The sequence below is a fragment of the Salvelinus namaycush genome, chromosome 21, assembly GCF_016432855.1.
Source record: "Salvelinus namaycush isolate Seneca chromosome 21, SaNama_1.0, whole genome shotgun sequence".
NCBI lineage: Eukaryota > Metazoa > Chordata > Actinopteri > Salmoniformes > Salmonidae > Salvelinus > Salvelinus namaycush.
In genome coordinates, this window is record NC_052327.1 from 4436884 (window position 1) to 4545284 (window position 108401).

General features: G+C 41.5%; 1 protein-coding gene across 1 annotated transcript; it reads right to left on the bottom strand.

Moving 5' to 3' along the window:
- Positions 1 to 9646: 9646 nt before the first annotated feature.
- Positions 9647 to 102248, bottom strand: si:dkeyp-19e1.3 (TBC1 domain family member 10B). The gene is made up of 14 exons (XM_039017063.1): positions 102066 to 102248; positions 70096 to 70169; positions 54246 to 54331; positions 53981 to 54020; positions 53834 to 53914; positions 53340 to 53447; positions 52658 to 52767; positions 37981 to 38029; positions 25473 to 25593; positions 25208 to 25302; positions 24986 to 25051; positions 24741 to 24840; positions 13358 to 13510; positions 9647 to 12645 (listed from the first exon to the last, which is right to left on the bottom strand). The coding sequence occupies exons 2-14, from the start codon at positions 70159 to 70161 to the stop codon at positions 11003 to 11005; spliced, it is 2718 nt and encodes a 905-aa protein (XP_038872991.1). The 5' UTR covers positions 70162 to 70169; positions 102066 to 102248; the 3' UTR covers positions 9647 to 11002.
- Between the last annotated feature and the right edge of the window lie 6153 nt (positions 102249 to 108401).

A 108401-nucleotide genomic window follows, 5' to 3' on the forward strand; every position in this document is an offset into this window, starting at 1 on the left:
AGAGGGGTGAAGTTGGTCGTTTTATGACGGTCGTAAATACCTTGTAGAATCTCTGCCTTCGGGCTCTGCAGGATTGAGGGGAAGGAACCCTCTTTGTTACAAGGAGATTCCTCCCACCAAAACGGTAACATCAAAAGGTTGAATTTTGAAACAATATTTCTGTAATCCAAACAGTTGGAATGGTCCATGGGTACTGAAAGAAGAATGTCAGATTAGTTGTTGTTTTGGGATCTCATTACGGACAGTATAACATAACTATCTCTGAATGTGTATATTTCCCAGTTATCAGATATACATCTAAATGTTGTGGAACTTATATATGATTAAATATGAAACTATTTATGAGAAGATGAAATGTGATGTTAGCCTTCTAAATGAGAATTGTTTTTCATATAAAAGTTTCAACCAGTCAGTGACCACACCCACGTGAGCACAGACATTATGCCGGCGTCATGGAACGCCCCTTTTGCCAGAGTTTATAAAAGGACTCGCTAACGAAATTTACATTAGACCAGAGAACGTGAGGATGCAGGCCACACACTTAAATGGTTGCTATTTAAATGGAGACCAGTACATTGCCGGGTTGCTACGGGCGTGTAGAATGGTTCTAGCTGTACCCTGAATAATCAACCATTCAGAGTAAGCAGGCGGATGGTGTTGAACCGGACATCACGAATGGTTAGACTCAACCCAACCAGTATACATGCAGCGCGAGCTGAATACGTCACAAATGGTCAGGAACTCTCGATGAGTGAAGCTAAAGACTACACGTCTGCAGCTTTATAGGTAAAATGTGAGCCGATTCAGGAAAATAGGGGTATGTCGGAAGTCACGACTTTACAGGAGAGCAGTTTGAACGCATTTCAAAAAAAAATCTAAATGCGTTTTTTTGGCATGTGCCTTAATAACAAATTTGTATGCCATCTGTAAATACGAATGCAATTGTTCAATTACGAGCCTTGTTGGTTAAGCCACATAAAAAGATAGCAACCTTCCCACTAGCCATGATTAGCTGAGATAATGAGAGGGCTGGACATGCCGAGAGATAAGCTCGGATTGGTCTGCCAAACAGAAGGCTTTTGTCTATTTGACCGGGTCAGTCTGTTGGTAACGCAGCTTTTAAATTATTTTTTTTTAGCTGCAGAAGTGTTGCTCTCCAATTTCTGGTGGATCGAGTTTTGAAATCAGTGGATTTCGAGTATGATAGCTAAAGAGATGGGAAAACACCTGTTTCTGGATTACGTCTTCAAACTAAGGGCATTTGTGGCATGGATCCGTGACAGGGAGACACGTCCATCATGCATGTACACTACCAGTCAAAAGTTTGGCTATTTGAAGAATCTCAGATATAAAATATATTTGGAATTGTTTAACACTTTTTTTGGTTACTACATGATTCCATATGTGTTATTTCATAGTTTTGATGTCTTCACTATTATACTACGATGTAGAAAATTGTAAAAAATAAAGAAAAACCCTTGAATGAGTAGGTGTTCTAAAACTTTTGACTGGTAGTGTATACGGGTAAGATAGTCTTGCTAGCTACATTTTCAGATATTACACGTTTCTAATTTTGACAGAAAGTGGTTACATTTCAAGCCAAATTGTACTGTTAGCTAGCATTAGCTGACTGGCCCCTTAGCTAACGTTAGGATGTGTGATGTTCCATGTTGTTTACCTAGCTAGGTTAATTGTTTACCTAGGTAGCTAGCTACATGTCTTAGGGTAAAGTGTACAACACCCGTTGAATATGGCCGGTGTCAGTAAACATCGGTAAAAAAGCACAATGAAATTGTTGCCAGCAGAGCTGGTTAGGCTGTTTTCATGTTATCCAGAGGTAAACAAATCATCGGCCAGCGCGCTCTGAACGCAAGGAGATAGGTGGGGCTAAAATTTAAGAGGGTGTGAACGATGCTGAATGGGTGTAGACAAAAAGCTCTCACCGAAACTCTAAAATGCAATTTTCTCAAAAGGTTACAGGTTTATCAACATTCAAAGCAGAATCACTTTCCCATTGTTCCTCAACTGTAGTGTATGATATACCATTTTGTGGCAACGAGTCTCTACTTTTATATAATGTAAAAAACAGAAATTTATATTTTGCTACATAAGACCGAATCCAGGTGGTGGAGTCACAAATAGTCTAGTAAACTCGAGCGAAGACGAGAGACAAAGAACAATTTCCTCCGAAAACAACTGTAGACCTTACCGTGAAATGCTTACTTACAAGCCCTTAACCAACAGTGCAGTTCAAGGAGAGTTAAGAAAATATTTACCAAATAAACTAAAGTAAAAAATAATAAAAAGTAACACAATAACATAACAAGGCTATATACAGGGGGTACCGGTACCGAGTCAGTGTGTGGGGGTACAGGCTAGTGGTAATTTGTACATGTATAGTAGGTAGGGGTGAAGTGACTATGCATAGATAATAAACGGTGAGTAGCGGCAGTGTACAAAACAAATGGAGAGGGGGTGTCAATGTAATAGTCCGATGACCATAGCTTGGGGGGTAGAAGCGGTTAAGGAGCCTTTTGGTCCTAGACTTGGCGCTCCAGTACTGCTTGCCGTGCAGTAGCAGAGAGAACAGTCTATAACCTGGGTGACTGGCGTCTCTGACAATTTTATGGGCTTTCCTCTGACACCGCCTATTATATAGGTCCTGGATTGCAGTTAGCTTGGCCCCAGTGATGTACTGGGCCGTACGCACTACCCTTGCAGTTGCCATACCAGACGGTGACGCAACCGGTCAGGTTGCTCTTGATGGTGCAACTGTAGAACTTTTTGAGGATCTGGGGACCCATGCCAAATCTTTTCAGTCTCCTGAGGGGGAAAAGGTTTTGTTGTGCCCTCTTCATGATTGTCTTGGTGCGTTTGGACACCAAGGAACTTGAAACTCTCGACCCGCTCCACTACAGCCCCGTTGATGTTAATGTTCCGTCCGCCTTTTCCTGTAGTCCGCTTTGTCTTACTCACATTGAGGGAGAGGTCGTTGTCCTGGCACCACACTGCCAGTTCTCTGACCTCATCACTCTATTCTAACAAACAGCGCCCGTTGAACAAGCTACAACTACGAAAGACTGATTTCTGGTGGACAAACCAGAGACTTCTGTCGAATTACTCCCCAGAGGGAGCCATACAAGCGTAAATATGTGTTGCATTTCTAAATCCGAATGAGCGGTTGTTAGGGTGCTAAATATCCATATTTACAATAGGAATATTTTCCACATTAATGTACAATAAAGTCCACTCTGTCTCTCCCGCTTTTTATCTGTCCCCACCCCTTTCCATTGTCTACGAAGTCGTCATATCGGGTTAGTCCACTAGGGACTTTTCATTGCATTGTGTAGTAATCAATGTGTAAGCTAACCCGATTGTGCATTTCTGTGTGATTATTTAGTTAGTAAATAATTAAGCCAATTTATATATCGCTGATTCATCATTTATGATAGGGTTCGTGCAGATAACCAAGAGTTTTGCGACAATTAGAATGAGACAAGGTAAATAAGAATTAATGAATTTACTGTGACTGATGTACGAGATATTTATATCTTTAGAGTTTAGTTGGGAGATAGTAACTCGTTAAATAACTTTTCCAGTGGTGCCCCGGATTACTACTTAATTGTTATATGATTAATTTAAATCGCATAATTGACCGTGGTATGCGATTATTTTATAAAATAACAGTCAAACACATTAATGATAGTCAAGACACGACAAACCCAATTACAATGGTTTGTAGTCTTAACATCTGGCACATAATAACGACACAATTACCAGAAAATAGCCTTAAGGTTCAGCCAAGTGCTTCTTTGCAAAGATTTCACATGCGCAAAGGGTATTTAGCAGTCAACAAGTTGAGTCAACATTCATTGTTTTGGAAACAGATCTGGCGAGTTTAGTAAAAGCGGATTACCTTTTCTTGTGCGACATAATGAATATATATATTTTTTTAACGTTGTTACGTCTACATTCCGTGTTAATTCTCCCTAACTTTATGGAAAAATGGTTTATTCGATAAATATAGCAAATCCTCTTTTTTATGTATTACTTGGACGGAGAAAATTCAAATGATCCATAAAAGGGACCAACTCAGAACAAAAATGTCACCCCTTACGTACGTCTACGTGTGGGTGTGCAAGTTTGTATATTATTATTTCCATTATTACTTCATCAAATCTCCTGTAATCAATTATACACACATACAATTTCAAATTTTTTCCATTCTAAATCTTTAGGTACTCACATCAACCACTCCATGTGCGTTTCCAACGACTATCCATAGCCATACTAGCAGGGGAACCCAAAACCCGGCTGGTCTTCAGGGACTCTCTAGCCTCCCCAAAAAGCCTATAGATATCCCGCTAGCTTCTAAAATAGCATCCCGCGCACAATAACACCCCGTGATCCTCTATGATAGGCAGTGATGGACAGAACCCCAAGATATATATCAAAACGCATTATCCAAATTTAAATCAGCTTATTATACACATTTCTAGATCTTATTATCCAAACCTCAGATTAACACTTCCACACTCATATCACAATTCACACAGTACTGTTCCCAAAACACTTAATCAATTAGTTGTTTTTTACAATATTTTTTATAACTTGCAGGAATATTTTTTAATTTCTATCTCAGGGTTAGTTCCTGGGATAACGCAACTCATACATTTACATCTTACAGTACTAACCCATGATATTGCAATGGATCACCGCAATACCATATAGGACTAATTTCTTACTTTAGGACCATACGATCACAAATTCCTATTTATTATGACAATACCATCAGGATCTCATAACCTTAAAACGTTAGTACCTTCAGGACTCTCTTATTTCTAAAATGGGATTTGGTTTCAAACAATTACAGGTGCATCTTAACCCCAATATCATTGTAATGCATTCTCTAATATGTCTATAGCGCGAGTCCACACAGGTCTCTAGCCTACACAGGACTTTAACCCACACTGGGTTTTTGCTTTAAAGTCTTAACTAGTCCACACAGGTTTGAAAGCTAACGTTAAATGATCTTAACTAGTTCACACATTCTAGTTTTCATCCGGCACACAGATTTGTATGTTAACGCTAGATTGTAGATTCCTCGGGACTCCCATTTTCTCAACCAAAAAATGAATTGGTTTCCAAGAAATGTCAGTCTCACCCTATTTATCTGTCTCTGTTCGAAATTAAGTATCCATTCTGCTGACGCTCCCAGCCAGGCGGGGATCCGATCGGCTCCGTCTAGTGGAGTATGGCTTCTCCGGCTGCATCTAATGCAACTCCTGTGCACGGTTAACCTGGATTTCCCCGGGAACAATCAGCAAAATGATATGATATTGTGGTGGAAATTATAACTGAGACATATTTCTTCAAACAATCATTCTTTAATATCGATTAATTATTGCAATAATGAAGCTGGTCGATCCCACACTCTGAAGTATGATGCCGAGAGCTCAACGAGCAGATTTGAACCACAGCATTTTATAACAAAGTACATCCTCTTGAATGTTCATGACAAACAGATGAATAGAATTATACAAAACGTACATTGCGCTATCAAGCAACATACAGCAAGATTTACATTGCGCCAGGTTTCGGTCTCTAGGTCATTTACTGCTTGTTTTACAGGGTTATCCTGTCAGTTTTGCTCCCCTTAACACACAGATACTAGTCATTCAATGGAATGGAGGCTTTAGGTTCTATCACCAAGCCATCATAAATCAATTGCCAGTGCCAAGCTCCAGAGGCCCAACTCAGTCCCACAGACACAGATGAGAGAGTACTCATCAAAGCTATTCGATGCATAAACAGTATTATAACATAATCTTGTAATTTTTTCTACCATACCTCCATCATTCTTAAATGGAAGAAGTTTGGAACCACCAAGACTCTTCCTAGAGTCTGAACTGGGAGGTGACCAAGAACCTGACAGAACTCCAGTTCCTCTGTGGAGATGGTTTTCCTTCTGGAAGGTTTTCCCATTCCTGCAGCACTCCACCGATCAGGCCTTTATGGTAAGTGGCCAGATGGAAGCCACTCCTCAGTAAAAGGCACATGAAAGCCCACTTGGAGTTTGCCAAAAGGCACCTGAAGACTCTCAGACCATGAGAAACAAGATTCTCTGGTCTGATGAAACCAAGATTGAACTCTTTGGCCTGAATGCAAAGTGTCACGTTTGGAGGAAACCTGGCTCCATCCGTACGGTGAAGCATGGTGGTAGCAACATCATGCTTTGGGGATGTTTTTCAGCGGCAGGGACTGGGAGACTAGTCAGGATCGAGGGAAAGATGAACGGAGCAAAGTACAGAGAGATCCTTGATGAAAACTTGCTCCAGAGTGCTCAGGACAGAAGGTTCACCTTCCAACAGGTCAACGACCCTAAACACACAGCCAAGACAATGCAGGGGTGGCTTCGACAAGTCTCTGAATGTCCTTGAGTGACCCAGCTAGAGGTCTTGAACCTACTCGAACATCTCTGGAGAGACCTGAAAATAGCTGTGCAGTATTATTCTCCATCCAACCTGACAGACCTTGAGAGGATCTGCAGAGAAGAATGGGAGAAACTCCCCAAATACAGGTTTGACAAGCTTGTAGCGTCATACCAAAGAAGACTCGAGCTGTAATTGGTGCCAGAGGTGCTTCAACAAAGTACTGAGTAAAAGGTCTGAACACTTTTGTAAATGCGTTTTATTTTTAATACATTTGCAAAAGTCAAACCTGTTTTTGCTTTGTCATTATGGGGTATTGGGTGTAGATTAATGAGGGGAAAAAACGATTTAATCAATTTTAGAATAAGGCTGTAACATAACAAAAAGTGGAAAAAGTCAAGGGGTCTGAATACTTTCTGAATGCACTGTATCAACTGCCTGGTTGAGTGCATTTTAACAATTTTTTATTTTTTTGGACAATTTATTTACATATTTCTATTCTTCAAGGTCTAACAAAAATGGTGCAATATTCATCCCTCACCAAATTTCTGTCTTTATCCAATATCTTTGGTGCCAGATCATGCATTTTCTTACAGCCCTCAGTGGCAAACACTGAACTGCAAGAACTCAAAACGATACAAATTAATGCGGGATGGCTAGGAGAGTTGACCAATCAAGTTCAAGTTGAGATTTTTTCCCCATACCCATTTCTAAATCCACTGTCAAAATATCCTCCACCAGTTGGGAATAGGGTTAAAGGGTTAATTGTGGATAAAATATTCCACTCCGATTTCACTCTAACTGGTCTGTTCTGTGGGAGGAAAGAAAGAAAACGCAAACATTTGTCTTTTTTTATACAACATTTGTCAATGTATGTTTTTGTTCACGAGGTTGGTCTGAGCTCAAGGCAAAGCCCAGATTAAGATAAACTATACTTCGAAACTGGACACCAACAGATCCGTATGATTAAAAAGATCTGTGTTAGTTCAAACCAACCCGTGAACAAGCCGAATGACGTCGCTCTTTTCAGAACATGGTACAAACAAAAAAGCTTCTCGGCCAGGAGCCTTTCAAAAGAATGCACAGTAACCAAGGACGAAACACACTCCAAACAGACTCTGGAGAAAATAAAAGTAGAAGTGCGAGCGCAAAACTTCAAACAGATGTCCATAACACTCATATAATTTAATAAAATCAGTAAACAGATAAGGTAGACTAGGTATCCGTCCCAAATGGCATCCTAATACCCTACATAGTCCCTACATACTTTTGTCAAAAGTAGTAAACTATACAAAGAATAGGGTGCCATTTGGGACGGCTCCTATATTTCCTTGTTATGTTATGGCTCAAACTTCCATTCCTCCAAGAATACCTCTTCTGAATGCTGGTTTCTTTTGTCAACCAATCAACACTGACCTCACTTCTAGACGGGCTGTGGTTCTTCAACTACGGTTGTGTCCTGATTCTCGACACTTCTCCTGAAGCACACACTTGCACCCTTTCTCTTGGGTTTAAAAATTGTGGAAACACCCTCCAGCCAATGCTTAGGCTACGCCCAATCGAATGCTTTTAAATTCATGGCACATTTTGAGAGAACTGTACATTTTGGGAGAAGGGTAAAGAATGTGGATGCAACTTAAAAGTACTATGAAGTTGACCCTACATATTTTTGTATTTTGTTCATTATTCCATTGTTGATAGGGTCCCACAAAAAATGCATGTCAACACTGTTAAAGGTCCAATGCAGGAATTCTTTAAATCTCAATATAATATTTCTGGGTAACAATTAAGTAACTTACTGAGATAGTTTTTCAAAAATCAAAATGGTATAAAAGAAACAAAAATACCTTCTTAGCAAAGTGCAATTTCTTAAGCAAGAATTTTGTTAGGACTGTGTGGGAGTGATCTGAGTAGGAAGGGGAAAACTGAAAACTATCTGTTTTTGGCAGAAAGGTTTGGCCAAAACTCCATTCCACCAAAAACAGGCTGAAATTTCAGGCGGCCTTTTCAAACAGCGCATACACTAAAAGGGCATTTAAAAAAAAAATTCTCTCACAATTTCACAGTATTATTCCAACCTCAGTGTGGAAATGTATATAAAACACAGGTCAATCAAGTTACTGCTCTGGGTCTTTAAGGTTTCTATTTCTCCACTAGGTGAAACCAGTCTTTCATAAATGGTATTGGGTAGGCTAAAGAATTATTGGATTCCCTAATAACGCCATCTTGTGTTCCCATTTGTTTTTGTGTTGATGGTTTGTTTATGAAGTAAACATGTTGCGCATTCAGCAGGATACAACATCACACAATGTTCAGGTAGCAATATGTTATGTAGAGCAAATATGCCTCTGACATGTAGAATAACTAATCACGTCAGCTGTATTCAAGACATTCCTATCTGCAACTTTCTGAACCGTTTGCCTACTGAACATGGCTCTGCATCACCCACAACACTTCTGTCTTCTTTGTACATATATTACCAGTCAAAAGTTTGGACACACCTACTCATTCAAGGGTTTTGGGTCTCTGGGTTTTTGGTAACTCTGGGTCTTCCTTTCCACCACAGGAATGGAAGACCCAGAGTTACCTCTGCTGCAGAGGATAAGTTCACTAGAGTTACCAGCCTCAGAAATTGCAGCCCAAATAAATGCTTCTGAGTTCAAGAAACAGACACATCTCAACATCAACTGTTCAGAGGAGACTGTGTGAATCAGGCCTTCACGGTTGAATTGCTGCATAGGAAACACTACTAAAGGACACCAATAAGAAGAAGAGACTTGCTTGGGCCAAGAAACACGAGCAATAGACATTAGACCGGTGGAAATCTGTCGTTTGGTCTGATGAGTCCAAATTTTAGATTTTTGGACTGCATGTGTGGTTCCCACCTTGAAGCATGAAGGAGGAGGTGTGATGGTGCTTTGCTGGTGACACTGTCTGTGATTTATTTAGAATTCAAGGCACACTTAACCAGCATGGCTACCACAGCATTCTGCAGCAATACTGTTTTTCAACAGGACAATGACCCAAAACACACCTCCAGGCTGTGTAAGGGCTATTTGACCAAGAAGGAGAGTGATGGAGTGCTGCATCAGATGACCTGGCCTCCACAATCACCCATCCTAAACCCAATTGAGATGGTTTGGGATGAGTTGGACCACAGAGTGAAGGAAAAGCAGCCAACTAGTGCTAAGCATATGTGGGAACTCCAAGACTGTTGGAAAAGCATTTCCCATGAAGGTGGTTGAGAGAATGCCAAGAGTGTGCAAAGCTGTCATCAAGGCTGTCATCAAGGTGGCTACTCTGAAGAATCTAAAATGATTTGCGTAACACTTTTTTCAGTTACTAAATGATTCCATGTGTGTTATTTCATAGTTTTGATGTCTTCACTATTATTCTACAATGTAGAAAATAGTAAAAAATTAAGAAAAACCTTTGAATGAGTAGGTGTGTCCTAACTTTTGACTGGTACTTTGCATAACCCTTATTGCTGTGATGTCACAGAAAGGTATCAAAACAAACTGGAATAATAGTAACAATAAAATTCCTTCGAAAATGCAAACGATATCCACAAGATGAAACAAAGAAAACCAGCAAAATCCAACACAGTACTGCATCTAACATAAAAGAAAAAGGACTCGACTACAAGTCCTTATTGCTCAATGAAACATGCGTCAGTATATACAGTAGTGACTATTGCACCATGCCTCTATCAACGAGAGAGAGTTAAATAGTGAGAGCACCTAATTTGAAGGTCTGCTTAACATTGCTGGTACAAAATCTTTAAATAGTTTGGTAACCATGAACAAATAGCTTGTAAATCATCATATGTAATTTCCTCACGTTCAGTATGTAACATACATTTAAGTATAAACTGCCAACTATTCATCATTACAAAATCATGAATAACAGGCCTTATAAATGTTATTTAAATAGTTTACAAATTAATGTTTTTAAGCAGTTATAAGCAAATTCAAATAAGTTTAATAACCATATGGTCTAACTATATTGAGTTCTGTGAGCCTGCTCACATAAATTAAGTACTGGTATGGGATATAGGCCTTTGGTGCTTCACAATGACTGTATGCCAACTTGGAAAGCCCTTTGAGTTAAGTTCTTGAACAGAAATTCCTGTTTTCATTGGATGTTAAACTGCTCAATGCTTAAGACACTTTTCTGTTACAGGAAAAGGGAACCGAAAGAAACAGATTCCTACATGACGAAAAGACCAACTGGTCATATTGCCAGACACATGCACACACACACCTTAAAACTAGGCAAGACTACGGTTTCAAATGTAGGTGAACATTTAGAAAACCATTTGTTGCCCTTAATAAAAAGGTGCAAACAGCACAAAATATCTATACATAACTATGAAAAAAGTGATTTGCTCTCTCCAAAAACAGCAACTGACCACACTAAGGGTTTTCCCCTCTCCCTCCTACAAAATGGCTTTGTATGCTAGATGAGCACAGTAGGTAATTGCAGCAGTCTCTTCAGTCCATTGTCTCGTTCCGACCCAGCCACGTGTCTCAAATTCTTTACGTTTCAAACTCTTTCAAACTATAGAAACCCTAAAAGGTTACCGATTTGGGCAGCTGGTGGCTTCCAGCATGCATTCTATAAAAGTCTGGGTTGGATCGCACTGAGGGGACCTCTCCTGCCGACTGTCCAGATGAGGGCCCCGGAAGCAGCATCTGGGCCGTGAAGGCAGGCAGAGCAGGGAGGGGCCTGTGGGCCTTGGGCAGTTTTTGGAACTGGGAGGAGCCCTGGTTCTGGTTTGAGCTTTGACTCTGGTTGGCAGTGGTGGCTCTGTGTGTGTCCGTTAGGCTGCTGAGCCCAGTGTGGTGGTTAGGAGGGCTATACTGGAAAGGAGCCAGTCTATCGGCGAAGCAGGGCGGCGGAGGAGGGATGACGATAGAATCTACCATCCAGCTATCCTCCTGTCCTTCATAGTCCGGCTCCTGCGGAAGAGAAGGAAGGGCTGAGAAGGTGGGAGGAAGAGGAGAGGGGGAGGCAGAGAGAGGGGTGGGAGAGGTGTCGGGCAGGTAAAGGAGGAACACCGGAGGAGGCGGTGGTAGGGGATGGAAAAGAGAGGAAGATGAGGGGTCATCACACAGCTCGGGTATGCACGGCGGTGGTGGTAGGCCGAACATCCCCAGTGTTTCCTGAGGGCTGGTGCCTGGCAAGGGGCTCTGCGGCAGGGCCGTGGCACCCTCCAGCAGCCGGTCCATGAAGCAGTCCTCGTCGTCAGCCTCCGAGAGGTTGTCGTACTGGGAGGTGTTTGAGGGCCGGCGGTCCCCTGCTGTCTGGGGCACGCAGAGCGACATGGGGAACTTAGTGGGCTTGAAGGTGATTCCGGGGGACGGCTTGGCAAAGGCGAGGGAAAAAGAGGGCCGCGAGGACGGGGATTCCTCCAGGATGAGGTCCAGGGACGTGGGTGGAGGTGGACGCGGACTCTTAGGCTTCGGTAGGGGTTCTACCCCTAGTGAAAGAGCCGAGCAGGGGGGCACAGAGTCCGACTTCAGCCCTACCTTGGTCCCGTCTCGCAAGCATGGAGGTTCGGGGTCCAGGGGTGTGTGGGCGCTCTCTTCCATAGAGTAAAAGTGTGGAGGGGGTAGATCCGGGAACTCCAGTGTCTTGGACCCTGATCCAGACTGCGTGATGGAAACATCCCCAACAGGGGGCTCGTAGGGCGGAGGCCAGTAACCGGTCTCTCCCTGGGTCTCTGGACCTGCAGATCGGGCCTCCATCCCCGCTCTACCACCCCTACCCTCAGACAGACTCCTTTCTCCTGCTTTCTCCACCTCTGAGACATGGTCACTCGGACACTCCTCCACCCTATCCCTGACACCCCGCACCCCTGGAGTGGACCCAACCTTATGTGGCTTCGGCGGAGGCTTTGGTGGGGTGACTGGACAACTTAAAGGCACTTCTGGCATCAGAGCCTGATTGTGGACTACCACTGGGTCTTGAGAGGGCATGGGGCGCGGGGGGTCGTGGGCCCCAGGGATGCTACTGGTGTCCCCGGGACAGGAAGAGCAGTCAAGGGTGATGGTGTCCGGCCTGTGGGCCTCTATGTGGGGCTGGAGCTGGAGCGGGGGCTGGAGACTGGTCTTGGGCTGGTCCAGAGGGAGGGCTAGATCACGCTGGAAGGGCATCAGGAGAACAGGCCGCTCCTCACCGAGGGGCTTCTTAGGCAGCTCCTCTGACTTGGCTACAGTAGGGGAAGATAACATAGCAATTCAAAACAGAATAACTATTATAATATTAACACATGGTTGTAGTTCACTTGGCTTTTTATGTTTTAAACACTGACCCTGTTCAAATACTTAGTGGCAATACGTAACTTTTTGGTTGACCTGACCAAATTCACTATGAGTTATAGATCTATCATTCTACTTGAAAGCAAGTATAAGAATCAATAGATCTGTTCTGTGTGTGCTATTTCAACACATCCCATTCTTAACTTTTGTTTATTCATCTTTTACTTTCGGTTCTGTACACCAGCTTCAAACAGCTGAAACAACAATATTTTGGGATATGGAAAATGTATTTCACAGTGGTTTTGATGGTACTATGACTCTCTAAACATATACTCTAGCTTATTTTATAAAACTGATAGCAACCAGGAAATGGCGGAGCGATTTCTGCATAGTGCAACTTTAAGAAATGCATCCTTGAATATGTTGGATTGGTGAAAGTATAAAGGGTGGTAACCTTGTTTTCATCTATCCAATCACATATAGATCTGTGCTTATCCCAAGGAAATGACAAAGAGGGGATGCATTTCTGAAGTATTGAAAAGGTCCACTATCCCAATGTGAAAGTTAGTTAATCTGTCAGTCAGTCAATTGCCTAAAGCTGACTGATTGACCAACCGACCGACTGTCTGTCTGGGGACTGATAGACTAGGCAGAGAGCCCCACCTGATGGTGGGAGGTCCAGCTTCATCTTGCGGAGCTCGGCCATGGCCGCCTGCAGCTGCTCCACCACCACGTCGTCGGGTAGGAAGAATGAGCTGGACAGGTGCTCCTGGAGGAACTCCCTCAGGTCCTCCAGAGGAAGCTTCTGCAATCGCTCTGATTAAACAGACACAGGATGGACACAGGAGAGCGCAAATTATCATTAAAAAAAAAAAAAAAAAAAAATATGCAGACCAAATCAATCGACATTCTGACTCAGATAACAATGGCAGCTACGTTGACACTGTGACACTGCCACGTTGATATGATATTTTCTGTTAGAAAACTACTGAAAGAGTACAACTTTGTTGTCACTCATACACCTCTTCTGCTTGCCCGGAAATCTTTCAGTATTTGATCTGAAACATTCAACTAGCTAATCAATCACCTTACAGGCTAAATCATGAAATAGTAGCCAATCATAAATAACAATCAAACAACAGCAAACATCAAGTGACGTGTTATGAAACCCATCAGCCAATCAGCTGAATTACTCAACAATCACACTACATCCAATGAAAAGATGGCATTCCTCTCTTCTCCACAGTAACCAGTGACCATCTGCATTATGTAAGCGAAGCAGTCAACCAACTGAGGCAACATGTGTAGCGATGTCATTCACGTGAAAATACCCTATAGATGGAAAGATGGCGCCGACAGACATGGCAGCTCTGGTTCTAGTTCCTAAGCAACTTTGTTGTGTGTGTTATTTCTTACATTAGTCCAGAAAGTATGTGTTATTACATACAGCCGGAAATAACTTTTGGATATCAGAGCAGCGGCAACTCACCAGGAATACGACTTTCCCGAATTGGATAATTTGTTCGCACCCCCCAGGGCAATTTAACTAATCCCAGAGGCTGCTCCAAGACACCGCCGGCGGAGAAGAGGTATTTGGAGTGGACTTCTAGTCCGACTCAGGAGGCGTGCACACCATCCACCGCTTCCGAGTATATTACTTGCTAATGTTCAGTCTCTGGACAATAAAGTAGATGAGCTCAGGGCGAGGATCTCTTTCCATAGAGACATCAGGTACTGTAACATACTCTCGTTTCACGGAAACACGGCTCTCTCGGGATATACTGTCCGTGTCAACACAGCCAGCTGGGTTCTCAGGATATCGCACAGACAGGAATAAAGAACTCTCCGGGGAAGAAGGTGTGCTTCATGATTAACTACTCATGGTGTGATTGTAACAATGTACAGAAACTCAAGTCCTTTAGTTCACCTGACCTAGAAAACCTCAAATGCCGACCATATTACCTCTCAAGAGAATTATCTTCGGTTATAGTCACAGCCGTGCATATTCCCCCTCAAGCCGATACCACAACGGCCCTCAAGGAACTACACTGGACTTTATGCAAACTGGAAACCACATATTCTGAGGTAACATTTATTGTAGCTGGGGATTTTAACAAAGCAAATTTTAGGAAAACGCTACCGAAGCTCTATCAACACATTGACTGTACTACTCGCACTGCTAAATCACTCGACCACTGCTACTCCAACTTCCGGGATGCCTACAAGGCCTTCCCCCACCCTCCCTTCGGCAAATCAGATCATGACTCCATTTTGCTCATCCCTTCCTATAGGCAGAAGCTCTAAAATGAAGTATCTGTGCTCAGGTCTATTCAACGCTGGTGTGACCAAACGAAACCATGCTTCAAGATTGTTTTGATCAGGTGGACTGGGATAAGTTCCGGGTAGCCTCAGACTAACATTGATGTATACACTGACATAGTGACGGAGTTCATCAGGAAGTGTATAGCGAATGTTGATCCCACTGTGACTATTAAACCCTACCCAAACCGTGGATACATGGCAGCTATCTGCGCAAAACTGAAAGCGTGAACCACCACATTTAACCATGGCAAGGTGACTGGGAATATGGTTGAATATAAAACAGTGTAGTTATTCCCTCCGTAAGGCAATCAAACAGGCAAAACGTGAGTACAGAGAAAAAATGGAGTCGCAATTCAACGGATCAGATACGAGACATGTGGCAGTGTCTACAGACAATCACGGATTACAAAGGGAAAACCAACCACGTCGGTAGTCTTGCTCTCGGACAATCTAAACACCTTCTTCACTCGCTTTGAGGATAACAGTGCAACCGACGTGGCCCGCTCCCAAGGACAGTGGGCTCTCGTTATCCGTGGCCAAACTGAGAAAGACATTTAAACGTGTTAAGCCTCGCAAGGCTGCCGGCGACCTCAGACCATGCGCAGACCAGCTGGCTGGAGTGGTTACTGACATATTCAATCTCTCCCTATCCCAGCCTGCTGTCCCCACTTGCTTCAAGATGGCCCCCATTGTTCTTGTACCCAAGAAAGCAAAGGGAACTGAACTAAATCACCCCGTAGCACTCACTTCTGTCATTTTGAAGTGCTTTGAGAGGCTAGTTATGGATCACATCACCTGTACCTTACCTGACACCCTAAAGCCACCCACAATTTGCATACCGCCCCAATAGAGCCACAGATGATGCAAAAGCCCTGCACGCTGCCCTATCCCATCTGGAAAAGAGGAATAGCTACAGTTGAAGTCGGAAGTTTACATACACTTAGGTTGGAGTAATTAAAACCACTCCACAAATTTCTTGTTAACAAACTATAGTTTTGGCAAGTCGGTTAGGACATCTACTTTGTAATTTTTCCAACAATTGTTTACAGACAGATTATTTGACTTAAAATTCACTGTATCACAATTCCAGTGGGTCAGAAGATTACTACATACACTAAGTTGACTGTGCCTGTAAACAGCTTGGAAAATTCCAGAAATGATGTCATGGCTTTAAAAGCTACTGATAGGCTAATTGACATAATTTGAGTCAATTGGTGGTGAACCTGCGGATGTATTTCAAGGCCTACCTTCAAACCCAGTGCCTCTTTGCTTGACATCATGGGAAAATCAAAAGAAATCAGCCAAAACCTCAGAAAATTGTAGACCTCCACAAGTCTGGTTCATCCTTGGAAGCAATTTCCAAACACCGGAAGGTACCACGTTCATCTGTACAAACAATAGTACGCAAGTATAAACACCATGGGACCACGCAGCCGTCATACCGCTCAGGAAGGAGATGCGTTCTGTCTCCTAGAGATGAATGTACTTTGGTGCGGACAGTGAAAATCAATCCCAGAACAACAGCAAAGGACCTTGTGAAGATGGTGGAGGAAACAGGTACAAACGTATCTATATCCACAGTAAATCGAGTCCTATATCGACATAACCTGAAAGGCCGCTCAGCAAGTAAGAAGCCACTGCTCCAAAACCGCCATAAAAAAGCCAGACTACGGTTTGCAACTGCACATGGGGACAAAGATCGTACTTTTTGGAGAAATGTCCTCTGGTCTGATGAAACAAAAATAGAACTGTTTGGCCGTAATGCCCATCGTTATGTTTGGAGGAAAAAGGGGGAGGCTTGCAAGCCAAAACACACCATCCCAACCGTGAAGCACGGGGGTGGAAGCATCATGTTGTGGGGGTGCTTTGCTGCAAGAGGGACTGGTGCACTTCATAAAATAGATGGCATCATGAGGTAGGAAAAGGATGTGGATATATTGAAGCAACATCTCAAGACATCAGTCAGGAAGGTAAAGCTTGGTCGCAAATGGGTCTTCCAAATGGACAATGACCCCAAGCATACTTCCAAAGTTGTGGCCAAATGGCTTAAGGACAACAAAGTCAAGGTATTGGAGTGGCCATCACAACGCCCTGACCTCAATCCTATAGAAAATTTGTGGGCAGAATTGAAAAAGCGTGTGTGAGCAAGGAGGCCTATAAACCTGACTCAGTTACACCAGCTCTGTCAGGAGGAATGGGCCAAAATTCACCCAACTTATTGTAGGAAGATTATGGAAGGCTACCCAAAACGTTTGACCCAAGTTTTAAAAGACAATGCTAACAAATACTAATTGAGTGTATGTAAACTTCTGACCCACTGGGAATGTGATGAAAGAAATAAAAGCTGAAATAAATAGATACATTTTTTCTCTCTATTATTTTGACATTTCACATTCCTAAAATAAAAGTGGTGATCCTAACTGACCTAAGACAAGGAATTTTTACTGGGATTAAATGTCAGGAATTGTGAAAAACTGAGTTTAAATGTATTTGGCTAAGGTGTATGTAAACTTCCGACTTCAACTGTATGTAAGAATGTGGTTCATTGACTATAGCTCAGCCTTCAATACCATAGTACCCTCCAGCTCATCATTAAGCTCGGGACCCTTGGATCTGAATCCCACCCTGTGCAATTGCGTTCCGGACTTCCTGACGGGCCACCCCCAGGTGGTGAAGATAGGAAACAACACCTCCACTTCGCTGATCCTCAACACAGGAGCCCCACAAGGGTGCGTGCTCAGCACCTTCCTGTACTCCCTGTTCACCCATGACTACGTGGCCACGCACGACTGATTACCAACAATGACGAGACAGCCTACAGGGAGGAGGTGAGGGCCCTGGCGGAGTGGTGCCAGGAAAATAACCTCTCCCTCAACCAAAAGGAGCTGATCAGGAAACAGCAGGTAGAGCACACACCTATCCACATCGACAGGACCGCAGTGGAGAAGGTGAAAAGCTTCAAGATCCTCTGCCTACACATCACCGACGATCTGAAATGGTCCACCCAGACAGACAGTGTGGTGAAGGCGCAACAGCGTCTCAAACCTCAGGAGGCTGAAGCTTGGCCCCAAGACCCTCACAAACTTTTACAGATGCACAATTGAGAGCATTTGGTCAGGCTGTATCACCGCCTGGTACAGCAACTGCACTGCCCGCAACCGCAGGGCTCTCCAGAGCGTGGTGAGGTCTGCCCAACGCATCACCGGGGGCACACTGCCTGCTCTCAGGACACCTACAGCACCCAATGCCACAGGAAGGCCAAAAAGATAATGAAGGACATCAACCACCAAAGCCACAGCCAGTCACCCTGCTACCATCCAGAAGGCGAGGTCAGTACAGGTGTATCAAAGCTGAGACAGAAGCTGGTTTTCAGTTGCTATCAAGGCCATCAGACTTAAATACCCATCACTAGCCGGCTACCACCCGTTTACTCAAACCTGCACCTTAGAGGCTCCTGCCCTATATACATAGACATGGAAACACTAGTCACTAATAATGTTTACATACTGCTTTCCTAATTTCATATGTATATATTATATTTTACAGTATTTTAGTCAATGCCTCTCCGATTGCTCGTCCTAATATTTATGTATTTCTTAACTCCCTTCTTTTACTTTAGATTTGTGTGTATTGTTAGATATTACTGCACTGTTGGAGCTAGGAACACAAGCATTTCGCTACACCCGCAATAACATCTGCTAAATATGTGTATGTGACCAATAAAATGTGATTTGATTTATAGTATAGCCTTACTCGGAATCCCTTTTATGTTACGGAACAGTCACTTTGGGTGCAGGGTTGCAGATATGGCATATTAAAAGGGTGAACAGACTGAACCGAATATTTGATTCATTGAAATTCTTAAAAGGGTTCTGTGTGGATCAGATGGTAAGAGTGCTGCGCTAGCAACGCCATGGTTGGGCTTTCAACTCCCACAGGGATCGCGTAGTAAAAATGTGTGCACTGAACTTACGGTACTGTAAATTGCTTTGGATAAAATCATCCGGTAAGAGGCATATACTGGACCAGTTTCCTGGACACAGACTAAGATGAATCCTGGACTAAAATGCAAGCTCAATGGAGTATCTTTTTTAGTCGAGGACTAGTCTCACACTAAGACGCATGAATTTCGATGAAATTGTACACTGAACAAAAATAAAACGCAACACTCAACAATTTCAAAGATTTTACTGAGTTACAGTTCATATAAAGAAATCAGTCAACTGAAATCAATTATTAAGGCCTTAAATATATGGATTTCAGATGACTGGGATGTGGATCAGAAAACCAGTCAGTATCTGGTGTGACTGCCTCATGCAGCGGGACACATCTTGTTCGCATAGAGTTGATCAGGCTGTTGATTGTGGCCTGTGGAATGTTGTCCCAGTCCTCTTCAATGGCTGTGCGAAGTTGCTGGATATTGGCGGAAACTGGAACATGGTGTCGAACACATCGATGAGTGAGTATGCAGGCCATGGAAGAACTGGGGCATTTTCAGATTCCAGGAATTGGGGTACAGACTCTTGCGACATGCATTATCATGCTGAAACATAAGGTGATGGCGGCGGATGAATGGCACAACAGTGGGCCGAAGGATTTCTTCACGGTATCTCTGTGTATTCAAATTACCCATCGATAAAAATGCATTGTGTTCGTTGTCTGTAGCTTATCCCTGCCCATACCATTACCCCACTGCCACCATGGGGCACTCTGTTCACAACATTGACATCGCACACACAACGCAATACATGTTGTCTGCCCGGTACAGTTAAAACCATCGAAGGTCAGCATTTGCCCACTGAAGTTGGTTACAATGCCGAACAGCAGTCCGGTCAAGACCCTGGTAAGGACAACGAGCACGCAGATGAGCTTCCATGAGACAGTTTCTGACAGTTTGTATAGAAGTTCTTAGATGTGCAAACCCACAGTTTCATCAGCTGTCCGGGTGACTGGTGTCAGACAATCCCGCAGGTGAAGAAGTCGGTTGTGGAGGTCCTGGGCAGGTGTGGTTACACGTGGTCTGCGGTTGTGAGGCCGGTTGGACGTACTGCCAAACTCTCTAAAACAACATGAGGGGGCTGATGGTAGAGAAATTAACATTCAATTCTCGTGCGGACATTCCTGCAGTCAGCATGCCAATTACATGCTCCCCCAAAACTTGAGACATCTGTGGCATTGTGTTGTGTGACTTAACTGTACATTTTAGAGTGGCCTTTTATTGTCCCCAGCACAAGGTGCATCTGTATAATGATCATGCTGTTTGATCAACTTCTTGATATGCCACACCTGTCAGGTTGATGGATTATCTTGGCAAAGGAGAAATGCTCACTAACAGGGATTTCCACTAGATGCTGGAACATTGCTGCAGGGATTTGCTTCCATTCAGCCACAAGAGCATTAGTGAGGTCAGGCACTGATGTTGGACGATTAGGCCTGGCTCGCAGTCGGCGTTCCAATTCATCCCAAAGGTGTTTGATGGGGTTGAGGTCAGCACTCTGTGCAGGCCAGTCAAGATTTGACACCGATCTCAACAACCTACTTCTCAACAAACTGCTTTGTGCACGCGGGCATTGTTATGCTGAAACAGGAAAGGGCCTTCCCCAAAATGTTGCCACAAAGTTGTAAGCACAGAATCGTCTAGAATGTCATTTTATGCAGTTGTGTTAAGATTTCCCTTCACTGGAACTAAGGGGCCTAGCCCGAACAATGAAAGACAGCCCCAGACCATTATTCTCCTCCACCAAACTTTACATTGGGGTAAGTAGCATTCTCCTGGCATCCGCCAAACCCAGATTCATCCGTCGGACTGCCAGACGGTGAAGCATGATTCATCACTACAGAGAACGCGCTTCCACTGCTCCAGAGTCCAATGGCGGAGAGCTTTACACAACTCCAGCCGACGCTTGGCATTGAGCATTGTGATCTTAAGCTTGTGTGCGTGCGGCTGCTCGGTCTGGAAACCCTTTTCAATAAGCTCACGACAAACAGTTCTTGTGCTGACGTTGCTTCCAGAGGCAGTTTGGAACTCGGTAGTGAGTGTTGAAACCGAGGACAGATGTTTTTTTACGTGCTACGTGCTTCAGCGGTCCCGTTCTGTGAGCTTGTGTGGCCTACCACTCCGCGACTGAGCCGTTGGTGCTCCTAGACGTTTCCACTTCACAATAACAGCACTTACAGTTGACCCGGGCAGGACATACATTTGACAAACTGATTTGATGGTATAGAGTACAGTATATACATGAGTAACGTAGGGTATGTAAACATTATATAAAGTGGCATTGTTTAAAGTGGCTAGTGATACATTTATTACATCAATTTTTTATTATTAAAGTGGCTAGAGATGAGTCAGTATGTTGGCAGCAGCCACTCAATGTTAGTGATGGCTGTTTAACAGTCTGATGGCCTTGAGATAGAAGCTGTTTTTCAGTCTCTCGGTCCCCGCTTTGATGCACCTGTACTGACCTCGCCTTCTGGATGATAGTGGGGTGAACAGGCAGTGGCTCGGTTGGTTGTTGTCCTCGATCTTTTTGGCCTTCCTGTGACATCGGGTGGTGTAGGTGTCCTGGAGGGCAGGTAGTTTGCCCCCGGTGATGCGTTGTGCAGACCTCACTACCCTCTGGAGAGTCTTACGGTTGTGGGCGGAGCAGCTGCCATACCAGGCGGTGATACAGCCCGACAGGATGCTCTCGATTGTGCATCTGTAAAAGTTTGTGAGTGTTTTTGGTGAAAGCCAAATTTCTTCAGCCTCCTGAGGTTGAAGAGGCTCTGCTGCGCCTTCTTCAACACGCTGTCTGTGTGGGTGGACCATTTCAGTTTGTCCGTGATGTGTACGCCGAGGAACTTAAAACTGTCTACCCTCTCCACTTCTGTCCCGTCGATGTGGATAGGGGGCTGCTCCCTCTGCTGTTTCCTGAAGTCCATGATCATCTCCTTTGTTTTGTTGACATTGAGTGGGAGGTTATTTTCCTGACACCACACTCCGAGGGCCCTCACCTCCTCCCTATAGGCCATCTCGTCGTTGTTGGTAATCAAGCCTACCACTGCAGTGTCGTCTGCAAACTTGATGATTGAGTTGGAGGCGTGCATGGCAACGCAGTCATGGGTGAACAGGGAGTACAGGAGAGGGCTGAGAACGCACCCTTGTGGGGCACCAATGTTGAGGATCAGCGGGATGGAGATGTTGTTTCCTACCCTCACCACCTGGGGGCGGCCAAGTGGCCGACAACTACTCATTCAAGGGTTTTTCTTTCTTTCTTTTTTTACTATTTTCTATAGTGGAAACTAATAGTGAAGACATCAAAACTATGAAATAACACATGGAATCACGTAGCAATCAAAAAAGTGTTAAAACATATCAAAATATATGAGATACTTCAAATAGCCACCCTTCACCTTGATGACGGCTTTGCACACTCTTGGCATTCTCTCAACCAGCTTCACCTGGAATGCTTTTCCAACAGTCTTGAAGGTGTTCCCACATATGTTGAGCACTTATTGGCTGCTTTTCCTTCACTCTGCAGTCCGACTCATCCAAAACCATCTCAATTGGGTTGAGGTCGGGGGATTCTGGAGGCTAGGTCATCTGATGCAGCACTCCATCGCTCTCCTTCTTGGTCAAATAGCCCTTACACAGCCTGGAGGCAGGAATGGCGTATCGCTGCAGAATGCTGTGGTAGCCATGCTGGTTAAGTGTGCCTTCCCATCTCCTCCTCCATGCTTTATGGTGGGAAATACACATGTGGAGATCCTCCGTGTTTCATAAAGACACGGCGGTTGGAACCAAAACGTTCCAATTTGGACTCCAGACCAAAGGACAAATTCCCACCGGTCTAATGTCCATTGATCATGTTTCTTGGCCCAAGCAAATCTCTTCTTCTTATTGGTGTCCTTTAGTAGTGGTTTCTTGGCAGCAATTCGTGCATGACGGCCTGATTCACACAGTCTCCTCTGAACAGTTGACGTTGAGATGTGTCTGTTAATTGAACTCTGTGAAGCATTTATTTGGGCTGCAATTTCTGAGGCTGATAACACTAATGAACCTAATCCTCTAGAGCAGAGGTACCTCTGGGTCTTCCATTCCTGTGGCGGTCCTCATGAGAGCCAGTATCATCATAGCGCTTGATGGTTGTTGCGATTGCACTTGAACAAACTTTCAAAGTTCTTGAAATGTTCCGTATTGACTGACCTTTATGTCTTAAAGTAATGATGGACTTCTGTTTCTCTTTGCTTATTTGAGCTGTTCTTGCAATAATATGGACTTGGTCTTTAACCAAATAGGGCTATCTTCTGTATACCACCCTACCTTGTCACAACACTGATTGGCTCAAACGCATTAAGAAGGAAAGAAATTCCACAAATTAACTTTTAACAAGGCACACCTGTTAATTGAAATGCATTCCAGGTGCCTACCTCATGAAGCTGGTAGAGAGAATGCCAAGAGTGTGCAAATCTATCAAGGCAAAGGGTGGCTATTTTAACACTTTTTTGTTTACTACATGATTCCATACGTGTTATTTCATAGTTTTGATGTCTTCACTATTATTTTACATTGTAGAAAATAGTAAAAATAAAGAAAAACCCTTGAATTAGTAGGTGCTCTAAAACTTTTGACCGGTAGTGTATATACAAAATTAGTTGCCATGAGGTCGAGGAGCTCAGAGACAGGATTGTGTCGAGGCACGGATCTGGGGAAGGGTACCAAAACATTTCTGCAGCATCGAAGGTCCCCAAGAACACAGTGGCCTTCATCATTCTTATATGGAAGAAGTTAGGAACCACTAAGACTCTTCCTAGAGCTGGCCGCCTGGCCAAACTGAGCAATCGTGGGAGAAGGGCCTTGGTCAGGGAGGTGACCAGGAACCCATTTGTCACTCAGAGAGCTCCAGAAAGACCATCTTCTCTGCAGCACTCCACCAATCAGGCCTTTATGGTAGAGTGGCCAGACAGAAGGCACTCCTCAGTAAAAAGCACATGGAGCCCGCTTGGAGTTTGTCAAAAGGTACCTAAAGGATTCTCAGACCATGAGAAGCAAGATTCTCTGATCTGACGAAACCAAGATTGAACTCTTTGGCCTGAATGCCAAGCGTCACGTCTGGAGGAAACCTGGCACCAGCCCTACGGTGAAGCATGGTGGTGGCAGCATCTTGCTGTGGGGATGTTGTTCAGCGGCAGGGACTGGGAGACTGGTCAGGATTGAGGTAAAGATGAACGGAGGAAAGTACAGAGAGATCCTTGATGAAAACCTGCTCCAGAGCGCTAATGACCTGGACCCTAATCCAACCTGACAGAGCTTGAGAGGATCTGCAGAGAAGAATGGGAGAAACTCGCCAAATACAGATGTGCCAAGCTTTGAGCGTCATACCCAAGACTTCAGGCTGTAATCGCTGTCAAAGGTACTTCAACAAAGTACTGAGTCAAGGGTCTGAATACTTATGTAAATGTGATATTTCTGCAAACATTTCTAAATCCTGTTTTTGCTATCTCATTATGGGGTGTCGATTGATGAGGGCAAAAAATTATTTAATCAATTTTAGAACAAGGCTGCACGTAACAAAATGTGGAAAAAGTGAAGGGGTCTGAATACTTTGAATGCACTGTAAGTCAAGGGGTATGAAAACTTTCTGAAGGCACTGTAGTATGAACACCTCAATACATGACAAATGACACATTTTAATATGACCTCCAGTGTGTCAATTCTATCCTTCTCTGATGATGTCATACTCACTCTTGTGTATTTTGAGGGTGGTGTAGGCCATGGCTGTGAGTATCCTCTCTCCCTCTAGGATGTAGATGTCCCACAAGCGCATGGTCAGGGTGAACGGGGTCTGTCGCCGAGACACACGTCAGAGGAGACATTTTGAAACTCTTGTAAATGAACATTAAAAGATGTTTGGATATAGTCTATCAGGTCATTGGACATCAGGTGGCTAAATTACAAAAAAGGGAGGGGTTCAAATTTATGACTCTCACCCTTTCTATGAAGCACTGCAGGAACCATTTAGTGGTGTATATTCCGTTGGACATCTGCTCTCTGTCCTACAGGCAATAGAAGAGTGATATAGAGTAATTATTTTAGTATACTTACAGCCCTGGCTTTCCAGAGAAAAAAGGATATCTAACACAGATTTTGAGTACTGCCTTTCTGAAAAGAGTTGAATTTAGTGACAAACGCTAGGGAAATGCGTTTCTCACCAGGTGTTTCTTTAGCTTAGGGAGGAGCTTGGACAGGATCTGCTCGTGGTGGGCCTGGTAGCGCTGCAGCTTGGGGAACCCAGGGATGAAGAATCCTACCACACACAGAGACAAAAAGAGAGAGGATGCATAGTTAGGAGCCATGTCAAGAATGTGAAACAAGAATGTAAACAAGGTCTATGACACTAGTTCAGTAGCAACCTAACTAACTCCTCCACCCATCCTACATCCCCCTCTCTCCCTCTCCCTCTCCTCCCCTGCTCACCATGCATGGCGTGGTTGTTGTTTGTGAGGAGCTGGGACAGGGCCCAGAAGGCGTCCTCCTCGTTCAGGTACATGAGAAGGATGGCGGCGATCTGACTCATCCCCTGGCAGTAGCTCACCTCCTGGGGACAGGACAATAGATCTTTATTGTCCCTGAAGGACAACACGCTTGGAAAGTGGAGGCGTCATAGAACGTCAAAAAGTTAGATTGCTATAGACACCTTGCTGTTTTTGAGACAGCGTTGTATTTGCTAACAAAGAGATTTGGTTAATTAAGGCCGGCACCACAGGCAGTAATGACATTTGTGACTCGATTCAGGAAACTAGGCGCATGTCGCAAGTCACGACTTCACAGGAGCCGTTTGAACGTAAAAAATATATATTTTATTATCAAAATGCATATGTTGGCAGAAATGCCTTCTTGAACATTCCATGTGCCTTAATAACAAACTTGTATGCCACCTGTAAATATGAATAAAATTGTTAAATTACGAGCCGTGTTGGTTAAGCCACAGAAAAAGCGAGCAACCTTCCCACTAGCCATGATTGGCTGAGAAAATGAGTGGGCTGGACATGCCGAGAGAGGAGTTTGGATTGGTCGGCCATAGAAGCTCGTCAGTCTGTGTTGGTAATCCTGTCGAACGCGGCTTTAAAAAAAATCTATTGTGTAGTGGAGCTGCATAAGTGTGGCTCTCCACTTTCTGGAGGATCAAGTTATGAAATCAGTGGAATTAGAGTATGATAGCTAGAGGTGGAGAAAACACCCATCTCTGGATTACATCTTCAAACTAAGGGAAACCGTGGCATAGCAATCCTGACAGGGAGACGCATCCATGCACAATGATGTATATAGGTAAGATAGCTAGCTACATTTTCAGATATTACACGTTTTCTAATTTTGACAGAAAGTGGTTTCATTTCAAGCTAAAGTGTACAGTTAGCTAGCTAGCTAACGTTAGCTGGCTGGCTCCCTAGCTGATGTTATTATTCGTTTCCCCAGAGCCATTTGCTGTTCTAGTTAGAGCCTAATGTTAGCTAGCTAATATTGAACATCGTTGGTTAGCTCCCAACACTGTGGCATTTTTGGCACTGTTCTTTGTTGTTTAACTAGCTAACGTTAGCTGGCTGGATCGTTAGCTAACGTTATGTGACGTGTGTGAACTTACACTTTGTTTACCTAGCTAGGTACATTTCTTACCTAGCTGGCAGGCTATATGTCTTAAGCTAAAGTGTACTGTTAGCTAGCTAACGTTAGCTGGCTGACGCTGTTTATTGTTTAACTAGCTAACGTTGGCTGGCTGACTCGTTAGCTAACATTACGTGACGTGTGTACAACACCCGTTGAATATGGCCGGTGTCAGTAAACGTCTGCAAAAAAGCGTGACGAAATTGTTGCCAGCAGAGCTGGTTAGGCTGTTTTCATGTTATCCAGAGGTAAACAAATCATCGGCCAGAGCTCGTTTCTTCGATAGAGTAACGAGATGGGTGGAGCTAAAGCTTAGGCTGACGGTGTGAACAATGCTGAATGGGTGTAGACAAACAAGAGATCTTCACTAGATAGCAAAACATTCACAGGCGATTTTTTTTAAAGAGCTGCGTTACCTACACATACTGACCAGCTCATATTATAGACCGAAGCGTGCTACACGGCAGACCAATCCGAACTCATCTCTCAGCATGTCCAGCCCACTCATTATCTCAGCCAATCAGGGCTAGCGGGAAGGTTGCTGACTTTTTCCATGGTTAACCAACTAGGCTCGTAATTTAACAACTTCATTCATATTTACAGATGGCATACAAGTTTGTTATTAAGGAACATGAAAGTTCACATATTCCAGAAGGTATTTCTGCCAAACAACGCATTTTGATAAAATAAGGCGCTCCTGTGAAGTAGAGACGCGCGACATACGCCTAGTTTCCTGAAACGAGTCACATTTTTGTTACACTAAGTTTTTTCCCCTAAGAGAAACAACAGTTTTAGTAAGTAATAAGCTACAGTCCAGTTACAACTACTTTTTTTTGTGGGCGCAGGAAGAGCAATTCTTACACTATTGTTCTAAATTCAATCACTCTTCTTCTTCATCCTCATCATTCATTTCATTCAAATTCAATTGTAATACATTTTGCCACACTTTTGCAAGTGCTCCAAAGGGATAACTTGAAATAACATGATATACAGTAGGTTAAGTAAATCATCAAAATAAAAATGTGATCATTTATTAGCCTAGTGGATATCAGTATTTTAGGCACATGTGAATTAGGCCTCCTGTAAAATCAGTCAAACGCTCAAGAGATACTGTTTGCATGACAACAGGCGCTGTTAGATTACAATATAATTTATCTGCCAGTTTGGAACAGTGTAAACAATACTAAATAAAGTATAAGTAATAACAGAGTCTGTTCTAATGAAGACAAATTGTAAATCCTTTAATACAGCATAGCAAAGTTTAAAAACAGACGGTTTTGTGAAATTGCTTTATCCAACATTTTGCAGTTGCATGAGGCTTGGTGGTCATATAATCAGTAGTAGGGTTGAGCGATATGGCCGAAATATTATATCACGGTATTTTAAAAAATTGTACGGTATTTTTAGTTTTTGAATAATAAAAGTTCTACATTTCCTTTATGAGTAGTGAGTGATCCTAGGGTGGCAACACATACATTCTAAGTGATTTCAATGAGTCTTTCTCCATTCTGATTGGTTGAAGTTTAATTGAACAGTATAAAACAAACAAAATTCATCACTTTTATCATTTCTGCATTTCCTGCACTCAATTGCCGTGGTGGAAAAAGTACACAATTGTAAATTATTCAAGTAAGTCTTCCAGTAAAATACTACGTGGGTAATAGTCTAAAAGTATTTGGTTTTAAATATACTTAAGTATCAAAAGTAAATGTAATTGATAAAATGTACTTAAGTATCAAAAGTAAAAATAATTTAAAATTCCTTATATTAAGCAAACCAGATGGCAGATTTTTTTACAGATAGCCAGGGGCACACTGTGTTTAGTGAGTCCTGCAGATCAGAGGCAGTAGATGACCAGGGATGTTCTCTTGACAGGTGCGGGAATTGGACCATTTTCTTGTCCTGCTAAGCATTCAAATGTAACGAGTACTTTTAGGTGTCAGGGAAAAATGTATGGAGTAAAAAGTACAGTATTTTCTTTAGGAATGTAGTGAAGTAAAAGTTGTAAAATAAAAATAAAGTAAAGCACAGATGCCAAAAAAACAACTTTACACCACTGCTCTAATTGAGAACATTTCCACACTGCCACGTAGGGCTGCACGATACAGGCAAATAATCTAGGACTTATTTTTAACTAAATGTTGCAATTGCGATTTGACTTGCGAATTAGAGCAAAACTGTTGGAATCATGGAAATAGAATATAGTTAGAATATAATAGTATGCACTTTGAATACTGTGTTGTTTGACATGACAACGAATTAAAATGCCAGGGAGGAGTTATTGTGACAGGGTAGGAACTAAAGTGTTGATAAGTGTTTCCTAGGGGACCCTATAAGCTTTGGCTACATTGCATGTTTTCTCTTAGCTACTTCATGTAGCTAACATTCTTGCTTCATGTAGCTAACACATCAATAAGGGATCATAGATTTCACCTGGTCAGTATATAGTACGTCATGGAAAGAGCAGGTGTTCCTAATATTTTGTACATTCAATGTACAAAGATGGTGATTAGGTCTAAATAGGCATTTGATAGTCTACATTTAGTGTACTTTTCTTTAACTGCCATTTCCCGAAAGTCAGACACTTGACACGCCAACACATTTTCCTCAGCTTCAGAAGCTTCTGCATTCACCTAATTGTGTGTAGTTATCCTTAGATATATTGTACAGACTTGCCTAGAGGAAATTGTTTATATGTTGTACATTGTTTATTGTAGATAACATTTTCTTTGGAAAAATGCGCCACAATGCACCTTACGCACGTCTTTAGTATTTTGCAGGTTTTAACTAATTAAACAAAGACTATGATCTACATGCTCAGTCTCTGTGTGTAAAATAAAGTGGTTAATGTGAACCTAACTTACAGCAAAAAAAATTAAATAAAGCAATCCAATGATATTTGTTGCCAAGACTTTACTGCAAATGACACTGAAGTCTTGAGAAAAAAACAATGCACTAATATTACAGTTAGCCATGACAGCCTTTATAACAGAACGCTTGTCACCACACACACATCTAAATATTGCACTTGGGAAAAAAACATCTTAAAGTAGAAATAGAATGAAACAGGCATTCTATTTTTGCTCTATTATAGTGGCCACTATAGTAGACATCGATTTTAATATATAGATTTTTTTACCTTTATTTAACTAGGTCAACCCGTTAACAAATTCTTACTTGCAATGACGGCCTACACTGGCCAAACCCGGATGACGCTGGGCCAATTGTGCGCCGCCGCCCTATGGGACTCCCAATCACGGCCAGTTGTGACAGCCTGGAATCGAACCAGGGTGTCTGTAGTGATGACTCAAGCACTGAGATGCAGTGCCTTAGACCGCTGTGCCACTCGTGAGCCCAAATGCATAAGGCTGCATGTGTGCAAAAATACACACACACACAAAGTACTGTCAAGTTCAACGCAACAAAAGCAATATCTTTGGGCTACACTGCAGGTTAATTACATTGTACACTTTCTGCCAGTGGACATCTGTTCTACAATGTGCCAGCAGCAGAGCATGAGACCCTTTGTTGGCATAATTGCTCTCTTTCAGGCAGAGAGTACACCTGGCATACACCTTTTTATTCACTGTATTGAAAAAGTAAGAAAGAGGAAAAGTGTGTGGTGTTCCTTTCACCTCTATAGCGGCATCCAGCTTAAGCCAGGACCAGCTACCCTTGATCCCTGAATCCACTTGGTTAACTTCTTATGGCTGGGGGCAGTATTGAGTAGCTTGGATGAATAAGGTGCCCAGAGTAAACTGCCTGCTACTCAGTCCCAGAAGCTAAGATATGCATACTATTAGTAGATTTGGATAGAAAACACTCTGAAGTTTCTAAAACGGTTTGAATGATGTCTGTGAGTATAACAGAACTCATATGGCAGGCAAAAACCTGAGAAAAAATCCAACCAGGAAGTGGGAAATCTGAGGTTTGTAGGTTTGCCTATCCAATATACAGTGTCTATTGCACTTCCTAAGGCTTCCACTAGATGTCAACAGTCTTTAGAACCTTGTTTGATGCTTCTACTGTGAAGAACGAGGGAAGGAGAGCTCTTTGAGTCAGGTGTCTGGCATGAGTTGATCACGCTCGCTCCCGTGTCGGCGACCTGCGTTCCATTGCATTTCTGAAGATTTATGTTAAAAACATCCTAAAGATTGATTCTATACATCGTTTCACATGTTTCTACGAACTGTAATGTAATTTTTTGACTTTTCGTCTGACCTGCGCGTCATCAATTTGTATTTTGGAACTAAACGCGGTAACAAAGAGGAGGTATTTGGACATAAATTATGGACGTTATCGAACAAAACAAACATTTATTGTGGAACTGGGATTCCTGGGAGTGCATTCTGATGAAGATCATCAAAGGTAAGTGAATATTTATAACACTATTTCTGACTTCTGTTGACTCCACAACATGGCGGATATCTGTTTGGCTTGTTTGGGCTCTGAGCGCTGTACTCAGATTATAGCATGGTGTGCTTTTTCTGTAAAGTTTTTTTGAAATCTGACACAGCGGTTACATTAGGAGAAGTTTATCTAAAGTTCCATGTGTAATACTTGTATCTTTTATCAATGTTTATTATGAGTATTTCTGTAAATTGATGTGGCTCTCTGCAAAATCACTGGATGTTTTGGAGGCAAAACATTACACGCCAATGTAAACTCAGATTTCTGGATATAAATATGAACTTTACCGAACAAAACATACATGTATTGTGTTACATGAAGTCCTATGAGTGTGTCATCTGATGAAGATCATCAAAGGTTAGTGATTCATTTTATCTATATTTCTGCTTTTTGTGACTCCTCTCTTTGGCTGGAAAAATGGCTGTGTTTTTCTGTGACTTGGCTCTGACTTAACATAATCGTTTGGTTTGCTTTCGTCGTAAAGCCTTTTTGAAATCGGACACTGTGGCTGGATTTACAACAAGTGTATCTTTAAAATGGTGTAAAATAGATGTATGTTTGAGGAATTTTAATTATGGGATTTCTGTTGTTTTGAATTTGGCGCCCTGCAGTTTCACTGGCTGTTGACGAGGTGAGACGCTACCGTCCCACATACCCTAGAGAGGTTAAGGGAGAAGGAACAGTTTGTGGCCCATATCTCTTAACTTCCTGCCTAGTAATATGTTTTGAGAGAAGGAGGAGACTCCACCCAAATTGGGGTATATATACTACCACTACTGTGAATTTCTTTTGTCTTATGGAGCTTTATCGACCCAATGGGTGAAAAAACTTGGTTTGAGCTTTATTAAGCTTCCTTGAGTTTTAATAGGTTCACTTAGAACCTAACAGTTGGCGCTGCGAGCATGGTTCTCCACGATTTGCAGTCAAACTAGAGATTCCGAATCAGTGAAACAGGAGCCGGCACCAGAAACAAGGTAGGCACAGTTTCTACACCTGTTATCACTAATTTTGACATCTTGGGGTGATGAGTTGTAGGCTGAACCAATTATAGGATACGGACCTAAAAAGCCTGAGCTAATTCAGTAGTCCCTTGTATTACGATCGGTCGTAGCTTTAAAGAGGGTAAGTCCCGAGCAGGATAGATCCTGTGGAGGGTAAGTCTCGTAGCTTTAAAGAGGGTAAGTCCCAAGCAGGATAGATCCTGTGGAGGGTAAGTATCGTAGCTTTAAAGAGGTTAAGTCCCGAGCAGGATAGTTCCTATGGAGGATAAGTCTTGTAGGTAAAGGGTAAGTCCCGAGCAGGATAGTTCCTGTGGAGGGTAAATCTCTTAGAGAGAGGGTAAGTCCTGAACAGGGTGATCCTGTGGAGGGTAAATCCCTAGTGTAGTGGTTTATCAGCCAGACCCGTAAGGAGGGTGAAAGTCTCAGCCGCAGTGGTGACGAGGCAGCATAGTGTGTGCGTGTGTGGATGGATAAAGTGTCATGCTTGTGTACTAGGATAAAAGGTTGCCTATAAATTCTGAAGGAGAGCCACATTCAGGGTTAAAAGAAAAGCAATAAGATATTTGAACGCTGATTGATTTGGGTGTATTAGTAGTAGCAATAAAGAGAGGTTGGTTTTATGCCCTGTGGGGCGGGGAACCGTGACAGATTATGTGGAAATAGGCAGACAAGTGTGAATAAATTTGGTAATAAGTGATATGAGGTGTTGCACTAGAATAAGACATAAGGTCACCCGTATTCTCCAGTAATACATTTGCAGACGCTATAATTGGTTCTAATACAAGGTATTAAGTGCTGTGACCAATTAATAGGCACAAATACCATAACTATTCTCCGGGGAAGTGGGCAGCGCTACCTTGGAAAATAGTTAATAGAAGGTGTGTATTAGAGATGGGAGTGAGGAAGATCTAAACACCCTGGACATTGTCGGGAGAGGTTTCGGAATAATAACTATTGAAATGGCAACAGACAGACAACTTACCTTGGCTTCTTACTGCATTCGCATAACAGGCAGTCTCCTCGTGGAGAGCAATGTAATCAGGTGGTTAGAGCGTTGGACTAGTTAACTGTAAGGTTGCAAGATTGGATCCCCAGAGCTGACAAGGTGAAAATCTGTCGTTCTTCCCCTGAACAAGGCAGTTAACCCACCGTTCCTAGGCCGTCATTGAAAATAAGAATTTGTTCTTAACTGACTTGCCTAGTTAAATAAAGGTATAAATAAAGGTATTAAAAAAATTAAATAATAAAAATTAAAAAAAATCGGCGCCCAAAAATACCGATTTCCGATTGTTATGAAAACTTGAAATCGGCCCTAATTAATCGGCCATTCCGATTAATCGGTCGACCTCTAATTGTGATATGTGTAATGCTGATTTCATTTTTGTTTCGATACAAATTTCACCAGATTGGGGCCTGCTGGATCGTTGGGATTTTCCTCAATGGGTTAGAGTTCTAACTCCCTGATCTGGTAATTCTTCGGAGAGGTCGCCAGTAAAATGGTGGGAAAAATGGACCAGAGAGACTGCTGGTGGCGCCTCAGGTGAGAGACTTGTGTACGTGGTAAAAATGGATTAATTAATTAGGATATTAAAATAGGGACATTAAATGTGACAGGCAAAGAGTTACATATTTGCCGTTGGGAAGATGAGCTGTAATGCTATCTGAAGAAGAACCAATGAAGACACGCTAGGATAGGTGCCAGGAGAAGGAGGGGTGGTCAACCGTTCCCGTAACTGTTCAGTTGGGGTGACAGGTTTATTGAGGAAGGTCTACACACTGCGAAATGTATAGCAATTCTGACTAAGAATGCATGGGACAAATGTGGGTTGTAATGAGCAGAGTTATTACCAGCAATAAAAGTTCATTTGTAAATGTACATTCTAACTGTGATAATGTCACGGTCGAATCGTACTACACCGGTTCCGATGCTCGTCAGATGTGGCAGGGCTTGCAAACTATTACAGGAGGAAAGCAACGCTGAGAGCTGCCCAGTAACACGAACCTACTAAACGAGCTACATAACTTCTATGCTCGCTTCGATGTAAGTAATACTGAAACATGCATGAGAGCATCAGCTGTTCCGGACAACTGTGTGATCACGCTCTCTGCAGCAGATGTGAGTAAGACCTTTAAACAGGTCAACATACACAAGGCCGCAGGGCCAGGACGTGTACTCCGAGCATGCGCTGACCAACTGGCAAGTGTCTCCACAGACATTTTCAACCTCTCCCCGTCGGAGTCTGTAATACCAACATGTTTCAAGCAGACCACCATAGTCCCTGTGCCCAAGAACACCTGCCTAAATAACTACCGATCCTAAAAGTTGTCAAAGACTCCAGCCACCCTAGTTAGAGACTGTTCTCTCTGCTACTGCACGGCAAGCGGTACCGGACCGCTAAGTCTAGGTCCAAGAGGTTTCTAAACAGCTTTCTACCCCCAAGCCATAAGAAAGTGAGGTCCAAAGGCATTTGTACGGTGACAATTTTGCTGTTTTGGCTCTTTACTCCATCCAGCACTTTGGATTTCAAATTATCCAATTACTGTGTACATAGTCCCCCCATTTTAGGGAACCAAAAGTATTTGGACAAATTCACTTGTGTATTAAAGTAGTCAAAAGTTCAGTATTTGGTTCCATATTTCTAGCACACAATGACTACATCAAGCTTGTGAATCTACAAACGTGTTATGTGCATGAGGTAGTCACCTGGAATGCATTTCAATTAACAGGTGTGCCTTGTTAAAAACATATTTGTGGAATTTCTTTCCTACTTAATGCGTTTGAGCTAATCAGTTGTGTTGTGACAAGGTAGGGGTGGTATACAGAAGATAGTAAAAGACCAAGTCCATATTATGGCAAGAACATCTCAAATAAGCAGCGATAAATGACAGTCCATCATTGTTTTAAGACACGAAGGTCAATTAGCACAATTTTTTTAAAGAACTTTTGAAGTTTAAGTGCAGTCGTAAAAACCAAGTGCTATGATGAAACTGGCTCTCATGAGGACTGCCACAGGAATGGAAGACCCAGAGTTACCTCTGCTGTTACCAGCCTCAGAAATGGCAGCCCAAATAAATGCTTCAGAGTTCAAGTAACAGACACATCAACATCAACTGTTCTGAGGAGACTGTGTGAATCAGACCTTCAAGCTTGAATTGTTGCAAAAAAAACACTACTAAAGGACACCAATAAGAAAAAGAGACTTGCTTGGGCCAAGAAACACGAGCAATGGACATTAGACCGGTGGAAAATGGTCCTTTGGTCTGAGTCCAAATTTGAGATTTTTTGTTCCAACCGCCGTGTCTTTATGAGATGCGGTGTGGGTGAACGGATGATCTCTGCATGTATTTCCCACCGTAAAGCATGGAGGAGGAGGTGTTATGGTGTGGGGGTGCTTTGCTGGTTACACTGTCTGTGATGTATTTATAATTCAAGGCACACTTAACCAGCATGGCTACCACAGCATTCTGCCACGATAGACCATCCCATCTGGTTTGGGCTTAGTGGGACTATCATTTGTTTTTCAACAGGACAATGACCCAACACACCTGCAGGCTGTGTAAGGGCTATTTTACCAAGGAGAGTGATGGAGCACCTCAACCAAATTGAGATGGTTGGGGATGAGTCGGACCGCAGAGTGAAGGAAAAGCAGCCAACAAATGCTCAGCACATGTGGGAACTCCTTCAAGACTGATGGAAAAGCATTCCAGGTGAAGCTGGTTGAGAGAATGCCAAGATTATGCAAAGCGGTCATCAAGGCAAAGGGTGGCTAATTGAAGTATCTCAAATATGAAATATATTTTTTATTTGTTTAACACTTTTTTGGTTACTACATGATTCCATGTGTTATTTCGTAGTTTTGATATCTTCACTATTATTCTACAATGTAGAAAATAGTAAAAATAAAGAAAAACCTTTGAATGAGTAGGTGTTCTAAAACTTTTGACTGGTAGTGTATATTATGATCAAATAGCCACAGTAGTCTACAAGGCCACTGTTAAAATTAACTTAAAGCCGGTACAGCCTCAGTGTTCACAGTAAAAGTGCGCTGGAAATTGCACAGAATTTTCACAACATTCAAGTTTGCGCTCAGCCGGCCTGAAGTTTCTGGAAAAACTTAGAGGGAACATTGCTTGGGGGTATGATCTTTATGCCTCTAACTTTCTCACTCATCGGTTACCCAATATGGATTGAAATACCCCAAAATGAAAGCTGACAGTCTGCACTTTAATCCAAAGTGCTGAAGAACAGAGCTAAAACAACAAAAAATGGGTCACTGTCCAAATATTTTTGGACCTCACTTTACAGTGCCTTCGGAAAGTATTCAGACACCTTGACTTTTTCCACATTTTGTTAAGTTACAGCCTTATTCTAAAATGGATTAAAGAAAAAAAATCCTTGTCCAATCGACACACAATACCCCATAATGACAAAGCGAACACAGGTTTTTGAATTTTTTTGCAAATGAACCCCCCCCCCCCCCCCCCCAAAAACGTATTTACATAAGTATTCAGACCCTTTGCTATGAGACACGAAATTGAGGTCAGGTGCATCCTATTTCCATTGATCATCCTTGAAATGTTTCTACAACTTGATTGGAGTCCACCTGTGGTAAAATCAATTGATTGGAAATTATTTGTAAAGGCACACACCGGTCTATATAAGGTCCCACAGTTGACAGTGCATGTCAGAGCAAAAACCAAGACATGAGGTCAAAGGAATTGTCCATAGAGCTCCGAGACAGGAATGTGTCGAGGCACAGATCTGGGGAAGGTACCAAAACATTTCTGCAACATTGAAGGTCTCTAAGAAAACAGTGACCTCCACCATCATTCTTAAATGGAAGACGTTTGGAATCACCAAGACCCTTCCTAGAGCTGCTCGCCCGGCCAAACTGAGCAATCGGGGAAGAAGGGCCTTGGTAAGAGAGGTGACCAAGAACCTGATGGTCACTCTGACAGAGCTCCTCTGTGGAGATGGGAGAACCTTCCAGAAGGACAACCATCTCTGCAGCACTCTACCAATCAGGCCTTTATGGTCAGATAGAAGCCACTCCTCAGTAAAAGGCACGATAGCCCGCTTGTTGTTTTCCAAAAGGCACCTAAAACCCTCTCAGACCATGAGAAACAAGATTCTCTGGTCTGACGAAACCAAGATTGAACTCTTTGGCCTGAATGCCAAGCATCATGTGTGGAGGAAACCTGCTACCATCCCTACGGTGAAGCATGGTGGTTGCAACATCATGTTGTGCAGATGTTTTTCAGCGGCAGAGGCTGGGAGACTAGTCAGGTTCGAGGCAAAGATGAACAGAGCAAAATACAGAAAGATCCTTGACAAAATCCTGCTCCTCAGACTGGGGGGGAGGGAGGTTCACCTTCCAACAGGACAACAACCCTAAGCACACAGCAAAGACAACGCAGTAGTGGCTTCCCGACAAGTCTCTTAATATCCTAGATCGGCTCAGCCAGAGGCTGGACTTAAACCTGATCAAACATCTCTGGAGAGACCTGAAAATAGCTGTGCAGCAATGCTCCCCATCCAACCTGACAGAGCTTGAGAGGATCTGCAGAGAATGGGAGAAACAGGTGTGCCAAGCTTGTAGCGTCCTACCCAAGAAGACTCGAGACTGTAATCGCTGCCAAACGTGCTTCAACAAACTGAGTAAAGGGTCTGAATACTTATGTAAATGTGATATGTTTTTAAATATTTTTTATTACTTTTCAAACATTTCTAAAAACCTGTTTTAGCTTTGTCAGTATGGTGTATTGTGTGTAGATTGATGAGGGAAAAAACAAATGAATACATTTTAGAATGAGGCTGTAACCTAACAAAATGTGGGAAAAGGGGTTTGAATATTTTCCGTTGACACTGTATGAGTATACGCAGACATGACATAGGTGCCACACACACTCACCGTGTTGTATACGGAGTAGGCCGCTAGCACATGGAACAGGGCCTGCTGCCTGTGAAGAGAGAAAGAACAACACTTACAACCAGCTCATTGACACCTTTCACACACACAGTATAGTTGCCAGTTGTCAGAATGGTAACATAACACTCAAAAAAGGATGAATGAAGGCTCAAGTACACTGGCAATGAACTTCTGTGTGTGAAATATAACGTTCTTTGGAACTAAGCTTGTCTTTAACTATAATAGAAATCATAACCAAAGCAACTGAAGTGGAGAGATGGTGTCTCTTATTCAAAACGTGCATTTTCTCAAGACCGACCACACCAGGAACGATTACTCATGCATAAACCATCTCCCCCTCCCACCCACGTCCTCCTCCCCCACCCTGCCCCTACATCTCCATTAATGAGGATGCATCCCAAATGGGACCCTATTCCCCATTTATAGTACACTACATAGGGTAGAGGGTGCCATTTGGGAATAAGCTTTAGTCCCTCACAGGCAGATTTATAATGAAAACATCCATGAACTAAACTAGAGTGAAAAGACGTTGGCAGCGACCGCCAGTCTCTGAAACACAGGGATGTAGTCTAACTGTGTACTGTACTTTGTATCCATGTGGATGTCAAGGACATTCCTCTCTTTTCCTCTAAGTACTAAACTCCTGCTGGTATCGACTACTGCCCTGACCCTGTGCATCAAATCAATGATAAAGTGTTAAAGGTCAACTGCCCTTGAAAACGGCCTATGTGGCATTGATATGAGTCAGAAACATTTATTCTCGTGTCAAAATTGGGTAACTAGGATAATTTTGCTTATTAATTCTGTCTCATCCAAAACACAGCTTTGTAAGTTAGTTCGTCACGACTTACGGGAGGTTTGGTTTGGGCTTAATTACATGCCCACCTTTGCCAATGATACCCAATTGCCCAGAGACAAAAAAACATTGATCCGCCCCCAGCTGCTATGTGGACATTTGTAGTCAAGTCTACATAGGGGAGCGACACATGTTAAGTTCATGTTTTAAGTATCCCTATATTTCTGTTATTATGCTGCTATCAGTCTGTTATTAGTACGCCTGCGTGGCAGTCTCCATGGAGATGGACCAGGCTGAGCGTGATGGCAACTATGTACTGTGGAAATACGGGGAAGTAAACTAGGTTCAACTGGAACCTAGTCGATGTGCCAATTTTGAGTTCACATTGGTGGCAGAGGATGGGGTAATATCTACAATGTGCCACCTCACTTCGGCTAGAAGAGGTCATGGAATCTGGGCACGGGTTACTTATCTGGACGAGAAAAAGCAAACACTTGCGGTGGTATTAGCGCCGGAGGGAAGAGCGAGAGATACAGCACTAGAAATAGCCGTTGAGGATTTGAACAAGGATGACAGTATGGGAGCTTATCAGAGCACTGGATTCTGTGTTTCGTAAAGAAGAGAAAGACCGTGCCTACGAGGCATATTCAAACTTTGACAGTGTTTGGTTGCAATGACGGACTACATAATTGATTTCAAACAGAGGTACAATAGGATGCGCAAGTACGACATGGTTCTCAAGTTGCTAGATACTGCCTGTCTGGATAGTAGGGAGAAACAGTCGACTGCTTGTACTGTGTTGACTTATGCGTCAATGAAGTCGGGCACAAAAAAGTATTTTGTGAAAATACGTCTGTCGCACCCATAACAAATGGAATGCAAGTGAGTGATGCGGCATATTACAATGAGCAGCAGAGAAAAGACGCCAACAAGTCACATTCAAGACAACCAGATGAGGGCGCCATTGCCCTGCACAAATTCACTGGACAGGTATGGAAGGATATCAAAAAGTGCTATTTGTCAAAGCACTTACCATTGTGTTAAAGACTGTCCTCATAAAAATGAACAAATTAAACATAGGAAAATGTAAACAAACATGGAGCAGCGTAACATTACACTGTTTTCAAATCTGCATCTGCATCTGATACTGAAATCTTTATAGTTGAATCCTTATGATCGGCTGTGATTGATACTGCATGTACACGCGTATTGAACTAAATATGAAAGTACAAAATATGATTGACATACCAATCAACCGTCGTTCATTCTCCAAGTGAGTCAAGATACAGGCAAAAAATTGTCAGACTAAGTGTCACATTGAAACAGAGGTGGTCCCTGTAGATATCCCCTTACTATTAAGCAAAGCTTTCCTCAAGAAGGCAGGGGCTGTACTAGACATAAAAAATGGCAAGGCAGTGATTGTTTAAACAACCATTTACCCTTGAACTTAATACCTCAGGCCACTATTGGGTAAACATTTTAGACAAAGACATTACACAGAGTCCATGTAAAAATTTGATTCTGATGGACACAGAGCACATGGAGATTCTGACAGTCGAAGAGAACATGACCACAGAGGAAAAACACAAATTGTTAAAACTTTAAACAGTTTGGACATGCTACAGTTGACAGACGTCAGAAATTACTCAGTATTTCCATTCTACGGCAGATAGTTAACAGTTGTGAGACAGAAATACAGCAAACCTAAGCCCAGAGCAGCTGTTGGTTTGCCACTGGCGTCCAAGTACAATGAAACAGTGGCTGTAGAGCTACATGAGCTAGGACCAAGTGTGTGGTACCTTCACATAATCGACCACTTCACACGCTTCAGCGCTGGAAGCATTGTGAATACAAAGAAATCCAGTGAAATCGTCAAGCACTTCATTCTTTCCTGGATAAGTGTGCATGGCCCGCCCCAGACATTTTACAGTGACAATGGAGTTGATGGGTTCTGATTTCTTGACTTATACTTATTCCTTTCACCGAGGGAGAGAGGGTAATTTATAACATTTACATTATGTCAGGAGACGTTACTGTTAGCTATCAGGGATCCAATGGGAGGAGGAAAGACAGTGTGGTACGAGTCAACATGACAGCAGTGAGTTGGGGAGGAGTGAGCACTTTGGGGCAGAGGTCAGGTCAGATGAAGTGAGAAAGAACAGGTATCACTAAGGTTCTGTCTAGCAACAGAAATGCATTGGCTGTTCAGATGTGTAGGAGAAAAGGTTACATATCAGTGCTTGTGTAAATATGTCTTTTGTCTTATGCAGCTGTATTGACCCAATGGGCGAATAAACTTGGTTTAAGCTTTACTAATCGTCCGTGAGTTTTACTAGGTTAATTTGGAACCTAACAGAGGAAAATTCAATAATGAAATAAGAGAAATGGCTGAGAAATTCAACATGGAAGTAAAGACAACTGCTGCATTCAGTCCATGGAGCAATGGACTTCTGGAGAGACATAATAAAACACCTCAGAAATCATGCTAAAAGCGAAGCAAGACAATGGATGTGACTGGAAAACAGCCCTAGATTGGCTTTTATGGCAAAAAACTCCACGCACAATGTACATGGCTACAGCCCATACCAACTAGTGTTCAAGCAGAACCCTAACCCTGCTCTCTTTCGGGTCAGTTTCAGTGTCCATATCATTGGATGTGACATCTGGTAGGTTTTGTCTGTTAATGTGTCCTTTTGTCATTTTCTGTAGGAGGCCATAGACATTAATTACCATCGCAATATTAGGTTAAAAGGTCTGCGAAACAACGTGTACAATGTCAACCATTACTCAACCACATCATAGATTGACTAATTTACTTGTGGAACGGCGCATACAGTGCAACATGAAATAGATGCATAATACACGATATCAAGTCACAAGGCCGACTTCAAATGCCAACATCCATACGCAGCGCGGGACTTTCATGTTTGGGAAAGCTTTTCTTTTTCGTAATAAAATTGCACCTTTATAATAAAGGATTGCATGCGTCTATCATCGCATTTGCAGACTAATGTAAAATAGGCTACTATGCCTAATATGATGAGTAGGCTAATAATATCACTCAATCACTGCAAGAGAAACACAGTTCTGAACAATGCGTGCCTGAGCACGTAATGACTAGGTCTAATCAGAGACGTTTCTTCTCCTTTCTTTGCACAGGAAAAATGTGGCCTTTTATAAACACACTTCATGTAATTCTACCACACGTTATATGACTGGAGACATAAGCAAATCAGTAAATCAGTAAAAACAACCGTGTCTTGAATGTAACCATCTAATCTAGGCCTACGAAAAGGGGAGACACAAATTGTACAATTTGACGACCATCAAGCCTGGAGGGAATTATTGTCCGCCAAAAAACTTTCCAGTGATACTGATCCAATGATAAAGACAGTGAATATCCACACACTCACCGGGGAAATGGCCGATGCGGTCCGCTGGTGCCAATAAGATACTGTTCGCTCAATTGGGAGAAGAGAATTTTGATAACTATAGACAGATGAGTCTTTTCTTTGTCTTCTCTTTTCAGCGACAGCACTTTGCTTTCTAAACTATGCTTTTCTTACGATTGTAGGCCTAGGCCTATTTACCTGCTTTTCACTGACCGCTGCAACTCAACAGTCTGCTATTTGGTAGGCTATTTGCCACACACGCTGCCCAAATTGTGTGCTTAAAACAATCCACAGCTCATTTTTAAAGAAGCTTCTGCGGCCAAATCATGCTCTCTCTGTTGTAGTATTTTCAAAGATTTTATTGATTTCTGTATAGGCACGAGTAATTACAATTGAAGTCAGAAGTTTACATACACTTAGGTTGAAGTCATTAAAACTCGTTTTTCAACCACTCCACAAATTTCTTGTTAACAAACTATAGTTTTGGCAAGTCGGTTAGGACATCTACTTTGTGCATGACACAATTTTTACAACAATTGTTTACACACAGATTATTTCACTTAATCACAATTCCAGTGGGTCAGAAGTTTACATACACTAAGTTGACTGTGCCTTTACACAGCTTGGAAAATTCCAGAAAATGATGTCATGGCTTTAGAAGCTTCTGATAGGCTAATTGACATAATTTGAGTCAATTGGAGGTGTACCTGTGGATGTATTTCAAGGCCTACCTTCAAACTCAGTGCCTCTTTGCTTGACATCATGGAAAAATCAAAAGAGATCAGCCAAGACCTCAGAAAACAATTATAGACCTCCACAAGTCTGGTTCATCCTTACGAGAAATTTCCAAACCCCTGAAGGTACCACATTCATCTGTACAAACAATTGAACGCAAGTATAAACACCATGAGACCATGCAGCCGTCATACCGCTCAGGAAGGAGATGCATTCAGTCTCCTAGAGATGAACGTACTTTGGTGCAAAAAGTGCAACTCAATCCATGAACAACAGCAAAGGACCTTGGGAAGATGCTGGAGGAAACAGGTACAAACGTATCTATATCCACAGTAAAATGAGTCCTATATCAACATAAACCGCTCAGCAAGGAAGAAGCCCGGCTCCAAAACCGCCATAAAAAAGCCAGACTACGGTTTGCAACTGCACATGAGAACAAAGGTCGTACTTTTTGGAGAAATGTCCTCTGGTCTGACGTAACAAAAATAGAACTGTTTGGCCATAAAGACCATCGTTATGTTTGGAGGAAAAAGGGGGATGCTTGCAAGCCGAAGAACATCATCCCAACCGTGAAACACGGGGGTGGCAGCATCATGTTGTGGTGGTGCTTTGCTGCAGTAGGGACTGGTGCATTTCACAAAATAGATGGCATCATGAGGCAGGAAAATTATGTGGATATATTGAAGCAACATCTCAAGACATCAGTCAGGAAGTTAAAGCTTGGTCGCAAATGGGTCTTCCAAATGGACAATGACCCCAAGCATACTTCCAAAGTTGTGGAAAAATGGCTTAAGGACAACAAAGTCAAGGTATTGGAGTGGCCATCACAAAGCGCTGACCTCAATCCCATAGAAAATCTGTGGGCAGAACTGAAAAAGCGTGTGCGAGCAAGGAGGCCTACAATCCTGACTCAGCTACACCAGCTCTGTCAGAAGGAATAGGCCAAAATTCAGCCAACTTATTGTGGGAAGCTTGTGGAAGCAAACCCAAAACTTTTGACCCAAGTTAAACAATTTAAAGGCAATGCTACCAAATACGAATTGAGTGCATGTAAACTTCTGACCCACTGGGAACGTGATGAAAGAAATAAAAGCTGAAATAAATCATTCTCTATTATTCTGACATTTCACATTCCTAAAATAAAGTGGCGATCCTAACTGACCAAAAACAGGTTATTTTTACTAGGATTAAATGTTAGGAATTGTGAAAAGCTGAGTTTAAATGTATTTGGCTAAGGTGTATGTAAACTTCCGACTTCAACTGTATATAGGTAATTTTAGCACATTTAATTCAATTAACTTTAGGGGAAGCTTATCTTCCCCTAGATTATTGGACACGCCGCCTATGCCGACATAAATCTGAAATTAATCGGTGCAAAAAACAGCTGGCCGCGAGGCTCACAAGGCCGAGTTCAAATGCCAACTTCAAATTCAAAGCATCGGTGCACCGCCTAAACGGCAAAGTAAACTGTCTGGCACGGTCTCTGCTCTATGCAGAGAGAAAGGTGCGCAGGCTGGCAGCTTCTCTCCGAGCGATGTTCTGCATGGTCCTAAATCCAGCCAACCAATTCATTAAACAGCCGTTACATTTGAATTGGGATTGGAATGTGGTCAAGGCCCACTCCACAGACATCTGCTGCAACTTAATCTTTAGCGTGTCAGCTCTGCAGCACCAGGGATCGAAAAGGTATGGCACCGCACTCGCAACAGTCATGTATGACTGTTTAAACATGCTTAAACATACAGTAAAAGTCAAAAGTTTGGCCACACCTACTCATTCCAGGGTTTTTCTTTATTTTTTTTACTATTTTCTACACTGTATAATAGTGAAGACATCACAACTATGAAATAACACCTACGGAATCATGTGTTAACCAAATCAAAATATATTATATATTTGAGATTCTTCAAAGTAGCCACCCTTTGCACACTCTTGGCATTCTCTCAACCAGCTTCATGAGGTAGTCACCTGGAATGCATTTCAATTAACAGGTGTGCCTTGTTAAAAAATAATTTGTGGAATTTCTTTCCTTCTTAATGCGCTTGAGCCAATCAGCTGTGTTGTGACAAGGTAGGAGTGGTATACAGAAGATAGGCCTATTTGGTAAAAGCCAAGTCCGTATTATGGCAAAAACAGATCAAATAAGCAAAGAGAAATGACAGTCCATCATTCCTATAAGACATGAAGGTCAGTCAACGTGGAACATTTCAAGAACTTTGAAAGTTTCTTCAAGTGCAGTCGCAAAAACCATCATGCGCTATAATGAAACTGTCTCTCATGAGGACCACCACAGGAAAGACCCAGAGGTGCCTCTGCTACAGAGTTCATTAGTTACCAGCCTCAAAAACTGCAGCCCAAATAAATGCTTCACAGAGTTCAAGTAACAGACACATCTCAACATCAACTGTTCAGAGGAGACGGTGTGAATCAGGCCTTCAAGGTCAAATTGCTGAAAAGAAAACCACTACTAAAGGACACCAATAATAATAAGAGACTTGCCTGGGCCAAGAAACACAGGCAATGGACATTATACCAGTGGAAATCTGTTCTTTGGTCTGATGAGTCCATTTTTATTTGTTTAACACTTTTTTGATTACTACATGATTCCATGTGTGTTAATTCATAGTTTTGATGTCTTTAATATTCTACAATGTGTAAAAATAGTAAAAAATAAAGATAAACCCTTCTATGTGTAGAAGTGGGGATGGCAGAATGTGTACAATGTGTGTGTGCCTGGTATGAATGCAAGCCTCTGTGTGTGTGTGTGCCCACGTAGGTGTATTAGTGTAAGGTTTAATCTGTGTGTGTGTGCAGGCATGTATTTTATGCCTGTGTGTGTGTGTGTGTGTCTGTTCGTGTTAGCACGTTTATGTGCTTGTGTGCCTATGCCTGTGTTTGTGTGGTGTATTTGTGTGTGTGTTTTAGCACGTGTATGTGCCTTTGTTTTTTGTTTTACTATCCTTGTGGGGACCAGGGTATGAGCATGCCCAATTTGACTGGAGTGCGGAGCGAGTTTCCCCAAAGGCTGGTCCGGCCTTCTTGCACGCTCCAATTTCACCCCCAGTACCGCTCACTTCAAAAGCTCAGGGCATGTCCGGACCAGCATGTATTTATAGGCTAGTTGTGTGCTGCTATAGCCCATTGCATTAGCTACTGTCATGGAGTTCACTCAATATTTTCATAAAGTTAGCTAAGTGTGTCATTGTAGCAAAGTATTTATAAACCAAAAATCTGATCTCTTAAAAGTTTGGTTCATTTTTGTTTCTCTTATCTATACAATAGACTATCATTGATTTTGGCCCAATAGGCCTGACATATTACCTCTTTCAAGGAGCTTTCTGTTTTCATAGGGTTATTTTGCCTAAAATCCTTTAGGCCTACCTATAGAATAAATTAAAAAAATTTAAAAAACTCAGCATCCCTGCCCAGACTGGCAAGAGGGATCCGAAGGGTGTTTAGCATCCCCAGTGGCTCTGCAAGTGCGGAGAGGGTATTCTCTGCTGCTGGCCTGCATGAGCCAGGCACCATCACATGAGTCTGAACCCACAGACTGGCCAAACTCGTGTTTCCAAAAGTGAATTCAAAAAGGCACTGAGCCCAACAAGACAATTTTTGTTTCATTTTGATTGAATTCTAAGTCACAGCCTATATGCGCAATTTAGACTATAATGATTTAATACAACGATATGTTGTTTAAAAGCTAAGCGCTTAATATTTATGCCAGCCTAGTGTCGCACTCGCAAATGCGTCACAATTTCTCTCTTTGTAGGCTATAGCCTTAAATTAATTTAAATAATATGCGAATAATATAGCCTAAAAAATACATTTTTGTTCAATCTTAGGCTACCTGTCTGGCTCCTGACCTATTTAGTGTTCATATGCTGTTTAATATGACATATAAAATAATCATAAAAAATAATTGGAGAATCATTCAAAGTTATACGCTACTACGCCAAGTCTTTCCTGAGCCACCAGTCATAAGCTTTAAGAGATGTCCTACCCTAAATGACAAATTAGTCCACAGTTACCTTCCGGGTGACTCTCAAAAAACTTGGCTTGACCACAAACCCAAGGGCTCTTTTAAATGTAACCATTGCAATAATATTGCACAGAAGAAGTATTTTGTTGACACAGCTTCCAAAATGGAGTATTACGTCAAGCATTTCATTAACTGTAAAACCACTCATGTCATCTATAGATTGAAATGTCCACAGTGCAAGGTGTTCTACATTGGACGGACAAAGAGACGTCTTCAAGACCGCTTAGCGGAACACAGGTACGCCATACGGGTAGGCAATGAAGACTACCCCATGGCAAGGCACTACAAGTCCCTACACCATGGCAACCCTGCCTCCCTACAAGCTATGGGTATTGATCATATTCTGGCCTCTATTAGAAAAGAGGACCGTCTTAAACAGTTAAACCAAAGGGAACGTTTTTGGATTTACAAACTACAGGCCACTAAATACCCTGGTTTAAATGAAGATATGGATTTCCCACCCTTCCTGTAGGGTTGTGATGGGTCCATTTGCTGTCATCTAGTGGACATTTTGCTCAATTGCCCTCAGCTATGTTTAGACTGTTGTTGTTCATGTTTTGCTGTGTTCTAGTGTACTATGGAATATATTGCTTTCTTATTCTTGACACTTCTCCCAGTCATATTTAAGGTTAGAACTATCTTTTAGTGTTCTGATACTTCTAGCTTGGAGTTGTATTTATAGCTACAGTATTTCACCTTTTAATGTGTATAGTATTGCTTACTAGGTGTGTCCAATCAATTTTGTAACCACTCCCTCTTCCAATTAGGGCTAATTGGAAAAGCTGTTAAGAGGACATTGTATTCCTTTTTTTTTTGTGTACTCCCTGACAAAGGCGTCGGTTTAAAAAAAATGTTGTTTCTATTGAGCATGCCATACTAACAAAGGCATTTTAATTAATTATATGAAGAGTGCCTTGGTCCTCCTTTCTTTTTGATGACCAATTTACCCCTTTTTACCAAAGAGCATCTTCTGTCTACCAACATGTACTATTGTGTACATTAGAGCTTCCCTTCCTCCTCTTTCTACTAGTTATGACATATAGCCTATTTGAAATGGTGAGTGTTTCTTTTTATGTTATTTATTAAAATACTTTTCATTCAAATCATATGGTTTGGTTTCAATACTTCACAACCAAATGGCAGGTCCAGGTAGTCACACAAATAGATGAGTGTTGGTTAAATGGTGATTTTAATGAATGGAGCGAATTTGGAGTCACATTTTTCTTTTTCTGTGAATTATTTAGCAGACCACTCACATACTCAAGTCGTCACAAGGATAGTAAAACAAGGGGGAATTTTTGCCAGTCTCCACAAGGAAAAAGGCTATTTTAGGCTTACGCCTCCATCACACCGACAGCGTCATTGCATTTTGGTAGACCAGAAGTTCATTTCCAATGGAACGCTGCGTTTGCCTTGCAGCATTGCGTTGCAGAGGCAGTTCCAGTGTGTTCTGTGTGGTGCATACGTTGGATTTATCCAACGTATGCGTCAAACTGAATGGGCAGACGGCTTAACACAAATGGTAGCAGAAGGTGAATGTTGAACTTTTATTGCACACATATCCAGATTCTACGTACAAATTTGTGCAATGACGCCGCCGGTGTGATCGAGGCAATCGGGATTGGGTTTAGGGTTACAATTAGGGGCTTACGGTTAGGGTTTAGGGAAAATAGGATTTTGATGGGGACCAAACAATTGATTCCCAATAAGGATAGTAAAACAAACATGTGAGTGCGTATGAGTATGCGTGTGTGTGTGTCAAGGTTAGGGGTCTGAGTTCAGACCTGTAGGAGACTTAGCGAAGTCAGACATGGACATGAGGCAGGGGAACCAAAACAGTTGGGGTTTTAGAGACACCAAACCAAAACACAGGCCGGAGCCAGTGAGACAAAGACAAAATATGAAAGCTAAGCTAACCTTGATCACTTACATAATGGGGTCAAAGGTTGGGAAAAAAGTTATGCAACAAGGCTCTAGGGATGGAACACTGGCTAGGGTTGTTATTGCGATTGGTCTGAATCTCAGAGATTCATTAAAGAATGTTTAATTGACAATACTTTGCCCCGACAAGAAAGAGCCATTTGAAAATGTTTCCCTGTCGAGACGAACAGTGACACGGCGTGTTGAGGACATCGCAGAGAATATGGAACAACAGTTGAAAGACAAGGTAAAGGATTTCACCTATTTCTCCTTGGCCCTAGATGAGAGCAGTGATGCACGTGAGGAGCTTGCTTCAGTGCAGTCAATGAAGAGCACAACCACAGGGAAATATTTATTGGAGGTTAATAAGTGTGTGGCAAAGCTGGGACTGAGTTTTGAAAAGTTATCCAGTGTGACCACTAATGGGTGCCCAAACTTGACGGGAAAAAAATTGGCGTTTTGAAAAGGACACAAGATCAAGTAGCTGAGCTGAACCCAGATCAGAAAAGTATTTTCCTGCATTGCATTATTCATCAGGAGGTGCTCTGTAAATGTGTTCTGAAAACGAGCCATGTTGTGGATACAGTCACTAAAGTGGTAAACTTCTTAAGAGCAAAATCTTTAAACGACAGGCAGTTTGTTTCACTGTTGGAAGAGACAGAGTCGGGTCATGCAGATCTCTACCACACAAACGGGAGATGGGTGAGTTTGGGGAAGGTGCTTAAAAAGGGTGTGGGACCAGAAGTCGGAGATTGCGGAGTTTTTGCAAATGAAAGGAAAATGTGGATTTCCCTCAACTGCAACAAAGAATGGTTGGCTGATTTTGCCTTCACCGTGGACATCATGGCCCTCAGGAATAAATTCCAAACTACAAGGGAAGGGCCTTTTTGCACATCAGATGTACAGCATTGATGTACAGCCTTCAAGGGAAAATTACTCCTCCTGACCCGCCAAGTAGAAGCCAACAAACTCACCCACCTTCCGACACTACTAGTCTGTTCACTATCAGATGACCAGTGGAAGTATACATTGCTGCTGCGTGCTTTGAACGGTGAGTTTTATCGTCGTTTTGAGAATTTCAAAGTGTTGGAAAATGAAATGCTGTTGGTTTCCTCTCCTTTCACTATCAATGTGGATAACATCCCACTGACCTGCAACTTGAGCTTATCAATCTTCAGTCTGATGCAGTGATTGGAGATCTCTCGATGAACAAAATTTTCCAAAGATTAGGAGTCATGCTCAGAAGATGTTTGTGCTGTTTGGGTCAACCTATGTATGTGAACAGACATTTTCAGTGATGAAATATAACAAGTCAAGGCACAGATCATCTCTTACTGACTCTCACCTCTCAGCAATCCTGTGCATAGCGACGTCAGAAACTATACCTGACTTCATTGCTCTAGTCAATGCCCATCAGAGACTGCACTCCTCACACTGATTGAGTATTTTAAACATAATATTGAGCTTTCTCTCTTTCTTGTGTTTTTGTGCATAACCCGTTAACAAGAGTTCTGTCCGTGGTGCTGAATGCACAGTGTAATTTTCCCTCCATGTAGTTCATTGCATGTTTAATAATGAAAAAAACTACCAAAAGGAGAACATGGATGTGGTTTATTTCTGTGCATGTTCAAAAAGTTAAATAAGTAGAATACCTGGACGTGATTTACAGTAGAAATATCTGTCAACACAGTCATATACATGATGTATAATCCTGCAATCGCAATCACACTGCCCTAACCCATCTGGACAAGAGGAAAATGTGTAAGAATCTATGTAAGAATGCTGTTCATCGACAACAGCTCAGCATTTAACGCCATAGTACCCTCCAAACTCGTCATTAAGCTCGAGACCCTGGGTCTAGACCCCGCCCTGTGCAACTGGGTCCTGGACTTCCTGACGGGCCGCCCCCCAGGTGGTGAGGGTAGGAAACAACATCTCCACCCCGCTGATCCTCAACATTGGGGTGCAACAACAAGGGTGCGTTCTCAGCCCTCTCCTGTACTCCCTGTTCACCCATGACTGCGTGGCCACGCACGCCTCCAACTCAATCATCAAGTTTGCAGACGACACTACAGTGGTAGGCTTGATTACCAACAACGACAAGACGGCCTACAGGGAGTAGGTGAGGGCCCTCGAAGTGTGGTGTCAGGAAAATAACCTCACACTCAATGTCAACAAAACAAAGGAGATGATCATGGACTTCAGGAAACAGCAGAGGGAGCAGCCCCCTATCCACGGGACAGTAGTGGAGAAGGTGGAAAGTTTTAAGTTCCTCGGCGTACACATCACGGACAAACTGAAATGGTCCACCCACACAGATAGCGTGGTGAAGAAGGCACAGCAGCGCCTCTTCAACCTCAGGAGGCTGAAGAAATTTGGCTTGTCACCAAAAACACTCAAACCTTTAGAGATGCACAATCGAGAGCATCCTGTCGGGCTGTATCACCGCCTGGTATGGCAACTGCTCCGCCCACAACCGTAAGGCTCTCCAGAAAGTAGTGAGGTCTGCACAACGCATCACTGGGGGCAAACTACCTGCTCTCCAGGTCACCTACACCACCGAATGTCACAGGAAGGCCATAAAGATCATCAAGGACAACAAACACCCGTGCCACTACCTGTTCCCCCCGCTATCATACAGAAGGCGAGGTCAGTACAGGTGCATCAAAGCGGGGACCGAGAGAATGAAAAACAGCTTCTATCTCAAGGCCATCAGACTGTTAAACAGCCCTCACTAACATTGAGTGGCTGCTGCCAACATACTGACTCATCTCTAGCCACTTTAATAATGAAAAATTGGATGGAATAAATGTATCCTAAGCCACTTTAAATAATGTTTACATACCCTACATTACTCATATGTATATACTGTACTCTATACCATCTGCTGCATCTTGCCTATGCCGTTCGGCCATCCATATATTTTTATGTACATATATAACCAAGCATTCATTCCTTTACACTTGTGTGTATAAGGTAGTTGTTGTGTAATTGTTATATTACTTGTTAGGTACTACTGCATGGTCGGAACTAGAAGCACAAGCATTTCGCTACACTCGCATTAACATCTGCTAACCATGTGTATGTGACAAATACATTTTTATTTGATATGATTCTGGCCCGCGATGGCAAAATTATATTCTTATGTGGCCCTCCATGGAAAGTAATTGCCCAGGCCTGATGTGCCTGATGGTGTAGCAGTAGCAGGTGTCTCACTTGACTCTGAAACAGCCCATGAACAACATCATTTGCATAATAATCAATAATTCCAAGGAATACAATAATTCCAAGGAATTTCACAGGTTTTTCCGAAATTCTGGTTGAAGGGTTTTCCCTGCTTATTCCCTCCTGGTTCAGGTAATCTTCCAAGCAGAATTTCTGAAAAACCTGGAAACTTCCTGTGAAAGTTTCCAGAATCGTACAACCCTATTCATAATATACCAATAGCATGCATTGTTACAGCCCTGGTTAGTGGCTTTAGGGTGATAACGATGAGTATGACATATTTGACTCCGAAGCAGCCCATGAACATGTGCATAATAAGGAGTGCAAAATTCCAAGTTATTTCCCAGGTTTTTCCCGAAATTCTGGTTGAAGGGTTTTCCCTGCTTATTCCCTCATGGTTCCGGTAATCTTCCAAGTGGAATTTCTGAAAAAGCTGGACACTTCCTGAGAAAGTTTCCGGAATTGTACAACCCTATTCATGATATACCAATAGCATGCTTTGTTACAGCCCTGGTTAGTGGCTTTAGGGTGATAACTATGAGTATGACGTACTTGACTCCAAAGCGTTCCATGAACATGATGTTGTTCCGGAAGGTTCTGTTGACATCCAGATCAATCTGTTTGATCTCTGTAGAGAAACTCCTGGCCTGCTCCTTCATAGTCTGGCCATAAAGGAACCAAGCAGAATAACATCAGTTACTGTATACCAGACCTGGGTTCAAATACATGAGTATTCACAAATAATGTGGCCCAAATCAACTACTCCTATTGGAACTTTCCTAAAAATACCATACTATTTGAAAGTATTTTCAAATACATTATTTCAAATACTAAACCAATACCAAACTGACCTGGGTTAAAAGCATGGGAGTGTACTTGAGTCAGTTTATACTTTCCAAGTGTATTTCCAAATACATTCTAAAATTAAATTACTTCTCTTTTCAAATAAATCCAAAACCTAAATACTTACTTCCAAATGTCTTTCAAAGTAATTGAAATACCCTATTATTATTTAAACCCAGGTCTGCTGTATACAAGGGGTAGCCAACTCTCCTCCAGGAGAGCTACCCTTCTGCAGAATCCCAAATCAACCCCTAGCCCCTACCCCTAGGCTCTTCTGTAGATCTGAAAGGATGTGGATAGGTGTGGAATATAGCAATATAACAAACAGTCCACCAAGCCTATAATACAGCAAGATGAAGGGAGAAAGAGTTTAATTCTATAGTGTGCTCACCTCATACTTTCCAGAGTTCTCCTGCTTCACCTTCTCTACATCCAGTAGCAGAGCCCAGGCCTGGCCTCTCAACTGGAGGGGGATTCCCTTGTACACACGCTTCACCATCTAGAGATGGGCAGAGAGAGACCAAAGAAACAGAGACCAGAGAAAGAGAGAGGAAGAGCTATATTAAGACTGCCTTAAACACGCTTCACCTTCTAAAGAGACCAGACTGAAAGCCCAGAAAGAGAAAGACCAGAGAGAGTAGATATCAGTAGACGGGGTGATCATTAAAGAGGAGGTTCCCCTAGTACACTATCTCTACCATCTAAAGAAAGACACAAGGGCTAAAAGAGGAAAAAGGAAAACTACAACTAATGATTCCCCCTCCATCACAAAAATTATAAGACTGGAGATTGAAGTGAGATTGAAAAAGGGAAGCAAAGAACAAATGAGAGAGAGAGGGCTGAGGAGTTGTTTGTGGTGCGTATAGTCAGCACTGGGTCGGTCACCTTGTCGCTGTTCCTGTACTTGTCCCACTTCTTGACCATCTTCAGCCATTTCTCCACCCGCTCTATCTCCTGATGCTTTTGCTGAAGGGAAGACAGAAGAAATAAACAAATCAATCAATCAACCCAAAGGTGATCAGCAGTACATACCTTCTCTTCAATTGCACTCGGAGTCGGCAGCTCCTCTTCGCTGAGGAGAAAGACACAAACAAAAGGTGAGTCAGTGGATACTGGTGCGTTCATTACAGCGGTTTAAGGCTTCCCTTCTCTTCTCCTCCCATGTGCATGTTGTGTGTGTGTACTCTAAACCCAGTACTCTGCTAAGGTTGAAGCCCTAAACCTAGGCACATGGTTGGGGTGAACCCCTGGCTCCAGAAGAGAGGTGAACACTGTCGGAGCTGTCATGTTAACTTACTGCAGGAAGCCGTGGCGGTCTGTGACCTTATAGATGCTGTAGTCAGTATCCTCCCAGGGGTCGATGTGGACACCCTCCTGCCTGCCCTGAAAACACACAAAAATGATATAATTTTTTATTAAAGCCTCAAATCACAAACTAAAAGGACAATACAGCAGGATCAGTTAAATTCAACGTGTATTTAATTATAGTACACATACAGCAGTACAAACGCATGCACGCACACAAGAAAGTAGTCATATAATTTTGGATTTTTGTATCATATTGTATAACCGCTGATTAAACTAACACTGTAAAAGTGTGACAAAATAGGTGGGGAGGCGCGCCCTGCTCAAATCGAATCGCAATCTGCACCGCTCGTTCATATTGTCAACAATGCAGCATGATGCATTGTCCAGAAACATACATCTCTTTTCCATTAAATTGAAGTCGGAAGTTTACATACACTTAGGTTGGAGTCATTAAAACTTGTTTTTCAACCACTCCACAAAATTATTGTTAACAAACTATAGTTCTGGCAAGTCAGTTAGGACATCTACTTTGTGTATGACTCAAGTACATTTTCCTAAAATTATTTACAGACAGATTATTTCACTTATAATTCACTGTATCACAATTCCAGTGGGTCAGAAGTTTACATACACTAAGTTGACTGTGCCTGTAAACAGCTTGGAAAATTCCAGAAAATTATGTCATGGCTGTAGAAGCTTCTGATAGGCTAATTGACATCATTTGAGTCAATTGGAGGTGTATCTGTGGATGTATTTCAAGGCCTACCTTCAAACTCAGTGCCTCTTTGCTTGATATCATGGGAAATTCAAACGAAATCAGCCAAGACCTCAGACTTTTTTTGTAGACCTCCACAAATCTGGTTCATCCTTGGGAGCAATTTCCAAACGCCTGAAGGTACCACGTTCATCTGTACAAACAATAGTACGCAAGTACAAACACCATAGGACCACGCAGCCGTCATACCGCTCAGGAAGGAGACGCGTTCTGTCTCTTAGAGATGAACATACTTTGGTGCAAAAAGTGCAAATCAATCCCAGAACAACAGCAAAGGACCTTGTGAAGATGCTGGAGGAAACAGGTACAAAAGTATCTATATCCACAGTAAAACGAGTCCTATATCGACATAACCTGAAAGGCCGCTCAGCAAGGAAGAAGCCACGGCTCCAAAACCACCATTAAAAAGCCAGACTACGGTTTGCAACTGCACATGGGGACAAAGATCATACTTTTTGGAGAAATGTCCTCTCGTCTGATGAAACAAAAATAGAACTGTTTGGCCATAATGACCATGGTTATGTTTGGCGGAAAAAGGGGAAGAACACCATCCCAACCATGAAGCACGGGGGTGGCAGCATCATGTTGTGGGGGTGCTTTGCTGCAGTAGGGACTGGTGCACTTCACAAAATAGATTGCATCATGAGGGGAAATTATGTTATTGACAAAATTATTGACAAACTGGATAATCTTGCTAGCTAGCAGAGAGAGAGAGGCTATGACACTAAGTTAGCTGGTCAAAAACATTGCAGGCAGTGTAGGCTTACAGTGGTTGCTCCACTAAGAATTTTGTGATTATGCTGCGGAATTTAGAGGTAATTTGTGGTTTAGTATGGTACCCTGCATCACCACTTCATTGCTCCAGAGACCAGGGGGAGTTAGAGCACTGATTTTGCCTTTGGGTCCTACTGTGTCTGACAATGAATGGGCGACATAAACCTAAATAGAAAGTGATAATTGTGCATGACTTACTAAAAAACTGTTACACTAAGTTTTTTATTATTTTATTTTGTTCTGATTATTTTGCTCTTCCTGTAGTATTGTAGCCCACTCGACCGGTCACGTTGTACAGTGCCTGAGTGGCGTGGCGGTTTAAGACACTGCATAGCAGTGCAAGCTGTGTTGCTACAGATGCTGGTTCAATACCCATGCCCATACCCTCGACAGATACCCATGAGATGATTGTAGGTTTTTTGGTTTCTCTCCCTCTAAAAATATAAATAAATAAAGCCAGTTTGTTATTTAGTATTATTTCCAAATTAGTAACAATATTCTCAGATATTTTATTAACCCTGTTATTAGCAGGATGTCATATTGGTCATGGCACCCGAGTGGCTCACAATGGTATTGCCTTCCAGCGCTCCAGCTGTATCCACTGAAAGCGCGCGAGGTTCAAGGCACGAGAGCAGAGGGAACGAGATGGGCCGCAGAGCCGCGCACACAAGAATGACCTAGCCCATGGGGAAGGGAGGACGAGAAGGGGGGTGGACTTTAAGGGGCATTGCACTAATAACGGCGCTGACTAGGGAAACATTCCCACTGTTCTTAGTGCCAGTCTGCACCTTCAAACGAAAACTATGTAACTAGTAATGTTATGCTTTTGTTAATAAAATAATGATAAAAATACTCTTGCAAAATGCCAATGTTTATTTAATTATAGATCCATAACGAATTACTATGGGAATAAATATCACTGAATTACAGAAATATCCTCCAATCCTCTATATGTAATTATTGGCGGAGAGTCACGTCATACTTTTCGATACACTGTAGGCCTACCGTAGGCGACATGAGTCTCACTAGTGTTGAGTAATGTGCTGTTAAGTGGTGTAGATCTTATTTAAAGAGCATATTGAAGTTCCATCCTAACGGAAACCCAGAGGGGTTTCGTGGAATAGAAACACCATAATATCAAATTAATTAAGAAAGATTTCTTAAATTCAGTCCCATATACTATGTTATTACAAAAAAAGTTTTACATTCTTTAGTACAGCCACTATTGCAGGCAATCAAATGCTTCTCAAAGATTCCCTCTGGTGTTCAAACTAGCACTAACTAGCATTATTGGTACCAGTGGTTCACACAAATAACGTGCGACAGAATTCTGCGGCACCATGCCAGCTCCGCCGCAACTTTTAAAGGACGAACCACTGTACTTGTAACGTTTCTAGTACACAGGTAGAAACCTTATGATAAATGTTAAATAGCTAGATATATCTATAAATGTTAGTTAGACAATTTATACAAAATACATAGCTAGATCAGTTAGGCATAGTGTATAGCTAGCTATATTAGCGGTTTACCACATTGAACTTACCCGGTTTATCTCCTTCACTGCTGACACTCATGATGTAACTTTACAGGGTAGGTCGATAGGAAACCGAAGTTACAGGCATTTCATACCCACCACAGAACTTGGTTTCAGACAGTCTCATTCCGAATCCTGCCTTCCACTGGTTATAGATATTGAAATCCTCCGGGGTTAAATGAGCACCGCATCCAGTAAACACGCCTGCGGTTTCCCTTACTCAAATGAGATTCCTTCAAACGGAAAAAACAGTCCCACTTCAAAGCTAGCTTCTCGTTTTGGGAAACAAATGAGTCGCAACCCTGGACTTGTGGGTATTACTGCATCCAGCAACACCACACCTCCTTGGCATATTTAGCTTTTAAAAAACCTGCTAGGTCTGAAATGAAAACTAGCTACTACTACAACACTCAATAGCACGCTCGACTAACACTACCAAACGCACAGGAGTAGAGCAGATGCAGTTTTTCGCATGAAGTTATATGATGTCTTCATCGTGGATGTACATAGCTCACCAGCGCCAATACTTGGTTTGGAATGTAACATCAGCCAGCTTGAACTTGCTAAGTAGCATTAGTTCGCCATATGACATTGAGAAATATTGCAATGTGGGTAGTTCCCGAAGATATCCGGAAATAAGTTAATATGTAAAAACACAAAATATATGTTTGTAGTTATAGGTAACCAGATCGTAACTACAACAAAGTCTTGGACCACACTGTGTTGTTACTTTGGTGTGTAAAAACGTATACTTCCTACTATGGCTGGGGCGGTCACTACATTTAGTTAATTAACAAACACATTCAGCATCTCCTGGCTTCCACTGATGCAGACCTTTGGAACAACTACATTTAAAAAAGTCAATCCATGTAATACAGCCTACACCTTCACAATAAATGCATTATTTATTTTCGACAGGTCTAAAGAAACATGATATGAAGAACAGAATAGCATACTCTGAGGTCCTTATGTTAGGTCCTGATATGGCTATGCTAAATGGCTGTGGGCTACACTAGTTCATTTGGCAGACAAGATTTGCTTACAATTCCATGGCATTATTTTAAAGTATGAAGAGGGAGTGTGCACATTTGGCTATTCAGCATTGAGCGGTTAACAAAGAAACAGGTACACCAATATGCTTCATTTAGTTATTAATATAAATGCAGTTCTACAAACATTGGGCTATATGTTTTGATTTTTAATAATTGCAAGGCTGCATGATGATTTGAAAAAAAGTGGCTTGAAAGGCATGAGCTCTGCTTTGTTTGTTGCGCAAGCAAAAACTGCAAAAATCACTGAAGCTGGAGACTCATATCTCCCTCACTAGCTTAAAGCACCAGCCGTCAGAGCAGCTCACAGATCACTGCACCAGTACATAGCCAATCTGTAAATAGCCCATCCAAATACCTCATCACCATGTTATTTATTTTGCTCCTTTGCACCCCAGCACCGCTACTTGCACACTCATCTTCTGCACATCTATCACCCCAGTGTTTAATTTGCCATACTGTAATAATTTCACCACTATGGCCTATTTATTGCCTCACCCCCCTTATCCTACCTTATTTGCACACACTGTATATAGATGTTCTCTATTGTATTATTGACTGTATATTTGTTTATTCCATGTGTAACTCTGTGTTGTTGTTTGTGTCGCACTGCTTTGCTTTATCTTGGCCAGGTCACAGTTGTAAATGAGAACTTGTTCTCAACTAGCCTACCTGGTTAAATAAAGGTTAAATAAATACAATTTAAAAAAGCTGTACAGACTTCATCAGTCCCTCATTCACAATTTGAGAAACACTTGCTAATGTCTCGAATTTCCCGGCGGCCTCCCCTTTGTCTGGCCATATAATGCACCCTAAAAAACCATGCCTTGTGCGGACAGTGGCCTAACAAACAGCAAAAGCACTAGCCTATGTAAATCGACTATCCCCCCATAGTACAAAAGTTGACCTATTATGTGAGAGAAATAAATATTCCAAACATAGTCTGGGACAGTTGTGAGATGTGATAGATCCCAAATTAATAAAACCACTAGCATAAAAAAAAATAAAAAAATGCACAATGCGGCTGACGCAACAGATCACAACGTTTAGCTTAAAATGTTTATCAACTATTAGGCTATTTCTTCATAATACAAGCGCAGCAATGCGCACATGGCAGTAGGCTATAAGCGCAAATGCTCCATTAGCAGGAAAACCCCATTATAAAAAGTGAACGCAAATGAGAATATGCATGCAATACTTTTATTATAAAAGTACATTTTTATGGTGAAAATTATCTTCCCCAAACTTGAAACTCACTCGCTGCTTATGTATGCCAGTTAGGCTCTAAACCCCTTGTAAAGCGGATTAATGTGCTTCATTTTAAGAAGTTATTTGGCCACCTTCGTTGTGATACAAACCTTATCAAAACACATAGGCCTGTGGGCTAGGCTACATGAGGTGTGCGAATTTGATTCGAAAAAGTCCCCCCAAAAAAGGCATTGTTTCTTGCCTTGACGCTGGGCATCATTCACAAGTGATAATATATAACTCAAGTGACAGACTAATATCGTCACCCATCAGACTATTCTTGATTTAATCTGGTTTTTACATACAGTGCCTTCGGAAAGTATTCAGACCCCTTGACTTTTCAAATTTTGTTACAGCCTTATTCTAAAATTGATTCGTTTTTTACTCCTCAATCTACACATATTACCCATAATGACAAAGCAAAAACAGGTCTTTAGATTACTTTTTAAATACATTTGCAAAAATAATAGAAAAATCGCATTTACATAAGTATTCAGATCATTTACTCAGTACTTTGTTGAAGCACCTTTGGCAGCGATTGCAGCCTTGAGTCTTTTTGAGTATGACGCTACAAGCTTGGCACACCTGTATTTGGAGAGTTTCTCCCATTCTTCTCTGCAGATCTTCTCAAGCTCTGTCAGGTTGGATCGGGACCGTCGCTGCACAGCTATTTGCAGGTCTCTCCAGAGATGTTCTCCAGAGGTTCAATCTGGTTCAAGTCCGGGCTCTGGCTGGGCCACTCAAGGACATTCAAAAACTTGCCCCGAAGCCACTCATGCGTTGTATTGGCTGTTGTCCTGTTGGAAGGTGAACCTTTGCCCCAGTCTGAGGTCCTGAGCGCTCTGGAGCAGGTTTTCATCAAGGATCTCTGTACTTTGCGCCGTTCATCTTTCCCTCAATCCTGACTAACCTCCCAGTCCCTGCCGCTGAAACACATCCCCACAGCATGATGCTGCCACCACCATGCTTCACCGTAGGGATTTATTTATTTATTTTATTTAACATTTATTTAACTAGGCAAGTCAGAACAAAATCTTATTTACAATGAAGGTCTACACCGGCCAAACCTGGACGACGCTGGGCCAATTGTGCGCCGCCCTATGGGACTCCCAATCACGGCATGTTGTGATTCAGCCTGGATTCGAACCAGGGTGTCTGTAGTGACGCCTCTAGCACAGATTCAGTGCCTTAGACTGCGCCACTCGGGATGGTGGCAGGTTTCCTCCAGACGTGACACTTGGCATTCAGGCCAAAGAGTCCGATCTTCGTTTCATCAGAGCATAGAATCTTGTTTCTCATGGTCTGCGAGAACCTTTAGGTGCCTTTTGGCAAACTCCAAGTGGGCTGTTATGTGCCGTTTACTGAGGAGTGGCTTCCGTCTGGCCACTCTATCGTAAAGGCCTGATTGGTGGAGTGCTGCAGAGATGGTTGTCCTTCTGGATGTTTCACCCATCTCTACAGTCACCTCCCTGACCAAGGCCCTTCTCCCCCGATTGCTCAGTTTGGCTGGGCAGCCAGCTTTAGGGATAGTCTTGGTGGTTACAAACTACTTCCATTTAAGAATGATGGGGGCCACTGTGTTCTTGGGGACCTTCAAGATTGCAGACATTTTTTGGTACCCTTCCCCAGATCTGTGCCTCAACACAATCCTGTCTCGGAGCTCTACGGACAATTCCTTCGACCTCATGGCTTGGTTTTTTCTCTGACATGCACTATCAACTGTGGGACCTTATATTGACAGGTGTGTGCCTTTCCAAATCATGTCCAATCAATTGAATTTACCACAGGTGGACTCCAATCAAGTTGTAAAAACATCTCAAGGATGATCAATGGAAACAGGATGCAGCGGAGCTCAATTTCAAGTCTCATAGCAAATGGTCTGAATAGTCAAATTTGTAAAAATGTCAAAACTTTTTGCTTTGTCATTATGGGGTGGTATTGTGTGTAGATTGATGAGGAACATTTGTATTTAATGAGTTTTAGATTACGGTTGTAACGTAACAAAAGTGAAAAAAAGTCAAGGGGTCTGAATACTTTCCGAATGCAATGCATATAATATTTGCTCATAAAACTTGGTGGGCCAAATAAAAATCTCCCACGGGACAAATTTTCCAGTTGGGGATTTACAGCTATTCAAAATAAAAATTTAAAAAATTGATTTTCCCATCAAGAGATGGTTATTATGTATTTAAGTGTTTTCTCGTGCATTTCTTCAGCTTGTGCAAACAGTGAGCAAGAATGAAGCCTAATGGCAGGCAGGAAAATTATCTTCACAAAACTTGCAACTCATGTGTTAGAGTTAGGCTCTAACCCCCTTGTAAAGCGGATTAAAGTGCTTCATTTTAAGAAGTTGGCCACTTTAGTTGTGATAAAAACCTTATCAAAACATATAGGCCTGTGGGCTAGGCTACATGAGGTGTGCGACTATGATTAGAAAAAGTTGCAAAAAAAAGGCATCGTTTCTTGCATTCATAAGTGATATGTGACCCGCTTCAAGGAAATAAGGCGTAGGTAGCGGGTCACTACTTCACAGGAGAGACATTTGAACTTAAACTTTTTTTTAAATCAAAATGCAGAAATGCCTTCTCGAACATGTGAACTTTTATGTGCCTTAAACTTGTATACCAACTGTAAATATGAATAAAATTGTTAAAATATGAGCCTAGTTGGTTTAGCCAAAGAAAAAGTCAGTAACCGTCCCGCTAGCCCTGATTGGCTGAGATCATGAGATGAGTTTGGATTGGTCTGCCAAATAGCACGCTTGTGTGTTAAGTGTTGCTCTCCATTTCTGGAGGACATTAATGAAATCAGTGGAATTTGAGTATGATAGCTAAGGAGATGGAGAAAACACCTGTCTCCGGATTACATAACTAAGGGCATCCATGGCATCTGACAGTCCAACCTTGAATAATGCATAAGTGTAACATAGTCTAGCTAGCTACATTCAGATATTACACGTTTCCAATTTTGTCAGAAAGAGCCATTTGCTTGGCTAGCTACAGCCTAATGTTGGTTAGCTACCTGCAGATTCATGCAAGGTAGTAACGTCATGAGTTGTGATTATGGTTCATTGTTTACCTAGCTAGCTAGCTAGCTGCATGTCTTAACAAAATACTCTACTATGCAAGTAACCCTTTCGGGTGCGTTCGTAAATTCAGTCTGGCCATCTACTCCAATTACAGAGCACTTTTGTCTGAGTGTGCCAGAGAGGGCAGCAAAACTGATGAATTTACGAACGCTCAACACACGTTGAATACGGCTGGTGTCAGTAAACATCAGCAAAAAAGCGGAATTAAATTGTTGCCAGCAGCACAGTTACAGTCACCAATGCTCAGGTTAACATGAAAACAGCGTAACCAGTTCTGCTAGGATGCGTAAAATGGTCAGAGTGGGATGTTCTCTCATTCTGTGTCTGGAAGTAGCTAGCAAGCTAGCCAATGTTAGCCAGTTCGCTTGGGTGCTTGACTGCCGATGTGAGGTCAGAAGGTTCGGTTCAACCCTACTCATCGACCAGTGCGCGCTCTGAACGCAAAACGCTCTGATTTTACGAATGGACAATCTGACAGCACAGTTGCAACCACCAATGCTCCAGCCTAACCAGCTCTGCTAGGGCGAGTAATGATCAGCTGTTTTCTCTCTCACTTAGATGTCTGGAAGTAGCCACCAAGTTCCTTTGGGTGCTTGCCTGCTGTTAGTACATTCGGATCAAGCCTTAAATGAGATGGGTGGGGCTAAAGCTTAAGAGGGTTTGAACGAAGCTGAATGGGTATAGTAGTACCAAAACATTCAAAGGCCATTTTCTCAAAAGTGAGTTTCCAAGTTCATCAACTTTCAAAGAAAAGTTTAATAAAGCCACAGAGAAGCTGAAAGAGGTGCACGAGCATTCTATCTTGAATATGGATGATATAGAGCAGGATGCTTTCAGAGTGGAATCTAACTCCGCTCACTTCGCAGTCGTACGAGTGGTTTCAATGGCCAAGGTAAGAAAAAAACAAGGGAAAGCAGCAAATCCTCTTGAAGGCAGCGGGGCAGGAAACGTTCAAATAGTGGTGTATGGCCTTGGTTTTGCTCAATAGTGGTCCATAGAGAAGACAGTCTATGTGAAGGGAGACGTAGGAGGCCACATCTCACAACTTTTTAATAGATGCCTGGAATCAAATATCGCTGATTCCTTACGATGAGAAATATGCAAAATTAACAAAAGGGTAAAGTGTTATATTGAGAAAGGTAACAGGGGCAGCATCGAAAACGATACGATTACTACCTGTCTTTAAACATAGGACCAGTAACAATACCCGGATAATTTCACATGGGAGGAAGTGGAACCAATTTTGGGATTGGAGAATCTATGTGAAATGACAGGGAAATGGATTCTAAAAAGGTAACAAATGAAAATAACCAGGCCAAACAGTCTTTTGCAAACTCAGAAAAACTTGGGAGGTTTTTAATCTCGTGAGACATTTTATTTAGTCTTATTATGAAATAGATTTATAGAATTGACGAGAGGGAGGAGGGGTCACAAGAAACTAGATTGGAGTTAATATTGTGAGCAAGTGTTTGAGTTTTAAAGAAGCAATTCTGTCAAGTGACAGCATTGGGGTTACCAACCTAAAATTACCTTTAACATTTTTTGTTAATGAATGAACATGAAGGGCATTGTGGTGCGGTGGATACGGAAAATCATGGGGAAAAGAGAAACCATATACGGGAGTAAATTATTAGACTTGATGGTGAGATAAATGTTGCCGTGTCTAAATGCTAAATAAGAGTACATACATGTTGGGGTGGATTAAAACAAACGATTAATGATTGGATGGAGGACAGTTTTGTTTATAATTCAAACTTTTGGGTTGCTGATTAAGATGTAGCATAGTGAATGCTAACAAAATGTACACTTTCTCTTCCAGGAGAAGATGGGGTGTCATCTCTCTATGAAATGTTTCCCGAGACTGTTGTCTTGGGAGAGCAGTTACTGAAATTCTTCAGTTTTCTAAGTATAAAGGTATCCGGATTCGGCCGTAAAGTTAGCTCACAGATAAGTATGGCCTGGCCATTTGTGTGTTTTTGCCCTAGGGTTTACCACACACACACCAGCACGCACACACAACGGTTATGAATATGGGTTAGCGGTGTTAATACCCTGTTTGATTTATTGTGTGGGGTCTTCTTAATTTGGTTTTAAACTGGGTGCGCAGAATGATGGAAATGTTTGAATTGTTGTTAAATGGTTTCTGAAGTACAGGGAAAGAAAAGACAAAGAAAATACTTAATGGTGTTGAATGACCTGTGTCTTGACTTTCTGGTGAGGCCTTATCAACTTCACTAGAATTGATCTGAGACATTAGGTGAGGTTTAAGTAAAATATGAATGAGGGACACCTGTCTCTAGTCTATTTTACCATTACCTTATGGGATACAATTATTTCCTTATGGAGTTATCAAGACTTGTAATTCTAATATAATTTGTTTATTTTGATTTAACAGGCAGTGTTGTTTGTTTTTGAAACACGATGTGAGTCATGTGTTCAAAGGGGAAATTAGCAGTTCCCTGGGGCCCTGGCCCTTTGGTAAATATGCAAATGTTATGTTAAGTCTGCATATAAAAAGGAAAATATATGTTGATAGTGACTCTAAATTGATTGTGATATGTATATTGCTGTTGTTTTCGCTGTTGTTTTTGACTTTGTTTCGATACCAGATTGGGTCTGCTGCATTGTTAGGATTTCTCCCTAAGGGTTAGTGCTCTAACTCCCTGACCCAGTAACTCTGTGGTGAGGTCGCCAATATGATAAGGGAGTATGAGCTAATTTGGAAAATGGTTTCAACAGTGTGTTATAATGCTCTGACGTTTGTCTTAGAGATTTTGGTATTAAGAAAATTGGGAATGTAATAACTTGCCATAGAATAGATGGATTTCCAGAATCAGAAATGTCTTAAATTGTTGTTTTGCTCTGTCCTCTCTCAAGTTATGGTGAAGGTGAACACAGATGGTGTCTTAATGCATGGAGAGATAATTTGACCAAGAACAGTGTGAACCTCAACCCACCCCCAACCGGCTGAAGAAATAGCGACAGAGGCGTTCACTACGACCTTGTCTTCCACCACTCCTACCTGAGATCTGAGTCGGAGCCATCAACTTGTGTACGAGCGGCAGGAGTGCGGCATGAGGCCTGAGACTGTGCATGTGGAGTGAACATGGCGAGAGATCACGTCCAATCTTCTCTCATGCTACGGGTGTACTGGTGGGAAAATGGACCAGACAGAATGAACGGTACATAATGGTGGTGGCAGCTCAGGTGAGAGACTCATGTGCTTGGGAAAGACACATTTATTTCCTCAGATATTGAAATTGGGGGGGGTCAACCGTGCCCATAATTGTTTATTTGGGGTATCAGGTTGACTGTGGAGGTCTGCACACGGCAAAATGTATAGTAATTTAGATTAAGAATGCATCGCGATACCGATCTGTCATTAACATGCCAATCGCGACAGTATAACAAGGACAAACGGGGGTTGTAACGAGAAAAGTTCATACCGGTTATATATGGTCCTGTTTATAAATGTACATTCTAACCGTGATGATGTGTGCTAGGTTGAGGGGCATGAATTCGAGTGATTGACAGTCCTCAGCGCTTTACGTTGAGTCTTTCTAAATTTGGGTTGGATAATTTATCAAATGTTTAAATTATGGTTCGGAAAGGAGAGACACAGAGAGAACGCTGCTCCTAAGTTGTGAGGAGAGCGCAACGTGAGGGGAGGGTGAGCTGCTCGATTTTATTGGGTCTAGGGAGGGTTTTTCTCCCTAGAAACATTATCTTTTAATGACCTCTGAGAAAGTTAGTGAACCCACTAGATGATAGCTTGGGTCAACCATGAAGGGGTTTTGTTTTACCATGTCATCATAATCCTAATGTTAAAGCACATCAATACATATGGCTTGCTGGATGATACAGTACAAGTAATTACGTACAAGGCTCATAGTCTGTCTTGCCTTGACACCCGAGGATGAAGACGACTAGCATCCCATGGGCATACAACAGAACAGATGGACAGTTCTTTCCCCAGTCTAAGTCGCATCAAGTGTGTTGTGAAATGATTAAACATGTACATTATCGGTCAAAAGTTTTAGAACACCTCATTCAAGGGTTTTTCTTCATTTTTCCTACTTCCTATTTTTCCTGTGTTATTTCATAGTTCTGATGTCTGCACTATTATTCTACAATGTAGAAAATAGTAAAAATAAAGAAAATCCCTTGAATGAGTAGGTGTTCTAAAACTTTTGACCGGTAGTGTATTTTTTATTTTCCCTGTTCAAGTCAATGTTTTTAGGTGTGGTGGAACATAAGAGTGATCATTGTTCCAGAGGGATTGTTGGAAATTGAGTAATTGACTTGAGAATATTTTAGTATGTTTATAACTATAGAAGCGGATTAGTAGTGATTGTGTTATGGGTTCGATGGAATGATTTATGTGCAAATGTATTTGTAGCAGGAGACGAGGTATGAGACAGAATGTTTTTCATAAAGCTGTTAATTGCAGAGTCTGGCAGGACCGACATCAGTGTATTCTCTGGAGTCCCAAAAACCAATGCATTAACGTTATAGTGAATTGGAAGAGCGGAATGTGACTGGGGCGGAGATCGTGGGGCTCATAAATTAAGGAAGTGGCTAATAGAGTCTCTGGGGAATGATACCACTCCTCTATGTATATTGTTACAGGGGATTGCTCGTAGGAGAGGGAGTACAGCTAACTGTGCACAATATAGAGACCCCTATGAAGTTATATTGAACGTTACGCATATCCAGATCACGGTGAGAGTAGCAGAGAGAGTGTTGTCATTTCAGACACTATTGTCAACTTTTAGTGATGGGTTTGTCAAAGTTACAACACTTGAAATGATAGCCACAGATCCCTGTATACAGGAGGACACATCACCGAAAGGGGGAGTTAGCTGTAATAATAGCATCACATCTCCTGCAGTGTGATTAAGAAACATGTGACTCAGACTTTTGTTAAGTTGGATACTCTTCCAACACCACTAATGTCTCCTCCATTTCTAACAGCCAGCAAACACTTGACATATCTCCCAGAAGATTGGGACCGAGTGACGGTAAATGAAAAGTATCAGGTGGCTGCTTATCAACCATTAGGACCCAAAGTTTACACTATAACGAGGGTGTTCACAAATGGGTGCGGTGTAGATCGGCCTTGGGATGAGCAATGTGTACCTAACCTGAGCAAAGGAAAGTATTATCCACAGGTACCGACTGTAGCAGAGCACAGGAGGTCATTGGAGATGTTGGTGGCTAGGGAACCGGGTATGAGTTGGGAGTCCGGTAGGGAGTATCTTAAAAGGTTCAGTCCTAGACCTATCAGTGAACCACGAAAACAATAGGAGAGCAGGGGACAGATTCCATGCAGTAGCTATTCTCACGGCAGTCGCTGTAGGGACATTAATTGAAGGATGCTATAGTAACAACATGGAACTGGACTACGGCGCAAATGAGGGGTATTTTGAGGTATGCGTCATGGGCAGTGTTAGTAGTAGCAGGGGTTACTTTGGTAGCATTGTTGGGATATCATCTTCTGAGGGCATTGATGCTGAAACGGATACACAGTGCTGATATAAAGCATAGTCAGGCGAAGAGAGTGGGAATCGTCATGTAATCAAACTTTGGTTTTTCTTTGCATATATAATTATGCATATTAATATTTGTAATGCTTTGTGTTTCTCTTTGCTTTTCAAGTTTTGTGCCACCACTCTCTTAGGAACCAGGAGGAGGAAAAAGTCAAAAGCTGAAATGTCATTCTCAGTTGTCTGACGAGAGATGGAAATAAGAGCGTGCATAGTGATAGATTATAGTATAGATTATAGATCAGAGGCCACAAGTCTCGAAGGTGTAAACCTAATAATTAACTGTGAATGCTAATCATGTTTAATTTTTTTGTTAATTTAAAGTCATTTCTAAGTTTATATAATGTTGAACAGTACGGAGTAATGTTCAAAAGGGGGGACTGATGGGTTCTGACTTTTAAATGTCCTTATTCATGTCACTGAGGGAGAGAGGGGAATGTAGAATGTTTACATTCTGTCAGAACATGTTATTGTTAGACATCAGGGATCCTATGGAAAGGAGAAGGGCCACAGTCTGGTACAAGTCAACAGGACAGCTGTGAGTTGGGAGGAATTTGGGCCTGAGGTCAGGTCAGATGAAGTGAAGAAGAACAGATATCACTAAAGTTCGGTCGAGCAACAGAGGTGTATTGGCTGTTCAGATGTGTGAGGAGGAGACTCAGCATAGGAAGAAGGGTTAAATACCAGAGCTTGTGTGAATATGTCAATCTGTTCAGCTGTCTGACGCTTTGGGTGAATAAACTTGGTTTGAGCTCTTCATTAGTTGTTCGTCAGATTTTACCCTGTTATTTAGAACCTAACAATATACATGAAAGTCATGGCAATATTTAGCCTAATAATCGAGCAATTATATCATTCAGTTCTCAGTTTATACACTGTTCAAAAAAATTAAGGGAACACTTAAACAACACAATGTAACTCCAAGTCAATCACACTTCTGTGAAATCAAACTGTCCACTTAGGAAGCAACACTGATTGACAATAAATTTCACATGCTGTTGTGCAAATGGAATAGACAAAAGGTGGAAATTATAGGCAATTAGCAAGGAGTGGTTCTGCAGGTGGTGACCACAGACCACTTCTCAGTTCCTATGCTTCCTGGCTGATGTTTTGGTCACTTTTGAATGCTGGCGGTGCTTTCACTCTAGTGGTAGCATGAGACGGAGTCTACAACCCACACAAGTGGCTCAGGTAGTGCAGCTCATCCAGGATGGCACATCAATGCGAGCTGTGGCAAGAAGGTTTGCTGTGTCTGTCAGCGTAGGTGTCCAGAGCATGGAGGCGCTACCAGGAGACAGGCCAGTACATCAGGAGACGTGGAGGAGGCCGTAGGAGGGCAACAACCCAGCAGCAGGACCACTACCTCCGCCTTTGTGCAAGGAGGAGCAGGTGGAGCACTGCCAGAGCCCTTCAAAATGACCTCCAGCAGGCCACAAATGTGCACGTGTCTGCTCAAACGGTCAGAAACAGACTCCATGAGGGTGGTATGAGGGCCCGACGTCCACAGGTGGGGGTTGTGCTTACAGCCCAACAATTTTTTTTATTTATTTTTTTTACCAATCCCAGATTGCTCGTTTTGTTTTGTAAACATCAAGTAAATCAATTTGAGTTTGTTGACAGTCTCGGCATCTAGGCTACAAATCATCTGAACAACAATCCAAATATAAATGAGGCAAACAGCCCTTGTCATACTTGATGGCACACACACACACACACACACACTTGTCACTCACCTTGGGAAAATATGAAATGGCACCATATGTGATTTTAAACTCAGCCCTCATCTAGGCGACTTACAGAATCGATGTCACACACACAAACTCACCTTGTCATACTTGGAGATTATGTCAGCCCGTTCCTCTGCTATCAGCGTCTCAATGTCCTTCTTCATGTCAAAGTCTGAAGGGAGAGGGGGAAGAGAAGAGATGAGTTTTAACACAAGTCAACATTGATCGTCCATAATAGGCATGATATAACATAACACAACGCAAAGCTATACAAAAACACCCGAATCACAAAGTCTAGTACCTTAATCTATTCTATTCTTAGTTCCTATTTGCCTAATAAGACATCTAAAGTGGTTCTCTGAGCCACTTATCCTGATCACTAGCACTAAGCCAAACAGGGCTGTGACAAAACCAGTATCGCAATTTTTTTCATGGCAAAAATGAAACATGAAGCAGACCAAACTCTTCGGTCCTATAAAAACCTGCTGTTTGTAAAATATTGTGTGCTATAGCTTGGAAAATAACAAAATGGGACAGGATGACCACGATGTTTGTTTACAACATTAGGGCTGTTTTCCTAAAGAAGTGAAATCCACTTCATGTTTTGTTTCCTTGCCACGATACTAACAAGTATCGCGATACTGGTATTGTCACTACCCTACCAAACAATAGCATAGTATGAGGTTCAAAGGTCATGGATCAGATTAACCAATCAATCAACTGCTCGATCAAAGTCGCCTACCGGCTATATCAGTCACTGTCCTAAATACTGGTAAAACTTAAAGACACCTAATTGCCAAAAGAAAGTACAAGATAGGTATGTGGCACATCCTATGAGCAAGCAAAGTAACAATCCATATAGGGCCTAGTTCACAACTAAGTATTAACGAGACCACCTGTTATTTTTGGTATTTCTCACTGCCTACTATCCTACGATGTTCCGTTTAAAATTAGTACCAGCAAATAGATGGTCCACCACATGCAAATCCAGTACTCATAGCTTAAGTTCACACATCAACTAGGCTAGGTCTGGAGAAGTGAGCTGGAGCAGACATTTAGTATACTGTACGTCAGCAGTTGCATGTGATGACAGGACAAACCCCAAACTGTAGGCAACATTCCTATGCACAACAGGTAGCAATATCAATAACCTTTACTACTAGCCTTGCTTCGTGCCACAAAGACACAAGGATGGTGAAAGAAACAATAGTTGGTCTACATTATCTCCAGTCTTCACCTGATCTGATTATGTACGAGGTCTGCATAGCACAGTGAGAGCAGACAGTGGTCAAAATAACTTTGGCCTATTTAGGGAAAGATGTTTCCCCACAATGTGTTGTTAGTAACAATAGAATAGCACATTATGTGAAGCCCTTATCAGTCTCTTTGGTTCCACACCGTTGAGCCGGCAAGAGATATGGGATATGCCACTGCACCTAAAATTTTACCTTAACTTCTTTGGGGTAGGGGGCAGCATTTTCACATCCAGATGAAAAGCATGCCCAGAGTGAACGGCCTGCTACAAAGCCATAAAAGCTAGAATATGCATAGTATTAGTAGATTTGGATAGAAAACACTCTGAAGTTTCTAAAACTGTTTGAATGATGTCTGTGAGTATAACAGAACTCATATGGCAGACAAAAACCTGAGAAAAAATGCAACCAGGAAGTGGGAAATCTGAGGTTGGTCGATTTTCAACTCAGCTCCTATTGAAGATACAGTGTGATATTGGTAATGTTGCTTCCTAAGGCTTCCACTAGATGTCAACAGTCTTTAGAACCTTGTCTGATGCTTCTACTGTGAAGTGGGCCCGAATGAGAGTGGATTGAGTAAGGTCTACCATGACCTGATCATGCGCGTTCATGTGAGAGCGAGCTCTATTCCAACGCACTTCTGAAGACAAAGGAATTCTCCGGTTGGAACATTATTGAAGAACTATGTTAAAAACATCCTAAAGATTGATTCAATACTTCGTTTGTCATGTTTTTACGGACTGTAATATAACTTTTTAAACTTTTCGTCCGTACTTTCCGCTGGACTTAGCCGCGCGTCGTGAGTTTGGAAAGTGTACTGAACGCTAGAACAACAAGGAGGAATTTGGACATAAATGATGAACATTATCGAACAAAACAAACATTTGTGGAACTGGGATTCCTGGGAGTGCATTCTGATGAAGATCAAAGGTAAGTGAATGTTTACAATGTTATTTCTGACTTCTGTTGACTGCACAATATGGCGGATATATTTGTGTCTTGATTGGGCTCTGAGCTCCGACTCAGATTATTGCATGGTTTGCTTTTTCCGTAAAGCTTTTTTGAAATCTGACACAGCGGTTGCATTAAGGAGAAATGCATCTAAAATTCCATGCATAACAGTTATATCTTTTAGCAATGTTTATTATGAGTATTCCTGTAAATTGATGTGGCTCTCTGCAAAATCAAAGGATGATTTGGAACTCGTGAACGTAACGCGCCAATGTAAACTCAGATTTTTGGATATAAATATGAACTTTACTGAACAAAACATACATGTATTGTGTAACATGAAGTCCTATGAGTGTCATCTGATGAAGATCATCAAAGGTTAGTGATTCATTTTATATATATTTCTGCTTTTTGTGAATCCTCTCTTTGGAAAAATGGCTGTGTAATTCTGTGAATAGGCACTCACCTAACATAATCGTTCGGTTTGCTTTCGTCGTAAAGCCTTTCTGAAATTGGACACTGTGGCTGGATTTACAACAAGTGTATCTTTAAAATTGTGTAAAATACATGTATGTTTGAGGAATTTAAATTATGGGATTTCTGTTTTGAATTTGGCGCCCTGCAGTTTCACTGGCTGTTGAAGAGGTGGGACGCTACCGTCTCACGTACCCTAGAGAGGTTAAAACACACTGCTCCATTGAGAAGATTGAAATACTGCTCGTTTTCCTGGAAATCTGCTATTTTCGTCCTCATGCTAGCTAGCAGTACCCATTTGCATAAATTAACATGGGTTAAATGAGGACCATAGGAATACAGAGGTAGCTTTTGTGAATGGTCCTGCTTTCAAGACATTCAGGCTATTCTAACTTCAAATTCTTTCAAATTTTTATTAACTATTAACTATAGACATTTGCATAAAATAACTAACCAACAGTAACTCTTGAACCGTTCAAGCTAGAGACACCAAACCAACTTTCACATGTTCAGGCTTATCCAATCAATCTATCTACTTTTTTCAAACTATAACCAGTCAATACCACTACTATATCACAACCATAAATACGTTAACATCTAGCAAGAACACCACATTTTCAAATTGTGATGATTTTTTTGTTAGGAATGAAAAGCTGACTGAAGACTGGACGGCCAGGTATTCGTGCAGTTTAGTCCATTTCTGTGGTAACATGGACTCTTAACGTGATGAAACTTTGTTGCTCCTTGCTAAAACAAGCAAGGTGTTGTAGCTAACGAGTCTTCAGTTGCCTATAAGCAATGCTCCCCCTCCCTGCAGCAGCACGTATAAATATAATGAAAATTCTATTTCTATGGCAGCAAGAAGTCAGGAGAGGAGAAGAGGAGAAAGTGTCTTTAAAACATTTGTATATATTTTGCTATAATGGTGACCGCAGCAGTCATTTGGCTCACCAATAACCATCATCTAAAATTACATGACCATCACAGCTCTAACAAATGAGCTAGGCTCCGACAGCCTAGGCTATGATTAGCCTACATAAAAACGATTGACAATAGTGAAGTCTCTTCTCCTTATCTGGAGCCATATCAAGTGTCACAGAGTAGGAGTGCTGATTTAGGATCAGGACCCTGCTGTCAATGTAGTCTTGTTCATTGTGATCTAAAAGGCAAAACTGGTTCTAAAATCAGCACTCCTACGCTGACATGCTTGTTTGCTTACATACAGCCCCTGGCCATCAATCTCAACATTTTTTTATACAACAGTTTGCCTAAGCAATGACATGAATTAGGCAGAAAAATATGAAAATCATGAAGACAAGTGAATAACCAGGCCCCAAAGCACATAAACACAGCCAATTTCTTATCTAAGCTCGTGTTCATTAGGACAAAACTGAAAACTTTAAAAAATGTTTGCAACAGAAAGCAAAAATTAGCATTTATTATTGGACAAGTCTAGGTAGGTTCCAAACTATTTGTCTGTTTTCTTCCGTTTGGTGCCTAATGATCACGACCCAGCCATATTCTTATCTAAGCTCCAGAACCTTTCTAGGTCTGAGCTGTTTTTTTTCATCTTGAGGTGGCCAGGTTGTGTTAAAGGCTCGATGCAGCCATTATCTCAATATCAAATAATTTCTGGGTAACAATTGTTTTATTATTAAAATGGTCAAAAAGAAACAAAAAGAGAGCTTCTTAGCAGGGAGCAATTTCTCAAACAAGACGTTCGCTAGGACTGCCTGGGAGTGCCTAATTAGTGCCTAATTAGACGAGCCTAATGGGAGGGATATGTAACCTGAAAACTAGCTGTTATTGGCATAAAGATTTGAAACTGTATTTGTTATTGGTTTATTAACTTATATCGCCTGGTAATGTCGCCAGGGAGGCCAAAACTCCATCCCACCAAAATAGGCTGAAATTTCAGGCATTCTTTTCAAACAGCTTACACTAAAACGGCATTATCATCATTTTCACAGTATCATTGCAACTCAGTTTGGAAATATATACTGAACAAAAATATAAACGCAACATGTAAAGCGTTGGTCCCATGTTTCATGAGCTGAAATAAAGATCCAATAAGTTTGTCAGACCAGCAGGGATCGTCAGACCAGCCAGAGAATACTGCGGAGTATTTCTGTCTGTAATAAAGCCCTTTGTGGGGAAAAGAATTATTGGCTAGGTTGACTGCTCCCCAGTGGGTGGCCCTGCCCAATTATGTGATATCCATAGATTATGGCCTAATGAATTCATTTCAATTGACACATTTCTTAAATGAACTAACTCCGTCAAATCGTTGAAATTGTTGGATGTTGCGTTTCGATTTTTGTTCAGTATATACATAACACAGGTAATCAGGTTTTTGACCGCACTGGGCCTTTAAAAGGCTACTCTTAAGATTTCCAGTCTGCTTCCTGTGTTATGACCCTCAGACTGCTGATAATATTGTGTTTGGTCAGGAAGAGAAGGAAACACCGCCACCACTCCTTCAATACAAGGGATGATGGTGTTGTTGGTGACTTGGACTAATATTTACGTGAGGCTAGTGGGGGAAAAAATGGAGTGTCCCCTACTGAACAGGATCTCAGGTCAAAGTGCACTGCTCTCTGGGCTAGTTCTTGCATGTGTGTTTGCATGTAGTCAGCACGGCCACTGAGCAGCCAGGTCAAATTACGTCCAACACTGTCCTTATTTTGTCTGTGAATCACACGCAACAGCTGAGTTCCACCTTCTTTGTCGGTTGAGTCAAAGCATGATGGATTATGATCAATTCAAAGTGCCTTGCTTTATTAGGGGTTTCTTTTCAAGTGGGGACTAGCCGTGATCAGCAGAGTATGAAACAGAAGACAGACTAACAAGTGAATAAGCAGAAGCGGAGGAAGAGATGAGTGGGCGAGATGACACTACTTAACTACTGTACACCATCCATGCACTTGGAAAACTGTTACAGAGGGAGGGAGCGTGTGAAATATATATATTTTTAAATGCTTTGGCAATATTTGCAGACTGTACTACATGCAAATCAAGCACTAATAAATCAGAACATCTGAGAGATTGCGAGGGCGAGAGAGGTGAGAAAAAGGGAGTATGGGAAAGTGAGAGAGGAGATATTTTGATGTAGAGTGTGATCAAAAGGCCTATTCAAATCAGTGGCATGTATAGTAGTCACATTACACAAAATAGGTAGCGAGACAGTAAACCTTCATAGTAGCCTTAGTATATAGGTGATTGTGTAAAAGACAACCTGACCATGCACAAATAAAATTTTCAAATTAAAGCATGTTCCAAAGTATCCTAAAGATCTACAGTACCAGTCAAAAGTTTGGACACCTACTCATTGAAGAGCTTATTTTTCTATAATGTAGAGTAATAAAGACATCAAAACTATGAAATAACACATATGGAATCATGTAGTAACCAAAAAAGTGTTAAACTCAAAATATTTATATTTGAGATTCTTCAAAGTAGCCACCCTTTGCCTTGATGACAGCTATGCACACTCTTGGCATTCTCTCAACCAGCTTCATGAGGTAGTCACCTGGAATGCATTTCAATTAACAGATGTGCCTTGTTAAAAGTTAATTTATGGAATTTCTTTCCTTCTTAATGCGTTTGAGCTAATCAGTTGTATTCTGACAAGGTAGGGGTGGTATACAGAAGATAGCCCTATTTGGTAAAAGCCAAGTCCATATTATGGCAAGAACAGCTCAAATAAGCAAATAGAAATGACAGTCCATCATTACTTTAATTAAGACATGGTCAGACAATCCAGAACATTAAGAACTTTGAAAGTTTCTTCAAGTGCAGTCGCAAAAATCATCAAGCACTATGATGAAACTTGCTCTCATGAGGACCGCCACAGGATAGGAAGACCCAGAGGTACCTCTGCTGCAGAGGATACGTTCATGAGTTGACACCACAGAAATTGCAGCCCAAATAAATGCTTCAGAGTTCAACAGACAGACACACCTCAACATAAACTGCTCAGAAGAGATCAGGCGTTCATGGCCGAATTGCTGCAAAGAAACCACTACTAAAAGACACCAATAAGAAGAAGACGTGCTTGTGGCAAGAAACACGAGCAATGGACATTAGACCGGTGGAAATCTGTCCTTTGGTCCGATGAGTCCAAATTAGACATTTTTGTTCCAACCGCCGTGTCTTTGTGAGACACAGAGTAGGTGAACGGATGATCTCTGCATGTGTGGTTCCCACTGTGAAGCATAGAGGTGGTGTGATGATGCTTTGCTGGTGACACTGTCTGGGATTTATTTAGAATTCAAGGTACACGTAGCCAGCATGACTACCACAGCATTCTGCAGCGATACGCCATCCCATCTGGTTTGCGCTTAGTGGGACTATCATTTATTTGTCAACAGAACAATAACCTAACACACCTCCAGGCTGTGTAAGGGCTATTTGACCAAGAAGGAGAGTGATGGAGTGCTGCAAACCACTAAAGATTACAGTGCCCACATTCAGGCACTAGATTTACTGGTAATTACTTCTGTTTTATATGCCTTATTCATTTTCCACCATGTTATGTCAGCATACAAAAAAACTCAGGTTTCTCTGTCAAATAACCGCGAATCTGTCTCCATCCAGTGTTCGGCTGGGTCGTAACAATCCATTTTATCAGCTAATTGCCAAGTCAAAGGGGAATCCTTAGAAAAGCTGCTCTCTTGTTCAACTTGCTCATGACACAGACGTCACTGGATTCCTATCAAGCAGGAGTTTCTAAATATATAACACATATACAGTTGAAGTCGGAAGTTTACATAGACTTAGGTTGGAGTCATTAAAACTTGTCTTTCAATCACTCCACAAATGTCTTGTTAACAAACTATAGTTTTGGCAAGTTGGTTAGGACATCTACTTTGTGCATGACAAGTAATTTTTCATACAATTGTTAACAGACAGATTCTTTCACTGTATCACAATTCCAGTGGGTCAGAAGTTTACATACAAAGTTGAATGTGCCTGTAAACAGCTTGGTAAATTCCAGAAAATGATGTTATGGCTGTAGAAGCTTCGGATATGCTAATTGACATAATTTGAGTCAATTGGAGATGTACCTGTGGATGAATTTCAAGGCCTACCTTCAAACTCAGTGCCTCTTTGCTTGACATCATGGGAAAATCAAAAGAATTCGGCCAAGACCTCAAAAAAAAAATTGTAGACCTCCACAAGTCTGGTTCATCCTTGGGAGCAATTTCCAAACGCCTGAAGATACCACGTTCATCTGTACAAACAATAGTATGCAAGTATAAACACCATGGGACCACGCAGCCGTCACACTGCTCAGGAAGGAGACGCGTTCTGTCTCCTAGAGATGAACGTACTTGCAAATCAAGTGCAAATCAATCCCAGAACAACAGCAAAGGACCTTGTGAAGATGCTGGAGGAAACAGGTACAAACGTATCTATATCCACAGTAAAACGAGTCCTATATCAACATAACCTGAAAGGCTGCTCAGCAAGGAAGAAGCCACTGCTCCAAAACCGCCATAAAAAAGCCAGACTACGGTTTGCAACTGTACATGGGGACAAAGATCGTACTTTTTGGAGAAATGTCCTCTGGTCTGATGATACAAAAATAGAACTGTTTGGCCATAATGACCATCGTTATGTTTGGAGGAAAAAGGGGGAGGCTTGCAAGCCGAAGCACACATCCCAACCGTGAAGCACGGGGTGGCAGCATCATGTTGTAGGGGTGCTTTGCTGCAGGAGGGACTGGTGCACTTCACAAAATAGATGGCATCATGAGGCAAGGAAAATTCTGTGGATATATTGAAGCAACATCTCAAGACATCAGTCAGGAAGGTAAAGCTTGGTCGCAAATGGGTCTTCCAAATGGACAATGATCCCAAGCATACTTCCAAAGTTGTGGAGAAATGGCTTAAGGACAACAAAGTCAAGGTATTGGAGTGGCCATCACAACGCCCTGACCTCAATCCTATAGAACATTTGTGGGCAGAACTGAAAAAGCATGTGCGAGCAAGGAGGCCTACAAATTTGACTCAGTTACACCAGCTCTGTCAGGAGGAATGGGCCAAAATTCAGCCAACTTATTGTGGGAAGCTTGTGGAAGGCTACCCAAAACGTTTGACCCAAGTTAAACAATTTAAAGGCAATGCTACCAAATACTAATTGAGTGTATGTAAACTTCTGACCCACTGGGAATGTGATGAAAGAAATTAAAGCTGAAATAAATCACTGTACTATTATTCTGACTTCTCACATTCTTAAAATAAAGTGGTGATCCTAACTGACCTAAGACAGGGAATTTTTACTAGGATTAAATGTTAGGAATTGTGAAAAGCTGAGTTTAAATGTATTTGGCTAAGGTGTATGTAAACTTCCGACTTCAACTGTATTTTTTTTATTTAACTAGGAAAGTTCGTTAAGAACAAATTCTTATTCACAATGACGGCCTACCCCAGCCAAACCCTAACCCGGATGATGCTGGGCCAAATGTGCGCTGCCCTATGGGACTCCAAATCACAGCCGGTTGTGATAAGCCTGGAATCAAACCAGGGTCTGTAGTGACGCCTCTACCACTGAGATGCAGTGCCTTGTGCTACTCGGGAGCCACATTTATCACAGCAGTATGATAAAGATTGCAACCAACACGCCGTTTTAATTCCCCCAAAATGTTGATTTAGACATTCACAATTTTGTCACATTTTGACACACTAATGTCATGACAGGTGAAAAAATGTAGGTAGATGTTCTTTAAATTGATTCTAACTAAAAGTTTTAGAACACCTACTCATTCAAGGGTTGCTTTATTTTGACTATTTTCTACATTGCAGACAAATAGTGAAGACATCAAAACTACGAACACATATTGAATCATGTAGTAACCAAAAAAAAGTGTTAAACAAATCAAAATATATGTTAAATTTGAGAATTTTCAAATGCCCACCCTTTGCCTTGACAGCTTTGCACATTGCTGGCATTCTCTCAACCAGCTTCACCTGGAATGCTTTTCCAACAGTCTTGAAGGAGTTCCCACATATGCTGCTTTTCCTTCACTCTGCAGTCCAACTCATCCCAAACCATCTCAATTGGGTTGAGTTCGGGTGATTGTGGAGGCCAGGTCATCTGATGCAGCACTCCATCACTCTCCTTTTTGGTCAAATAGCCCTTACACAGCCTGCAGGTGTGTGTTGGTCATTGTCCTGTTGAAAAACAAATGATCGTGGGACTAAGCCCATCATATTTGTATTTGGTTAATTATATGTTTATTTATTTAGTAGATCATGTAGGTTTGAAAAGTATTGTTTTTTTCTCAAACAAACAATTCCAGGTGAAAGCCAACAATACATAATTCAAAATATTGCCTTCTTACAAAACAGTTTAAAACAGCTGTCAGCTCAAGAGGTTTTATTTGCTTTATTTCTCCAACATGCCATTATTTACAAGTCCACTTTTGGGGGGTATACACCTGCCCCAAGGTGTACTATAGACACTTCAAAAATTTTATTCATATTTTGTTTGTCCATTCTGTGAGACATGAAAGTTGTGTGTGTGCAAATGCCATGTCCATAATGCTGGAATTACCCATATATTACCCAGTGCAGAGTAAGAGTGAAAGACATGGGTAAAAGAAAGAGAGAGAGGTGGAGTGATATTCTGAACTGCGGCCAAAACAATGATGACATTAAGGATGCTCGTCTTTCTGCAGGGCAGGGGCCCGAATTACATAATTTCCTGTTGGTGACCGCAGGATCTAACTCTGGCATACAAATGTCCTGTGACGGAATGTTTGCCAATATGACATTTATTGAGCAGCTCATCAAACTCATGCACATGTTTCTCAGCATGTGTGTGTGTAAATAAAACCAGTCTAGGCCTTATACCAAGATGCATGGTTTGAAACTATGATTAATGCCCCTAGCATTACATCTTTAAAGTACATTTATCAAATCTTTAAATCAGACTGTTCAGACTGCTTCCATGCTTTTGGCCTACTCACCAACGGTTATGGATGAAGACCGTCATGAAAATAAAATAACCGTCATAACCGTTAAAAACCATGGCCTCTTAATAACGTGATAAAACTTTGTTTCCCTTTGCTGAAACAAGCAGGGTTTTGTCACAAACGAGTCTTTGGTTGCCTAGGCAACGCCCCCTCCCTGCAGCGGCAGCACACCTATAAATAGAATGAATAGAAGGGGCTTAGAACCGCTAACCCTGGGAATTTGACTGGTTATCTCATGTGTACACTCGCAATGGCTGCCTGGTATTATGATGCAATCTATTCCATAGTAATGTAGAATGATTATTAAAATGTTAACCGATGTGGTTCATGCAATGGAATGTATTTTTTGTAATGTCAGTTGAATCAACAAATATTGACGCTTACTTCCGGCCGCCAGTCTACCCATTACGCCATAATTTACTTGAATATTACGCCCTTCTATTGCAGCTCATGCAGTCGGGAGCAGAGGAGAAAATGTGCGGTGACCACAATAATTTGGCTGTCAATTACGGTCATCCAAAATTCCATGACTTTCACAGCCCTACCTCCTATCCACTACAATTGAATCATGGGGCCCAAAACCTTCTGTTGGTATATCATTACAGTCTACTGGAGATGTGTGACAAGTTGGGAAGGAAGTTTCTCTCTTCTGCATGGCTACCCAGAATGTCATGTTCCCCTGGATGAGGCCTTACAGGAAGTAAACATTTCAGCAGACCAAGTGCGGAGACAAAAACAGCCAAGCAGCCAGACATTCAAAGGCCTGTTTTGGGGCAATTCCTGGATTATGGAAATGACATTTGCACACAATATTAAACGTCTCTGAATGAAGAAACTAAACACAAATTATACTTTTGATGTGTATACAGTAGCCCTTGGGGGGAGTGTATATAGGGCTGTTGCGGTGACCGTATTAATACAACACTGGCAGCCATGAGTCATGACCGCAGTAACATTCCACTTGATCGGTGAGTCACGGTAATCTCCCTTTATGCACTCTGGACATGCATTGGTAGTACCCAACTCTGGTACTCAGGACTCTATTGTCCTACAAACAACTCTGTCATCAATGCAAATGAAATCGAAAATCACATCACACACTTATCAACAAAGTACTGTGCTTTTAAAACTCACCTCACTGTGAGCCTCAGAAGAATATCGATTTATACGCCGAGTCGGTGAGTGAGTTTATAAGGAGGTGTATTGGAGATGTTGTACCCACTGTGACTATTAAAACCTGTCCTAACCAAAAGCCGTGGATAGATAGCAGCAATTCGCACGAGTCGTATGTGGCAGGGTCTGTAATAGTTTGCAAGCTCTGCCACATCCGACAAGCGTCGGAGCCGGCGTAGTACGATTCGATCTTAGTCCTGTATTGATGCTTAGCCTGTTTGATGGTTCGTCGGAGGGCATAGCAGGATTTCTTATAACCTTCCGGGTTAGTCACATTCCTTGAAAGCGGCAGCTCTAGCCTTCAGCTCAGTGAGAATGTTGCCTATAATCCATGGCTTCTGGTTGGGGTATATACATACAGTCACTGTGGGGACGACGTCCTCGATTCACGTATTGATAAAGCCAGTGACTGACGTGGTGTACTCAACGCCATCGGAAGAATCTCGGAACATATTCCGGTCTGTGATAGCAAAACAGTCTTGTAGTTTAGCATCTGCTTCATCTGACCACTTTTTCTATTGGCCGAGTCACTGGTAATTCCTGCTTGTAAGCAGGAATCAGGAGGAGAGTTGTGGTCAGATTTGCCAAATGGAGGGCAAGGAAGAGCTTTGTACACGTGTGTGGAGTGAAGTTGGTCTAGAATTTTTTTCCCTCTATTTGCACATTTAACATGCTGATAGAAATTAGGTAAAACTGATTTAAATTAACCTGCATTAAAGTCCCTGGCCACTAGGAGCACCACCGCTGGATGAGTGTTTTCCTGTTTGGTTATGTCGGAATACAGCTTATTGAGTGCGGTTTAAGTGCCAGCCTCGGTCTGTGGTGGAATGTAGACAGCATCAAAAAATACAAATGAAAACTCTCTAGGTAGATAGAGTATCTCATGATAAGCTGTAGACCACACTACCTCAGGTGAGCAAAACCCTGAGACTTCCTTAGATAGTGCACCAGCTATTGTTTACAAATATGCATAGGCCCCTGCCCCGTGTCTTACCAGAAGCTGCTGTTCTGTCCTGCCGATAGTGTATAACCCGCCAGATGTATGTTCTTAATGTCGTCGTTCAGCCACGACACGGTGAAACATAAGATATTACAGTTTTTAATGTCCCGTTGGTAGGATATACATGCTCATCCCATTTACTTTTTAGCAATTGAACGATAGCTAGCAGAACAGAAAGCAAGGGCAGATTAGCCACTCGTCGCCTGATCCTCACAAGGCATCCTGATCTCTTCCGCGAAACCTACGTTTCCTTTTCCAGTGAATCACGGGGATCTGGGCCTGGTCGGGTGTCCATAGTATATCCCTCGTGTCCGACTCATTGAAGAACTCCGTGTACAATCTGAGGTGAGTAATACCAGTTCTGATGTCCAGAAGCTTTTTTCAGTCATAAGAGACAGCAGCAGCAACATTATGTACAAAACAAGTTACGAACAATGCAATAAAACTAACAAAATAGCATGGTTGGTTAAGAGCTGCAAAGAAACCACTACTAAAGGACAGAGCACTCATTATGCATTTGGGTTCCAAGGTTTTTACATGACCAATCAATCATAGCGAGTGGTTACAAATACAAATTTGACATTATGCCACCCGTCGCTTGTAACATTTTTCAGCAAAGATGTCTGACAAAAACGTTACGGTGGAAGCAAATGTAAGTAATTATAACGTCATAACGAGTCAAGCAAAAAATGCACAATTGAGAGGAATATGTTAGTTAATGTGGAGACAAACGATTGTGCATATCGGGCGATTGTGCACATCGGGCGATAGGCCTTCAGTACCTCGTGGAGTGGGAGGGGTACGGTCCGGAGGAGATGGGTGCCAGTGGAGGACATCCTGGACCCTTCGTTGCTGCGGGAGTTTCACCGTCTCCACCCGGATCGCCCTGCGCCTCGTCCCCGAGGCCGGTGTCGGAGAGCTGCTGGAGCCGCGCGTCAAGGGAGGGGTACTGTCACGACTTCCGCCGAAGTTGGTCCCTCTCTCCTTGTTCGGGTGGCGGTCGACGTCACCAGTTTTCTAGCACCACCGATCCACTTTTCATTTTCCATTTGTTTTGTCTTCATTGTACACACCTGGTTTCCATTCCCATAAATATGTTCCTTTTTTAACCCTCTGGTTCCCCCCATGGTTTTGTGCGTGTTTGTTCACAATAGTCAATTGTCAATGTTAGCTAGCTACCATTTAACCTATTTGATTAACTTTAGCTAGCTATGACAATCGTTTTTTATTGCTAGCACTCTATGGATTTGGATTATGGTGAATTGTTTAGTTAGCATGTCTAAACAAAAAAGACTCCACTTTCGTCAGATGATTACATGACCCATCAAGTTAGCCAGGTGTGTTTGACGGTGATTACGGCTATCTATTGTATAATAATACCGAAACATATGCAATTTGTCTTTCAGCATCAGTAGAACACGCCTGACTCTCCTCCACCAGTCATACAAAGAGAATGATCTAATGCCTCCCATCAAAAAGAGAGCTGGCCCAAGCAAGCACATCTTACACCTGAAGCATGAGGACTTGCAGCGAGTGGTGAACTTCAACACAACTACGCAGAGGATAATGCACTATTATTACCAAGATGATTATTTAAATTGGACCTCCATGATTGGCACTACTTTTATTGATCTCACCTTCTGTATTTTCCAGAGGTACGTGTAGTTGGGCTGTCCATTTAACTTCCAGTTTCCAATATGATGTTTCTGTATGCAGTGCTGCCGCTCTGCACATTTGTAGGTAAATGAAACTTACCTGATCTTGCATTAAGAAAAAAAAAAAAAACGTACGTTTTACGTTACATTTTCATTAACTTAATGTTATTTTGATGTTTGCTGGTGCACTATGCATTCTGACCCTATGCAGCCAGGACCCATCTACTTTTTAACTCATTGCAAGTGTAGCTTGTTTAGTGTCAGCTGTGAAGGAATACTACAACAACAAGTCAACTACTTGACTGATGAAGGTATGTCTTCGAGCAAAGGCAGTGCCACAGTCGTCAACTACATGAACCATTTCTTAAGCAACTACGGAATTGTGATAACTGCAGTGGCCAAAACAAGAACGTGCTCTGGTATTGTGCCTGGCGGCGCATGCACAAGCGCCGCCACAGTCTGGACATTCACTTCCTGATTAAAGGCCACACCAAGTTTGCCCCCGACTGGTGCTTCAGCTTCATCAAGCAGCGCTTCAAAAAGACCAGAATGAACACTTTGAGATTGCTGGTGTTGTGAAGGACAGGACTGTGATAGGGGTCAACATCCCAGAGCTGATTGGACTGGAGGATGGTACAGTGCTGGTGGAAAGCCATGGCTGGCGGCAACACCTGACTCCGTACTTCAGGCCGCTGCCATAGTTCACGTCAGGCAAATATAATTTTCATTGCATGAGGTTATTCTTATCTAAACTTGGGAGTTGAATTGATGTTGATCAAGGTTGTAATGTCTTAATTGTTTTGTTATTTCCTGTTTTACAGCTTCGATGCTCTGGAGCCTGGTGTTGTTGTCACCAAGGAGCGTTCAGACTGTCGGGACCAGGTTTCAGTCGCTGCGCAATGCTGACATCCTTCCTCCCACAGACGGTCTGCCTATACAAGCACCACCTTGACGGGACACAGCTAGACAAACTTACGTTCTTGAGAAGATCAGGGAGTTTTGCGACAAAGAGGCTATGGACATCAAATGCCATGCACCAAAGTCAAGGACAGGACAGAAACAGGCTCTCCGAATATAGATTCCATTGTTCATGCGTGGTTCAGACGGACCAGTCATCAGCACTATCTGCAGTGCCTCTATTCAAATGAAGGTCTCCTACGTAGCGATTTGATTTTTTTTTTATGCTGCTGCTCAGCTACAGTTGAAGTCGGAAGTTTACATACACCTTAGCCAAATACATTTACTCAGTTTCACAATTCCTGACATTTGATCCCAGTAAAAATTCCCTGTCTTAGATCAGTTAGGATAACCACTATTTTGAGAATGTGAAATGTCAGAATAATAGGTGAGAGAATGATTTATTTCAGATGTTATTTCTTTCATCACATTCCCAGTGGGTAAGAAGTTTACATACACTCAATTAGTATTCGGTAGCATTGACTTTAAATTTTTTAACTTGGGTCAAATGTTTTGGGTAGCCTTCCACAAGCTTCCCACGATAAGTTGGCTGAATTTTGGCCCATTCCTCCTGACAGAGCTGGTGTAACTGAGTCAAATTTGTAGGCCTCCTTGCTCGCACATGCTTTTTCAGTTCTGCCCACAAATGTTCTATAGGATTGAGGTCAGCCATTGAGGTCGGCCATTTTGCCACAACTTTGGAAGTATGCTTGGGGTCATTGTCCATTTGAAAGCCCCATTTGCGACCAAGCTTTAACTTCCTGACTGATGTCTTGAGATGTTGCTTCAATATATCCACATACTTTTCCGTCCTCATGATGCCATCTATTTTGTGAAGTGCACCAGTCCCTCCTGCAGCAAAGCACCCCCACAACATGATGCTGCCACCCCCGTGCTTCACGGTTGAGATGGTGTTCTTCGGCTTGCAAGCATCCCCCTTTTTCCTTAAAACATAACGATGGTCATTATGGCCAAACAGTTCTATTTTTGTTTCATCAGACCAGAGGACATTTCTCCAAAAAGTACAGTCTTTGTCCCCATGTGCAGTTGCAAATCGTAGTCTGGCTTTATTATAGCAGTTTTGGAGCAGTGGCTTCTTCCTTGCTGAGCAGCCTTTCAGGTTATGTCGATATAGGACTCGTTTTACTGTGGATATAGATACTTTTGTACCCGTTTCCTCCAGCATCTTCACAAGGTCCTTTGCTGTTGTTCTGGGATTGATTTGCACTTTTCACACCAAAGTCCGTTCATCTCTAGGAGACAGAACGCGTCTCCTTCCTGAGCGGTATGACAGCTGCGTGGTCCCATGGTGTTTATACTTGCGTACTATTGTTTGTACAGATGAATGTGGTACCTACAGGCGTTTGGAAATTGCTCCCAAGGATGAACCAGACTTGTGGAGGTCTACAATTTTTTTTTGAGGTCTTGGCTGATTTCTTTTGATTTTCCCATGATGACAAGCAAAGAGGCACGGAGTTTGAAGGTAGGCCTTGAAATGCATCCACAGGTACACCTCCAATTGACTCAAATGATGGCAATTAGCATATCAGAAGCTTATAAAACCATGACATAATTTTCTGGCATGTTCCAAGCTGTTTAAAGGCACAGTCAACTTAGTGTATGTAAACTTCTGACCCACTGGACTTGTGATAGTGAACTATAAGTGAAATAATCTGTCTGTAAACAATTGTTGGAAAGATTACTTGTGTCATCCACAAAGTAGATGTCCTAACCTACTTGCCAAAACTATAGTTGTTAACAAGAAATGTGTGGAGTGGTTGAAAAAATGTTTTAATGACTCCGACCTAAGTGTATGTAAACTTCTAACTTCAACTGTACTTTACCCGACTGTATGCATATAGTTACCTCATATCACTGATATTGTTCTTGTACATCATTTTATTCATATTGACACTATATATTTCTGATATACAAGTAACCATTTGGCTGTACCGTTTACACCTTCTGTAGAGACCCATCCACTTGGCAAGATGTGGCTAGGGGTTATAGCATTTATTTCACATGACCCATCAATTTAGGCAAGTGTCTGGATAAACTTAATCTAATATTTATAAAATATTTTCACCTGGAATTGTTCCTTGTTGTAGGCTACTACTTTTAGTATTCATCTTTACTACACTACTCACTGTTTAGCACATGACCTCACATGTGAATCCTTAACGAGATGGGTGGGGCTGGCTTAAGAGGGTGCGAACAATGCTGAATGGGTGTAGACAAAGGAGAGCTCTCCAGTAGGTACCAAAACTTTCAAAGGCCATTTTCTCAAAAATTAGTTTACAAGTTTATCAACTTTCAAAGCATAATTACTTTCCCACTGTTCCTCAAATGCAGTGTAAGATATAAAAAAAATTACCTGAGAGTTTACTTTTATCCAATGTAAACACAATTTCAAATTTTGCTACATAAGACTGATTTGAGCAGGTCGATCACATATTTAGAGTTAGAAAGCCACTTACTCAGGTGCTGAATTATCCCCCAAATAAACGTGCATATGCTATTATTGCACATGAAGATGAATCTCTTATGAACAAAAAAAACTGTCAACCCAAAATATATGACAATCACTGGATTAGGTTGCACATTCAAATATTTTGAATCAACATGATTTGAACACCATCTCAGTAGTGTAACACTTTAATAAAAGCATTTTTTAAGATTAAATTACTTTATATATGATAAAAATATGTTCTGTGTAACTGGGCATTTTTTGTGGTGCAACCAAATCATTGGCTGGTGCCACCAGGGTAAAATGTTAGTCTGGAGCCCTGCAATGGTTGCGTGTCACGTGATCGACTGCGCACTCGGGCATCAAATGGCTATCCTGTGAGCTGTTTAGCTGATATGTTACCTATCCAGACGTTGTAAGATCTGGCATGCGTCTGCAATGGACTCGGGCAGGAACTCAACCATTGACTGCAATGTGTATTCTCAATTGTTTGGCCTATGAATATTTCTTGGCTGAAATCAAAGTTTTAATGTCACGTGCACAAGTGCAGTGAAATGCATTTATTGAAAGCTCTAAACACAACAATCCTGTGATCAATATAATACAAAAAAAAAAGACATAGGGAGCAAAGTTGGGTCAGAGCCCGCAAAACGGTGGCCATACAGTACGGCAGATCACAACACCCTCCTCGCAAATAAACAGATGACCAAAATGATAACATCAGTATGATGCCACATCCTGTCAGTATTAGATAAGCTCATTGTTTTGGAGCGCATTTAAGCCCTGCGAGCTTTGCACAAATATCTAATAAGATCCCCTAGGACAGCCAAACTACAGTGGGATGCAGCTTTAAACATACATCACCAAATTAGGGCCTTCCTTGAACCCTGATTGCCAGTCAGTGACAGCTCTGAAGAAAACCAGATGGACATGACAAAATTATTATGAGGGATAAGCTATAGCCTAGGCTACAGTATGTCTCAAGTGTCTCATTTTAACTTCCACCCTCAACCCTTTACACTCGTGGGAATTGGCCAACAGACGGGTTGGCTGACAATGTCACGTAAATTATGTGTGCGCACCGACGTGGCCGGAAGGCGCGCGATATGATTCTGAATGTTCAGATAGCTAGCAACAATGACGAGAAGCTGCCATGTGGGGAATAGTAGGTTGCTTGTTTCAGTTTGTTGTATCTTGTTATTGATACCATGTCGTTTTAAGGTGTTTTGACTAATCGATGAATGAAGGTCACTAATTAGTAAGGAACTCCCCTCACCTGGTTGTCTAGGGCTTAATTGAAAGGGAAAAACCCAAAACCCGCAGACCTACTGCCCTCCATGGAATGAGTTTGACACCCCTGTTCTAAGCCAACCCAGTCTGTTTTGCGTCGTCTATATGGATAAGTTGAAATGTTTCTAACAGAAGGAAAAAGAAAAGTATATACATAACCATGGTAGTAATTGAAATGGAGCAGTTTGAATCCAAACATTACACAGAAAAAAACTTTTACTGTACTTTGCCCCATTTAAGGAAACCTGAAAATAATCTGAATACCTTCAGTAACATAAGAATATTCCTGGAAAAGGTGGGGTAGGTGCTACATAAGACAAAAACATGGCAAGGGTTTAAGTGAGAGGACCAACTTGTGTCTCCAAGTGGCCACATACACACCTCAAAAGTGTGCACAGTTCCTAAGTAATTTCAATGCACTTTTATGACTCAAAGAACAGTAAACTATAAAAATGTGCTTTTTTATGGCTCTCCTAGCTGTGCCGTTGAGGAACTAGAGCAGGCACACTTGTAGTTGTTTTGTTTGGAACACAACCCAGCAATCACTCAATTACTACTGCTGTTTACGCAATCCAAAAAAGCAACAAAAAATTTTTTTGTCTGCTGCAAATTTTATTCACAATAGACAAACATAGGCTCATACTGTTCAGAACAATCCAGGGTATGACGCCATGTTATCTTGTAACTGTGCATCAAACAGATCATAAACGTTGACACTGTATATGACATGGGTTTTATAATATGGAAATGTGAAGCACACAATTGGACTGAAGGGTGTATGGCTTCCTTGTATTACATCAAAGCGGTATAATTATAATCCTGATTTCTGTCCATGCGACTTGTGTCTGAACAGTTAAATCTGATTTACTTGCCCTTGTGGTTTTTAAGACTGTTATTTGGCATATCTTGTTGCCTCCTAATTACTCTGTTGAGCATTTTGACAAGAACACCTGGTAGCTAACTAGCTTGTTAATTGTTTACAAACAAATAAGTGAATGTGCTAGAAAGCTAAACAGCTACCTCGACAGCTAGTGGACTGCTGCAGCTAGCAAAAACATATATTATTTTGTAAGTTACATTATGATTTTGAGCATTCAAAGCAACTGGAAAATGTCCATGGCAGGCATTGTTGTCACCTTAGGAAGTACGAGCACCACCACCAACCAGCCAGCACCACAGCGCACACACCCATTATTACTATGACAACTAGAGTAGCCATGTCAACAAATGACTGCTGTCTGAACACACAAAATCTGATTGTCACTCGTAATTGCTGTCTGGACAGTATTCCAAAACAAATTTGAAAAACAAAACTGATTTCACCATTAAGGCCTGTAGTGTGAGCAAGGCTTGAGACTTACCCGAGAAAGACTTACAGCTGTAATCGCTGCCAAAGGTGATTCTAACATGTATTGACTCAGGGGGTTGAATACTTATCTAATCAAGATGGTGTTTTATTTTTCTTCCACTTTGACATGAGTATTGTGAAGATTGACAAAAAAAAAGACAAAATCAATTTTAATCCCACTAACACAACAAAATATGGAAAAAGTCAAGGGGGTCTGAATGCTTTCTGAAAGCACTATTTATTTCATAATGATTGCTATGTTGATCAGATATTGCGCATTTTACCACAATGTCCACATCTACCAATTCAAAGATTCTCATTACCGCAACAGTTTTTGAAGTCCCAAAATGTTTAACAAATCAATTTATAAATGTGTTTACATTGCTCACCTAATGGAAAGGCCTGAATTCAACATAATGAAAAAACATTTAGTCATTTTTCTCATCACAGCAACACAACCTTTTCTGAATCTTGTTTTTTTGTCATAAGTATTGTTATGTACACATATTTGGATAAACAAAAAAAAACACTATCAGATTTAGCCAAAAGTACTAAAGTATAACTCACATTTTTCTTATTTGCTAAATATTGGTGCATTACGGGAATGATAAAACAGATTTCCGAGATGAGAATGCATGTTTAGGTGTGTTAGGAATGCATGTTTAGAGTGTTGCATAGTTTGCCATTGAAAAACTGTACCGAGCTCTATTATATTAGCTGGAAGGATGGGGGCAACTTATTGCTGCAGTAGGTAGCCTAGCGGTTAGAGCGCTGGGCCAGTAACCAAAATATCGCTTGTTCAAATCTGAGTCGACAAGGTGAAGAAGAAAAAAAATGTGTCAATGTGCCCCTGAACAAGGCACTTAACCCTAACTGTTTCAGGGTTGCCTTTGATAATGGCTGACCTTGGCCACACTCATGAGGAGTTGGGATACGCAAAAAAACACATTTCCATTTCACACATGCGTATAAACACACACTTGCACATGTGAAACAGGACAAATATAAGCACATTAAAGTTCATCCTATCCTAAAACAGGTAAGCCTAACATCAAAATGGTGGATATCCTACTTTAATAAGGATTGGCACCTTTTTTACAATATTTGCCTAAAATTACATACCCAAATCTAACTGCCTGTAGCTTAGGCCATGAAGCAAGGATATGCATATTCTTGGTACCATTTGAAAGGAAACACTTTGAAGTTTGTGGAAATGTGAAAGGAATGTAGGAGATTATAACATTAGGTCTCGTGAAAGATAATACAAACCAAAAAAGTTGGTTCTCTCAACAACAACAATGACCATCTTTGAAATTCAAGAGAAAGGCCATAATGTATTATTCCAGCCCAGGAGCAATTTAGGCTTTGGCCACTAGATGGCAGCAGTGCATGTGCAAAGAACTAGACTGATCCTATGAACCATCGCATTTCTGTTCAAAATGCTGTATCAAGACTGCTCAAATGTGCCAAATGTGTTTATTAATAACTTTTCATGTTCAAAACTGTGCACTCTCAAACAATAGCATGCTATTATTTAACTGTAATATCTACTGTAAATTGGACCGTGCAGTTAGAATAACAAGAATTTAAGCTTTCTGCCAATATCAGATATGTCTGTGTCCTTTGAAATTCGACCCTTACAACCTCATGCTAATCGCATTAGCCTACGTTAGCTCAACCATCCCGCAGGGAACCCACCAATCCTGAATTAAGTGGAGGGATTTCGCTTAGCTTAACACAAACACCAGATTGTGGCTATATGTATAAAAAATATATATATATATATTTTGTTTTAAAGGCATTTACACAGCCATATTTCTTGACAACACCTACTTAATACAATCTATACAATAGGTGTAATCAGTGGACATAGTAAATAAAGTTACCAGCACAGCACACGCATTGACTATACATTAGAATTATCTTATTATCACGACCCAAATTAAGGTTCTCATTACCGAAATTGACCTAAAAATGATGCGGTAATGAGAAGTGTGTGATTTGGTAATGAGAGCCCCTTAGCTCACTACTGCAAGGAGTAGGAGACAGCCATTATGAGTCAGCAAACAATTGACCATATCACTAAAGCCCATTCGCACCTCCATGTTGGTAAGGTAAGGTTATTTATTAAAATGTAATTAATTAATCAAATTAATTAACTTGTGCTCACTTAGGACTACTTTGCTAGATCAGGGTTTACGAAACTCAGATTCAAATTATCAAAGCTTGATGAGTTGGATATTTAAATCAGCTGTGTAGTGCAAGGGCAAAAAACTAAACGTGCAGGAATGTGTTTGGGAAACCCTGCTCTAGTCTCATAGTAAATGGTCTGAATACTTATATATATTTTTTTAAAGATCTTATTTAAATATTTTCAAAAATGTATAAATACATGTTTTAGCTGTGTTATTATAGGGTATTGTGTGTAGATTGATGAGGTTATTATATTTAATCCGTTTTAGAATAATGCTGTAACTTAACAAAATGTGGAAAAAGGGAAGGAGTCTGAATACTTTCCGAATGCACTGTATATAAAATAATCAAATAAGATTTAAAATAAAAAAAGGATGCACCTGAGCTCAATTTCGAGTGGTATAGCAAAGGGTCTGAATACTTACGTAAATAAGGTATTTCTGTTTAAAACATATTTGCCAACATTTCAACAAAAAAACTGTTTTCGCTTTGTCATATGGGGTAGTGTGTGTAGATCATTACACGTGCACCTTGTGCTGGGGACAAAAGGCCACTCTAAAATGTGCAGTTTTGTCACACAACACAATTTTGAGCGATCGTGCAATTGGCATGTTGACAGGGAGCGGTTTCCACAAAATCTGAATTTTTTTAGCGGGTGCACATATTTTTTTCTTTTTTATTATCTGAATGATTTAATTTGATACTCAAGATACATACTTGATGTCAAAGTCATGGGTGCACAAGCAGTTGCCTCGAAAACATGTTTGTGATTAAAGGCAAAACAGTGTAAACAAAATTATTGTTTGTATAGATTAACGTGGTACCTTCAGGCATTTGGAAATTGCTCCCAAGGATGAACTAGACTTGTGCAGGTCTAAAATTTATCTGAGGTCTTGGCTGATTTCTTTGGTTTTTCCCATGATGTCAAACAAAGAGGCACTGAGTTTGAAGGTAGGCCTTGAAATACATCCACTGGTAAACCTCCAATTGACTCAAATTATGTCGATTAGCCTATCAGAAGCTTCTAAAGCCATGACAATTTTCTGGAATTTTCCAAGCTGTTTAAAGGCAAAGTCAACTTACTGTATGTAAACTTCTGACCCACTAGAATTGTGATATAATTCACTGTAAGTGAAATAATCTGTCTGTAAACAATTGTTGGAAAAATTACTTGTGTAATGCACAAAGTAGATGTCCTAACCGACTTGCCAAAACAAAAGTTTGTTAACCTGTTGAGGATAGAGGGCGCTATTTACACTTTGGGGGAAAATCGTGCCCAATTTAAACGGCCTCGTACTCTATTCTTGCTCGTACAATATGCATATTATTATTACTATTGGATAGAAAACTCTCAAGTTTCTAAAACCGTTTGAATTATATCTGAGTAGAACAGAACTAATTTTGCAGCAAACTTCCTGTCAGAAAGTGAAAAATCTCAAATCGAGGCTCTGTTCCAGGGCCTCCATATCATTTTGCTTGAGATTTGTGACTATACATGCACTTCATACGCCTTCCACTAGATGTCAATAGGCTGTGAGAGGTGAAATGGGGTCTCAATCTCTTTCTATGGTCAAAAGAGACAGCTTGGAATGACATGACCCCAGAATTCATTTGTTCAGGAAGCGCATAAAGGTCACCAGTATTGGCTTCTGAAAAGCAATCGTTATAGACGTCTTATATCTCCGGCTTTGATTTTATTTGTTCGGGAGTTTAGACGTGTTGCGTTCTGTGCGTTTGGTGAAGATGGACAGCTTAGCGCCACTTGGCTAGTTTTGCTTGCTAATTCGCGAGGGAAAACGGCCATTCTAAAACCAAACAACGATTGTTCCCGACAAAGGACCACTTGTACAACATTCTGATGGAAGATCGTCAAAAGTAGAACCCATTTTATGATGCTATTTCATATATCTGTCGAACATGTGTACTATTAGGTAGCGCCCAGATTTTGGGCACGCTCTTGCTATAACGTAAGCTGGATGTCGTAATGAAGTTATTTTTTTGAATTCTAACACGGCGATTGCATTAAGAACTAGTGTATCTATCATTTCCTATACAACATGTATTTTTTTGTCATGTTTATGAATAGTTATTTGGTCAGAATAGGTGAGTTTTAGAAAAATATCCGCACATTCTGGGAAAAAGATGCTACGTTAGCACAATGTATAACCACTGATTTCAGCTCTAAATATGCACATTTTCGAACAAAACATAAGTGTATGTATAACCTGATGTTATAGGACTGTCATCTGATGAAGCTTATCAAGGTTAGTCAAAAATTATATATCTTTTGCTGGTTTGTTAGGATCGCTAACTTTTGCTGCTGGTAAATGGCTTGTGTTTCTGGCTATTGTGGTAAGCTAATATAATGCTATATTGTGTTTTCGCTGTAAAACACTTAAAAAAATCTGAAATATTGGCTGGAATCACAAGATGCCTGTCTTTCATTTGCTGTACACCATGCATTTTTCAGAAATGTTTTATGATGAGTATTTAGGTATTCCACGTTGGTCTCTATAATTACTCTGGCTGCTTCGGTGCTATTTGTGACGGTAGCTGTGATGGTAGCTGCAATGTAAAACTGATTTATAGCTCAAATATGCACATGTTTCGAACAAAACATAGATTTATTGTGTAACATGTTATAAGACTGTCATCTGATGAAGTTGGTTCTTGGTTAGTTTGGTTGGTTCTTGGTTAGTTAGGTTGGTTTTGTGCATGCTACCTGTGCTGTGAAAGAAATGTCTGCTTTTTTGTATTTGGTGGTGAGCTAACATAAATATACGTGGTGTTTTCGCTGTAAAACATTTTAAAAATCGGACATGTTGACTGGATTCACAAGATGTTTATCTTTCATTTGCTGTATTGGACTTGTTAATGTGTGAAAGTTAAATATTTCTCAAAAATATATTTTGAATTTCGCGCTCTGCCTTTTCAGTGGAATGTGGGAGGAGTTCCGCTAGCGGAACCCCGGGGCTAGACAGGTTAACGAGTGATTGTTAAGATTGATTGTTTTTTATAAGATTAATGCTAGCTAGCAACTTACCTTGGCTTTTTGCTGCACTCGCGTAACAGGTAGTCAGCCTGCCACGCAGGCTCCTCGTGGAGTGCAATGTAATCGGCCACAATCGGTGTCCAAAAATGCAGATTACGATTGTTATGAAAACTTGAAATTGGCCCTAATTATATCGGCCATTCCGATTAATCGGTCGACCTCTATTGGACAACCATGCATTCGCCACAAGACATGCCACCAGAGGTCTCTTCACAGTCGCCAAGTCCAGAACAGACTATGGGAGGCACACAGTACTACAGAGCCATGACTACATGGAACTCTTTTCCACATCAAGTAACTCATGCAAGCAGTAAAATTAGATTTAAAAAAAATGTAAGATAAAAATACACCTTATGGAACAGTGGGGCCTGTGAAGCAACAAACATAGGCACATATATGCATACACACACACGTGGATTTTGTGTTGTAGATATGTGGTAGTGTTGTGAAATCTGTTGTGAATGTATTGTAATGTTGAAAAAAAATAGTATAACTGCCTTAATTTTGCTGGACACCAGGAAGAGTAGCTGATGCCTTGTCATGTTGCAGGGCGAGGTGGGATAGGCTATATAGGATTCGTAGTTTAGACTGAATTTACCAGCTATGAAACAAACGGCAGAAATAGCTACTGCAGCATTTATTTTACTATAAATGTGTTCATGCTCAACAATTTTTATTCACAAATGCGAGTGAAATGCTTGCACTGTGGAGCCCTGACCATCCACCAACGTGGCTAGTGAAACAAACATCTTACCATGTCACTTACCCAATGCCAAAATCTACCCGCTTTTGGCAGGTGGCGGTTGTTAATTTTAGGCCCTGCTCACATCTGTGGTGAATAATAACACTGGGGAGGTAATTGACAAACAGAGATCCTCTGACTGGTGTCCATTATTTATTCACACACACCACTGCCCCAGACAGGAGACAGCTCATATTAGCCCAGTCTGAAGGCCCTCCCTTTTCCATAAATAAGGGTACTCCAGTGAGATGCCTCTAGTGTAGTAGAAGCGCCACAAAAGGCAAGACATGACATACAGGCCGGTTAGTGGCCTACTTCTCATCTACGGTGAGTGTGTGATGTGTGTACATGTGTTAAGAGGAGGCTGGTATGAGCAGGATGCTGGCTTTCACCCGTACAATCCCACTTATTTAATTAAACAAGGCAGATGCACTTGCTCAATTACACCCATCACAACAAAACAAATGTATATAAAGGCAAGTAACTCAATAATTTTAAGTTTATGATAGAATGTAGGATGACAAAATTGTTTACTTTTTGGTACGTCTAGGGCTGCTATTCCACTTGATTCAGCCCTCCATCACCTTTGTCAAATGCTAAAGGAAGTAAGCCCATTCACCAACCACCCAAAAAAACACATCCGTTTCCTGTGCTGGTCTTCAGCTCAGGTTCAACAGAATGAAAACAAGCAGAGTATGGCTAATAATAGCAGAGATACTCTTGACTCACAGTCACACACAATGACAAGAACCAAGGCCATTTATAGACAACTGAAGATCACTAACACAAAATATCTTTGATATGAGCACTAGTCTTGCTAGCTGTAGCCTACAGTACAGTCCATTGATGGATTGGAATCGTTGACGTTGGTAGGGTAAAGAGCTAATTTCCAACCAGTGTGTTGTAAACAACGTTTGCCGATTCCACTATTGTTGCTCAGGCTGTTTGCCTTCACAATAAAAGTCACTCATTGAAACTGATGAACGGATAAAAATAGTGGAATCATGCCACAATTGGACCAGATAATGATAAACAAAGTTGAATTGTTATATAATTTCAACAACAAAAAATTACCCCCCCCCCCCCCCCCCCCCAAAAACAATCTGTTGAAATCAGATTTGCATTGGGGGCATAGCCTACTTATATGCACTGTAAAGCCTAACGTATGGATTGTGCACCCATGAAATGGGCTATCAGCCTACTCAGTGACATCCACAGAACACAACTATGTAGAGTTCAATATATTAGAGTCTTAGCTATTATTGCAGGACTTTGATGCAAAACCGCCACAGTATGTACAATGCGATAACAATCAGGGCAGTTGCCTTGGGCCGTTACTCTTCTCTATTTTTACAAGTGATTTGCCAAGTCTTACAATAAGCTAAAATGACTACGTATGCTGTAGGTCTGTCCCCTACAAAAAAATCTCTTGGTCGACCGAAAGTCTGTTCTTTCGACGAATCGATTGGTCAAACATTTTTATACGTATTTTCCCATATATAGACAGACACACACCACGTGTTTTAATAAAATAAATGATATGCATTGAGCTTGTCTGATGCTTTAAGCTTACGGTTTAATAAAATAAGACATGCCTCAAGAGGGAGCAAGAGATCTAGATAACCAGAAGGGAAAAAAACATAACCGGATGCAATTATTCTCCTGCTCCTGCTGGCTTTTGCAGTTTCTGCCATTACTCTCCTGAAGTTGGCAACACGAGGAGTCAGCATCCTTTATAATGTGGAATGCCAATTTATCTTCCATTTCTACCGATCTGCGTGCCAGTTATGGTTTTCATAAGCAAATTAAATTATGTCTATTGCCAACTAAGTATTCTATTGCCATTGCCAACTATGTAAAAATAGCCCACAAAGACAACAAATAAAAACATTGCAGCCGGCAGATACAAAATATTCTGATTTATTAAAAAAAAATATATATATATCCTATGAATCACATTGGCTACACATGGCCTGTCTGCAACGAACTTGAAACATTGTATCAACTATTAACTTGGGTTTAGCCTGAAGTTTGCAACTTTGTATAAAATATTAAGGGTCCTCAGTTTCCCGTGCCAGTGAGCTCAGGACAGACACTGCTGTAGGCTATATGCGTAAGGGATAAGAAGCAGTGCTGGACTTGGGCAAGAGCTCAGCACCTCAAATGTTCTACTGCTTGAGCTCCTGTTCTGCTTATAGAATATTAGCTCAAAAGTATTGTGGAACTCCTGCACCTACATATAAAACAGTACCAGCACCCAAAATGATAAAAAAGTAAATCAGTTAGGCCTATTTTATGACGTTTCCACTTGATCAGAGCATGACATTTTTCCCTTTCACACAGAGGTTATCGAAAGGGAGAGAGCTAGAAAGACTTTTCAAATACATTGAGGAACTATTGAAATTCTCAATGGATGTAAAAACAGACTTAGTTTGCTTGCAGACAATGAGAACGGGAAGACTGGAATAATAATATTGAATGCATTAAAATAAGTTGCCATAACCTAAGTAACAAACATTGTAGATTACAAATTATAGTAATTAACTGTAAATGTCCTACTGGTGATATGTAACGGGGAATTGATATACAGTGCCTTTGGAAAATATTCAGACCCCTTGACATTTTCCACATTGTTACATTAGCCTTATTCTAAAATGGATTAAATAAAAATCTTCAGCAATCTACACACAATACCCCATAATGACAAAGGGAAAACAGGTTATAATTTTTTTGCAAATATATTAAAAACAAAAAGATACCTTAATTCAGACCCTTTGTATTCAGTATTCAGACCCTTTGCTATGAGACTTGAAATTGAGCTCAGGTGCATCCTGTTTCCATCCTTGAGATGTTTCTGCAACTTGATTGGAGTACACCTGTGGTAAATTCAATTGGTACTTCACTTATAATTCACTGTATCACAATTCCAGTGGGTCAGAAGTTTACATACACTAAGTTGACAGTGCCATTAAACAGCTTGGAAAATTCCAGAAAATGATGTCATGGCTTTAGCAGCTTCTGATAGGCTAATTCACATAATTTGAGTTCGTTGGAGGTGTACCTGTGGATGTATTTCAAAGCCTACCTTCAAGCTCAGTGCCTCTTTGCTTGACATCATGGGAAAATCAAAAGAAAACCAGCCAAGACGGCGGAATTTTCCCCCCCAAACGCCTGAAGGTACCACATTCATCTGTACAAACAATAGTACGCAAGTATAAACACTAAGGGACCACGCAGCCGTCATACCGCTCAGGAAGGAGACGCGTTCTGTCTCCTAGAGACGAACATACTTTGGTTTGAAAAGTGCAAATCAATCCCAGAACAACAGCAACGGACTTTCTGAAGATGCTGGAGGAAACCGGTACAAAAGTATCTATATCCAGTTAAACGAGTCCTATATCAACATAACCTGAAAGGCCGCTCAGCAAGGAAGAAGCCACTGCTCCAAAACCACCATAAAAAAGCCAGACTACTGCACATGGGGACAAAGACCGTACTTTTTGGAGAAATATCCTCTGATCTGACGAAACAAAAATAGAACTGTTTGGCCATAACCACCATCGTTATGTTTTGAGGAAAAAGGGGGAGGTTTGCAAGCCGAAGAATACCCTCCCAACCCTGAAGCACAGGGGTGGCATCATCATGTTGTGGGGGTGCTTTGCTGCAGGAGGGACTGGTGCACTTCATAAACTAGATGGCATCATGAGGATGGAAAATTATGTGGATATATTGAAGCAACATCAAGACATCAGTCAAGAAGTTAAAACTTGGTCGCAAATGGGTCTTCCAAATGGACAATGACCCCAAACACACTTCCAAAGTTGTGAGAAAATGGCTTAAGGACAACAAAGTCAAGGTATTGGAGTGGCCATCACGAAGCCCTGACCTCAATCCTATAGAACATTTGTGGGCAGAACTGAAAAAGCGTGTGCGAGCAAGGAGGCCTACAAACCTGACTCAGCCACATCAGCTCTGTCAGTAGGAATGGGCCAAAATTCACCCAACTTATTGTGGGAAGCTTGTGGAAGGCTACCTGAAACGTTTGACCCAAGTTAAACTATTTAAAGGCAATGCTACCAAATACTAATTCAGTGTATGTAAAGTTCTGACCCACTGGGAATGTGATTAAAGAAATAAAAGCTGAAATAAATATTTCCCTCTACTATTATTCTGACATTTCACATTCTTAAAATAGAGTGGTGACTGACCTAAAACAGGGGATTTTTACCAGGATTAAATGCCAGGAATTGTGAAAAAAAACGGAGTTTAAATGTATTTGGCTATGGTGTATGTAAACATCCGACTTCAACTGTATTTACCCCACAATGGGTTTCTTCACTGTACCCAAACCAAAAAACGGATTTAATGTGTTGCTCAGTTATGTATAGAGCCATGTCATCGTGATGTTACTCAGGTAAAAAGCAAGTTTAGCTTAATAAAACATATTATATCACAGCGCCTCCTCTTTCTAAAAATGTAAATGTAACTGTATAAGAATCTGTTCATATGAAGTGTAAATAGTAGTTGTCTCTTGGTGTCTTTCCAATAACTTATTGGCAATTTAAAATGATGCATTTTCTAAGATGTTAATTTTGTTGATGTCCTTGTCTATAACTGTTCTGTACTTTGTCATGTACAGTATTTGTACTATGTGGACCCAAGGGAAAGTAACTACATTAAACCAACTTCGTGGAGCCGAGAACAGGCATTGCGGAATCTAGCTACATCGGTTCGCCCGAGGTCAATACTAAAAAAATAATTACTCAACGCCCACCTTGTACCTATGTTGGTCCTTTGTAGTTGTATGCCTTTGGTTTGCTCAAATCCGTACGTTTTCAATGAACGTTAATCAAATAGAACCACGACTGCTTGCGCATTGCTGTTGCACTAAAATGGCAACTCCGCGCAAATAGCATGTGGCAATGTAATCTCAAAAAGGAAACAGGAGGTTGGTGGTACTTGATTAACGTTTATTGAAAAATTATGGTTTTCAGCAAACAAAAAAAGGTTCGCAAGTACAGAGGACAAACATAGGTACAAGGTGGGCGTTTCATAATTTAATTGTTTTAAGTATTGTCCTTTTCGGAGTTTGTCCTAGTCGGAGCTAGATTCCACAAAGCCTGGTAACGTTATCGGCTCCACGTAGTTGGTAAAGTTCATCAGAAACTTCCTTCGCTCCATCCAGTCCGCTAACTAGCAACGTATTATGCCATCAAGACAAGACAATCAAGAGAGTTTAGTTGGACGAGAAACCACAAATAGCATGTTCTGCTCCAAAAAGAAAACACTTCCTCAGTGACAAACAACGCTTTTGTATCAACATATCAACATATCAACTCCAGCGTGACATAAATTAGATAGCTAATGTAATGAGGCTAGCTAGCAATGTCATTTTACTATCCACAATGCGAACACGCATAGCATCATTGTCACAAAGGCAGGACACAAAGCCTCCCGACTGGCTGTCGCTCGCGCTACACAGCAGCGAGCTAATGTTAGCTAGCTAACAAACTCGATCAAACACAAATACCGTACCTTTTTAGGGTGAGTCTCCTGCGCTGTCCAGTCAGTAAGAGAATCCTCTCTTCTCATTCTTTACTCGCTCATAAACTGTTGAGCCGAGATAGCTGTCACCCAGACAACTGCGATAGTTTGCTGACTGCCCAAACGACTGCTGCTGTTCTCCCTCCCTCTCGTTCGAAAGATGCATTGCCACGAGCTTGCAGCTGTCTGGATGCCAGCAGTGACAGAATGGAGCACGCGCAGCAGCGGCAGGAGGCGCGCACGGGATGTAAATATGGCACGCACACGACAAGGTGTTTTAGGAAAGACAAAATAGGTGAAAGGTTTTGTCTTCCAGGTTACTTCCAACGGTATCATAATTACTGAGGTGGATAAAATAGTACATGGTTAATGGTATTCACAAAATGCGCACGATAGAGCAATGATACATGTGACGGGGACGGGGTGGTATAGCTACAAAATATGAATTCCAATATGTCTTAATTCAATTCTAATGAGGATGTCCTTAAATCCGTAGAAATCAAAGGTAAGACATGTGTATCATATGTATCCATATAGCCTATACATCAATCACAATCTTTGAAATCTGAATAGGTCTGAAAAGCTTGTGCAACAATTTCTGGTATTGTTACGCCCTCTACCGGGCGATTGAGTGCATGGTCCCTTCTAAAACGTGAAATCCTCTAATATTTTGTCAAGACTTGGATCCACCACTAGAGGAAGATGAGTGACAAGCCCAACCTTGTACAAACGAAAGAGAAAGAGGCTACTACTTTACCATACAACGCCCTGACCTCAATACCATAGAACATTTGTGGGCAGAACTGAAAAAGCGTGTGCGAGCAAGGAGGCCTACAATCCTGACTCAGCTACACCAGCACTGTCAGGAGGAATGGGCCAAAATTCAGCCAACTTATTGTGGGAAGCTTGTGGAAGGCTACCCGAAACATTTGACCCAAGTTAAACAATTTAAAGGCAATGCTACCAAATACTAATTGAGTGTATGTAAACTTCTGACCCACTGGGAATGTGATGAAAGAAATCAAAGCTGAAATAAATCATTCTCTCTACTATTATTCTGACATTTCACATTCTTAAAATAGAGTGGTGATCCTAACTGACCTAAAACAGGGAATATTTACTAGGATTAAATGTCAGGAATTCTGAAAAACTGAGTTTAAATGTATTTGGCTAAGTTATATGTAAACTTCTGACTTCAACTGTACATCCCTCAGTGGAAATTTTTCTCCATGCAGGCCTTGTAGAGAATGTGCACATTTATGCTAGCCAGGTCAAGGATGTTATAGAACACAGCCACTGGCCATCTTCGGGTACCACCTTTGACAATGTACGTGCACGCCATTTGGTCTAGCACACCTACGCCCACCTTCAAATTAAATACAATACAGTACACCGTGTGCTACAATTAAATGCTTACTTACACAAATAATAAATGTGAAAACAGTCAGAAAAATATATATACCTTCGTTGCTTTGTAGTGGGTTGTAGTCTCAGGCTTTGCCTTTTGGCCTCCCCCGTAGTTGGGTGCATTGTGCTGATGAGGCAGACATTCTTTCATTTGCTTACCCTGGTAAATGGTCAGCGAGGTATTCTCACTTTTCAACACCTGTGTGCTGAACGCTCCGCCTGCTCCTTAGCGAAGGGGCAGCTCCCATCTTGCTTTGTTTACTGTGCCCACCAGGCTGTTTTGGTGAGGTCAAGTGAGCTAAATAAGTTGTCCGTAGTGATATTTCTTCCCTTCGCCAGGTAAGGATCAACCATCTTCGGCTCCACACTCTGTCCTTGACAAGGTCTCAACGTCTCATCATTTCCCTGTAAGGACAGATGCTGGGAGACGAGAAGCAAGTACAGGGAGTGAATATTTAATGAATAAACAGACAGGAAACAAAACACGAACAGCGTCTGGACAAGGGACACATAACAACATTAATGCTGACTTGGCAAAGGAACTGAGGAAGTAACAGATATAGGGGAGGTAATTAATAACGTTATGGAGTCCAGGTGAGTCCGATGAAGTACTGATGCGCATAACGATGGTGACAGGTGTGCGTAATGATAAGCAGCCTGGTGACCTCGAGCGCCAGAGAGGGGGAGAGGGAGCAGACGTGACAGTACCCCCCCTCTAGGGGCGCCACCCGGCGTCCCCCCTGGGTGAGCCTGACGGCACGGGAACCGGCTGAGGTGCGGGAGCCCGACGAGCCGGCTGAGGCGCGGGAGCCTGACGAGCAGTGCTGAGATATGGCGTGGGGAGCCTGCCAAGCCAACCGGGGCTTGTGAGCCTCTCGAGCCAGCTGAGGCATGGGTGCCTGATGAGCCAGCTGAAACATCCCCGGTTGCTTCGGCAGCGGCACCCAGACCCTACGTCACCAACAAAAACAAAAAACAAAAAACTCCCTGATGCTTCAAATTGTGGAGTCAGCATTCTGTAAGGACAGACGCTGGGAGATGAGAAGCAAGTACAGGGAGTTCAAATTTAATGAATAAACAGACAGGAAACAAAACACGAACAGCATCTGGACAAGGGACACATATTGACATTAATGCTGACTCGGGAAATAAACTGAGGAAGTGACAAATATAGGGGAGGTAATTAATAACGTGATGGGGTCCAGGTGAGTCCGATGAAGAACTGATTCGCGTAACGATCGCGACAAGTGTGCGTAATGATAAGCCTTCCCCAATTACTGTCTCTCAGGTGGCGGTGGATTTGGCAGGACAGGATCTATACAAATATATATAATGTTAGCCTATTTGTAAAAAAAAAAAAATCACCAGACAACCGAGTATGCTAACATAGACTAATAATAAAAGACATGACACTGAAATACAAAGACAACAACACACAAATTGCCTACCTGGTATGCCTGCAGGTGTTGGCGGTCTGGGCGCTGTGGGGATGGCACAGGTGCAGATGGCAATGGTTGTGGATTCGGCACTGTTGAAATTATAAGTTTATTTCATTTCATGAAATACAATGTGAAGCAGGGCTATTCTTCCATTCATACACAACAATAGCAATATTGCAAAACATCATAATTGGCTTGCATACACGATACAGGCCAACATGATTAAGCAAATAATAATAGCCTAATAATAAAAACAATTAGGCCTACAACCATTGTAAGCCTATAATAGTCTAATGCCAGCAATAGGCTAATTGTAGACAGTAATAGCAGTGACAGGAAAGCAATGATGATAGTAATAATATTCTCGTAATAATAATAATAATAATAACAACATTTGGCTAATAATATAAATGAAAATAATGACAATATTATTTTATTCTGCTGAAGTTTTTATTTTATTCTGTTGCATCTAAGTTAGGCGTAGGCCTATATGGGTTGTAGGCCATTGGTAAACGCTTTTCTTGTTAACAAGATTGCTGTAAGTCAGACCAACAATTGAGGATCTCTAGGCCTAGGCAAAAAAGCTGAAAAAGAGAAAAGGCCTACCTGGACGCGGAGGCCTGATCTGGACCAACAGGGCTTGAAGTGGATGTGCCCAAACACATTATTTTGCACTGGAGCATCACTGTCAGAGTCAGGGTCATCGGAAGAGCTCTCGCACACCCATGAGACATCCCTCCCTGCATCAGATGCAATGCCTCCACCAGAGATTCAAATCAAATCAAATCAAAACGTATTTGTCACATTCGCCAAATACAACAGGTGTAGACCTTACAGTGAAATGCTTACTTACAAGCCCTTAACCAAAAATGCAGTTTAAGTAAAATACACACAAAAATAAAAGTAACAAATAATTAAGAGCAGTAGTAAAATATCAACAGCGAGGCTATATACAGGGGGTACCGGTACAGAGTCAATGTGCGGGGCACCGGTTAGTCGAGGTAATTGAGGTAATATGTACATGTGGGTAGAGTTATTAAAGTGACTATGCATAGATGATAACAACAGAGAGTAGCAGCGGTGTAAAATAGGGGGGGGTCAATGCAAATAGTCTGTGTAGCCATTTGATTAGATGTTCAGTAGTCTTATGGCTTGGGGGATAGAAGCTGTTAAGAAGCCTCTTGGACCTAGACTTGGCGCTCCGGTACCGCTTGCCATGCGAAGCAGACAGAACAGTCTATGACTAGGGTGGCTGGAGTCTTTGACAATTTTTAGGACCTTCCTCTGACACCGCCTGGTATAGAGGTCCTGGATGGCCGGAAGCTTGGCCCCAGTGATGTACTAGGCCGTACGCACTACCCTCTGTTTGCCATACCAGGCAGTGATGCAACCTGTCAGACTGCTCTTGATGGTGTAGCTGTAGAACCTTTAGAGGATCTGTGGACTCATGCAAAATATTTTCAGTCTCCTGAGGGGGAATAGGTTTTGTCGTGTCTTCTTCAAGACTGTCTTGGAGCAGCCTGGTGACCTAGAGGCCGGATAGGGAGTATACGTGACAATAATGGAAAAGAAAAGACCTGTCTATTTGTGAATAAATCACCTTGATTTACTCTTTAGTCATAGGCCTTGCCTACACCTAGCAACATGTTTTTCAAATTATATGAGCAAAAAATATTCCATTTGATTTGGAACGGCAAGCCAAATTAAACAGGCCTATTTATATAATGAATATGAATTCGGAGGGCAGAAATATTCAATATTAAAGCATTAGACATCTCACTAACGGCTTCAGTCATACAAAAGTTAATTTAAATCTGAGCTGGTTCTCTAGCAGATTAGTATGAATGTCTCACCCCATAGTCAATAAAGGCCTTTTCCCTTTATTCAGATTACAACCTCTCACTTTCAGTTATTTCGGTTATCCAAAATATCAATTAAAAAAAAAAAAAGCCATAAAGAGTTGGTTGAAATTTCAGTTTAATCCGCCAGAAAAGACTGAACAAATATTACAACAAATATTATGGTTAAACTCAAATATACTAATTGATTAAAAAAATGTAAACGGTACTATCTTTGTAAATACTTGAATAAATAGGACTGGTGAAGTTATGTCACACATGCAGCTAACAAAAATGACAACCAACTAATTGCAGCATTATCGCAAAAATGGAAGAGGAAAGTGGAAGGGGGAGAAGTAAGGAACTTGTCTGTCGGCCCTGCATTAAAGAAAATTGTGGTGAGTATACCAGTTTCATGTAAGGACCAGAAAATGACAGCTGTGCCAAATAGATAGCAAAATAGTTGGGAAGAGATTTTCAATGTACCAATTCCATGGCACATGGTTTATGAACTGATACATAAAATGACGCCAAATTCAAAACTTTGAGTTCTTCATTTTAAATTATTATACAACATTCTTGGTACCAATAGAATGTTATATATATGGGGGATACAACCATCCCAGCTCTGCATATTTAGCTGTGAAGAGACAAAATCGATGGATCATTTGTTTTGGTATTGCCCATATGTAGCTTGTTTTTGGTCGTATGTTCAGGAACATCTAAACAATTGCAACATTCACCTGGAGGTAATTCTGAAAATAGCACTGCAGGGTAATTTGAATAGTCATAGTCAATCGATCAATAATATAGTAATACTCTTAACAAAAATGTTTATTTTTAATTTACATTCTGTAGAAGCTATGCGAATAGAAAGGTTCAGAACTGTTGTGAAACAGCACAGTTAAAAATATATGGCAAATAGAAACTGGATGGTCTTCAAAGATAGATGGGAGGGGATGAAGGTAGCTGAAGGAGGAAAGAAACAAAGATAACTATTATAAAATATACTGTGTCCGTCAAATGTATATAGTATGTATAAGCTGGAAGTAGAAGCCTAAGTGTTGTTGTCCATTAGTTTACTCCAATTAGGGGAGGGGTGGTAGGGTTAAGCAAAAATAATAAAGAAAAATATAGTTTAAAAAAAAGATGTGAATAATTTTATAAACAGTACCAGTCAAAAGTTTGGACACACCTACTCATTCCAGGGTTTTTCTTTATTTTTTTACTATTTTCTACATTGTAGAATAATAGTGAAGACATCAAAACTATGAAATAACATATATGGAATCATGGTAGTAACCAAAGAAGTATATTTTATATTTGAGATTCTTCAAAGTAGCAATCACTTGCCTTTTAAATGTTTTTATTTTTTATTTAACCTTTCTTTAACTAGCCAAGTCAGTTAAGAACAAATTCTTATTTACAATGACGGCCTACACCGGCCAAACCCAGACAACGCTGGGCCAATTGTGCGCCACCCTATGGGACTCCCAATCAAGACCGGTTGTGATGCAGCCTGAATTCAAACCAGCGTGTCTGTAGTGACGCCTCTAGCACTGAGATGCAGTGCCTTGGACCGCTGCGCGACTCGGGAGCCCTTGATGCCAGCTTTGATGCCTAGCAATCAACAAATGTACATT

What these genes read in the sequence shown, in the direction of transcription:
- si:dkeyp-19e1.3 (XM_039017063.1), bottom strand. Translation starts at nt 70,161, where the DNA reads ATGAAGAAGGACATTGAGACGCTGATAGCAGAGGAACGGGCTGACATA. An exon ending in GACCGCCACGGCTTCCTGCA is followed by an intron (nt 54,021 to 54,245) that starts GTAAGTTAACAT and finishes CTTTCTCCTCAG; the next exon opens with CGAAGAGGAGCTGCCGACTC. An exon ending in AGAACTCTGGAAAGTATGAG is followed by an intron (nt 52,768 to 53,339) that starts GTGAGCACACTA and finishes CTTTATGGCCAG; the next exon opens with ACTATGAAGGAGCAGGCCAG.